At 41.7% G+C, this 107112-nt stretch overlaps 3 protein-coding genes across 9 annotated transcripts; 1 reads left to right on the top strand and 2 right to left on the bottom strand.

The window, feature by feature from the left end:
- Nucleotides 1-34771: 34771 nt before the first annotated feature.
- Acadsb (acyl-CoA dehydrogenase short/branched chain) lies at nucleotides 34772-78332 on the bottom strand. The gene is made up of 11 exons (XM_026384233.2): nucleotides 78225-78332; nucleotides 58736-58895; nucleotides 57678-57778; nucleotides 52160-52366; nucleotides 51467-51637; nucleotides 46666-46791; nucleotides 45368-45460; nucleotides 42581-42670; nucleotides 38338-38475; nucleotides 36203-36302; nucleotides 34772-35497 (listed from the first exon to the last, which is right to left on the bottom strand). Exons 1-11 carry the CDS (start codon nucleotides 78264-78266, stop codon nucleotides 35427-35429), a joined length of 1299 nt encoding a protein of 432 aa, XP_026240018.2. The 5' UTR covers nucleotides 78267-78332; the 3' UTR covers nucleotides 34772-35426.
- Nucleotides 78333-78484: 152 nt separating this feature from the next.
- Ikzf5 (IKAROS family zinc finger 5) lies at nucleotides 78485-94688 on the top strand. Of its 5 annotated transcripts, XM_077799178.1 has the most exons (6): nucleotides 78485-78604; nucleotides 80151-80299; nucleotides 81304-81419; nucleotides 86398-86570; nucleotides 88841-89023; nucleotides 90221-94688. In XM_077799178.1, the coding sequence occupies exons 4-6, from the start codon at nucleotides 86438-86440 to the stop codon at nucleotides 91162-91164; spliced, it is 1260 nt and encodes a 419-aa protein (XP_077655304.1). In that variant the 5' UTR covers nucleotides 78485-78604; nucleotides 80151-80299; nucleotides 81304-81419; nucleotides 86398-86437; the 3' UTR covers nucleotides 91165-94688. The 5 variants fall into 5 exon arrangements, with proteins under 5 accessions (XP_077655304.1, XP_026239939.2, XP_026239938.2 ...); XM_026384154.2 differs by lacking the exon at nucleotides 81304-81419; XM_026384153.2 differs by lacking the exon at nucleotides 81304-81419 and having other exon boundaries at nucleotides 86380-86570.
- On the bottom strand, nucleotides 93400-104304 carry Pstk (phosphoseryl-tRNA kinase). Of its 3 annotated transcripts, none has more exons than XM_026384159.2 (6): nucleotides 102544-104304; nucleotides 99859-100150; nucleotides 99423-99591; nucleotides 97797-97875; nucleotides 97196-97289; nucleotides 93400-94881 (listed from the first exon to the last, which is right to left on the bottom strand). In XM_026384159.2, exons 1-6 carry the CDS (start codon nucleotides 102757-102759, stop codon nucleotides 94685-94687), a joined length of 1047 nt encoding a protein of 348 aa, XP_026239944.2. In that variant the 5' UTR covers nucleotides 102760-104304; the 3' UTR covers nucleotides 93400-94684. The 3 variants fall into 3 exon arrangements, with proteins under 3 accessions (XP_026239944.2, XP_026239943.2, XP_026239945.2); XM_026384158.2 differs by having other exon boundaries at nucleotides 99423-99621; nucleotides 102544-104300; XM_026384160.2 differs by lacking the exon at nucleotides 102544-104304 and adding an exon at nucleotides 102321-102475 and having other exon boundaries at nucleotides 99423-99621.
- Nucleotides 104305-107112: the final 2808 nt, after the last annotated feature.

Below are 107112 nucleotides of genomic sequence, written 5' to 3'. Positions count from 1 at the left end.
ATGATGATCTCATGATGTCATTACTGCTCTACTTATCATGACTGCTGCTCCCATTTTACAGGCAGGGCCACTGAGGTCCAGAGAGGCCACTGAGATTCCCATCTCCCCCAGCTAGAAGGTGGCCGAGCTGTCCCGAGGGCCCATGTCCTTTACCACTGTGCCAAACGACCTCGGCAACAGAACCTTGAGATGTCAGCAGTGATTAATCACACAGTCATCTTCAGTTTCCATTGTGCCTTTTGTCTAGTGGGAGGCAGGAACCGCATTTTCCAGTGGGGATTGCAGTGGAGCAAGGAGGTCTGGCCGTGGCAGCAGCTGGCCCTGTGACACAAGCCCCGTGGCAGAAACCCCACCCCTCCCTGCTTGCGCCAACTCCCCGTCCGCTGGGAGAAGCCCCTTCTTCCTTTTAGCCTCCAGGTTTCTTTCAGTGGGCCCTGGACATGCAGACAGCGGCCTTTCTGGGGAGTGACCGGCTCCCCAGAGCGCCCAGTTGGACCATGGTCTGTGTTCCTCCATGGCCTCTCGAGGTCCTCAGGCCCATTTAGTAGCTCCAGAAGGGGTCTCTGGTGTGTCATTTCAGGCCGTAAACAAGTTATCATTATTGACGTCACAGAATAAATCAGCCACCAGCCCTGTAGGGGGCAGGTATAGGCCATGTATAGAGTCCACCAGGACGGCAGGGTGACCACAGCTTTGAAGGCCTCCAGGGGCAGGGATGGGCGCCATCTGTGGGAAGGACAACTTGGCCTGTTCAGCAGCCCCAGGACAGTGTACACACAGACATTTAAACCCCGATGGCTCAACCATGTCTGAGGCCACAGATTAGTCCACAGGGGCTGAGAAGGGCGTCCTGAGAACCAGGCTTCCTGTCATAGTACCCACTGGCCTCTGGTCACAGGCAGCCGGGACACTGCCATCCTGCCATCTTGCTTGAGCACGCACCAGGCTCTGGCTTCAGACAGGAGGAGACACTCACTGATTTCATAGTCAAGGTGTTGCAACCAAGTCCTTATTTATACTCCCAAATTGTGTCTTCAGCTCTGGTAGTCAGTTCCCTCAAGACATGCGTAGTGAAGGCTTACTCTCTAATAACTTCATGAGAGATTGCACCAAAAACATTTGTGGTGGATTTCAATGGGTCACCCATTGACTGAGTTTTACTAAGTGAAACCTGAGAGCCTTCTTGGGGCAGCTGGCAGCCCCAGGCACTGGCCTTTCTGAAATGTCCATTCCCAGGTCTCCGGTCACTAGGAAGAAGGGTGAAAAGAGAGATGCCGGATGGCTGAGGGCGGTGAGCGCCCTGGGAAGGTGAGAGGAGTCCGAGGTTCGCACGGGTCAAGGGTGGACGTGATGCCCCTTGGAGGGCTCTGGCTCAACTCCAGGCAGCTGCCTTGGGCCATCCCGGTCTTTGGCTCCTCCAGCTCCCCCTCTGGGTCTCTGAGTAGATCTGGCTCTTCCCAGTTTATAAAGCGCGTTTCCACCCATCGTCTCATTGGATCTACAGCTCTGCCAGGAGACTTGGATTGCTATCACCCCCATTTTAAAGACAAGGACACCAAAGCTGGGGTGGGGGCAGTGATGACTCCCATGAAGACTCCCTGCTGGATAAACGGAAGAGCTGGGACTAGACGTAGGTTTCCGAGGCTAGCCCACCCACACCAGGAGTCATCTCAGGTGAATTCTCCTGCCCCCTTTTGGGGGATGGCAGGGAGAGGGGATTGACTGGAGCCTAGGAAAGGTGGCTCTGAAAACTCAGTCCACAGCTGCTGATTTTGTTGCTTTTATGCAAGGTTTGTGTCTTCTCAGTGCAGTCCTGGTTGTGCTGAATTTAATTATTTGTAACAAAGCATTTTCACAGCTGCTAGTAAAAGTAGCGTAATTACAGTGCAGTGATGTAGAATCCCTGAGCCTCCGGGCCGCCCCTCCTGGAGAAGGGGAACTTCCTGAATGAAGCAGCCGCTGCATCTTTGCCAAAACACCCCCATAATTAGGTCACATTAAGGATGCAATGCCCGTAAAATTGGATTGTTTAAAAATAATGAAACTTTACGAGGCAAAAAAAAAAAAAAGAATTTTAACAATTAAAGATTTTCACACAGTGATTAGATTAAGATTTCCTTCCAGTTTGAACAGATTAAAATGTCACCCAGAAAACTGGATGCAGGGAATAAATGAAGAGGGCCCCTGGTCCCCTTGAGATGTGGGACTGGGGTGAGTCCCTGCTCCAGGAGAGCGAGGGCAGGGTGAGCTGAGGGGGTCTCTAGCTTAGGGGCTGCTGGGCACCTCCGGCTCTGGGGGGGCTGAGCTGCATATGGCTCTCATTCTTTGAAAGGAGCCCAGGTCCTTGCCTTTTGGGCTTTGATTTGAACACTGTGGCGAGTGAATGAAATCCACCTTGGACCCCAGAGGGCAGCTGGGGGGTCCCCCTGCTGGGCTTCAGGCTCAGGATGAGAATGAGGATGGTGGGAAGCGTCCTCACTCCTCTGTGCCCACGGAGGCCCCATGAAGCCTCTCTATAGAGAATCCTGGAAACCCACCCCGGGAGGCCCGACCGGAAGGGTGGGCCTGTCTGCCCACTCAGGGAGGGACTCACATTCCCACTGAGGGTGCACGTAGATTTTGAGGACCCCTCCACCATCTGTGGAGGACCATCTGGTTCCGAGTGCCCCTCTCACCCATGCACTCACTCAGCCGCAGTGAGCTATGGCACAGTCTGGGCCCTGAGGGTGCAGCTTGTCCACCCCTGTCCACCCTGGTCCACCCCAGGACTGTCAACACAAGGAATACGTGACCGCAGGCCCTGAGAAGTACAGCAAGGAAAGCCAGCAAGGGGGAGGTGGGGTGGGGTCAGGTGGGGGCAATGGAGAGCGGGGAGCAGAGCTCAAGAAAGGGGCTGCCAGGCGGCACAGGTGTGTCTGCACCTTGTGGCAACACCTGCCTGTTTTCTGGCTGGACTGGAGCAGCCTGTTCCCTGGAGTGGCACCACCTAGAGACCACCCTCCAGCCTGAGCCTCCCCACTTCCTGGCCGCCCACCGAATGCCTCCCCCATGCCCCACTTTGTTGAGAGCCACAGCCAAAAGGGCCCCAGCAAACTTCCAGCTGCCGTCTGATGATTGGCTCACAGCGGCCCCAGCAACATCTAGCTGATTGGCTCCTCTGCGGTGATGCTCATTGGGGGACTTCTTTGGCTCCGCCCACGCGACCCAGCCAATCGGCCTCAAGAGCAGGAGGATTGTGGGAGGTGGTGAGGTTTGTGTGGGTGAGAGGCTTGTGGAAGCCGGTGGTGGCAGTTGGGCTCTGAGGGTTTTTTCCTGAGGAGCTGTTTGGTTTGGGGTGTGTGGTTCTAAAAATAAAGTTAGTTTCTTTTGACAAGTGGCTCCTGAATTGTGCCCAGCCAGACTGCGGCACCACTTTCCCTTCTCAGTGCCACACTTAGCTGTGGGCAAGGCAGCGCTGCACCCTCTGGGACCTCTGTTGGAGGGGGCTCCTGCTCCAGGGGCGCAAGCATCCAAGGAGGCCTTTTGGAGGGAAAATAATTCTCTTCCTCCTGCCTTGGCTGCGTCTCTCAGTTGTCAGGCCCTCTTCAGGCCAGTGATACTGGGCATTCCATGTTTGTCATTGAATCATGTGGGGAATATCCAGGTGAACTCATGATCTGGGTTTCTCAGGCTCTTGGACCACAAGGTCATTCAAGGTTGTGATCGGCTGCCACCTGTGGAGAGCTGCTGCAGCTCCCAGGCCCAGCGAGATGCTGGGGGTGCCTCTTGGCCCTAAGGCACATGCTGAACCTACAGGTCCCTTTTGAGCTTTGGGAACAACATTTCAGAGTGGAGAGGATGGCATTGGCTGTGGTTCCCACTGCACACGGAGGAAACCGAGGCTCAAGGAGAGAAGAGGGGAAAGGACCTTCTATAGTTTGGATCTGAAATGTCTCCCCAAAGACCCATGTGTTCAAGACTTGGTCCCCATCCTGGCACTGCTAAGAGGTTGTGGAACCTTTAAGATGCGGGGTCTAGTGGGAAGTATTGGGAGCAGGCCCTTGAAGGGAATTGTGGGACCCCGCCCCTCTTCTTCCGCTCTTTCTTTCATTCCTGGCCATGAAGTGTGGACTTCCTTTTTGCCACACATACCTGCCTTGATGTAGATCCAAAAGCAACAGAACCAACTGACCATGCACTGAAATCATGAGCCAAAATAAGCCTTTCCTCTTTTTAAGTTGATTATTTCATGTATTTTGTTACAGTAACGGAAAGCAACTTAACACAGCCTGAAGCTAGCAGGTGTCAAGATCCAACCTGGAGCCCTGGCTGGCCTCTTTGTATACTCGCCTGTGACTTCGTGTGGCAGATTGCCAGGAATTTGTTGGCTTAAAACAAAAGAATTTATTCTCTCACAGTTCTGGAGACCAGAAGTTGGAAGTCAGTCTCAGTGGGCTGAATCAAGGCCTGAGCAAGGTCTTATTCCCTCAGAGGCTCTAAGGGATGACCCTCCCTTGCTGCCTCCAGCTCTGGAGGTTGCCAGCTTTCCCTGGTCTGTGGCTGCACCAATCTTGTCTTCAAGGCCACATCTTCGTTGTCTTTGAGCGGTCTTTGTGTCACCCTCTCCTCTGTGTACATCTAATCGCCCTCATGCAGATCCATATCACGGCATCTGGGGCCTGCCTTTATCCAAGATAACCTCCCCACCTGGAGCACTCATGTGCTGAGACCCCTTTTCCTCATTAGGAAAGTTTACAGGCTCCAAGGATTAGGCCTGACATCCTGGGGGCCATTGTTCAGCCTATCACACTCTCCCACCTGCAGAGGCTGCAGTGTTAGCTGAGAGCTTCCAGAACATCTTCTGACTGGGCCTCGGCTTTGAGCTTAGACAGATCTCCCCCAGCAGACATCCACAGCAGGAGACCCAGGCGGTCAGCCAGGGGTGGTGGAGGGGAGCAGGCAACCCCAAGGTCACTGGCTGCCTGTTGGCTCCACCCCCCAGCATGCAAGTCGGGTGCAAATGGTCCCCACTGGGGAGAGCCCAGGGAAGGAGACTGACATCTGAGCTGGGACCTGCTTTTAAGTTTGTATCAAAGCAAAGCAGAGTGAGCACCCAGCTTCCCCAGGAGTGGAAAGGGGAGAGGCAGCCATGGGGCTCCCAAGGGGCTCCCATCTGTCCAGATGCCTCTGACAGGCCAGCCCCACATCCTCAGGCCTCTCCGACTCCTTGGGCACTAAGCTCTCTAGATGCTCACTGCACAGAGTCACACTTCCAGAACCGGCTGGGGCTGTTGTCTTCCCTGGCGTATTCATTTTCCAGGGCTGTTGTAAGAGATGACCACAGCCCGGGAGGTCCAGACCACACACACTTACTTTCTCGATTCTGGAGGCTGGAAGCCGGAGGTCCAGGTGTCCGCAGGGCTGGTTTCCTGGGAGGCCTCGCCTCGCCTGGCTGACGGCTGCCTTTTCCCTGCGTCCTCTTGTGGTCTTTCCTCCGTACCTCTCTCTCTCTCTCTCTCTCTCTCTCTCTCTCTCTCTCTCTCTCTCTCTCTCTCCCCCTCTCTGGATCAAACCAAGGGCCCTTCAAGTGCTAGGAAAGTACTCTACCGTGAGCTACATCCCCAGTCCTAACTCTCCATTTTTTAGGAGAACGTCAGTCAGATTGAATGAAGGCCCATTCCCCATGACTTTTTAACCGGCTTACTCTTTAAAGACCCTGTTTCCAAATACAGTCTCATTCTGAGATACTGACGGTTTGGGCTTGAACACAGAGTTTCGAGGGGGATGCCATTTGGTCCGTGCATGCCCTTTCCTTTCCCGCGGGGCATCCTTCCCTTTGTCCTTGGAGGCTTGGCTCCGTGGGGTGCCTCCTCTGCAGAGCTGTCCTAGAACTCCTTCTCCCCAGCACAGGCCTTCATGGCAGAAGGTGTCCACACTGCCCACAGTTCTCACCGTCTCCTCACCGTCAGTCACATCCCCGGCTGCTCTCATTGCACCTGATCCCTTCCCTCTGCCCCGTGTTCCTGGCCCAGGGACTGGCAAGGAGGGCGTGCCCGCAAAACACGTGCCAAACTAAACAGAGAGGCAGGCCCCCCAGACCGCAGGCTCTGAAGCCTTCCTTCCTGCCTGTGGCTCTGGGTAGGACTTGCGTACAGCTCCTGTGTTCCACCCTGAGACCCTCCAGCTAGACCTGGGTCATGGAGGACCTGGGAACTATCGGAGGGTGGAACATTTAGGGGAACTCATCGGCCTGGCTGGCCAACTTCCTGATGGGGCCATTCTGGTTTGTTGATGGTTCTGCCAAACTGAGAATTAATGACCAGGATACTTGAGTCTCCGTGTCCTTTCTGAAAATGAGAGACACTGACATATCTTCCCTTATTTGGCGTGAAGTACCAATCTGACACTAATTCTAATAACGTGATAATTCAGAAGGATCTTTAAAGGCCCAATAGCCCCGTACAGAGCCACCATGATGCCCCCTGGTGCTCACTGGAATGACCTAATTTGGTGCTGACATTCTCACTGAGCAGGATGCTGGCGGAGTTCCATGTTCCTGTAGCACTGGGACTTCTACATGTGGCTTTCTTCTGCTTTCTCCTCCCTACATTTAGTGGACAGTGACTGGTTCTACTTCTCTGTGCTGAGGGATCCCAGGCCAGCCTGACTTCTCAGTGTCCTGTTGGTCTTCCAAGTGGAGACCACTGGGTTGCCTTGGTATCTCCTGAGCTTCTGGGGAGGCTGGTCAGCTGATGCATACCAAAGAGCTTTGAAAACAGCTGCTTGAGCACACACTTAAAAATCATTCCAGAGGTTGCGAGACTCTGCTTAGGAGGAACCACACAGTTGAGAAAGTGGAATGGGTTGGTTTGCACCCACACCCTGCAGGGGAGAATTCTGCTCTCTGAGCCAGGGGACCAAGTTGCAGAGAGACACACTTCCCCCTTATTGCCCCCTCTGCCACCTTGCTCAGGGAGTCCATTCCTAGGCAGCAGGGGCTGGCCAAGGGAGTCAGGCACCACTGCTACTTGCCCGCAGGCCTGGAGCGGAGTTCCCGGGAAAGGCCATCTGCATGCAAGCCCGGGGACAGATGAGACATTTAAATTTTACCAGCTCTCAGTTATGGGCTTGACATAGAGAAATGGCTGCAATTCTTTTTATCAGCTGAAAGAACAGGCATTAAATGACAAAATATTAGCCAGGGCCTACATTCGCAAAATCGACAAGTTCAGGAGGGATTTCCTGAAATCCAAACTTCGGGTAGAGCTGGAGACGGGCAGACAGGCTTCCTGTTTCCAGACCCGCTCTCGGAGCACCTGATCTTCTCTTGCATTTATTATCTTGCCCACTTTATTCATCCATCTGTTCATCTGTGTCAACCCATTTTAAAAAAAATTTAATTCTTATTTGTAGAATGACCTTAATAAACTCTCCTCAAGTACTGCAGGTTTGTCACTGTCATGGATGAAAACATTATTAATGGCCAGCTGGCTGGCTGGGGACCACTGCCCTTTCAACTCCTCTGGAACTGGCTGGACTGCAGAGTCCTGGCTGGGAAGAGGGGGCAGCGGTCGATGAGGTGGGGTCAGCGGCAGGGGCCCATCATTACTGCCCCTCCTGTCGACACAGCCCACCTCGCCCTCAGGTGGAGCCTTCTGCTCCGGCCCTCATCAGATGTCCCCAGAGCCCCAGTGCCCCACACAATCTCTTTATTTAAAATAAAGAGAAATAAACAGAAGGCGGCAGAAGCCAGAGAAGGAGAGTGTGTCGAACCTTGTCCATGGGGAGGCTGGGAAGAGGGATGGCTTCACAGAGGCTGTCTTGGCCTGGAAACAAAGAAGTCCCTGGCTGGGGCACGGCGCGGTGGTGAAGCCTTGGCTGGCAGGTGCGAAGCTGGGTTTCAGCCCAAGAACTGAAAAGTAAACAGCAACCAAACCCCTCTTGGAGAAAAATCGAACCAAGCAGACAGAGCACCAGGGGCCCACAGAAATATTGTAATTTCCATTTCTTGTAAAATCAGAAAAAAAATAAATAGAATAGCAATGACCATATCATAATGAATCTAGTGTAGATTATATTTGTCTTGGTACCCATGCTATGCTAAGACATGATTTTAATTTTGTGTGTGTGTGGCTGAGGGCCAAGTAGGAGGGGGAATCCGCAGGGCTAAGGCGCCCAGGACGGGACCCACGAATACCCTAAAGCAGCCCTGGCCCAGGCTCACAGGTTTGTTAAACTATGTCTGATACTCTCCCCAGATGGGTAATCCATAATTTCATTAAAAGTGCATCCTGGTTTTGTGGCCTTCTCTCGTCACCTGGGATCATAAACTTTCCAAAGACGCTGGCTTGGCAGGGTAGAAAAATATTTCGTCAAATTGTAAATCAAGGCTGCATCCATTAGCCTTAAAATTAGATGCTTCTACACAAATTCATGGGCACATTCTTAAAAGGCCATAGTCTGCAGCCTGACTGGGAAACAGATGTGAATCCTGATTGTCGGTGGCAGACAGACTCCAAATGGACATTTCCCCTACTTTAGGGGCTGAAAATAAGCTTAGCCATGAATTGTCAGAATATCTCAAATCCTGCTCACTTTCACCTCCCGTGCTCGGTGACAGAGCCTGAGTGTTCAAGGCACAGCGGAAGGGCCGAGGCATCCAGGGCTTCCCCAGGCACGTGGCCACTGGGACTCGGGAGTCCTCCCACGCCACCTGGCCCAGAGCTGGTGAGGTAAATCACACCACGTCCCCATTAACGTCTCATGTTGTTGCAGGGAGGTAATTTTGACAGCAAAATAAGCCACCAAACTGCATATGCTATTGGGTGACATGTAATTTTAACTTCATTCAGGAGCAAGACTTTTGAGACATTGTTACCTGCCGGAGCAAGCAATAAAACAAGGATGTACAGGAATGTGTCAAATAGAGGACCTTCCTAAATTACACCGGGAGGCACAGATTAATACATTTAATATATTCTGGTCATGAGTGAGGTGCTCATAGCAGAACAACTGCTCCTTCAGCGATATCATTCACGGGAATGAACTACAGTCGCCCTGACAGCCTGGAAAAATGCCCCCACTTTTCAAACTGTACAAATGGTGGTTGGACACAGTAACTCAAAACTGGACACTTCATTTCAAGTTTAAAGCTAGTGGCCCAGCCACAAACTATTACTCCATCTTCTTTATTTGTGGTCCATGGTTTTGTACTCTTTAAGAATCAAATAAATACTGGTGTAATGGTTAGCAACTGCCAGTTCAACGAAAAATACTGCTAAATTCACCAATAAGTCTTTTTTCCACACACACAAATTTATGCCCCAAGAAAAGAGCCCATTCCTGCCACGGGGCCTGGATAGTTTTTTAATGTAGAGGGAGACTCACTTTAGTGATAAGAGTTTAAACCTGAAGTCCTTTTTCCTTTCTTCCGGCTCATAGATCTAGCCCTCAGAGCAGAGGGAGGTAAACGATCAATGTATGTAAGTGGAGGTGCATTAACTCTGGCCATGGGCCACAGGGCGGCACGGGCAGGACTCCTCCCCACCGCCCCAGCTGGACTGGGTTCTGAACCCTCACCCACACTGGAAATCTTCCAGGTTGGTAGAGGCTGAGGGCATCCTGGGCATTCACACACAGAGACCTAGCCAGTGTCGACACATTGTTGATATTGTCGACTTGGTTAAAAATAGCTCCCATTTCCTGAGTCCCTTATTTTTTCACTTTAAAAAACCATTTTATTGACATGTAATTCACATACCACCCAGTTTATTCATTTAAAATGTACAGTTGTGGGGCTGGGGGTGTAGCTCAGTGGCAGAAGCTTGCCTAGCATTAACAAAGCCTCGGTTTTGGTTCCCAGCACCACAGATAAACACACGTGTACAATTCAATGGGTTTTAATGTATTTGCAGATATGTATGTACAACCCACCGGCACCACAGTCAATTTTAGAATATTTTTTATGATTCCAGAAAGAACCCCCATACCTATCAGCCAGCCTCTCTGTTTCCTCTCTTTCCACCCAGCCCTGGGCAACGGCTAATGTACTTTCTTCTCTGCAGATTGGCCCCTTCTGGACGTTCCCGTAAATGGAATAAAACAACATGTGAGTCTTTGGGATTGGCTTCTCTGGCTTAGCACCTTTCCCTATTTCATTCTGTAGCAAGGTTCGGTGATTTGTTCCTTTTGTTATGGTGCTGGGATAGAATCAGGCCCTGTGCGTGAGGCCCTGTGCGCGCCAGGCAGCTCCTCCGCGGAGCCACACCCCAGCGCCCACGCGGCTCTTTTCGTGGCACAGATGGACCACAGTTTATCTGTCCATTCCTCAGGCGCCTGGCCAGCATCTGCCCCAGGGCTTGGCCCACCCGAGATCCTCACAGCAGGCCTACTGTGCGTCAAGCGCGCAGAGTGCAGTCGTGTCTGTGGTTTCCAAGCTGGTGACAGACACCAGGCGCTGCACCAGGTGCTGTTTGTTCCTGGCTAGTTGACAGCTGGGACCCTGAGGCAGAAACAAAGCCAGGTGCCCAAGTTGTCTGGTCTGGGACATCAGCTCAGAATGTGACTTTCCATTCAAGAATCTTTCTTCCACACGGTGAGTCCAGCCAATGAGCTGGGAATTTCAGCCCATCTCAGGAGAAAGGGATGGCCCTGGGTTGCACATTCTCCTGTAGAGATGCAGCCACCGGGCTCCAGGCGGCTGAGCGTCCTGGCAAGGCTCACACAGCGGTGGGCAGATTTGTGGTTCCCCTGGTCTCCTCTGACACCCACCCTGGGGGAGTGACTGGCTCTGCCTGGCTCTGCACTAAGAGGGGGAATCCTATCAGCACGTGAGCAAGGCCAGGAGGGGCTGAGTCCAGCAAACAGCGCAAAACAGAACTTCACACACCACGGTCCCTGCTCCCCGTGCACTCTGCAGTGGAGTCACGAAACTGTGCCCTGATCAGACACTGTGGGTCCCTGTGTGACATCAACTCTCTCCTTCTTCCTTGCCCACAGATTGTATTCAGGAGTCAGTAAGCCCCACTAAAGGACCACAGTTCCCAGCCTCCCTTTCTGCAAAGTGTAGCCAATGAGAAGAAAGCAAATGTTGTTAGGCAAAGATTATGGGTAATCTCTCCTTTAAAAAAAAAACAAAAAACAAATTTTTTATTAGAAAATTTTTCAAGCATAAAGTTGAAGATAGGGTAACAGACACTCAGTCAAATTTAATATTTAACATTTTGCCATATCCCTCCTGCCCCAATAATTAAATAAATACAGATGTCATGACATTTTACCTCTAAATATTTTAGGGTACATTCTAAAAAGGAACATTTTCTTATCTATCCATAATATCTATCACACCTGATAAAATAAATAACTTCCTTATTATCAAGGAATCAGCCCATAGTTGATGGAGAAAATCTCTGAGAGAGGCTGACTCACATGAGAGACAGGTGTTCTTTTGTCCCTCTTCTTTCTATCTTTCTGCTTTTCTAAACCACAGACATAATGGTTGGAGCCCCAGCAGCTATCCTGTGACTCTGAGGTCATCTTGATGATTAAAGCCAGGGATAAATATTGCAAAGTTGACAGAGATCAGGGTAGGTTCCCAGATTAACAAAACTCAAAAAATTCAAATTAATAAAATAAGATACAACTCTTCCCAATGAGTTGACAACAACAACAACAACAAAACAGTTTTATTTGAATCGCAGATAAATAATGAATAATTTCTTTATTTTAAGTATCTGGGACATAGTGGAAAATTATTTGTGGCTTATCTAGAATTCAAGTGTACCTGAGCATCCTGTGTTTTGTTTGGCAATCTGAAAAGTGGTCTGGGTCTCTGAGTCTGTGGAGCTGGCAAGCAGCCTGAACCTGCTGCCTTCTCCTATCCTGCATGTTCTAACCAACCCACTTAAGGGTGGTTTATTAAGCACCTAATATGTGCTAGGTCTTGGGCACATCCCTGTGGATGCAGGTAAGACCCACAATCTGGGGAATGATACAGATTTTAAGGCACATACTCCCCTACCTGGAAGATGAGGCATATAAAGGGGATGGAGCACGCCCCTCCCCACACCCGACCATACTGACCACTGAATAGTGTGTTGTTCCCCTCCACTGGCTTTGGTCTATGCTGCCCCTTCCCCTGGAATGGCCCCCATACTCTGTTCTTCTCACTTCTTCCTGTTGTTGGTTCCTCGTTTATTGGTTCATTCATTCTACAAACCATAATTAAATGTCTGCGGTGTCCTGGGGAACAGCCCACCTGCAGGGGCTTGCAGACTCACCGACCTTTAGTGAAGTGTTTTGAGTGCTACCACAGAGGTGGGGCCGGGGGCGTGACAGTGGAGCAGGCGGGAGGGGATCTGCAGGGCCGATGGCTCACTGAGCAGGTTGCGGGGTGAACGTGGCTTGGGAAGGGCAGACTGAGGGTGGAAGTGACTGAGCGGTGGTGGGCGTGGCCCTCCCAGGCGGGGGGGGGGGCCCCAGAGTGAAGTACTCTCTCTTCTCCGCGGGGACAAGGCCAGATCCAGGGGGACTTCAGGGTCCACAAAGCCTGGATGGAGCACTGCGGGGAGCAGACGCCACTTCCCTGCCTCTGGCTGGGCAGCTGTCACGCCCCACGGTGTCTGCCTCAGCTGCTGGGGGTTTAAATCACTTCCCTGTTTCCTTGGCCCCCGCTGCCCCTCTGCGACCTGAGGCTGAAACGCTGGAGGTGGCTCATGCTCTAGTCTCTCCCCCTCCAGCTCTTTGGGAGTCTGGAGGAAGGTGAGGGCGGAGGTTTCTTAAAACAATATGAACCAACCACTCGGTTGAATGATGAATAAACTGAGCCCCAAATTAGCGACAGAACGTACCCAGGGTTGTATCCCACGGCATGGTGCAGCAGCTGTGTTGAAGGCCTGACCTTCCTGGGTCACCACAAGCCAGCAGTGATGGAGACGATTCCAGGCCAGTTAGAAAGAACACCTTGCCACCAACTCTTTGGGGCACCCTGGTGGTGTCCTAACCCCTTGGTGCAGACCTGCCCGGCATAAGCCCTGGCAGCTTAGCTGAGGCCCTCTACAAACGCCAGCCACCTCACAGGCTGGAGGCCCAGGCTCCTGAAGCCAGCCAATCCTAGGAGTCACCCCCTGGGGGACAGTGGGCATCCTCCAGGCCCTGTCTCTTCTCTGGCCTTTCCTTCCCCTGGGGGTTCTGCCTTTCCGCCCAGGGTGGCTATAGCCAAAGTGAACACAGGAGGGAAGCCTGGGGTGGCGCCATCCTAGTGAAGGGGAGAAGCTGCTGAGACTGAGCCTGGTGCAACGAAGGGCAGTGGGAGCTGGGACGCAGTCTGCAGGTGCCCATGGGCAGGCCCGGAGTGGGGGCAGCTGGTTCTCCTGGGAGAAGGTGAGGACTGGGCTGGCAAAGGCTTCCCAGGAAGGCAGCCCAGGAGCCCCTGGGACCTGGATTAGTAAATCACGGAACCTGATTTCCAGTGAGGCCAGAGAAGACGGCATCGGCCTGCTTCACACGTGCATAGGGCCCAGATGCAGTGGAGACCCCAGGTCTCCTGACTCCCTTGCTCCCCTGGGCTCCCCCGTGTCCCTGGGCTGCTGATGGAGCCTGGCTGGGCCTTCTGGGGATGTCCCAGAGTGCAGTGCCGTGGCCACTGCAGGTGAGCAGTCTGCTGGGAGCATGTGGGGCATTATCCTTCATGGACTCAGAGGTTAGGTGCTGATTCCACCTTGCCGCTGGCAATGAAGAGCACAGAAGACAGATGGAGCGGCTCCCACTGCCACTATGCTAATCCCCTACCCAGTGGACCAGGAAATGGCTGGCCATTTGAGCCGCCATCAAGACTCAGCGCTGCTGCCTCAAAGCTCACGTCTTGAACGCTGTCCCCCAGTTGGGGCTCCTGGGAGCAATTGCTCCAGTTTCCAGGGTTGCCAGCAGCATGAGGAATGGAACAAGTGACAGAAGTGTGGGGCTTCGTGGGGGGCTTCTTGGAGCCCTCTACCCACACTCATACTGCCCTTCCTGGGCACCCCTTAGAGCCAGTATCAGCACCTTCACCTCTGCTGAAGTCTGGTGGATGACAACAACAGAGTCCAGAGTGCAAAATGCCACTCTGGACTCTGCAGTCTCAGCCCCATGCTGGTCTCTCTGCATTGCTCATGGGACAGGAATGCTGCCTGGCATTTGCAGAGTTTGATCTTCAGGTGCTGTGCTGTGCCACAGGCAGTGTCCAGGCTTCCTCCTTGGCAGCCACTCAGTCCTTCTTATGCCCAAGCCTTCAGCCACAGCACTTTGAACTTGAACTCAGTGCTCCTGGACCCCTACCTTCTGACCACCAACCTCTATGACCACCCTAGACATCTGTGTATCCTTTGCTACTGGGAAACACCCAAACTGGGAGGGCCCTCTCTCCTGGACCAGCCAGCCTGGCCATCTGCACCTGGAGGTGGAAGCTCAGGGGGACTGATTCCTTGTGTGTGCATGTGTGTGCGCTCGTGCTCGTGCACACTGCCTCCTGGGGATCCCAAGGTGTCACATGGGGTGCATGATGTCCTTGTCGTCCTAGAAAATTGACACTGACAAAACCCCACTTTAAACTGATCCGTTTAACACATCATGTCTGTTATCCTACAAAGAATTGAAAACTTGGAACTTAATGGGTGAAAACAGCTGCCTGCCATCACTGATTTTCTAATAAATGGGAAAACAAAAGAGGTATGATGAGGAATTTGTCTTAAAACTTTTCAAAATAAAAAAAAGTCATCTTATTTTCAAGTTAAGGCTATAATCACATCTATAATCTGAACCGAGCCAAAGACGAATCAAGTGTGACTCTGGGCAGGGGTCTGGGTTTTTCTGCACCAAATGACGGCTCACTCTGTAGGCTGTTCTGTGTGGTTGATTTTCACAGCATGGCCTTAGAGAGTGTCATTTTGGTAAAATTCTCCAGACGCCTCATGCATTGTCCCAAGGGCGTATCTTAATCTGTGGCACTCCAGTCACTCTTCTGAGTGCTGCTGGTCGTCCCCCCTTTGCCTGTTTTTTTTTTTTTTTTTTTTTAAACTTGAGAATGGCCAGATCCTCATTTGTCAAGGACTTTGCATGAAATTCGAATCATTCTCTAGCGTCATTTTCATGACTCCATGAAATCCTGCAAGGGTGGCACAAATTGCAGTTTCATTTTGCAATCGATTTATTCAGGCTTTGCAATATATTGACGGAACATGGGACAATTAGTGAGACAGACAATAAAGATGACGGGCGATGATATGAGCAAAGGCAGACACTAGGGTTTCCCAGAAGGGGAGGTTTGAGTGGGTGCTGCTTCCATGCTTGTTAGTCCTTTAGGGGACACAGCAGGACACAGCATCCTGATGACTTTCACTGCCCTCAGGAAACTACCTGGAGGGCACAGGTAACGAGTCCTAGGATAATGGGAACCGCGAGTGTGGAGTGTGGCGTTTCTTTCATGTATCTAGATCCTCTCCTCTGAGAAGTAGGGAGGGAAACCTGCTTCCTTCTGTGTTGTCTCTGCTGGTTTTTCCTGAACCAGGTCTGAGAGACTCATCCTCTCAGAGGATGTGGTCTAACTCAGTAGAGCTCTGCTGGAAAGCGCTCTGGACCTGTGACCTCTTTAAATTGGGTTAGTCTGGCAGTCTTCTCTCTGGGAAGGCAAAGTGTTCAATCAGAGATGACAGTCCCTGTGCCATCTCTCCAGGACTCAGGTGGTTGGTGGGCAGCACTTTGGGTGACCCATCTCATGAAACACCAACGGTCTTGAGGGCCTCAGTATTAACACACTAGTATTAAGTATATTCCTTGTGCCAGGTCTTGCTGTAAACACTTTAAAAGTATTATTTTATTTCATTTTTACTGCCCTGTTAGTGTTATTCAACATTTTAAAGTTGAAGAAGTAAAGACATAGGTGATTTTCCCCCCGCGAGGTTACATAGTGAGTTGGGATTTGAACCCAGGTTTCCTGACTCCAGACCTCAGATTTGTGATGAACACTGGATTGGACATAACTTGGCTTGTTTCGTCTTGGTCTGAGTAATGCCAAGGGTCAGAACTAAGACCCAACAGGAAATGAATATTCAGGATATTGCCCCATTCTCAATTGGATAAGTGTAGAAATGGAGACCCAGAAAGATCTTTGTCCCACTTGCCCAATAACTTGTATGTGGTCTCCCAAATCAACCAGCAAAAGGCAATTAAAATTGAGTCTCCTAAACCCTTCACAAGTGGACTTCAATTTAATCATGAATCCATTTTTAATATTCCAAGCATAAGTCAGGAAGCTTCTTCTACGAAAGGCCACCCCAGAAAAGCTATTGTCACTCAATCTCAACAGACACAGAAGTATTTTTGCAAAGATGCCTCATTTCTTGAAACTAATAAAATAATTGGGCTGAACGTGCTCAATGCAGACCTTCCCTACCAGTGAGCTCTTTCATAGCTACTGAAAAGTCACTTTTTGGGGGGCTCATTATCCCTCAAGATCTTGTGCTGCTCATTTGCATATGAAAGAGGAAGTTCATAAAAGCCTTTCTTATTTTCTAACACAGGTTCAAATCAGGGGCCATTATCATCCTATAGAAAGACCCAAATGGCATATGGATCATTCTGGAGAAGGGGTGAGCGCCTTTTAAGAGAATTGTTTTAGTTTTTGCAGGAAATTAATCAGAGGGATGGGCTTTGTGGAGCGGGGAGCAAATCTAATCTGTCCTTTGTTCGAATTTGCCTTGCTCCAATTCCTAGCAATTGTAGACAACATGGTCTTTTGTTCGGGAGACACTTGTTACATGCGTAATTAGAGACTGCAGTAGCTGTGTTTAAAGAAAAACTGTTTTCCAATGTAATGTGTGATCTTGATAATAGTATTTTCATCAAAGGTAGCAATTACATTCATTAAGCTGGGACTGGCGTGGAGGCAAGGAAATTAAGTGGAAAGTGAATAAAAAGCTCCCCTCCCCCCTTTTATCTCTTTCTCTTTATAAGTTGAAATGCACCATGGTGAGCTGTAACTGGGAAGTACATAGTGAATATAAAAAAATAAAGTCCTCCTTAACCTTTCTGAATAATGACCCTGCAGATATCCTAGGGACAGCAAGTATAGATGCACTTTTCAAATCAAAGGGCTTTATTCTGCCCTAATTTCCTATGCATGTTTTAAACGAGCTCAACATATGATTCAGGCCTTTAAAGGCTGCTGGGATCTTTAGGATTAATTCACTGTTCTTTTCACACATAAATTAATACTTCTGGGTTCTCAAAAAAAAAAAAAAAAAAAAACCACAACAAGGCATAAATCAACCGGTTTAGGAGAGAGACAGGCCAGTCGCCTACTTTTAATTACCCCTTTAACTACTGATTAGAATTCCTTATACTTTAATTTTGAGGAGGTTATAAATGCAGTGCACACATTTGAGAGAGAGGCTAGCATGAGAAAAGAGTCCTGCCCACGTTGCATCTCACTGTTGTGTTGTGAGAAATTCATTCTGCAGGCTCCAAATGTGCATGTGTGCGTGTACTCGTGTGTGTGTGTGTGTGTGTGTGTGTACTCGTGTGTGTGTGTGTGTGTGTGTGTGTGTGTGTGTGTGTGTGTACTCGTGTGTGTGCATCTCCTCCAGGCTGAGGTTCTGTGTTTTCACCCACTGGATTAAAAGTCCTGCTTTAAAAATGTCCTTGCAATGCCTCAAATGGCTTGATGATTCCAATTTTATTCAGCAGAGCACAATGAGAGTCGGGCATTCCTGGGCAAAGCAGATGGAAACACACCACCTCCTATCAGCACCCTTGCTCCCGCCGACGTTTGACCTGAAAAGCTTTCTGAGAAAATGAAAGCAGTCCACAAAAATCAATTGGGGACCCCTCTTCTGGTGATTGGGTGGGCACAGCTCTGCAGCAAGAATCATTATCTCTCGATTGATTGACCCAAATGTCATGCAGATCATCTTAGAGTGGAGGCCAAAGTGCTTGAACAACCTCCACATTTTCAGCCGGCTGCACAGCCAGACTCGGCAGTGGCCTTGATGGCTGACCTCAAACCAAGTGGGTCAGGGTATTTTACTCCCTAGGGGAGTTGATATAATTTTTAGAAAAAGTGAGGTTTCAGAACTTTCTCAAATTTACTTTCTGACTGCTCCTTAGAAGTTGCTTTGACGTCATGAGACAGGAACATTGACTGAGGTGCCAGGAGACCCAGCTTGTGGCCCCAGCCGGTGTTTACTGAGAGGTTTGCTGTCCGCCTGGTCCTCTGTCCAGGGTTTACATGCACATACAACTTGCTGCTCAGAGTGACCCTTCAAGATGGGCATCAGCATTATCACTGTGCTCCTTTACACGTCAGAAGACTGAGCCGACTTGGACAGGTCAAGTGGCCTGCTACTGTGGTCTGAATGTCGGGTGGAGGGAGGGAGGAGAGGAAGTCTTTGGAAGGTGATTAGGGTATGGGGGCTATACCCTCATGAATGGGATTGGTGCCCTTAGAAAAGAGGTCCGAGGGAAGTTTTTTGCTCCTTCTGCTATGTGAGGACACAGCGAGAAGGCATCACCTAAGAAGCAGAGAGCCCTCACCAGACACGGATCTTGGACTTTTTTTTTTTTTTAATTCTGATTTATTATATATGACAGCAGAATGCATAGCACTTCATATTACACATACAGAGCACAATTTTTCATGTCTCTGGTTGTACACAAAGTAGAGTCACACCATTCATGTCTTCATACATGTACTTAGGGTAATGATGTCCATCTCATTCCACTGTCTTTCCTACCTCAGCCCCCTCCCTTCCCCTCTTCCCCTTGCCCTATCTAGAGTTCCTCCATTCCTCCCATGGTCCTCCCCCACCCCACTATGAATCAGCCTCCTTATATCAGAGAAACCATTCAACATTTGGATTTTTTGGAATTGGCTAACTTCACTTAGCATTATATTCTCCAGCTCCATCCATTTACCTGCAAATGCCATGATTTTATTCTCTTTTAATGCTGAGTAATATTCCATTGTGTGTGTGTGTGTGTGTGTGTGTGTGTGTGTATCACATTTTCTTTATCCATTAATCTATTGAAGGGCATTTAGATTGGCTCCACAGTTTAGCTATTGTGAATTGTGCTGATATAAACATTGATGAGGCTGTGTCCCAGTAATGTGCTGTTTTTAAATCCTTTGGGTATACATTGAGGAGTGGGATAGCTGGGTCAAATGGTGGTTCCATTCCCAGTTTTCCAAGGAATCTCCATATTGCTTTCTATATTGGCTGCACCAATTTGCAGTCCCACCAGCGATGGGATCTTGGACTTTTTTGGCCCCTAAAATAATGAAAAATAAACCTCTGAGGTTGATAAACCACCCAGTCTGAGGCGTTTTGTTATAATGGCCTGAATAGACACTGACACTCACCAGGGGGGTACAAGTAAGAGGCGCTGCAGATGTCTGAACTCCAGTTGTCTGATATCAAAGCCTTGGCTCTTAGTCATCTGCTCAGAAACCAGGGGGAAAGGGCTTTGGCTCCTCTGCTCTGAATCCCTCTATTTAAGATAAGGAAGTAACCGACAAGTCTCTGGGAGAACAGGCTGAACTTTCCAGGGAACTGAGACTTACGGTCGTCCGATCCTTCAGCTGCTCTGGACTTGAGCTCTGCTTCTGCAAAAGGATAAAAACCATGCCCTGCACCCACTCGTACACCCATCAGGGTGGCATCAACTCAGCCCCGCTCAACAGCTGGACGGGATGTCCACCTCCAAGCAGGGCTCCCTCCCCCAGGGGTGCTATCTGGGTTCTGGGATTTTACCCAGGGCCGCCATATGAAGGGGCCCCTCCAGCCTGCACCATCCTCCATGCTCTTTACACCTGTGTGAGAAAAGGTCCATTCTTTTGACCAAACCCTTCCTTTGGGCCGGCTTCTCTGCTGGGGCCGTACTTGAGGTACAGCTTGTTTGGCAAGGAGAGGGTTCTGCCCGGGGATGCAGCCTCCCGGGGGTCTACTCCTCCTCCCCTCCTCTTTGGAACACGTTTCAGGGCACTTGTGTAGCCTACATATCAGACCTGAAGACCTCGCTCCCTTTCTGCAACTGGGGGCCATCTCTCTTTAACTTGGGGGAATTCTTTTTTTAAGCATTGTTCTGCACACTGGACTTGGGTTTCTCCTTTCTCTTCAAACTTTTTTCAAAACTCAATAGATTAAGCTTCTAGACAAAAATCAGGAAGAGTTGCCACCAATCTCAGCCAAAGGCAAGAAATAGTGCCTCCTGAAGAGGGAGAAGAGAAAGGAGAGAGAAGAAAACAGCTCCTCCAATTCCTCTTCCCCGACTGCTTCACAGCCAGCAGGTCCTGGAGACCAGGGAACTACTTGATCAGCAGCTCTGGGCACCGCTTGCTCTTCTGAGGGAGAAGCTGTGCATCTTCAAGAGCAGCACAGAACTTTCTGGGATAATGGAAACACTCTGTCTGCACTGACCTACGGTGACCATGGCCACAGGTGGCTAATGAGCACTTGAAACGTGATTAGTGTAACCAAAGAACTGAATTTTAAAATTTATTTCATCTTAATTAATTTAAACAGACACATGTGGGTATCATATTGGACAGCCCTATTCTAGCAAAATCGTGGAAGAGGAATGACATAATCTAACATTTAAAAGAATGTCTTAAAATGCAAATTAAAAATCCTAGGCCATGTTCATTGGTTATACATGTTTGGAATGTTAACCAATGTATTTGTCAGTTGTGATTTTTATTCACTGTTACACTTTTATGCATGCTTTAACAAATTATTACTTTTTAAATCTAGAGTGAGTGTTCTAAAGACTGCTACTAAAGATCTGAATTAAAAAAAAAAAAACTACACTGAGATTTCACCTCACTCCAGTCAGAACAGCAATTATCAAGAATACAAGTAACAATAAATTTTAGTGAGGATGTGGGGGAAAAGGCACACTCATACATTGCTGGTGGGACTGAAAATTGGTGTAGCTACTCTGGAAAGCAGTATGGAGATTCCTCAGAAAACTTGGAATGGAACCACCATTTGACTCATGTGACCATCCCACACCTTGGTATATACACAAAGAACTTAAAATCAGCATACTATGTATAGTGATGCAGCCACATCAGTGTTTACAACAGATCAATTCATAATAGTTAAGCTATGGAACCAACCTAGGTGCTCTTTAACAGATAAATGGATAAAGAAAATGTGGCACATAACACAATGGAATATTACTCAGTCATAAAGAAGAATAAAATTATGGCATTTGCTGGTAAATGGATGGAACTGGAACTTACCATGCTAAGTGAAGTAAGCCAATCTTAAATAACCAAAGGGCAAATGTTCCCTCAGATATGCAGATGGTAACTCACAATGGAAGGGGGGGATTTACAGATTGGTTAGGGCAGAGTGAGGGGAAGACAGGAGGGGTGGGAATAGGAAAGACAGAAGAATGGATTGGACATAATTTTTCTATGTTCATATATGAATACATGATTGGTGTAACTCTACATCATGGATAACCACAAAAATGGCAAGTTATACTCTACGTATAGATGATATGCCAAAATTTGTTCTACTAAAATGAACAAGTAAAAATTTTTAAAAAGCCAAAAATAAAAATAAAAGAATGTCTCAGGTGCTAGATGGAAAATGTATTGGATGACAGGAAGCATGGAAGATGGAAGCCAACTATGAAGCTACTGTGCTAGTCCAAGCAGGAGACAATGCCCTAGGGTAGACTGTAGTGTTAGTAGAGGTGAAAGACCTGACAGACTGAAGAACTGCTTTCAAGGTAAAACCAGTGAAGGAAGCCCACTGGTGATGGAGAGCTGGCTGCCATACTCCACGCTGAAATTTCCATTTGCAGTTAATTGTGTTAGTCCATTTTCTGTTGCTATAACAAAATACTAGAGAGAAGGTAGTGTATAAATGAAAAAGACATATTTTGGCCCATGGTTTGTGGAGGTAGGGAAAACCAAGACAGGGCAGCTGCGTCTGGTGAGGGTCTGGTGCTGCTTCAATTCATGGTGGAAAGTGGAAGGTCAAGTGAATGAATTCAGGAGGAGAAAAAAATACAAGGGGCAGCTTTGCTTTAGAACAACCTGCTCTCATGGTAATTCGTTCGGTTCTAGGAGATCAAGAACCCCCAGGAAAAAGGTCTTTATCCATTCATGAGGGCCCCACCCCATGACCAAACACCTCCCATTACGTTGCACCTCCCAACATGGTCACTGAGGTTAAGAATTAAGATTTCAACATGTGAACTTTGGGGAAGCACACTTAAACCCCAGTATCAATCCACCACCCGCTGAACCGTCCACTGATCCTCGGATGCCCCTTGATGGGGGGCGTCTTCTTTCCGTGGTGGACGCCGTCTCAAGCCACGTGAAGCCACGGAGACAAGGACTACACTTCCTCTGTCCAGCTACAAACCTACCAACAGGAGTGACCACAAATACTCCTGTCCCTGCTGGTTGATGTTCCAAACGATGTCTGTGTCCCTGGAGCCAATCCCAGCGGGACCCCACTGGGGTGAAAACAGAAAGTAAAAGAAACAGAAATGCGACCCACCAGATGCTTCCTGGCCAGCCAGTCTGTTCTCAGCTGTCCAGAGGCTGGGCTGGGAAAGGGTGGGAAAGGGAAGATTCTTCCTGTTTTACTCCAAATTAGGTGATCCCACCAGAGCTTCCCAGGGTTCTGACGTCTCCTCCCTCCTCCTGTCTCCGACTATTCCTAAAGTTTTTCTCAGCCAAGAAAAAAAAAAAGTCTTCTAATTTTTGAAGTCTTCAAAACCCATCTGAGTTTAATTTCCCCAACCCTTTTTTTTTTGGTGGTGCGGGGGATTGAACCCAGGGCCTTCTGCATGCAGGCAAGCTTTCTACCAATTGAGCTGTATTCCCAGCCCCTCCCCAACATTTGATATGTTAATGAAGAGCTCTGTCCTCCTTCAGTCCACGAGTAGTCCACCCCTTTCGTGGTGCAGCTGTGGCGACCTTCCCTCACTGACCACAGTGTCCTGCGGCCTCAGTTCCCACAGCCACTTGCTTCTCCAGTGCCTGGGCTGCTGGGTTCTTCCCCGGGAGGCTCTTCCTACATCCTGCCCACCTCCATGGTCAGCTTTGCTGGATGGTTCCAGACTTTAGCTTGCTTCTGAAGTTGCCCCTTGCTTGTTCTCAAGAATTTGGTTCCCTTTTCCTCTGTCCTTGAAAGGCAGTACTTAAGAATCCCTGGTTCCTGGCCTCATCTCTTCTTTGTCAAGCTACAAAAATGTTGCAATTTCTTAGATTTACCTTCACCCCACCCAAAAGAGACCAGCTGCTTTAGGGTAAAGCTGGGTGGGAAAGAGACAGAGCCTCACCCCCTTCTCTGGTCTGGAACCTAACTCCCCAGTGGAGGCTAAGAAGCAGGAGCAGGGCTCTCTGCTGCAGACCCCCTGCTCCCCATTCCTACCCCAGAACTGGCCAGGGGTGTGTAACTCTGCTTTCCTTATGTCAGAAATCAAATCAGGAAATAACAACCCGCATGAAGATGTGGAAACAAAAGCCTTCTTTAAAAAAGACGACTTTTTGTTGAGGATGCAAATCAAGTCAAGATGGCGCCTGGCACTTTGCCAGGAGGAGTGGTTTGTGAAGCAACACCAGCAAGCCATTAAGATGATGAGGATTCCTTAATGACTGACTGCTGTATCTAGATGTTAATTGAGTTAAGCTGTGTGTAATTAGTTAAGTATATGTACCTCTGCTGTCCCGCAGAGAAGCGGCTCCTGCTACTTTGAGTTCTCTCTCAGTTCCCATTTCAAACTTCAAGTTGCTTGTCACCTCCCGGTTATTTGCCCAGCTGGACTGCAGCAATTTTTTAAGTCAGTTTCTAAAATTTATAGTAAAACTGAGAAGAAACTGAAGAAATATCCCATGTATTTCTGCAATCATATCTGCACAGCCTTCCTGCTGACCCCTCCCCCTCCCAGAGTGGCACATTCGTTACAGTTGGTGAATCTGAACCGACACATCACCCAAGGCTCACAGTTGACGTTAGGCTCACACTTGGTACTGTACATCCTTTGGATCTGGACAAGTGTCTGATATGTCTTCATCATTACAGCACCAAACAGAATAGTTTCACTGGCCTAAACGTCATCCCTGCTCTACATGTTCATACCTCCCTACCTTCCTCTGGCAATCACTGAACTTTTTATGGCTCTATTTTTTTGTCTTTTCCAGAATGTCATATAGCTGGATACTAACAGCATGTGGGACTTTGCCCACAGATTGGACTTTGCCCAATCTGTGGCAAAAGTCAATGTCACTAAGTAAAATGTATTTAAATTGCTCCACATTTTCATGGCTTTATAGCTCATTAAAAATTTCTATTTTTTTTAAGTGCTGAGTAATATTCTGCTGTCCTGAGGAATCCCCCTACTGACACCTTGGTTGCCTCTTCCAGGTTTTGGTAATTAAAAATAAAGCTGCTACAGACATCTCTGTTAGGGGCTTGTGTGATCAAACTCACGGAGTGCCCAGCTCCTTTGGGTAAATACCATGATGTCTGATTACTAGATCAAGTGGTAAGTGTGTTTCAATTAGCCAGCAGTAAACCAGAGTTCCTGTTGCTTCACATTCTGAGGGAGTTTTGGTGTGGTCGGTGCTTTGGACTTCTGCCCCTGTGGTGTTTCCTGATACCTTGTTTTAATTTGCATTTCCTGGTTACGTGTGTTGCAGAGCATATTTTCATATGCTTATTTGCCATCTGTATATCTTCTTTGTTGAGATGCCTGTTATGGTTTTGGCCCATTTTTAAAAGGAACTGTTTTCTTATTGTTGAGTCTTAGGAGGTCTTTGTATATTTGGATAATAGTCCTTAATCATAGGTGTCTCTTGCAAATACTCCCTCAGAGTCTGTGACCTGCCTGTTTGTTCTCTTCAGAGTGTCTTTTGCAGAGCAGAGATTTTAATTTTAACAAAGTTCAGCACATCAATTCTTTGATGGGTCATGTGTTAGTCAGTCTGTCACTATTACAAATACTTGAGATAATTAACTTATAAAGTTATTTTGGCTTGTAATTTCAGAGATTTCAGTCCATGAAATCTGTTGCTTTGGGGCCTGTGGCAAGGCTGCAGCACAGGATGGTGGAAAACCTGTGGCAGAGAGGGGAAGAGGAAGGGACTGGGTCCTGCCTCCCACTCCCTTGAGGGCATAACTCCAAGGACCTGAAGACCCCACTTGGCCTGGATTCTTAGTTTCCATCGCCTCCCAAATGCACCACTCAAGTATCCCTCTGAGGGATATTTAAGGCCCAAAGTATAGTTGGTTATGTCTTAAGTAGTGTATCTAAAAAATCTTCAGCAGACTCCAGGTCTTCTAGATTTTCTCCTCAAAGTTTGTTTTGTTTTTGTCCTAGGGATTGAACTCAGGGAGCCTAACCACTGAGCCACATCCACAGTCCTTTTATAAATTTTTTATTTTGAGACAGGGTCTCACTAGATTGCTTATAGCCTCACTAGGTTGCCAAGGCTGGCTTTGAACATGTGATCGTCTTGCCTCAGCCTCCCTAGCCCAAGCCACTGGAATTATAGGCATGCATCACCATTCCTGGCTCCTAGAAGTTTTATAGTTCTGTGTTTTACATTTAGGCTATGATCATTTTTAATTTTTGTGAAGGGTAAAAAGTCAGTGTCTAGATTTTTTTCTTTTTCTTCTGCGTAGGAATGTTCAGCTGTTTTAGTACCACTGGTTGGAAAGAGTATCCTTTCTCTGTTGTATGGCCTTCACTCCTTTGCTCTAGATTAGGTGACTATATTTACTTGTGTCTATTTCTGGGCTCTCTCTTCTGCTCTATCAATCTATTTGTCCTTCAACCAAGACTGAACCAACTTGATTACTGCAGCTCTATAGTTAAGCCTTCAGGTTGTAGTTTCAATTCCTCAAGTTTGTTGTTCTCCTTCAATGTTGTGTTTCTAGATATTTTGCTTCTCCACATAACTTTAGAATCAATTTGTCAATATCCACAAATAGCTTGCTGGAGATTTTTATATGGATTGCATTGAATCTATAGGTTAATTTGGGAAGAACTAACATCTTGACAGTATTGAGTCTTCCTATCCATGAACATAGACTATCTCTCCACTTATTTAGTTCTTCTTTTTTATTAGAATTTTGTAGTTTTATTCATATAGATCTGGTACACATTTTGTTAAGATTTATGCTGAAGTATTTCATTTTGGGGAATGCTAGTGTTAATGGTATTGGTTTCTAATTCAAATCCCGCTTGTCATTGCAAGTATACAAGAAAGTGAACAACTTATATATTAGCCTTGTATCCTGCAACCTTGCTATAATCACTTAGTAGCTTCAGGAAGTTTTTGTCTTGTTGATGCTTTTGAATAATCTGCATAGACTATCATATCATCTGCAAATAAGATAAATAAAAAAGAGTTTTATTTCTTCCTTTTCAATCAGTATACCTGTTATTTCTTTCTCTTGTCTTATTACATTAATTAGGACTTCCAGTCTGACATTGAACAGAAGTTTGTTGTTGTTGTTGTTGTTATTGTTGTTTTGTACTGGGGATTGAATGGTGACTGTACTATTGAATTACATCAATAGCCCTTTTTATTTTTTGGGACAGCATCTTGCTAAGTTGCACAAGCTTGCCTCTAATTTTTTACACTTTGAATAAAATCACATTTAAAATTATCACATTTAAAAATAATCCTGTGGACCATAGTACATGGAAAGATCATATTAGAAATAAAACATAGTAAGTGGAGCTCAGAAAGAATGTACCCATGAATGAGCCTGCAACTATAGGCTAGCCCTAGGCCCAGGAGCACCAGGGAGGCCTATTCACCCTTCAGAATGCACTGCAGAGAAGGTGGAGATGTCTAGTGACCTCTGTTACATGGGGTCTGCTGAAATGACCATGAAATCATAGAAGGGAATGGTGCAGGAATTAGGGACCAAAAAATGATAGAAGTCAGCAGCATAAGACATGTCCAAAGAGCAAAAAAGAGGTGAGTGCTAAGAGAAATGACCTAAGAGCCTCAAACCAACCACCAAACAATGCGCCAACCACGAGAGTCCTCCCCTTTCCTGCTGGGCATGAGCTAAGAGGCACGAGGACGGTCTTTCAAGAGCTGTTGCTTTAGATGCCAGGGGGGTATTCTGCCTTCACACACAGAGCACAATGACTTCCTCCAAGGGGCCAGGGTTGCCAAATGCCAATGTCTCGGCTTGGCACAGAATCACGAGCCACCACACAGCTTTGTAGGTTCAAACAGCAATTCTTTATTCCCGATCTCACACCAGCCTCACACACGCTCAGGGGAAATTCTCATATCTCCCCCACAATACACGTCCTAAAATACTTTTTCTCCACGAGGACTCAGCGGGAACTCAGGCAGCAGGCATGCCCTACTCCCAGCAGGAATAATCTTCAACCTCCAACTTCCCTAAAACTCCTATTGTCACGCCCTAAACCCAAGGACGGGGATACTTCCTGCAGGATACACCCCAATCCTGGATCCACCCTGGTCATTGAGCAGGGTCATCTTTCTCAAACACACAAGCAAGGTCGCAGCAAATTTCCAAGACAAGTCCATTTAACATGGGGTACGCTGGCAAGGATTACGATGCGTCATTCCTACTTGGCAATGGCTCTCAGCACAGGGTGATGCTGCAGTGTTTCCTTTGGATGGGGTTCTACAGCCTCTGTATTGCTAGTCAAAGATGAGAAAGTAAACTAGTTTAGAAATGCTTACTCTTCTGGAGACTACTCTGACTGAAAAATCAGCAACCATGAGGCAAAAACTAATAAAACTTAGGGTCAACTGGGGCAAGAAGTGCATTAACTGAAATGCAGCATGAATGTCCACATCAAATAAGAAGTTGTCTTGTAAGAATATCATAGTAATTTGGCAGAATCAAAATATTTTATATAATGTAAAAAATAAACATACAAAACCAAACCTATGTCTTTCTATATCTGGCAACTGTTTTACATTGAGACATTTCACCCTGAGTAATTTCCAAGATGTTTTGCCCACTGGTTTGCTTCAGTCTCAAAATGCTCATCTTTACAAATAAGTTTAAAATGAGCTCAGCAGCAATCAATAAGCATATCCTTAGCCTTTGTCTACTTGGAAAAATCAATCAGGTTGGCAAGATGGAGCGTTAATGTGTGAAGGAACTGTACATACATTATACACTGATGGGTTTCTGTTACATGACAGAGCACAGAATAAATCAAGACTGGAAGGGGCTGTCCACTCAACCGGAAGTACTCCCTTCAGACTCCCTAACCCTCCAAGGGGGCAAAACCTTACAGCCTGGAGTTACTTTATTGTTAGTTTGCATCTCCAAAAGGAAAAAAAAATAATCTCTTTGAGAAGTGGTTAGATTTAAAAACACCAAACCCACAGTGAGTTATTTTATCAGCAGCTTCTAAATCTTGATAACAAAGGTGAAAATTCATGAAAGTGAGCCCCAATGAGCCTCTTGGGAACTTTGAACACCTTGTCCTAAATAGCCCTGGTTCTGTAGAAGCAGGAAAGCAGATAGTGTGGGACTTCCCAGGAGCACCTTGGGAGGGTGTGTGGGGAGTGGGTAAGGGCACTCAACTCAGGAAGACACAGAGGACCTGCTGGGCTGCTCCTTCCCCCTTCTTCCTCTCTAAGCAGGCAGGGCTTTAGGGAACTCCAGGGTTTACTGAGTTGGTCTTACTGGTTTGGGTGCTGGGGAAGAAGCTGGACAGGAATGTGGACTTAGGGCTAGAGTCATTTTGAATATCCTGCTCAATATCCAGAAGTGAGACCTTTTTTACAGCAACCTGGTCATTTGGGAGCAGAAAGCCCAGGAGGTGGCCATTCCACACTACCTGAGATCTCCATCTTCCTCTACACCATTAGTAACCTTGTAAGATCCCAGATCTCCTACCCTAATCTTTTTGCACTTCAGAAAAAAATTTCCAAAGCCTGCTGCGTATCCTGCCAGGACAGGCCTGAGAAGAACACTAGGCCAATGACTTGAAAACTTAGAGGGCTATGCTTCAGTCTGCTCTTCTAGGACCCTCAAAGCTCTTCTAAAGCACAGAGAATTCTGAGACTCGTAGCCCCAGGCCAGTGCTGGTGGCCATGCCTGTGCCTGCCTGCACGCCCATCTGGGAGGCCCTGGGAAGCACAGTAGGACACACATTGCTCTGCCCACAGGACAAGCAGTTGAACCTGGATAGAGCTGTTTATATATAGACATGGCATGCTCCCATTGGGGATTATATTTCTGTCCTTTTCCCTCCTTCTGTGCCAGTTATGTTCCTGGGAGACTGAAGGGGCTGTCTTCTTGGCTGTAGCTATTTGAGAGAAGCAGAAAGATCAGTTAAAAATGAGGAACAAAAGTGAAAAATTTCAGTGACCCTATTATAACTGTTAATTTATTCCCGATTACAGTTATATAAGAATATATTTCCATTATAAAAATTCAAATAGTATAGATGATACCAATAGTATAGATGATATTCCTAGTCCTAGCATAGGGCCCCAAATCAAGTGCAGCTCTCAGTGTGGCAACATTATTTTCCAAAGGATTTGTACATACATGCTCATACATACAGAAATAAAAATAGTTTGTACTGTTCTGTACAAATACTGGGTGGTTCATCATTTTCTTAAAAGTGTGACTTGATGATTTTATCTCCATACGTGAATCTTATTCTATTAAACTGCTGAAAAGAATGTACAGTGTGTATTTCCATGTTTTATTCATTTATTCTTATTAGTCATTTCTAACTTTTCACTACAGGGCTAAGTATCCCTAATCTCAAAGTCTGAAATGCTCCAAAACCCAAAACTTTTTGAGCACCAACATGAGGAAATTTCACACGTGACCTCATGTGACAGGTTGCAGTCAAAATGTAAAAACATTAAAAATATTTTGTTAAATTACCTTAAGGATATGTGCACAGGATACACACACACACACACACACACACACACACACACACACATACATATATATAATGGATAAATTCTGTGTTTCTATTTGGGCCCTCCTCCATGATATCTCATTATGTATACATAAATAAAATTTGAAAAAAATTAATAAAGCAACCCTGAAGTCCAAAACTCTTCTGGTCCCAAGCACTGGGACAAGGGATACCCAACCTGCATCAAACTTGCACTGATGTCCCTGACATTTCTATACATCTTCCCAGCATCCCTGAGACAGCAGAGCTTGTCATGCCCTGGATGACAATTTATACTTCACATTTTTAATTAATCCAGGTTATTTAAAGTCATGATTGGCTTTTAATAACCTTTTTATTTATTTATTTGCTTATCATTGTGTATAATGATGCTGCCCTTAAATTGTGTCTTTTTTGGAATTCATGGAAATTTCCTGAGTCAAAATTCTAATGTCCATTCATTTGCATTAGAAAAGAAACAAAAGCATTCCCAATATAGCAATCTTTTTAATTATGCTATCCAAATCCTCTACATCTGTTCTTACCTCTTCCTATTTGACTTGTAGGTTTCTAAGTCAGTACCTATGATTATGGCTTTGTCAATTTTTTTCATTGTATTTCTATTTGTTTTGCTCTATATAGTTCCCAGTTATGTTGTTGGGGATTAGGGACATAAAGTTCATGACTATTGGACCTTCTTGGTGATTCTTTCTTTTTATGAGATATCCTTTAAAATTATTTTTCATTTAATTCAGTTTTGCTACGTATTAACATTGCTACTCCTGCTTTTGTTTTTGCAGGCTTCTAAAGTCTTTCCATTCCTTTATTTCAACCTTACTGTGCTGTTTTGTTTTAGGTGTCTCTAACTTTATGCAGCTAGAATTTAAATTCTTCTTTTGCTCATCTGAACATTTTTTAATAGGTAGGCTGAACCCATTGGCACCTATAAATACCACTATGTGTGGCTATTATTCCTACCATATCTTATTTTTTCCCTAACCATGACTGTTTTTCTTTTTTCCTTTTGTACTGGGGCTTGAACCAGGGCTGCTTTACCACTGAGCCACAAGCTCCTGCCCTTTTTGAAAGACAGGGTCTCACTAAGTTGTTGAGGCTGGTCTCAAACTCCTGAGTTGCTGGGATTATAGGCATGTGCCCCACATTTTTTTCTTTTTTGGGGGGAGTGGGGTACTGGGGAATTGAACTCAGGGGCACATTATGCTACCAAGCTACCAAGATGAGCCACATCCCCAGCCCTATTTGCATTTCATTTAGAGACAGGGTCTTGCTGAGTTGCTTAGCGCCTTGCTGGCTAAGAACTCATCCTGCCTCAGCCTCCAAAGCTGCTGGGATTACAGATGTGCACCACCACACCCGATTTTTTTTTTTTTTTTGCTGTTGTTAATGTTTTTTCTTTATATTGGGAGCTATCTGTAACAAATACCTGCAATTTAAACAACCTGTAGCCACCACTCAGATTTTTATCATATTCTCTTGTCATTCTTCACACAGCAGGGTAGCTTTTAGTTACTATTTTCTTAAAAATTTTTTTCATATGAAGAGTCGTCTGTGGCTGGGTTCAGTAGTTCATGCCTATAATGCCATTGGCTCAGAAGACTAAGGCAGGAGGACCACAAGTTCAAAGCCAGTCTCAGTAACTTAGTGAGGCTCTAAGTGACTTAGCAAGACCCTATCTTAAAATTAAACAAAATAATAATAAAAAAATAAAAAGGTTTGGGGATTTAGCTCTTTAGCTCAATGTTAGAGTGCCCCTGGAAACAATTTCTGGTACCAAAAAGAAAAAAAAGTCACCTGTGGCATATAGCATGTTGCTGTGCTGTTGAAACTCTAGAGGAGATGGCACCTTGGCACTCTGTAGTTCATTTATTTTTCAATACTTTTCCAGCCATGTACCAATGAGCATCTTATTGAAATTCTCTATGCCCCAGTCTCCTTGCCTGTAAAATGGGATATAAGAGCATCCAACTCATAGGCTATATGAGTTAATATGTACCAAAAGTGAAGTATGACAGTTGGCACAGGCACATGGGAAGCTTAAGAGGTGTTAGCACTTGTCATTCTAACAGATCTGAGGGGGTACTTCGAATTGGGTTGACCTTGGTAGTTTTCTACTCCATCTTTTTATGAGGATACACCAATGAAAACATTAAAAAGACAGTAAGGTGGGCACACATTTAAATAAGGAGCTGTTCTAATTCATTTACAATGGCAGGTCAGAGCCCATAGTACCTCCAATATAGTAATTACTCAAACATGTTGCTGAATGACAAAAGGAAAATCTGGATTTCTAAAATAATGTAGGAAACAGTGGGTCAGATAAGCTGAAATCTTCTATGGCTTTAGACTGTAGTGTACCACTGAGTAAAAAGTACAATAACATAAAGTTTCTAAAAGTAAATCATAAGCCACAGGCTTAAATATCAGTCAGATAATATATGAACCATGAGGATATGCTCAAAAGAGGTGACTTTTCTACTCAAGAGCTAATTATTTTTGCCAGGGGGCGGGTAGAGGACACTGGTAAATTTTTCTTTAGTGTCATGAATTTAAACTTGGTTTACAGGAGAGGCGAGCTATTGACTTGGTAAACAAAGGTGTTGCATCTATCTTGTAGGAAGATTACATTATTTTCTTCATCTAAATGTGTAAACGATTTTGTCTTATTAAAGTAGCAAAAATCTCCAGTTAATTTAGTGCATTATGTTTTCATTCATCATAAAATATTGATTTTGTAATAGTGAATACATTTTGATAAAAACCATTAAAATAAAACTTTCACTTTATGAAAGATCAGCATAAATAAAGCAGCGAGAATACAACTAGTGCATTTACTAAACTACAGAATAACAATGAAGTCAAACGATCACATACAATAATCTTCATATTTGATCCCAGCTACAACCTAGGAGAGCATGTTAAATGCCAGTGCCTTTAGCAAGTGATTAATATATGTAAGCGAGACACCGATGAATCCTAATACTTGAAATGTTTATTCTTCACCAGTTAAATCTAAAATAAACCAACACACAATAGCAGGGAAGAAATCCAAGAGCTGTTGGAACAGGGACAGTATTAATAGTGTATTTGGATTCTTGTCTTTGTGCCTGCATAATCTTGGGAGAGCAAAGGCTATGATCCTTCACTTTAAAAATGAGGAAATTGTCTGGGCGGTTCTCTAAGGTCTTTCTAGGTCTAACCTTCCATGATTCTAAAATTCTTGATACTAATTCATTTTCATGGATGAATTCTCTAACAATACTAATATGGCAGCTGGGTTAATACCAGCTCCCCCAGCCCCCAAATATGGTCAAATAGTACTCTACTTTCTAATCCCCATCCTCAAACTAATAGCCCAATCCTCAAATTAACAGCCCAATCCTCAAAGTAACAAACAATAACAACAGGCTTCAGGAGGCTGATCTCCACCAGACACAAACTCAAGATAGAAAATTTTAAAGATCCCAAAGTCATGGTTATCAGAAGAAAAGCTATAATGAAAGAAGCACAGGGAAAACCCACAGTATCTTCTCTGGTTAAACAACACAATGATACACTAACAGAAGATGATAAGATCATATAATAACAAGAATATAGAACATGATTAATTTTGACTATTCTCTGTGACATGCACAAAGTATACACCACAAATTAGAACTTCATCATTCCTAAATATACATTCATTGTCCAGATATATACGGCAGCCTCTGATGCTGCAAATTTAAACATGAGGTTAATTGCACTTTCACAAGTTTCCGACTGTACAGGAAGAGGGTGAGATTCTGTTTACTAATATCGGCTCTTCCTCCATCGTCTGTAATATCCACCTCTCTTCCACATCATCAGAGACGAAAAATATCCAAGCCACCCAGGGCATTTCACCCACTTCCAGGGTAGTTCACTGACCCCCTACTCTTACCAAATGACTGTCTTTTTGTTTTGAAAGACTGGATGTAAATGTAAAGCAGACGTTCTCTTTGGATCAAGGTCTAAATTTGTCCTTATTTCTTTCTAATATTTTAATGTAATTCCTACTTGAATTGTGTTTACACAACTTTGAATACTTAACTATGATTTGCATTGCAGAAATTAACACAATTCAATAAACAAGAATGTGTAAAGCAAAATTACTTTGAAAATGTCAGGTTTTCTTAGTATTTATCCTTTCATTAAAGTAAAAAAATGCCCCATGTAATAATAATAATGATTACTTTCAGTGAAATTGCATGAGACTTAGAACAATTCTCAGGTTTGACCCATGTCTCTTTTTCAGAGAATACAAAACTCTCATCTGTTGTCCTCCTTCGAGAACTTAGGATCCACCCTGGAGGGTTTTTTCCTGCTGAGACTCCCTATATGGAAGGAATGGCATTGCCTGCTATGTATTTTGTTGGCATCCACCTTTCTGTCATTTGTATTGTAGAAAAATATTTACTTTTGTCTTCCCAAATATAAAATTGCTTTAAGTTGATTATGATTTTTCAAACTCTACAGCTCCCTTCTATCCCTCATTCCTTATAAGATTTTGATATGCTTCTTAATGGAGGCAACATCTCTCTTTCTTGAGAATCACTGAACCAAAACCCAATTTTTGAATTAGTTACTATTTAGGATGAAGCCCAATTACAAAGTTTGAGAAAAGAGCATTCAATCAAAACACAGAGAGAGGACTGGGGATATAGCTCAGTTGGTAGAGTGCTTGCCTCGAATGGACAAGGCCCTGGGTTCAATCCCCAGTACCACATACACACACAAAACAAAACAAAAACAAAACACATACACAGAGAAATTGTATTATTGAAAATAGTGCAAAAAAGAATGAATATTACAATTTTAAATATTTTCAGTTAAAACAACTTCATTTGAACTTCATAGTTGAAAATTAATGCAAAGACAGATTTTTAAAATGATCGTCTGAAACCATTATGAAATGCAGTTTTTATATAGGTTAATTAAAGTGGCAAATTATATTGCTTTATTATAAGACCTATAAAGTTACACCCTTAATTTCCACCCATTCACTGATTTTTTTTTAGAAGTTTTAGATTTTTTTCCAAATAAATTTCTATCATTCTTGGTCTCATTTGGCTACTTACAATAAAATCTATAAAGTATCGAATAAAAATCGTTGACTGTAACAAATGTTTCTCTCATGCAGTAATACAAAGATTTAGAAGAAATATAACTACTTTTTTAATACTTTGATTCTTCATTTTTCCAAATGTTGACAGAGCAAAGCTTCTGCATACTCTGAAATTACAGTAATAATATAAATATTAAGTTTTAAGTCAATTTTGGAGAAAATATGGATGCATTTCTTCCCAAATTAAAAAATGATCTCCTGTGCCCATAAAGGGAAAAGGCCAAGGCCACAGACCTGGACTGGGGACCTCAATAAAACACCACAATGCCATGGAGCCTAATACCCCCAACAATGCACAGGAGTTTAGAATGTTAGACCAATGGCATTCGGGAGGGGCCCAGACCCAGGGCCATCAGTATTCCTGGTCGATGTACTTTGCAATGGTGTTCAGCTGGATATTGGAAGTTCCTTCATAGATTGTACCTTAAATGAGAGGAAGCAAAAGGAACAATTAGGAAGGGACCCACAGCTAAGAGTCAAAGACAAAACTATAAACACTACCTCTATAGTTGCTCAAATCCATTGCTAGTCACATTATTTAATGTCCCCAGTATATGGAAGTACTGGACAAAGTCATTTTGACCAAGAGAAGATGACAATTTTCCTTGGCTTATAAAATGTCCAGAATCAGAATGGAGCAATTGAAGATTCTGGTTCCTAAACCATCAATGCATAAGCTCTGACTGTCTCTGAGGAACATGTGGCGTCTGAGCTGGTGTGTTTATTTTCCTTTCAGGTGGTAGAGCACTGGACCACTCCAGCCTGATAGGACACTTAGCTTCTGAAATTAGAACCCTACTTCAAAAAACAGCATTAAATCACACTAGTCACAAATATTAAGACTTTTAGTAAAAGAAAAATTAAGATAGTAGATCTTTATGCAGTTTTACTCAAAGGCCGGTTGAGGCACTTAAAAAGACAAATTGATGTTTTTAAAATACAAATTCATTTTTCAGATAGAAGAGGTGGGCAAAAAAAAAAAATCCAGCTACAAGAAGAGAGCCAATAAACATATACTGAGGAGATTAAAACTACTTATACCAAGGTACCAGTAAAATAAAATCAACAAATATAATAGCTCAAATGCCAAAATAACAACAAAATAAAATGTAAAAAAAATCTACTTACCAATCTTTGCGTCTCGGAAGTATTTTTCCACAGGGTAATCTTTTGTGTAGCCTACTCCTCCCATCCATTCAATACATTTACTAGTTGTTAGCCCTGCAATCTACCAAAAAACAAGCAGCAAGTTACATACTGACACCACATAATTTATGATTATAAACACTTGTTATGCTATTTTAGTAACATGGATTTATTATTACTGGCAACTGGAAGGACTGAAGTTGTTTTATAAACTAGCATTTTTTGGTACCATTCTAATATAAGTATCCTATTAATTTGCAAAATTCCTTTTTCCTTAAGAAAATCAGAATATTGGTGTTCTGTTTGTCTTCTGCAGTACTGGAATGCTAGGCAATCACTCCACCTGACCTACGCCCCCAACCCAGAAAACCAAAGAATTGTTCACACTCATATGCTTGCCACTAGGTATCATTTATTAGCAGACATTTGTCAAGGGTGTCCTTTATACTGCATACTCTGCCAGCCTGTGGGTATAGAATGGTTGGCAGTGAGCAGTCACTGCCCCTTTGGTCCTGGTGGTCACGTAGAGAAAGACATTAAACCAAAAGCATAGAAACTGATAAACTGCATAGGGCAAAAGAGGAGCTTGCTGGGAAAGTGATGTGATTTACATGGTGGGATACTGGAGGAGACAGCCTGAGACCTAAATAGGAGTTACAGGGCATGTTTTAATCTGAGAAACAACACAAAGGTGCCACGGGGAGAAGGGGCTCATCATCCTCAGGGACCTGAGAGAGAGAGCTGATGGGCTGGGTTCAGGGAAAGCTGCGATAAAAAGAGAATGGAGGGGTAGGCCGGCCTTAGAGGAGGGTGAGCAGCTTGACTATTGGTACTGGTCCCTCCAGGATGCCCACAGCCTAATCCTCAGGAACAGAATAAGCTACCTTACATGGCAATGTCTTTGCCACTGTGATTATATTAAAGACCTTGGGATGGAGATTTTTTTCTGGATCATCTGGGTGGATCTAGGTTTTTTAATAAGGGGCAGAGAAAGGCAAAGTAGTCAATCACTGAAGGCAACAGGAAGTGTGGGAGAGCTTCAACTCTGCTACAGCACTGGCTGTACAGACAGTACAGGAGGAAGAAGTTGAGGAATGCAAGCAGCCTGCCTAAGCTGGAATCACATTCTCCTTGGGAGTCTCCAGGAAGGCAGCCTTGCCAACATCTCGATTTGATCCCAGTTAGACCCATCTCAGACTTCTGATCACCAGAAATGGGATACAATAAAGTTACATTGTTTTAGGCCATTTCATTTTTGGTTATTTGCAGTAGTGGTGACAGAAAACTAACACAAAAATATTTGTATGAGAAGGCAATGAAGTAAAGGTTTAAAGTGGAGAGTGACATGACCTCATGGATACTTTGGAGTCAGCAACAGGAACCATGATAGCAGTTAGGTGACTGTAGTAGTTTGGTGAAGAAATGACATGTCTTGCTCGGATGGAGATGTTCCAGGGAGAGAAAAGTACATAAATTCAAGAAATCTTTTGTGGGCAGATCTACAAGAACGGATGACGGATTTAACATGGGGAAGAAGGAGAATGTTAAGATGACACTGAGGTTTCTGACTGGTGCACTGGGTAGATGGGCAGGTTAAGCACAGGCTGGATGCATTAGTTGGAATACAAGGGAGGTTAAGGTAGGAGGATAAATTTAGGAACTGGAGAGCTTAAATGAGTATTTAAAATAAATCAGACATATTGTCAAGACTGGGAAATAGCTGTTCGATGATGTGGCTAATTTCTCCAGCCAAACTCTAACTCCTTAAATGTTAAGTATGAGCAGAAAACATTAAACACAGACAATTTTTTTCTTTGCGCTTTTAATCTCATTTGCTAACACCTCATCTTCCATGCCCCAACCTGAAACCATGGGCCTGACACCACTGCTCACAGGAGGCTCCTCTGTGGACTTGTTAGGGTGGGCTACCTGAACTGACTACTCATGGAAACACGAGACCCCACAGAATTAAAATGTTCTCCTAGGGTAGCTTTGCTTTTTTGCTTTTCAACTGTCAGAAGTGAAATGTCCATGTTACCTACTTGAAAAAAAACCTAAGTTCAGTCAACATTCTTAAGTGGAAAGGTAAAAATAAAAAATTCCATTTTTTTTTTTACCTCTGCTGCATAATATTTGGCCATAGATGCTTCTTTGATGAATGGTCTTCCAGTTTCTACAAGCCTAGCAGCGTTGTATATCAGTAATCGTGTAGCTTCCAGCTGGGTGGCCACGTGAGCCACTTGGTGTTGGAGCCCCTGTAACATTCAAGGCCCAAGATGGAGAGTTAGGATCTCTTGAGACAGCTTTGGTCCTTTTAGGAGATATAACCCTGACAGATTCAAAATATATCCCAAAGGAAATTCATACTCATTTCTAAAATACTTTAAAATCTCTAATCTAAAAATGAACTAAGACATTACAAGATTGCTCTTTTCTCAGAAAAATTCAAAGCTCATGTAATTCTTTATAATTGTCAAGATTTAATATCTCAAAGTCAGATTTAAAAATCTGAGTGTTATTAACAATTATTTTCAATTATCTTTTATGATGAAAATTGAGTTTAAATTAAACTCTAATAGCAAAACTTTATATTCTTTATTTGCTAGAATTAAGAAAATTCTGGGGCTGGAGTTGTGGCTCAGCGGTAGAGTGCATGCCTAGCACATGTGAGGCCCTGGGTTCCATCCTCAGCACCACATAAAAATAAATAAAATAAATGTATATATTAAAAAAAGAAAATTCTGATTTTGCACATGGTCTCAAGGCATCACATGATATTAAATGCAAAGTAATGAAGGAATATTTGAAGCACCCCCTTTGAGTGACTTTATTAATGTGACTTTACTAAAAAACCCAATAACAGATACCACTTTCTTTAAGGTTATAGAAAACAGAAAAAGAACTTAAAAAAACCACACTAAAAAAAACTCATACCACTCTGATATTTTTGAGGGTAAAAAAAGTGAGTGATTTAGTGAGTGAGAAATGAATAATATTTAGAGTTATAAGCAATTTCCTGGAAATCTAGGCACAAGATGTTTATTATAGACTGAAATGATTCTCATGCCTAACTTATCTATTCACCCAGACATTTATTGAACGGCTAGTATATGCCAGGCACTATGCTGAGCAATGCAGACATCACACTGAACATTATAGTCAAGAGTTCCCTGTCCTTCTGATTTATGGCATCCTGCAGGGAGAACAGACAAATAAATATAATAATCTGTGCTGAATGTTAAGACAGACTCTTGATTGGGCAAGTACTCATATAATCCCAGGAATGGCCTTTCCTAAACAAAAAGGAGGAATAAACTGCAGAAAAATAGCACTGTTTGCAAATACCCTGTAGATTCTTCTGTCTGTGGTATGTGATACATCAAATTTTGATGTGTATAAAAAAGACTAAATTACATACATATAGGTTATGAAACATGGTAACAAACCAAACACCCTCAAATCTATGTGTAACACAAATATCTTCTTTCTCCATTATGATCTTTTTACTTCCTGGCATCTTCTTTTAAAAAATTAATTAATTTATTTGTTCTAATTAGTTATGCATGACAGCAGAATCCATTTCAATCATAGTACATAAACGGAGCACAATTTTTCATTTCTCTGGTTGTATACAAAGTAGAGTCACACCACATGTGCAGTCATACATGTACCCAGGGTAATGATATCCATTTCATTCCACCGTCTTTCCTACCCCCATGCCCCCTCCCTTTCCCTTGCCCTATCCAAATCTTCCATTCCTCCCATGCCTCGCCTCCTGCCCCATTATGGATCAGCATCCACTTAACAGAGAAAACATTCAGCCTTTGGTTTCTTGGGATTGGCTTACTTCACTTAGCGTGATATTCTCCAACGCCATCCATTTATACCTGCAAATGCCATGATTTTATTCTCTTTTAATGCTGAGTAAAATACTTCCTGCATCTTTTGAGGGAAAGAAATTTGGTAGTCAAATTCACCAATTTTATCCTTTATGATTAGTTCTTGTGTGTTTTATTCTGTTTTCCCCTGCGATTTTTAAAGTTTTGCTTCTTACATTATCCCTTTAATACATCTGAAATCTATTTTCTGCATATGGTGTGAGGTAAGGATAGTTTCATTATTTACAATTTCATCTTTAATATATATCAATTTGCATACCTGCATGGATCTATTTCTGGCCTTTCTATTTTGTTCTATCCAGTCAATTTGTCTATTTCTATGCCAATATCAATGTTATGAAAATTTTTTCTGGCTTCTTATGTGAAACTCAGAGATTCAGACTGTTTTCATAAAATACATTCAGTTCATTTAAATCTACAGCCACCATCCATGTTGTCTATTCCAGTAAGTACACACAAGGCAGAAAAGGGATAGTGGTTGTGTTTCCTTCCCTAAAGAGCACACTGTTGCTGCATATTAGTTCCCTAAATACACTGTGAGCACAGGGCCTGGCATGAAGAGCATGTTTGACAAACTGAAAGAAGTAAGGAGGAGGTCTGGTCTTTACCCTCCAGAGGTAAGAAATAAATGAACATATGCAAAGCAAACCCAAATCATTCTAATGAGATGAAATACATAAAACCCTACTAACTTTAATCAAAGATTATATAGTTAATGGTAGTTTTTAGGATCAAATTTCTAAGTTTCAAAAAAATTACTCACCCCAGGTATTTCTAAAACTGTCTTTGTGATTACACTTGTTAGTACATCTGACCCCCAGGTGTACATGTGTATATATTTATATATGTATATACACATATATAAATGTGTGTATTATATGTATATGTATACATACACATGTAAACACTGTTTCCTGGGTGTTTCCTGCAGAGAAGATCAACAGCCTCCTCAAACCCCTCTCGCCTTCTGTCCTTGCTGTGAGCTATGTGGAAGCTGGTTCTGAGATAAGACTTGAGTACAATGAAATGCAAGACCAAAAACTAAGACAAAAACCTGTAATTTTGGTACCATACTAGTAACATGACCTTGAAAACCTGCCCTCCGAGTGCCTCAGTTTCCTGAGTATAGCATGGGGATGACAGCATGGGCTGTGCAGGCTCTGGTCAGGTGTGCCATGCTCAATCTTCTGGGTCTTGGATTGACTGCATGTCCATGGCTTTATATCTCCACATATGCAGTTTGAGTATGCTCATGTGTTGTCTAGTGATTATAAACCTGAAGACAACGTAGCATGACAGAGCTGATAGTATAGAAATAAACTATACTTGGAACTCAGACTGTTAAAATAAAAAGGGAGGTTTTTGCAACCATGTAAAGTAATTATTCTGGAATTTTAGGTAATACACTTCAGGGTGCTTGCAATGCCTGGTAAGCTGCTTCTACAGGCTGTCCTGATGCTGGTAAGACCTCAACGTGGACAAGAATACCCTTGCCATCAAGGAATCCCTGAATGCCCTATCAGTGGACCAGTCCAGTATTTCCCAAAATGTCTGGCTCAGAGTATCTCAATTGCATTAGCAAACTGTATCTCCAGTAAGATGTATGTGTCAAGGTGCCCTCTAAGATTACCACATGGGTCTGGTCTGACTAGGGCACTTAAGACGAGTTTTACCATCTACTGAGAACTATTACACCATGAAGTGTGTTAAACACTTCACACATATCTAATTTAAAATAGGATGTCTCATATCATATTATCTTTATATTATAAATGAGGCATTTGAGGCTTAGAGTGATCAAAGCCTAAAGCTATGACAGATCGAACACCCAGATTTGAAAATGTGAAATCCATAAATGTTCCAAAATCTGAAAATTTTTGAATGGCAACATGATGCCACAAGTGAAAAAAATCTACAACATGAAGCTTTGTTTTGTGTACAACATCATTAAGTACATCATATAAAATTACCTTCAGGCTATGTATATAAGATGTATTTGAGGTATAAATGAATTTTTTGTTTAGATGGAGGGCCCAACCCCAAGATGTTTTATTATGTCTATGTAAATATTTCAAAATCTAAAAACACCTGATATCTGCAACACTTCTGTTCCCAAGCATTTCAGATAAAATGATACACAATGTGCAAGTGGCAGAACTAGGATTTGAATCCATGAAGTCTGACTTCAGACTTCATGTCCTGTACTTATGAAGCAGTGAGGAGAAATCTCTGAAAAATTCACCAAGACATCCCATGTCACAGCACAGCTGGAACACAAGGATGACAGTTCCACCCTTGACAAAGATCAAAGCATGTACAAGTGCATGCTCAGAGGCCTATTCCTGCCCTCCTCCCTCCATTAAAATCCCCTCCAGTGATTCCCTCCATGGATTTTCAACAAAGCTCCTTATCAACTGGAAGAGAGAAGAGTCTGGGACAGTAGAACAGTCTAATTATGTACCTGAAAATCAAATATTCTTTGGCCAAATTGTATCCTTTCTTTAATATATGGAATGGTGTAGTCAAAGCATCCTTGGGCCAGTCCCAGCATCTGTTTAAAAAAAAAAAAAAAAAGAAGGAAAAGAAAACCAGAATTTCTCACTTTTCCACAAGTTTATGGTTGTAGTTACCCAAGTCATAAATTACTTTTCTAGCAGATTGAACAGATGGAGTAGGAGGAGAACTTGATCTACCAAAGTGCTGAGGTATGTATTAACTACGTATCTTTATCTATTGCATTTATAGAACTGAACTTCCAGTAACTGGGAGAAAATCTGGACTGGTGTCATATAAATATGAGTGTATTTAATTCTAGGACAGAGTAAATCTTCTGGCATGGCTGTATTCATGCAACTAAGCTACTGTTCAGGAATCTTTTTCTTTAAACTCTGATCCTCTAGGCACAAAGTGAGCCACAGAAATTCTGCCCACAACTGGCCTTCAAGACAGTAGTAAGTGTCATCTCCAGTCCTTCCAGAAGTCAAATATGGAAGATCACTTCTTAACCTTCTACCTTCCTATCCATTTTGCCTATAATTAATGAAAGTTCCAATGGAAGGGACATCAGAACATAATAGAACAGGACTTCCCAAACTTAGATGCACATTAGGATCATTTGGAACTTGATTAAAACAAATCCATGCCTGGATATAACATCTGAGTATAAGAACTGAATCCAAATCTTGGAAGTAGAGGAGGTGGTTAAGTGTGTTCTAAACATCAGCATTTTAAAACTCTGGGTGATTTAATGCACAGATAAGGTTGAGAACAACTGATAGCATCTGGTAAAATCATTAATTTACAAGTTTGAAGAATAAGGGATGGTGTTTAACAATTTTAGCTGAATTATGTCACTGCTAATCAATTCTATATCTATTGAATGATTTGAGCTTATAAATGGTTTCTAAATTTCAACATTAGGTAGCTATTAAATCACTAATTATGTCAAACTATGGAGGTTTTTAAAAAGGAAAAAAAATCAATAGTTAAAGCTTTAGGGGAAATGCCCACAAACATCAATATTTCATTAGTGTTCATTCATATTTTCATTTAGCCTTTACTTTGAACTCTCTGCAGAACAGAAGATTATGTTAAATATTAAAGGAACAGCTAGGCATGGTGGTTCATTTCTGTAATCCCAGTGACTTGGAAGGCTGAGGCAGGAGGATTACAAATTTAACACCTTGGCAAAGTAGCAAGACCCTGTATCAAATAAATTAAAAGGGTTGGGGATGTATCTCAATGGTAGAGTGCCTCTGGCTTTGATCCTCAGAACTTGAAAACAAAAAAACAAAAACAAAAAAAGAACATAAGAAAATTAAAGGGACAAACCCCCACAAACCCCAATTTAAAGTGAGGCAGTAGGCTCAATGCTTCTGGCTATAAGAAAAGATGATGTCAGTCATAACTAGAGTTTAAAGCATGGAAACAATAGCCTATACTGACACAAAGACTGAAGTTTTAGTTATCAATCAAAATAAGCTATTTCATCTCAGTAAAATGTTTCCATGAAAACTACTGAAGAACCAAATTTTCTCCAACTGCAGTGTTTTGAGGATGGATGACCTCAGTTCACTCTGTTACCTGTGCCTCTTCCTCTAAAAGCCATCCACAGAGACATAATAACTATCTGACCTTAACTTTTCATTAGGGTATAAGATAACTTGGGGTAATTAGACTAAAGACCATGCTGTGTATTTTACTGCCAGAACATCTCTATTATTTAAATGCCTGGGAAAAATCAGGTCTGGTACTGTAGTTTTTAATGCCACATCTGATGAAATTAAATCACAGAAAAACTTTAAAAAGGATAGATATGCCAGTGCTCTTTAGTAACATATTACCTAGCTTTGTGGGAAACTTAGGTTAATTACTGATCTAAAGAACACTCTGTTGGGCTGGAGATGTAGTTCAGTAGTAGGGGTAGCAGGCATGCTTAGCATGTTTAAGGCCCTGGACTTAATTACCAGCACCAAAATGAACAGTTTGTTAACAAAGTAACAGCAGCAGGAAAATATCTGGAGTAATACTCTAACATTTAACTATTCCAATTGCTAATGTATATCAATGTACATCAAAATCTAAAGGCTCTAAATTGAATTTCAGATATTCACCTATAAAATAAATGTTCTATAAAAGTAACATATTTATAATAAATTAAAGCCTTTATACATTTTATTAATCTAGAAAATAATGTCACTTAATATAAAATGAATATATACAATAGGGTAAATCTGGTAAGAATTTGAGTAATTCTCAAATTACACTGTGTATTTATTTATGGCTGTTTTATTTCATGTGCCACAAACAATTGCTCCATTTTCACACTTGTAAAACCCTAAGCAGTGAGTCTTTCATTGTTTGAGTCAGAGATCACAGAGAATATGTATTTATTCTTAATTTAAAAGATGTCTTCCAGAATGATTTTCATGCTTTGAGATGCTGATTTTATAAAAATTACATATTTAACTTATAATACATTTTAGAAGTTATTGAGTCAGGTATTAGATAATACTTCAGTGTTCTCAAAATAGAAAACATGTTATCTCTAAGCCATTGTTTGGTTCTCTGGGTACTTATATAATTGACTAAAGTGGAATCTGAAATAACAAGCCGTTCTTTCATCTCATGTAAGGGAAGGGTGCCATCTTGTGTTCAAAAGCTTCCACATTCTCATTGGTCTTACTGTATTTCTTTATTTTTACATTTTAATTGGCTCATATTGTGGAAGAGTTACAATTTGACTTACCTGTGCAGCAATTCCTATTCTGCCTTCATTAAGACTTTCTATAGCATACTTATAGCCGTGGCCAATTTGTCCCAAGATATTGGCTTCTGGAACCTGAAAACACAAATGTGCACCTTTTTCCTCAATTTAATTTGATATAATTTGATTTGATTACACACATATTTAAAGGCTCATATACTTCCAATTTGTGTGATAGTACCTGATCACAGTACTTATTAACATCTAATGAGATTATCTGCTGATTTCTCCAAGTCTCTACAACTACTTCCCCAAGTCGGTTATTCACTATTGCATTGTGCAGAGTCTAGCAGTGTGCTCAATAAATGAATGAATGACTCTAGAAAAAGGGAATGTTGAACAATTCATCAATTGCATAAATAACAATTTTCCTCCAATTCTTATGTGTATATTAATAGTGTAAGATAACATCATTAGGAACTATAAAAAACATGAAGTACTTGTAAAATAATGGTTTCTTCTGTTGAGATGATTCATCCTTTTTTAAAAGTCAACTGAGGCATGTGTGTATACATACCTGTGTGCATGCAAAAGAGAGAAAAAAGGAGGAACGAGAAAACAGACTAAAATGTACTTGAAAATAAGATTAAAGATTCAGATTGGGAACAATAAAAAATACTTAGCTTTATAATATGGGCAATTAGGAGAGGGAGCAGGGCAGAATGGGAAAGAATGGGAAAGAAAAGGGAGAATCGGAAGGTCAGGGGAGGGAAGTAGCCAGACCCAAATGACAACTGTAAAGTCATCTCCTACCCCCACCCCAGACACACAAGTGCATGAAGATCAAGCTCCACTATGAGTGATGGGAAACCCATGATAACCTGTCCTGCCTGTGTAAAAGCTCTGGAGCCTCAGCCTCAGCACTCCAGCTATCTTGTTTTGTGGGGTCCTACCTCCTTGCTCTTCATTCTCACTGAGCAACATCCCCATCTTGTGGCCTTTGGTGCACTGACACCAGACTTCCTTCACAAGTACACCAAGCTTTATAAAGTAGTAGTCATTCAGAAGTATGCAAGTTATAAAACATAACAGGTTAATTCTCAGCATTTTCTTCAGAGGCCAGTTACTGGGCAGAAAGGTTTCCACTCTGGTCTAAACTACTATGAAAAGTACTCTGGTGACAACTTAACCTAAGAGCACTTTTAGGATTTCACAAAACACTCTCCTGTGCGTACCATTTGCCACTTAGTATTTTGATAGCTCTCTTGCACACCCACACGCCCTATGGTACCACCCGAAGCTCCTTTCACAATACTTTACTGATTATTCTAAATACCCACCTTGACATTTTCAAATGTTACTGGGCAGGTGGAAGAAGCTCTGATGCCCAGTTTATTTTCTGCTTTCCCTATATGAAGGCCTTCTGTATCACGATCTACTAGGAAGCAGGTGATTCCTCTATATCCCTAGAAAGAAGATTTAAAATTCTATTTCCACTTGGATTTATAAAATCTCTTGTTCATAAAGGGTTCCAAGGAAAAAGAAAACTAAAAATAGACTTTTTAGAATACTTAGGAAAGAACTCTGAATGTGTGCATTATGAAATAAGTGGAAGATGTGAGATACAACACCAGGAACCTTGCCATTTCTTTTGCTTCTTCAGAAACCATAATGGATATTAAAATTATTTTGTCATAAGGTGAAAGGTTGGGGCTGGGGATGTGGCTCAAGCGGCAGCACGCTCGCCTGGCATGCATGCGACCCAGGTTCGATCCTCAGCACCACATACAAACAAAGATGTTGTGCCCGTCGAAAACTAAAAAATAAATATTAAAAAAAAGGTTAATAAAATAGGTACTTGTCATTCTGTTTTTCTATATGCTTAACAAAACACTGTTGAAATCTTAAGAACTGTTTGCTAATCTTGTTCTCAGAATGTGCTGTCCCCAACTGTGAACTGTTTTCTAATCTTCTTCCCAGAATGTGCTGTCCCCAACTGCCAAACTGCAAAATGTAACTTCCCTCCCTGCCCTCTCCAAGAAAAGTATATAAGCTCTGCTTAAGCTGTTCTCAGGGCTCTCTCTCTCTCTCTCTCTTTGCTCTATTCAAGTGAACTCTTGAGCCCCAGCATGCTGGTCCCCAAATAAACCCTTTGCTGTTGTATGAGACAGTCTCTTGATGGTCTCTTCCTCCGTCGCTCGCCCGACCTTTACATTCGGAGGTTCCACCGAGATCCGGCAGCGGCGGACGAGGGATCCCAAACGGGCTCCTCTCTGGGTAATGCTTACCCCTCCAAGCTTCCTGTAGGAAGGTGCCTTCGAGGAACCAGACCAGGACAATTTTGGGAAGTGGACTTTACTGAAATTAAGCCAACAAGATATGGACTTAAATATCTTCTAATCTTTGTAGATACATTTTCAGGATGGATTAAAGCCTTCCCCACAAAAAAAAAAAAAAAAAAAACGGCGCAAATGGTGGTCAAAAAGATCCTAGAAGATATTTTTCCAAGATACGGCCTGCCTAAGGTAATAGGGTCTGATAATGGACCGGCGTTCGTGGCCCAGGTAAGTCAGGGGTTAGCCAGGACCCTGGGGATTAATTGGAGGTTACATTTCGCTTATAGATCCCAGAGCTCAGGACAGGTAGAAAGAATGAATAGAACCATTAAAGAGACCTTGACGAAATTAAGCTTGGAGACCGGCATAAAAGATTGGACTATGCTCCTGCCTTATGCACTGTTTCGTGTAAGAAATACTCCCTCTGTTTCTTTGTGTAACCTTACCCCCTATGAAATTCTCTATGGTGCCCCTCCTCCAGTAAGGGACCTGACCCCAACGCTAAGACCTAACGATTCCTTTCACACCCCCTTGCTTGACAGACTTAAAGCTCTTGAAAGAACCCAGCGATACTTGTGGAAACAGCTGGCCACTGCCTACCAACCTGGGGACGAAGGGACTCCACACCGATATCAAATGGGAGACTTCGTCTACGTAAGATGACATCAGGTGTCATCCCTAGAACCCCGCTGGAAAGGACCATACCAGGTGCTACTTATAACACCTACAGCGGTAAAGGTAGACGGAATCACTTCCTGGATCCATGCCTCTCATCTCAAGCCTGCGCCCTGTCCAGACTCTGGCTGGAAATTAAAAAAGACTGGTAACCCTCTCAAATTGCGTATTCGCCATGTGGATAGGGCTATGGACTCTCCCCTTGACCACCAGTAGTCCTAACCCTCATCAGCCCGTTCAGCAGCGATGGCTGATCACAAATCCTACTGGACAGGAAGTATGGTCTATCTCGCATACAGCCCCCTTAGGGACTTGGTGGCCATCTCTCCACCCAGACATTTGTCAGCTGGCTATAGGTCTTTCCTATTGGGATATCCCTGATGAAAAAGATCCCATTAAAATTCCATTAAAACCCTTCCGTACCATAGATAATGGAAACAAACATTATGGATGTAGGGACATGCAAGCCAGATGTAGGTTGGCTAGCCTGGATTATTATGTTTGCCCGGCAGGCTATCGAAGCCGCAAACAGTCACGGCTGTGTGGGGGAAAAACCGACTTCTTCTGTAAGTCATGGGGATATGAGCATACAGGGGCTGCCTGGTGGAACCCAAACTCCCCTGATAGTCTGATTCGGGTAGGAAGAAATAATACTAAATTAAATCCCAAACAATGTCTCCCATTTAAACGGAGCCCCCAAGCGGGGACTTCTGGACTAGTTGACCCTACTCCATGTGACACAAGTAGCCTATGTAACCCCCTAAATATAACCTTCACCTCCAAAGGAAGAAACCAAAATATCTGGACATGGCTTTCAGGAAAAACCTATGGAATGCAATTTTACACCACAGGATATGATTTTGGCCTTTGGTTCACTATCCAATTTAAAAGAAAAGAAATTCCCTTAGCCATAGGGCCCAATCCCCTCAAGCCAGGAATTGGGCCTCATAGACCACCCGAACCTAAATCTACTAGGGTCCTTTCACTTTCCCATACTCCTCAAGTTTCACCTTCGTTTACTTCCCCAATCCAGAGTAAAGTCAACCCCTTCCCCTGGGGGCTAATTGAAGGAACCTTTGTGGTACTGAATTCCACACAACCAGACCTCACTCAGTCTTATTGGCTCTGTATCTCTACTACTCCTCCTTACTTATGAAGGGATAGCAATTGATGGGACTTATGCAGTAAAAGCGCAGAGTTCCTCCTGTAATTGGGGTGGAAATCCTAAGTTAACCCTCCCAGAAGTAACCGGGGCAGGCTTATGTATAGGGTCTCCACCTAAAAGTAAACAACACTTATGTACCCAGATAAAAAATATTAACATCACACAGGGTTTCCTTACTCCTAAAAATGGAACTTTGTGGGCATGTGACACAGGGTTGACTCCTTGCATTTCAGCCCAGGTATTTAACAGCTCTGTAAATTATTGTGTAATGGTGCAGATGTTTCACAGAGTGCTCTATCATGACGCAAGTTCATCTGAAGATCAAATAGGGGGGCATACAACCCGGTTCCGCCGGGAACTGTATCCCTCACTTTAGCCATCTTATTAGGAATGGGAATTGCTGCAGGGGTGGGCACAGGGACCACTGCCCTGGTCCGTGGGACACAACAAATGACCCAATTAGAAACAGCAATGGACCCAAACTTAAAGATATTAGAAGCCTCCATCACAGCTTTGCAGGAATCTTTAACCTCTCTCTCTCTGAAGTTGTTTTACAGAACAGGCGAGGGTTGGACCTCCTCTTCATGAGAGAAGAGGGCCTTTGTGCTGCATTGAGGAAAAAATGTTGTTTTTATGCCGACCATACTAAAATTGTAAAAAAATCTATGAGTAAATTAAAAAGACGCCTTAAAGAGCGTCAGCGAGAGAGAGAAACCCCAAAAGGGTGGTATGAGTCTCGGTTCACACAGTCCCCCTGGTTAACTACGCTTTTATCAGCCCTGGCCGGTCCTTTAATAATTCTTATATTGTTGCTAACTCTAGGAACTTGTTTGCTCAACCATGTAGTTTCCTTTCTCCAAGCCCAAATTGGACAAGTCAAACTTATGGTAATCAGACAACAATATACCCCACTAGCAGACATAAAATGTGACACCCCCCAATGATCACTTTTATGATTAAAAGTAGCCAGAAGAAGAAATGAAAAATGAAAGGTTAATAAAATAGGTACTTGTCATTCTGTTTTTCTATATGCTTAACAAAACACTGTTGAAATCTTAAGAACTGTTTGCTAATCTTGTTCCCAGAATGTGCTGTCCCCAACTGTGGACTGTTTTCTAATCTTGTTCCCAGAATGTGCTGTCCCCAACTGCCAAACTGCAAAATATAACTTCCCTCCCTGCCCTCTCCAAGGAAAGTATATAAGCTCTGCTTAAGCTGGTCTCAGGGCTCTCTCTCTCTCTTTGCTCTATTCAAGTGAGCTCTGAGCCCCAGCATGCTGGTCCCCAAATAAACCCTTTGCTGTTGCATGAGACAGTCTCTTGGTGGTCTCTTCCTCCGACGCTCGCCTGACCTTTACAAAGGTATAATATGATTATGAGAATCCCATGTTTTAAATTTAATTTTATTAAATACCTTAAAGTTTTTCAATTCAATTAAATGTTACATTAGTGGAAATATTAAAAATATACTTTTTTTTTGTGGTACTGGGGATTGAACCCAGGGACACTCTATATACCCAGTCTTTTAAAATTCTTTAAAATTTTGAGACAGGGTATCACTAAGTTGCCCAGCTGGTCTTGAACTTGTGATCCCCCAACCTAAGCCTCCCAAGTAGCTGAGATTACATGTCATTGTGTCCAGCTCTAAAACATTCTTAAAAATAAATGTACTACATAGGTACTTAAATTCTTCACTATTAAAATTTGAAATCATATAAAATTAAAGATTGGCTTCTTATATAGCATATTAGGAGATAAATAACAAATGGTCTCATGTAATTAATAATTATGTCAAAATATTTTAAGAGATTAATAAATAAGGTGAAAAGATGCTAGTTCAATCTCACATTTTCAGTATCAAGGAAAATACAAATTTAAGACTAAGTCCTACAAAGGAAATGGAAGGAGGAAAGAAAAAGAGAAAAGATGAGGAGGAAAAGAGAAGAAATTTTGTTTTCAAACTTACACGGGTAGGGTCCACATTTGCAAAAACCAGGAAGAGTCCTGCATGTGCAGCATTGCTAATCCACATCTTTGACCCATTGATGAGATAGTAATTTCCCCTTTTATCAGCTCTGGTCTTCAAAGCAAAGGGGTCACTACCTGCTCCAGTCTCTGAAAGGCAGAAGCTTCCTAGCTACACACATGAGGAAAAAAAAAGTCCAAATAACAATTGCATTTATGTTCTGCATGACAAATGCTTATAGCAAAATGGACATTTGTAAATAAAACCCATAGCTACTTTTTAAAAAGTCTATATTTATCAAAACAGTACTCTCACAGTATTATTTCCCTCAAACTACCACACTATTTGCCTAAGACAAATTTGCAGACTTGAGAATACATGCTTAAATTTATCTAAATTAATTCTAATAATTAGAGGAGAAAGCCAACTCAACACAAATGAAACTATCAACAAAAGAATTGGAAAACAAAATTGTGACAAAAAAGAAATAATTTTACTGTATAAATATCCAAGTAGAAAATGAGAAGCAGAGTATTTTTTCCCCCCTAGTAAGTTACTGAGCACCGCTTGATTAATTTATGGTGCTGCATTGTGTCCTAGATAATAAAAGTTAACACTGCAGCTACTTTTCTCCTGAAAATATTGCAAACTTAGAAAAGACCAAACCATTTCAACAACTCATTTTCAACTCACTTTTTCTGTAACCAGTTTAGGAAGATGGGTGGTCTTTTGTTCTTCTGTTCCATGTTTTTTAATCAGCTTGTTAATTATTGTGTTCTGGAGGTCACATAGGAGAGCAACAGATGCATCAACTTTGGCTAATTCCTCTATGACTAGGATACTGGAAAAAAATGAGAATCCTGTTCCTCCATACTTTGCATCAACTTCAATACCCATCAACTAAAGGAAAAACAAGAAAACAGATTAAGCAGTCTATTTTTATGCCTGAAAATTTTTTGCAAGAAAAGTTAAAAATACACTGTAAACATAGATGTTTTTAGTTCTTAAAAAATTAATTAATCGGGCTGGGGATGTGGCTCAAGCGGTAGCGCGCTCGCCTGGCAAGTGTGCGGCCCAGGTTCGATCCTCAGCACCACATACCAACAAAGATGTTGTGTCCGCCGAGAAAAAATAAATATTAAAAATTCTCTCTCTCTCTCTCTCTCTCTCTCTCTCTCTCTCTCTCTCCTCTCTCACTCTCTCTTAAAAAAAATTAATTAATCTTTGGTACTGGGAAATAAAACCATGGCATTCTACTGAGAAACATCCCAGTCCTTTTTATTTGCTTTTTATTATTTTTATGTTGAGGCAGGGTTCACTATGTTTCTGAGGCTGGCCTTAAACCTGCCATCCTCCTGTCTCAGCCTCCCAAGTCACTGGGATTACAGGTGTGTGCTACTGTGGCTAATTTGATATCAGTAAATGAAAAAAAATTGTAACAGAAATAATTTATTTTGGAAAGGAATAAAATTGTATTCTAGACCTATTATTTTCTTTTGGGCCTCCAAAAATGATAATAAGAGGTAAAGTGCTTTTAAGAGTGTTTAGTCAGTTTTGCATTGCTGTGGCCAAAAGACCTGAGAAGAAAATCTCAAGAGGAAACATTTATTTTGGCTCATGGTTTTAGAGATTCAGTCCCTAGTTGGCAGACATCATAGCTCTGGGCCCAAGATGAGGAAGAACATCATGACAGAGGGCATGACAGAGGAAAACAGTTCAGGACATTGTGGTCAGAAAGCAGAGAGAGCTCTATGCACTAGGGACAAAAAATATAAACCCCAAATATAAATCCTAAGGGACTCATTCCTCCAGCCATGTCCTACCTGCCTTCAGTTATCACTTTGTGAATTCATATCAGTGGAACAATGCATTGATTAGGTTAAAGCTCTCGTAATCTAATCATTTCACCCCTGAAATTCCTTGCATTGTTGCATTTGAGGGATACCTTATATCTACACCATAACATTCCACCCCTGGACCCCCCAAACTCAAGCCCATCTCAAAATGCAAAATATATTTAGTCTATTTCTAAGTGTCTCCATAGTCTTAAGTTACAGCATTACCCAAAGTCAATGTCTGAGACTCAAGGCAAACTTAGCTATGAGCCAAGATCAAAAGCAAGTAACAATATATCCAATGTATAATGGCCCAGAATAAACATTTCATTCCAAAAGGGAGAAAGAGGAGTATAGGAAGAAGGAAGACTGAAATCCAGCTGGCCATACAAGTTTTGTAGCTCCACATCCAGCATCTGGGGCACATGGCTTTTTGAGTTTTCTCCAAATTTTGTGCAGCTTCACCCCATGGCCTTGTTGGTTGCAGCTCACATGACCTTTCTCTTGGCTTGTGTCCGCTCGATTCCTGCAGCTTTCCTCCGCAGATGTTCCACATTAATAGCATCTCTCAATCTGTGGGTCTCCACCGCAGCTTAGGCTTCCTTCTCACATCTTCATGCATCATCCTCTCGATGCAGCTCATAGGAACTCCAACTCTGCTACACTCTGCCTGGCCTCCGAGGCCTTCCTTTGAAATACTGGTGGGGGCCTCCATAACTCCGAACTCTAATTCTGCAGTTCTGCAGAACTGGCACTATGTGTTTGACACCAAGGTCTGCCACCACCTTGAGTAGTAGCCAAGCCTCCTGGGACCATGGCTGTAGCAGCCTCTGAGTCCGGATGGCTGAGAAGAGTAAATTAACTTCCTAGGTCCCTATGTGCAAGCAGTGTTCCCCAAGGACTCAATGGAATTTTAACTTTTACACCCTTGAGCCTGATATGGTTGTGGTATTGCCAATTCCTGAGAAGCTCTCAAGCCATCTTTTCCATTGTCTCAGTGCAAAGTACTTAGCATCTCTTTATACTGCTGTAATGTCTTTAATAATCATACCTCAGCCCTAGCTTTACTGGTACTTTCCTAGCCAAACTGCAAGTTTTTCAAATCTTTCTGCTTTGCTTTCTGCTCCCGATTAAACTTGGTTAAAAGCGTCCAGAAATATCTATGCCACCCCTTGAATGCTGTGCTATCCTGAAATTTTGTCTGCCAGATTAATAAGTCCATCATCTTTAAATTCAGCCTCACAGAAAGTCTCAGGATGCCGGCAAACATAGAAAACTTATTAGCCAAAATGCTAACATGAACAGCCTCTAGCCCAATTTAAAAATAAAGTCCTCCCTCTCCTCTGAAACCTCACGAGCCCAGTCTTTACTGTCTGCAGTCCTACTGGCATTCTGTTCTGCTGAGTTCCCACCAGCCATCCATTAAACTACACTCACAACATTCTAAAGCTTTTCCAGTTTGTATTTCTAAACTTTTCAAAATTCCTCCCCTCACAAACCAGCTCCAAAGGCTTCTGAACCACATGGTCAGCCTAGTCATAGTAATGACCCCACTTCTCAGAATCAAATTCTGTTTAGGTTTTCTCTGTGTCACTGTGACTCAAAGACCTGAACAGAACAACATAAAGGAGAAAAAATTTATTTTGGCTCACAGTTTTAGAGGTCCAGTCCATGGTCAACCAATTCTATAGCTCTGGGTCCAAGGTGAAGAAAGGTATCATGATAGGAGGGCATGACAGAGAAAAGCAGTTCAGGACATGGCAGTCAGAAAGCAGAGAGAGAGCTCTGTCCACTAGGGACAAAATATAAACCCCAAAGGCATACCACCAGTGACCTACTTTCTCCAGTCACACCCTATCTGCCTACAGTTACCGCCCAGTTAATCCATATCAGTGGATTAATCTACTGATTTGGTTAATGTTCTCATAAAAATAACCATTTCACCTCTGAACATTCTTGCATTGTCTCAAAGATGAGCTTTTGGGGAACACCTCAGATCTAAAGAATAACTGAAAGGAATGAGAAAATATCTTATGAAATATAAACATAACCTGATGTCCTTTCTTGCTAATAACTATAGGAGTTGTTTTGGTCTTTCAACACTATCCCCTTTATACCACTTTGAATATAATAAGTAAATACAAGAAAACGACTAGCCCTCAAGGGGAAACATTTACAATTTCATTTAGCATAATCTCTTCTAGACAGGTTTCTTGATATTTTCAGCTGAGATAAGGGTTGAATGACCAATCCACTTGCAATTTTAGCAAGTCTAGGATGGCTAGCAGATAATACTTGGCACTATTTGCTAGAGTCACATTTGACCAGGCACAGGTGCCTGATAAACACAACAAAATGTTGGCCACAGACTTCTAATAACCTTGATACAGGCCAACTGATCAGTCACTACTCCTAAGTCTGACATATGAATCTTCCTCAGTAACACTCATTCCATTTTTATTTTTAACTTTTTAAAAAATATATATTTTAGAGGGCTGGGGTTGTGACTTAGTGGTAGAGCGCTCCCTTAGTACACGTGAGGCACTGGATTCGATCCTCAGCACCACATAGATATAAAATAAAGATTGTGTCAACCTAAAATTAAAAAATAAATATTTGAAAAATTATATATATATTTTTAGTTGTAGTTGGACATAACCTTTATTTATTTTTATGTAGTGCTGAGGATTTAACCCAGTGTCTTGCACATGCTAGGCAAGTACTCCACTGCTGAGCCATAAGCCCAGTCCCAACATTCCATTTTTAAGAGACTTTATTTCAGATAGGAACATGTGAACATGTGAATCAAGACCTACAGCTGGTAATGGATAAATGATAATGCTCCAATTCTCACTATACTCTCTGGGAATCACTCCATGTTATGTATGGTCAGGGTTATGGCTGTCATGTTTCAGGATGAAGAAAGATTTTGCTGCTATGAAGGCAGAAACACAAAGGGGATGATTAAAATGTGAGAGAACCAGAAATGATGCTCTCTGAGGAAAACCTGAGGATCTGGGCATGCCTGGAGACTAGTAGGCCTGACAGCTACCTGACTATAATATTTGGAGCAGCCATTGGAGATACTGCTTCTCTATAAAAAGTCATGAACTTCTCAACTGGAAAATAGGTGTCAGGTGACTAAAGAGCTGAGACAACAGGTGTTAGGCAACTGGAACTACTCTAAGCAGAAGCAATTTATGGAGCTGGGTACAAGGAGCATGAGGCCTCTGAGGTCTAGCACCTCAGGAGAGGCTTCAGAGAAGCCTACAGGGTCATAAACCACGACAGTGAAAGCTAGCTAGTGACGGATTCATTCAGTCTGTCTGTCTTATGTTCTGGACTTCTGATTGACCTGGTGTGGCTCCACATAAGGTTCCATGTTCCCAAGAGTTTCTTTGCTAACACAAAGTTGGAAAAAACACTAAAAGCTGGTCACTTTAAAATAGGAAGAAATGAAACTCTATGGCTAAGTGGCAAGGTTATTTTTCAAACAGGATGACAGATGAAATTTAGGACAATGACTATGAATAGCAGTGACTAATTCTGTGCCATCCTTAGTATTAAAAAAAATCACTTTGCATCTATGGAGAAGGGAGAAATCAGGAGTGAGTGTGGTGATTTTAAAATGTCCTCCTTGGAGTCCCCATGTCCTCCTTGGAGTCCCTCATAACCTCTTCTAGCCATAATCAAAGTAGTTCTATTTTAATCTTTTTTGTCTGTTTCACTAAAGGTCTAGTGACTTTTAAAAAGTTAGAAATCTGTTACCCTGGTTAACATGGAATTCAGATGTCACCCATTTCTAAGTGTCTAAGCTGAGCACACACGTAGGAGACTCAGGTAGAATGAACCCTCACTATGGCATCTTATTGTTGCTGCGGCAGTTGTTCTGCGCATTGCAGGATGCTGAGCAGTATCCCTTGATGCTGTGACATAGGGTTAAGGAAATAGGCTTTGGAGTCCGAAAAACTTGATGATCTGTTCTCTCCATCATCATTTCCTCATTTGAAAGTGCTGCAGTGGTGCAAAGGGCAGTGCATTATTCCTACTACATTGGATGCCTGCAACATGCCCCCTGGAAGGCCAAACTGCTCCTGGGTGAGAACCACTGCTCTAAAGAAATCACTCTCTCACTGCTAACCTTTTTCTTAAAAAACACAATATTTCCATATATAATGTTAATTCAACTACTAAAAATTTTAAGTATAAAATATTAATGAAGATCTCCAATGAACAGAGAGCACAGACATTTTTGGCTAGGAAACAAAGGGTTCATTATGCTCATTACAGTCCCTAAATTTAAAAGAACACATTGAGTGTTAACACTGGAAAGTATCTACAGAAGCTTGAAATTGGAAGAATTATAAAATATATACCCCTTGTTGGAATAAGCCTTGTATTACTGATTTTTCCATTTTTGAATTTTCATCCATGGTTGAAACCAAAGGAGCAATCTCTTCCTGTGCGAATTTTTTAACTGCAGAAAAAAGAATCACTATTAAGTCTACGTTCAAGTGGTAGTCATTTTAATAATAACTATAATCATCATTGATAGTTTGCTGACAAACTTTAATTTTTAATTTAAGTTAAATGCATGTGAGTGCACTTATTCTTTTAAAGCAGAAATTATAAAGTTTCTTTAATATAGAAAAGTATAATTCTCCAACTCCCTTTGTAATCCTTGATGCCATTAAAAATGAGTAACATATACAAAAAATATAAACAATACAGAAAGCATAAAATGAAAAATGAAAGCCTTATTCCCTGTTCTGGCTACCCACCCCTCTCCCCAAAGGTTACTATTTTTATGTTTATTATGTATTTTTTTCTGAAAACTTTTCTTTGAACATCATCTGTATCTATACAGACACATGAATTATCCATTTATCTCTCAATTTATATCTCTACACAAAGGAATCATACGAAACACATTCAATCTTCTCCCCACGCATGTCTAGATCTTTCCATGCCAGCACACTCCATCTAACATGGGCCTTTGAATAGCTGCATGGCCACACAGAATGAAGTTTCTCCACCTCAGCACTATGGACACTTTGAGGCAGGTGAGTCTTCGTTGTGGAGTCGTCCTGTGTACTACAGGATATTTAGCAGCATCCCTGGCCTTTATACAACTAGCTGCCCACAGTAGGTGCCCATTCCAAGGCTCTCTAAGAAACTTTTTAACAAAGCAGCTTCTGGCAAGAACTGGGGAAGCAGAGAACAGAGGTTGGGGGCCCTTCAACCAGACAGCATTTTAGTCTATTGTTGTTTTTAACTTTTAGATATATATCACTGTTTTTTTAAAAACAAAAAAGTCAGAAAACTCCATTCACAAACTTAATGAATTCACCTTTCATCTGTCATATGTAATTTCATATTGCAGACCCCACTCATGACCAGAGGAGTAACAAGGTAAAGTGAGAAATGTACTCACCTGCACTCTTTATCATCATTTCCTCGTCTGTAAATGTTTGCAGTGGCACAAAGGGTAGTGCATTATTTCTGACATCAAGGACAGCTTCTGACTGGGAAGATTTTAGGACACGAGGAGGAATTTTCCAAGAAGACAGGCATGTTGGGAAGTTTCTTCTTAGCTTTAGGAACAGCCCCGATGAAACAGGGAACACATACACACACATGAAAGTAAAAAAGTGATTGAACATCTGTTGCTTTGGGGATAATTTCATAACCCATTCTTATATTTCACCTCACCAAAATGAGAGCTTGACTTAGATTTTAAAATTCATTGTCTTTTGAACAAACACAAATTAGTTTAACATTATATCTTCTTTTCCCAGAAATTGGTGGCTAAGTAACTTTTTCCAATCAAGGAAACAGAGCTTTCTAGGTGGAACTCACTGTCAAAATGTATTTCTCAGTTCACTGACTTCTTGGATAGGGAAACTGGGATACAGCGCTGCTAATGTCTACCATTGACCACTGTCAAGAGCATTCTCTCATGGGGCACAGGAGCAACTGGGGGAGTGGCACTGCCTGCCCTGAAGCTGGCCCAAGCAGCTGTGCTTCAGTGTCTAGTTTTGTTTTCTCAGAGTCTCCCTAGTAAGAGACTATGCAGCATAAAGGTTAAGGATATAGGCTCTGAAATGTTAAAGAACTAGTCTCAACTCCTAGCATCTGATATTTAATAGCAATCTAGATGGGCAAGGGATTTTCTTCTACTGGTTCATTATAATTATACAAAATAGTGGAATTCAGATTGTGTTTCAGATTGTGTTTGTAGCCGCCCATTGCTCTCTAACACCAGTGCCGCCTCTAGCGCGCCGACCTCTACCTGAAGGAGAAAGGGGGTAAGTAGGGAGGTCTCTCTACCATAGCTCCTACAAAGCAGACTGCCTGCAAATCAGCCAGTGTAGCACCCAAGAAACAACAAGCTACAAAAGGTGCTCACAAGAGTGCATCCTCTACTGGAGGGGTGAAGAAACTTCATCGTTATAGGCCTGGTACTGTGGCACTCGGTGAAATTAGACGTTATCAGAAGTTCTGATTCGCAAACTCCCCTTCCAGCATCTGGTGTGAGAAATTGCTCAGGACTTTAAAACAGATCTGCACTTCCAGAGTGTAGCTATTGGTGCTTTGTAGGAGGCAAGTGAGGCCTATCTGATTGGCCTTTTTGAAGACACCAACCTCTGTGCTATCCATGCAAAACGTGTAACAATTATGCCAAAAGTCGTCTAACTAGAATGCCACAGTTGGAGAAAGTGCTTAAGAATTCATTATAATGGGAAACATTTCAATCTCAAAAAAATTTTTTTCTCTTATTCCTGTCATTGGTAGTTCTGAACATTAGATTTTTTCCCACGGGGTCAAAAGGTACCTAAGTATATGATTTGCGAGTGGAAAAATAGGGGACAGAAATCAGGTATTGGCTGTTTTTCCATTTTCATTTGTGTGTGAATTTTTAATATAAATGTGGGAATGTAAAGCATTAATGCAAGTCAAAATGTTTCAGTGAGCCAGTTTCAGCAGCTCAACTTTATAACAATTATACATAAAACTGTTAAATTTTTCTGGACAATGCCAGCATTTGGATTTTTTTTAAACAGGTAAATTTCTTATTGATAGCAACTAAACGGTATTTGTAGCATTTTTATTTACAGTAGATTCCATCCACTCACTATACTTTTCTGAGTTGTCCAATATGTAAGTATATGTTTTTAATGTTAAGTCTTCTCTGCTGTTCCTGTAAGTTTGCTTTTAAAATATATTAAACTATAAAAAAAAATAGTGGGATTCACTGTGATATATTTGTACATGTATATAACATGATTTGGTCCATTTCATGTGGCAGATGATTTTTAACTTCTTAGTTAAAACTTCTCAGAATCTGTTTCCTTTGGACTGGAAAAATGAAGATAATCCATTGGAGTTTTGAGAGGCTGAGTGAAACAATCCACAGAGAGGTTTTAGCCTAAGTATCTATCACACAGAAAGCACTCAGTAAACATTAATGATTGTTTCTACTACAACTTAGAAGACAGTGGTGGTGGTGATAGCAGTAGTAATAGTATCAACCTTCAGCTACCACTGCTTGCCATCAGTACACCTCCCTGTTACTGTGTCCTGATGCCTCTGACAAATGTAATAATGAACTTTCTCAACAGTTTTGATTATACGCTGAAAAGCTGAGAAAAATGAAACAAGAGTCACTTCAATTAATATCACTGGCAATCTTAGTTACGTGTCAGCCAATCTTTGCAATTATGTGCCTAGGTGAAGACGTGTTCTACTCTGGATTCACCTGGGTAAAAGAAACATTGACCAGTCTGAAGAAAAACATGTCTTCATTTTTCTCATTACATTTTGTTATTGTTGTTTTTAAAATCAGGAGAAATGAGTTTAGGGAAAAGTTGCACAGACCTTTTTTCCCATTAGAAGACAGGAAACTCTGGACTACAAAGGGGAATACATGAGGTATTCTTCCTGATGAGATAGAAAGAAGTAAAAAAGAAGGTAAAGAAGATCAAAGGGGCTCAAGATGGGGAGGAATGTTGTTAAGCAGCATAAGAAGGGGAAGTGGCAGCAACTGATACACAGGAGAACCAGAAGAAGGAAAGAAAAAAATGGAGAAGAGACGCAAGCATGGAGGTCATTTGGCTCAATGCTAGTGGCAGTCTTGGATGGTGTCCTTAATATAATCAAATGAATGATAGAATGAGCCAACTAAACTCCATAAAATGCTCATGAAACTTGCCTATTCACTTTAAAAACTGCAACACACTGCCCACATTTATTATTTCTAGAGATTATTTACTTCACTAAACCTACCACAGAATTCTTTGTCTCTTAGTGCCTCTGTACCTAAGCTGATATTTAAAAGAAAGCCCACCACTGAGAAAATTAAGAATTCAGTGGGTCTTAAATGACCCAGCTATATCACTCTTTGGTATATATCCTAAAGAATAAAGTCAATATACTATAGCAATGCATGCCTATCACGTTTATAACAGCACGATTCACCATAGCCAAACTATAAAGCCTAGGTATCCATCGATGGATGAATGGGTAAAGAAAATGTGACATATGTAACAATAGAGTTGTATTCAGCCATAAAGAATGAAATTATGTCATTTGAAGGAAAATGGATGGAACTTAAGAACATTATGTGAAATAAGCCAAACTCGGAAAGTGAAGGGTCATGGTTTTTCTTATATGTGAAAGCCAGAAAGGAAAAAGGAAAAGAAAGGTGGGGGAGGGATCTCATCAAAATTGAAGGAAGATCAGAAGAGTAGAGGAAAGGAGCCAGGGGGAGGGAGGGAGAGAGGAAAACGAGAAATGCTGGGGAATGATATTGGATAAATCATATTGTTATATTGTGTGCATGTACGTATATGTAACAATGAATCCACTATTATGTGTAATTATAATGTACCAAGAAGAATATGGAAAAAATGATCCAGTGCATCTTATGATAATACCTATTTTTCCTGATAACAATTGTGAATCCCTTAGTCTCAATATCGTTACTGACAAAGTATATGACAACTTCAACACCGAGTAATTCTTTTAGATAAAAAGACAAGAAAACAGAGGTAAACTGACTTTTAAAAATGCATAAAATAGTAAGCAATCACAGGTAAGATTGCTGAAAATGTTTATCATAAAATACAGGGATAATAAGCTAAGTGAATGGAATCCATTTTTAGTCAAAGTACTAAGAGATATTATCTACCAGACAGGAGAAAACTTTGTTTAATATGAATCTTTAATAAAGGGAACTGTCCTTTGCTTGCCTTTAGACTCACAGCCAAGATGTCGATGTTGATTTTCTAGCATGCTCTGCCTTTTGGTGGTGCCTACAGCTGCTGCAGCTCTGGGGTTCACTCCATCAAAATGATTTTCCACAGTTATAACCCATTGCACCACATCATCACATTTTTTTTGTGTAGAGCAGCAATTGCTACTTGATGAAATAATGGTTATTTATGCCTTGCCAGACACGTGTCAGAGCTTGAGTCTGATCTGTTCTGTACTCAACTGACCAGAGTTCTGTTGCACTTGGAAGTGCTGATGATCAAACCCAGACAGAAAAATAAAGACTATGAACTTGGTTGGGGGGTGGGGAATAATACCTTTATTTCATAAATCTCTAACCAAAATATAGCCATGTCCCCATATCTTGGGCAACATGTTATGGTAGTATTAGCAGCATCTGTAAACTCTGCTACCAAAAGAAATTACATCTATTTTCATATTATATCAAGTTGATGCCCATAGCTTAAGATACTGTTTGTGCTCACCATGACTTTGAAATTGCAACAGCTATTATAACGACTGCCAGGTCTTATTTAAGCAGCACATATTACTAAATCAAATTTTAAAATATCTTATAATTGTTTTATTATAATTGATTTCCTTTATAATCCCATATCTTTCTTGTTATACATTTTAAAAAATTTTGGAAAAGATATAAACTTTACTGCATTGCTGTATACTCTTTTTTTTTTGGTTCTGGGGACTGAACCTGTGGCACTTAACCACTGAGTCACATCTCCCCCCTCACCTGCCCACACGTTTTTCCCCCTTTTTTGTATTTTATTTAGAGACAGATCTCAACTGAGTTGCTAAGTGCCTCGATAAGCTGCTACGGCTGGCTTTGAACTCGAAATTCTCCTGCCTCAGCCTCCCAAACCGCTGGGATTACAGGTGTGTGCCACTGCACCTAGCTGTTGTACACTCCTTTGCAGGAAGCCATTTGAGAAATACATGAGGATCTTCTCTAGCATGAAGTCAGGGAGAGTCAGGCCACAGCAACAGATTGCCAATGCATGTGACCTTTCCTTCCCCTCTGCTAGGAAGGTTCCTCACAGTAGCTCTGGAGACAGGCATAACCTGTTAGAAACTGAACAGCCCACCTTTAACCTTTTTTGGAGAAGAACATTCCATAGAATCTCTTTGATGTTTCCGGATATACATAAAGCAGGCAAGGGCTTCATTTTGTCTAGAAGGTCAACCTGTCTGATCAGCTTCCCTGTCCTGCCCCTGCTTTTGAAACTACTTTCTGTGTTTTGTGGTTTTTAGCCATTTTATTTCTCTTAGCTTTTATTTCTCAGCCAGCCCATTCCATGGAGGGGAACCCCATTCCCACCACCATCACGGGATGTGGGTGGGACTCCTTACTCATGGCACAAACAAGTTAAGAACACCTGATTAATGGCAAGAATGTTCTAGTAAACCTTTTGCTAAACTCAAACTTAGCCACTGCGTTAGTCATCACTCCTTCTCCACTATGCTCTAGCATAATAAAGTACTGTATCAACATATCTAAAGTACTTCAAGTCTAGATGCTTCCACAATGCATGAAAGGCAAAGGAAGACGTAACAAGAAGTTATACTGACCAACAAGGACAGAACCAATGAGGCTACCACAAGGAAATGCTTCCATATAACACAACAGCGTGTCACCTTAAATCCCCACAGACACTGGTTCCTTCTGAGGGTGCACTTCTGGCTCTTTCCTCTCTGAGAGGGACTATCTGCCCACTGTCAACTCAGATGTCCATCACTAGAGAGCATGACAAAAGGCTGCTTCCCTCTCAGCTTCTGAGAACATTCCTCCTTCCTGGAGTAAAGGCGACTTTGCTCCAAGTACACACTTCCCCGGAAGTTCACTCAAGTGGAAATTGTTCCTTCTCTCACAATCTGCCTTTCTAGAGGTGAGGGGTCTCTTAACTCCTACTACTTTGTGAAGCTTCAAGAACATTATACCTGCATCCTCTTGTGGGAGGAAGGAGGAAGGGGAGGGAGTGAGAGAGGAGACGATTTCCCTTGACACTCAGGATAACAATCAACAGCACCCTTTCCCACCCTTCACCCCAGCATCTCTGTCCTCCTGGACAATTTCCCTTGTTTATTGAACTTCGCCCACAAATAGCCTCTCTACCCAACACCAACCAGAGTTTAGGAAGGTCAGAGTCCACGAGGCTAACTTGACACTGGCCCTGACCTCTTCTCACACCCAGTGACTTTTCCAATTTTATCAGCCATCTGCTCCAAGTCATCCCTCAGTATTCTCTCTAGAAGTCTCCATTTCAGATCACAGCTTCCTGTCCCTCTAGCTTGCCTGCTAACTATGACACTGAACTTGTTTCTGAATATCACAAGTTCTCCAGCCTCTTCAACTCATCTAACTTCTTTCTCTCCAGCTGTCCGTCCTGCCTGCACTACCTCCACTACCCAGCATTGGCTCCACAGTTGATCTTTGCCAACATTTATTTCACTGTACACGAAACATTCTTACCCCTTTAAAAAACTCTGTGTTGAGATGCTGTCCTTTCAGAAGACCTGCATGCAGGCTCATCCCATTTCCCTCCAACCAGCTCCCCTATGTGTGAGCACCTGAAATAACCATGTTCAAACATCACTGTGACCTCTCAGTCAGGAGACACACAGGGAGCCTCATACAAATATAAGTCCATGGCCACCAACACCCTCAACTCAGTGCTCAAGACTGTCTGCACCTGAATATCTGCACTCAGTCCCTTTCCTGAGCTCTAAATGACGACCTCAAACCCACACTCTGCTCAAAGGCCCACCCTTCATCGTCAGCTAGTACCTCTCCTGCTAGAGAAGATAAATGCCAACAAGCGGAACCAACACAAGTGCTCACTGCTACACCCACAAATTGTCCTGCATCTGCATTTCCCCCTTCTTCTCCCATGTTAGTGTCCCTTCTCTCAAGGCCAGTCCTCCAGCTCTTCTCTGGGTCCCATTCTTCCTGCCCTCTCAGGATCCTCAGTCACCACTTTTGCCTTCTCATCTTTGCCATTTCCCTTTAAGCCTTTCATTGGCATGACAACAACCTGCAGATTCTCCCCATCTTGTCTTGTTCTCGCTGACCTTGCCTCCACTTCTAACTACTATCCTTTCTCTCCCTCACCCACATACCCAAATATTGCCAAAGCATGGCTTTATTTGCTGTCTCCACGTGTCACCCCGTTCACTCCTCAACCCCCTATCTCAAGATGCCCACCCCCCACCAATTACCAGAAGCTCATCTCAGTCAGATCACCAGACATCTCTGTGTTCTTCAGGCTTCCTTGTATTTGTCCTCAACAGATTCAGTCCACCAAGAACATCTTCACCCTGCCTTTGCTCCTGTGCCCAATTCCCATGTCTTGTTTCTGAACTGTCTTAGTGTCTTACAGCTTCCTCATCACTACTTGGTCCAGAAGTGTGAAGGAAAGTGGGGGAGAGGGAGGAGAAATTCTTTATCCTGTGGGTTGAAGTGTAAATCACTGGCATAATAACTTGGGACAATTTAATGAGAGCAAAAATAAAGATATGCTATGACTGAAGTATGTATCCTCCAAAATTTAGACGTTGAAGCTTAATGGCTAATATGATGGTGTTAAGAAGTGGGGCCAAGCCAGGTGCAGGGAGGCTGAGGCAGGAGGATTGTGAGTTCAAAGCCAGCCTCAGCCAAAAGCGAGGCGCTAAGCAATGAGATCCTGTCTCTAAATAAAATACAAAATAGGGCTGGGGATGTGGCTCAGTGGTCAAGTGCCCCCAAGTTCAATCACCGGTACCCCCCCCCCAAAAAAAAAGAAGTGGGGCCTTTTGAAGCTGATGAGGCCATCAGGTTTTTCCTGGCATGAACATAAAAGACGCTTCACATGGCATTCAGCTCATTTGCCCTTCTGCATTCTGCCTTGTGAGGACACTTGTCCTTAGTAAGGAAAGTCCTCACCAGACAACTGAGCCTGCTGGCACCGTGATTCTGGACTTCCCAGTTTTCAGAACTGTGAAAAATAAACTTCTGTTCTTTATAATCCAGTCAATAGTATTCTAACAGCCCAAAACAGACCAAGACCTTACTATGGAAAGGTCCCATAATTTTTACTTTAGTTCATATGAACAAGTACACAAATGCAAAGGATGCAGTGGTGTTTGTAAGGGTCAAAAATAAAAAGCCTTATTATCAACACAGGAATGCATAAATTGTAATATATTGACTCGAGAATATTTTACAGGAGTTAAAGTGAAGGGGGAGCTACAGGTACCAACATGTATAAATTTTTTTTTTTTTTTTGTCAACACAAGTTTAACTTTAGTTGCTTAGTGAATTTTGAATTAGCTCCCTTTAGTGGAAAATACAACACTTTGTAATTGGTGTAGAAACCAAACAAATCAGGCTTTTCCCTTGATTTGTGTGTAAAGTACCAGTTTTATTTACAAAGTAGTTAAGTAAACTTTAAAGTCTGCTTTGTAGCAGTGAGACTGATATCTTTCATGGATAAATTTTGACAATATTGAGCACAAAAATGATTTGTTCAGGATAACAACATTTATGTACACTTTTAAAACACACTAAATGATGGCATATATTCTTAAAGGTGCATGCAGATGCAGAAATTCCTGACATGAATGGGAAGCACACATACCAGCTTCAGAATTGGGGTTACAGGAGGAGTATGAAGTGTGGGTTTATGATAACATTGTTTTATCTGTTTAAATATAAATCTATATTAAAAGTGGGTTCACTGCTAGTTATACTAGTTCCTGCACTATTCAGTATATTAAAAATATTTTTTAAAACTTTGATGTTTAGACCTTTTAAAGTATGTATAATTGACCGAATCATGTATGCTTTGGGATTTCAAAGTAGGCTTGCCTTTAAAAGCCTAGAAGTAAATTTTGGATAATGTGTTCACCGTGATATTACAGAACCATCTTATGGATTTCTTAAGAATTTAACTGACAAATAAAATGACACATAATTAAACTGAAGAGATTGGTTTAGGGCTGTGGCTGTGGCTCAGTGGTATGGCACTTGCCTGGCATGTGTGAGGCACTGGGTTCGATTCTCAGCACCACATATAAATAAATAAAATAAAGGTCTGTCAACAACTAAAAAAAGTATTTAAAAAAAGAGATTGGTTTATTCTGAGAATATCTACCAACTACTCTACTACTGTCTACAAAACAAGTGCTCCTGAGATTTAAATCAGAGGTTTCCAATGCTGGGGGGTCAGGAAGTGAGACCCTAAAGAATGGTGCTTGACATCCTGAGTTAAACCAAAGGAATGGCTTCAAGGTCTTTCTGACTCCCCTCCCCCATCTCAACTTCTCTCCTGAAGAGCAGAGAGCTAAGGTTCACCTTATCTGACCAAGGGAAGTCCCTTCAGAAGGAAGGTAATGTACCGCCCTCTCTCTTCCACCACCATAATTTTATCAAACAGGAAAGATTAACTTGCAGGATGGAAGACTGGAGCAACATCACCTGTGCAGATCCTGTTAACTTTGTATTACCTGTTCTTTGGGCCCATTCATCTCCCTAAAAACCATTTACATGTTTTCTTCCTTATCTTTGGGTTTGCTTTTCATGGTTTTAGTTATCTGTGATCTGAAAATATTATCTGGAAAATTCCAGAAATAAACAACTAGAAAGTTCTAAATTGCATGCCATTCTGAGTATAATGAAAGATGGTAGAGACCACCTTGCTTTGTCCAACAAGGACTGAATGATCCCTGTGTCCTGCTGCATTTGCTGACCCATTAAACACTTAATCCCTTAATAGACATGTAGGCTGTACTGTTGCTATGTGGCAGTGGTTGTGTTCAAATAACTCTTAAAGCACTTAACATAGGCCCAAAGTACAAGAGAAACAATGCTGGAAATTCAAACATGGAGAAGCAAGAACACAAGCGCATGCTTTAAGTGAAAAGGTAAAAGCTTGATTTAATAAGGAAAGAGAAAAACTGTACACTGAGGTTGCTAACTACTACAGTAAGAATGAATCCTCTACCCATGAAATTGTGAAGAAGGGAAAAGAAATTTATCCTGGATTTGTGGTCATATCTTAAGCTACAAAACTTATGGCCATAGTGCAATAAGTTAGCTTAGTTAAAAGGGAAAAGGTATTGAATAATAGGGTTTGATATTATCCATGGTTTGGGGCATCCACTGGGGATTTACAAAGTATCTCTTGTAGATAAGGTGGGACTGCTGTATTCTCAAACAGCACACTTCTTCCATTTCCTTATAAAGATGGTGTAAATGAAGGAAAACCTAAATAAATCCTCTAGATTTACTTGCTTTCAGCTAATTTTGGATGTCATGCAGATAATTAGTCTCCTACAAACTTAGCTGTAGAGACACCTCTCTTCTTAGCTGAAGCCACCTAACAGATTAAAACTATTCTCTGGCAAAAGTTGTTTTGTTCTCCTCCCTTATTCTGCATCTTAAACTGCAAGGTTAGCTAAAACTAAAAAGACATGAGTTTATAAACTTCCTAATCAGTAACTTTTTGGTAGATTTACAGAACCCTGGGTATCTGATGACTTTCAAACCAGATCAAAATGTATATCATTTAACACAAAACATTCAACTTGCAAATAATGTTCTTCAACAAAAAAACAGAAGTATAATTAATGTTTAACTTGCAGGAAAATACTGTTTATCTGAAGAATTACAAAGATTGTCCTAGGAGATGAAGGTCAGTTGTTGTAAGGATATTCTGGCAAGAAAGAGAAAACAAAATATCTCCTGATTGACAGAGATGATTATCAAGCCAGGATGGATGACTCAGCATGTCCTCTTCCTGCCCATGGCCCCCCCTACCCTGAACCCCCTTTCTCTCCCTATAAATGCCCTTTCACATAACTGAGTTCCCAAAGATGTGGCTCTGAGATATTAAGTTCCCTCATCTTCTCAGGGTACCAGCTCATGAATAAAACTGATTTGTCTCTTGAGTATTGGGTACTGAGTGGGGAGCAGACAGACCTGGTCCTGTAACAAAGGTACATAAGTTCCAAACTTCTGAGTTATTGGATATTCACTTGCTTATGATGCCAGTGTGCGCGCAGAATAAACTTGCATGCCTTTGTTCCTGTTAATCTGTATGTTGTCAGTTTGTTTCAGCAGGCTCAATCACCAAACCTTCAGAGGGTATAAAGGGAAGTTCCCTTAGCCCCTAAACCACTCTTGACTGCATACCCAAATCACCTGGGGAGCTTAAAAAAAGAGCTCTCTTAGTTTCACCACTTAAGATGATGGGCTTCTTTGTTTCTAACAAATCTCCCCCAGGTGACTAGAATATGGAGTCTGGGCTGGAATATTGTGGTTTACTGACAAAGTCACTGCCTAGCCAAACTTTAGGCTTCTGCGCCTTTTCCTAGGCTCATCTGAGCACTTCCTTGTGAAATATAGTTGTAGCAAAGAACCCTGCTAAGTCAGTTCAGCCAGAAGCCCCCTTCTAATATTTGACAACCCTTAATATCTGGCCAGACTCCTCCCCCCTCAACCTCCACCCCAGGGAATGTCTGAACACTCTAGACATCTTCAGCATGAATTCTGTTAGTTCAGTTTAGTCAGAATCTCTTTTACTCCTGATGTTTTCTCTTAGTCAATTTTCTTTCTTTTTTCTTTGGTACTGGGAATCGAACTCAGGGACACTTGGCCACTGAGCCACACTCCCAGCCCTATTTTGTATTTTATTTAGAGACAGGGTCTCACTGAGTTGCTAAGTTTCTAAGGATGGATTTGAACTTGTGATTCTCCTGCCTCAGCCTCCCGAGCCACTGGGATTACAGGCATGTGCCACTGTGCCCAGCTGTTAGGTATTTTCTACCCTCTGACTCCCACACTGCTCCCTGGCTATCCAGGCCCACTTGCCTATGCTGTATTAAGACTTGAGTCTAATCTCCCCCAACTGCAAGATTCTGCTGCAGTGGTTCTTTTATCTACCATGACCATTCTGAAAAAGTCTTCCCTGCTGTGCTTTAATAAGTGCCACTGAATAATGTTTTTCTTTAACATTACTGCACTCCATTCTTTGGAGGATGAAAACTCAACTCCTCTTACAACATTCAAAAACCAACCTGTTCTTTCACTTGTTGCCTAGATTCTAAGATAATGATTCATGAATGTGCCTCCTCATTAATACCCCCATCCCCAGTTGTCTGTCTTTAAAACTTATTTTGTTCAGTATGTAACACAAACACATTTCAAGAAAGCTGTCATAACCTCCTGATCTAGTCCACTTCTCAAATTCTCCTATAGGTAATCACTTTGACTGATTTCCTTAGAATCCTTCTAGTATTTTGTTTTGTTTTTTGGCAGTCAATCACTGAGCCACATCCTTAGTCCTAGTTATTATATTTTTAAGTTAGAGACAGGGTCTCATTGAGTTGCTTAGCACCTCACTTTTGCTGAGGCTGGGTTTGAACTCACCATCCTCCTGCCTCAGCCTCCCGAGTTACTGGGATTATAGGCGTATGCCATCATGCCTGGCTCTAAACAAACATACTCAAATAGGAATATACATTCTTATTTTCCTTCCTGTCCTTTCCAAAAGGAAGCATATTACATAGCTTGTCTTTTTTTTTAATGGAGCAATACATTCTGGAGATATTTTCATATTAAGCTTTTTCACTCCTTTGTTAAATAGTTGCAATATAGTTTACTGTATACAAGAACAGCTTTCTAGGGCTGGGGATATAGCTCAGTTGGTAGAGTGCTTGCCTTGCATGCACAAGGCCCTGGGTTCAAAAAAAAAAAAAAAAAGAACAACTTTCTTTCAAAGAGACTCCACTTTAGGATGCACAGGGCAGGCTAAGGCAGGAGAGGGTTAGATGGGAATGGTTTGGTAGAACTTTTATTAAAAATGATCCTGCAACTGAAGCCAAGCCCTCGTCTCTGAGTTGTGGAGAGGCAGCCAGCTAGGTTGAAGCACTGGCAGCAAGCTCAGGCCTTAGCCTGTGGGGACAAAAGTTCCACATAGCACTCCAGCCCAAACCCCTGAACATTCACAATCCACCGACCTCAACCTCTAGCTTCCCAATGAGCTGCAAAGAAAATAGAAGTGGGGCAGACCTGAGTGGAAGTTCAGACTCATGGGTTAGACTTTTCCAAACCCTGAATAGCCTAAATTTGGACCCACAGTGCTGACCCTAAAGCCATATAAACCCCCAGACTAGCACGCTCAGGTCCCCTCTTACCCCTGCGAAGAGTTCTGTTTCTATTCTTCACACTTGAATAACTCCTATTCCTTTTACTTTTCATGAATTTCATTCTTCAGATTTTTTTGTTGCTGTTGGTACCAGGGATTGCACCTAGGGTCGCTTAGCCACTGAGCTACATCCCAGCCCTTTTTATTTTGATACCTCTTAGGGCATCACTAAGTTACTGAACTTGTGATCCTCCTGCCTCAGCATCCTGAGCCACTGGGAACACAGGTGTGCGCCACCATGCCAAGCTCATTCACCACCACACCCAGCTCATTATTCAGATATGTCAGACAAGAACCCTGAAAGAAGTTGGTGGTGAGCTGTTGGGGTCTGTTGCAACATTGGAGGGCAAACCGGCCCGCCTTAAGAGTTTCGAAAAGCTGCAACATGCCACTCAACGGTGGTGGAGAAGAATCATGCTTTGCTGGCTGCGACACTTGAGCTAACCCATGAAGGCATTCCCTAATGTAAATAGCTGCTACCACTAAAATGGGCTTTCTCCACCACAGAGGCCTGCAGCTTGCATGGGCTTCACTTGCCAGCAGAAGCAGAAAATCAAGTTTTGTCTCGAACACCAGTGCTATCCGCCAACAAAGACAGAGAACTGAATTTGGTCTCAAGAAATCTTTGTATCTTTTTTTAAATCTTTTATTGATTTTATTTTATTTTTTAATACACGACAGCAGTGAAATGCATTACAATTCTTATTACACATAGAGCACAATTTTCCATATCTCTGTATATAAAGTATGTTCACACCAATTCATGCCTTTATACATGTACTTTTTTTGCATTACATTTCTTAATACACATATATACCACAATTTTTCATATCTGTTTGTATATAAAGTATGACACCCAATTCAAGTCTTCATACATGTACTTTGTATAATGATGTCCATCACATTCCACCATCCTTCCTAATCCCTGCCCCCTCCCTTTCCCTCCCACCCCTCTTCCCTATCTAGAATTCATCTAATCCTCCCATGCTCTCCCTCCCTACCCCATTATGAGCAGAGAAATGCAAATTAAAACTACTCTAAGATATCATCTCACTCCGGTCAGAATGGCAGCTATTATGAAAACAAACAACAATAAGTATTGGTGAGGATGTGGGGAAAAGGGTACACTCATACATTGCTGGTGGGACTGCAAATTGGTGTAGCCAATATGGAAAGCAGAATGGAGATTCCTTGGAAATCTGGGAATGGAACCACCATTTGATCCAGCTATTCCTCTCCTTGGACTATACCCAAAAGACTTAAAAACAGCATACTATAGGGACACAGCCACATCAATGTCTATAGCAGCACAATTCACAGTAGCTAAACTGTGGAGCCAACCTAAATGTACTTCAGTGGATGCATGGATTAAAAAAAATGCGGCATATATACACAATGGAATTTTACTCAGCATTAAAAAAGAACAAGATCATGGCACTTGCAGGTAAATGGTTGGCATTGGAGAAGATAATGCTAAGTGAAGTTAGCCAATCCCCAAAAAACAAATGCTGAATGTTTTCTCTGATCATCTTTGTATCTTAATTGTGGTAATGATTACAAAAAATTGACCTGTGACAAATTCCACAGAACTATTCACACTGCACTTTTCTCTACCACTCTTAGGTAAATGGTGTTGGGGTTGACAATGGACAGATCAATAGGAGAAAGGCAAGGTTTACTTACACATGCTGCTGTATTTTCAGAAGACTGAGTTATAGCTTAGGCCATGTTTCTGACTGTGGTTGTTGGGATGTTTATACAGTTTAAGGTAATGTTGACACCACTGTAGTGGAATAGGGGAAACAATAAGGATTTGTTGTTATTGTGTTAGGACAACTCTGTTTTTTAGCACAGTATTCTCCACTTGCCCTACTAGTTGTTGCAGTATCACAATGTTTATGTTGATGTAACCCTTATTTTACTTCATTGTGGTTCCAAAGTGCAAGAGTAGTAAGGCTAGAAATATGGGTATGATAAAAAGAAGCTGTAAAGTGCCTTCTGTAAGTAAAAAGGCAACATTTACCATAAGCACATAAGATAGGAGAAACAGCATATAGAGGGTTCACTGCTATGTTTGGTTTCAGGCATCCACTGGAGTTCTTAAGACACTGATTAGGGATAAAATAATAAATTATGTAATGTTCATTTCTCGACTCCCAATAGCTAAAGGATTCCAATCTTCTACACAAACTTCCAAATTTCCACTGAATTCTGACTAAAATTGGAATATCCACAGTAGGATCTGGTTGAAATGCTGCCTACCCCACTTATGTTGCCTCTTTCTCTGCTTTCACTTCCCCAAGCCCAAATTTCCACACCAAAATCTCACTACCTTCTGCTTGCTTTCTTCAAAACAGAGACTTTTGCTCTTGAAATTCTCCAAAACTACAAATGGTATAATTTTTTCCCTTCCACGTGTTTCTGGCTCCTCATTTTATCTCTGTAATTTCCTAACAATCCCTCAACCTTTTAAAATAATAGTGACTACTTCAAAAGAGGACTAAACAAACCAAGACAGGGCATAGTACCCAGGAATTAACAAAAAGAATACCTGTTTATTTTCTGTACAACCCTGGCCATGCCAACAAGTTCTCATTCCTAAATCACCAGTGTACAAAAATGACACCAGATGTTCCGTTTTTTCTATTTCCAAAGAAATCTTAAATGATAGGATTACTTTTATGAAGTTATTTGGGTCTAACACCTTATTGGGGACTGTGAACTCCTTTGATACCCTCCTTTTCAGGGAAGACAGGTTATGTAGCACAAAGAACACTTAACTAGAAGTCAGGAAGCCAGGGTTCCAGAGCAGAAGTTGCTCAATCAATGTCTGCTGGGTCAGGGGGATACCAAGCTGAGTGGAGGGTGTGCTGCAGGCGTTTCACAGCCAGCTTGTTTTGTATTCCAGCAGCTCCAAGTGCAGGACCTACTGTGTCTAAACAACTCCCTGTCCTTCACTGGTTTGTTTCCTTTACTTTCTGTGACACAGATTCCGCTTGTACTTTTGCTCTTAAATATCCTTCTCCTTTTTTGCTCCAATTCTGAATATGATATATTTGTTGCAAAGTCTCCTCTAACTCTATTCTACTAATTCTCCTGCTTCTTTGCCTTCCTTCCATGTTCACTCAGAATGGTCTGCATGCTACTCCAAAGGCTCAGACTTGTCATCTCCTCTTTACTCTCCCTCAGATGCCACATAGCTCTCTGTGGCTCTGGTATCTATATTTCTAGCTTCTATTTTCCTACTACTTTCCAGGTCTATTTACTGACCAGCCTCCAAAATACTTTTTAAGGTATTGATAACATTTTAAACATGTCTAAAACAGAATTACTCATCTTCCTTTCATTACCCTAAATTACTTTTCCTTTACACGCTGCGTCAAGAACTTAGAGGCTGCTGTCCTAAAAGCACTCTCTCTTCACTTGGGCCTTGTGTATGGCTGCAGATGCCTGATAGGCAACTAAAAGCAGGATAAAAGCTAAGCAATTCCTTCTTTAGATGGTCAGTTCAAACCCCACTTCGTATAAGCACATTTGCCCATACTATTAGCATTAGCCATCTTAGCTATCTTCCACTACTGTCCCAGTATTCATTTTCACACACATTTACCACACATTTTAACATCCCATCTCCCCAATTAAAACTGTAATTTCCTTGATGTCAAGGCCCCTGTTGTAAACTTATAAATCTCCAAAACCTGTCCAAGTACTTCGAATAAGACAAAGACACCCTGCCTCTTCCCTCATGGTATTATTGGTAACGGGTTCTGCCTGTATGATTAGCTAGTGGCTTTGAGTATTTATGTGTCTTAAGTACTTAGCATTTACTATTTCACTTAATACTGTTGTTCTCTCACTTTGCAGAAAAGGAAATGGAAGTAGAGTGGGGAAGTCACTTGTCTGAAGTCTTCATGCTAAGAGGTAGCAGAGAGGATTAAATTCAAGCAGCATGATTGATTACACAGCCTGTGATTATTTTTCTCCCTTATTGCTCAAGGATAATTTGTTTGCCAACTTACTTTCTTTGTCCTTTTTGTTCTGCTATGACAGAATACTACCAACTTGGTAATTTAAATAAACAGAAATTCATTTCCCCAAAGTTCTGGAGGTTGGAGGGGCCAAGATCAAGGCGCTGGCATCTTGTGACATTCCACGGCAGGTGAGAGGGCAAGAGGGAGCAAGAGGAACAAAATTTCACAAAGATGGCATTATCCAACCATGAGGGCAATGAACCAAGACCTAAACATACCTCCTCAGGCCCCACCTCCCCGGGGAACAAGTTTGCAACAAATGAACTTTGGAAGTCAAATTCAAAACATGGCACCTACCAAAAAAAAAACAGTGTTAACTTTGTTGATTAGTAACACTTGTCTCTGGATAGGGATCAAAATTAGCCCCAACTTGAATTCTCTATCTTCCAGGCACCCGCTACCACAGCTAACTACACTTTAGTTCTGATTAAGTACCTCTGAGGCTCTAAACCTTCAGTGGCTCTCCACAACTCAAAATGATAAACCCCCAAATTCCTTAAAATGTACATTTCACTCCCCATTTGCTACAAAGCTCCCCCGCCTAAGCTTCCTAAATTCTAAAACCAGCTACCAGAGTCTGTCTTTGCTCAAGGTTCCTACTCATCACTCTGTCCTCTGAACTCATGGCCAGCTGTGGACCCTTTAGGATTTGTTTCACACCTAAATGAATATGTAATTAGATAAAGTTATAAAATCTTCAGGAAAAGATAAAACTTCTTGAAGGTAGGGTGTTTTAGTCCTTCTTACATCTGTCGTGGACACAAAGCCTCATGCCTGGAATAAGAGCTAACATTTACTAAAAAAGCCAACTATAGACTGGGTACTATTCTAAGAGCCTTAGAATATGAACTCATTCAATCTTCACAATAATCTTAGGGAGTAGGTAGTATTATTCTTTCCATTTTAGAGTCAGAAAACTGAGATCAAAGAGAGGAAAAAACTTGGCCAAGATTTTGCCACTAGAAAGTGACAGAGCCTGGGTTCAAACTCAGGCAGTCAGGCTACAGTATACACATTCTTAACTATCATGCTACAGTCAGCATTCAATTATATATGGTAATGTATGCTCTGAAAACTATGAAGGACCATTACCACAATAAAACCAACAAATCTAAACAAAATAGCTAGCTTCCTGACTTTAAGGAAGGGGAGGCAGCAGTGCACGCAGGTTGGGTTTTTAATCAGACCAGAGTTTCAACACAAGTTCTATCACTTTCTAGCTTTGGGAATTCACTTAAATCATTTCTGCAATCTGCATCTGCAAGATTAACTAGTACTTATTATGTTATTTCTGAGAATTAAGTGAGATCAGAAGCAGGCAGAGAACCAGGAACATGTAGAGCACACATTATGTGGTCATTATTTTTGGCCCTAAAACAGATTCAAAACATGAAACCCATAAAACTTTACATTATTAGTCAACAGTTATAAAACTATTCAACAGCAATCATGCCAACACATTCTATTCCTTCGTGACAATACACTGATATGACTTTACTAATTTTCTTAATACCACGAGCTTATAAAATAGTCAGATAACATTAATTGTCTCTAATGTGAGATGAAGTTATAAAAGAGTTCTGCCTCTGGGCAAAAGAGACAAGCAGCAATACAAGAGCCTTTGATTCGTTAAAGCAAAAGCAAACGAAGTATAAAAAGCAACCATCAGCAGAGGGAAAATTTCCAAAGTACCACCTTTACTGAGAAACCCAGGGTATCCAAACGTGTGAGGATTTTTGAAAACCCGCCATACGATGACAGGGCTGAAGAGGACAGGGATGTTCAACGTGTAAGTACCAATCCCGACACAGGGATGCGGAGGAGTGAGCAATTTGCGAGGGTCCAGAGCAGGAGGTACAACGGGAGGCTTCGGGAAGCGGCTCCAGAAGGGGCTCCCCCGAGCCCTGGGGGGCCCTTCCCTGCAGGACGGCAGGCCCCGCGTGCGACGCGGACAGAGGGAATCCTCTCCCGGGCTGGCAGGTCCCTCCGACCCCCGGGACCCTTCCACCCGGCGGGCGGGGCTGCGGAGGAGGCAGGAGACAGCTGCCCGAACGCGACCCGGCCTGTTTTTAGCGGGGTCATTAGTCACGGGGAAAGCCGGGTTAGGGCGCCTGAGAGTCAAAGACCAGTCTGGCTGCCTCTCACCAGTGGCCTGTGAGGGTCTCCTGCCCGGCCAGCGCTCCGACCCCAGCTAGGGATGGACCCCCGCCCCTCCAACGCAAACGGAAGCCAGCTCCGCCCGAGCGCGGGGCGAGGTCGCGGTGGCCATCCGCCCCTGGGTGGGGGCTTTGAGGGGACCAGCGGTCCGAGCGAGGAGCGGGCCCTGGACCGGGTCCCAGCCAGTTAGAAGACCCCGACGACAACGACGTCGGGGACCATTGTCGTCCCGGGGGCCCAGGACGCTCGCCACAAACGCACTTACCAGACCGCTGCTCCGCAGCAGCCGAACAGCTGAGCCCTCCATAGCCGCCGCAGGCTAGAAGGCTTGGCAGGCCGGGTTCTGCGCTTCTGGCCTTGCGCCCGCCACCTGGGGGCGGGCCGAGCCGGGCCCCGCCCCTCACACACCCCCGGAGACGACGCCCCCGCGTGCCTACGGAACCCTAAGAGAGACAAACAGTGCCCTCCTCCGCTGGCGCCCTGCGCCTGACTCGCGCGAGACTTGGGCAAGGCAGGGGGCGGGAAGGGATCGGAGACACAACAAACATGGCGGCGGCGGCGGCGACGGTGACGAAGACGGAGGCGGCGGCGACGGGGGCGGCGTTGAACAAGGCGGTGGGGGTTACCCGGTGTGGTTGTCAAGAGGTAAGTAGCAGGCTCCCGGATTGGAGAGCAGCGCCCCGGATGAGCAGGGCGCATAGAAAGAGGGGCAGAAGAGGACAGCCGGGTTCACCGCGGGCCGGCTGACCCGGCCCGAGCCTCGCCCCCAGCGGAGGGTCGTGCGTGGCCCGTCGGTGGACAGGGTCAGGAGCCGGGTCCTTCCTGGCCCGAGCGCGTGCGGCGGCCGTGTGGGCCGCCGGAGCCCCGGGGGAGTGGTGCCTGGGCGTGGGCGCCGTCGGGCCGGAGTGCGGAGGCTCCGGGGTGCGGAGGCTGCTCCGGGCTCTGACAGGTGGCTGCGCTGGGGGCGCCCGGCGGTTTGCGTCTTCACCGGGTTCCAGGGGCCGGGGTCAGCCCCGGCGCGGGTCTCCTAGGTGTTTCGAACCCTGGTGAGGATGTCCTTCCGAATCCTGGCGAGGATACAGTCCCACGCCGGTTCGGGGCTGCTGTTTCGGGGAGGACATTTAAAACCTCCGTCCTTTATTTCGCGGCCCTGCCGGGATCCGTTTCTGCTGCACGTGCACTCTAATTTGGGGAACTTGTGAGCTTTCCGGAGGAGCTATTCAGGTTCGTTCCGGGTGTAGGTCTCTGATGAACTGCATCTAGTAAGTGTTCCATAACCGTGGGTCTGAAGTTTAGTCGGTTCTAGCTGCCAGTAACCACGTGGCCCTTTTAGTGACCCGGTAAAGTGATGGGAACCCGAAACAGGAGTGACCGCCCGGAGAAGTCATGAAGACATCTCGGATTGTGAGATATCAGGAAATAAAGTTTAGAAGAAGCAAAATTAATTCAAAACAATGTTTTAAACACCTGGACTAACAATTAAATTAAGAGTTCCGTCGATTTTGATTTATATCTGTTTTTGAAAAAAAAAAAAACAGCCAGAGATTATTATATTCTTGGGAGTTCCTATTATATTCTTGGGAGTTCCTTAGAGTGAATTGAGATATTTGGTGTTCTCCCCCCCCCCCCCGTGGTCCGAGTGTTTCCCAGAAAAACCTAATTATTTTGTATTGGTATAGAGAGGATAATGAAGATGAGGATCGAATGGAATTAGATGTTCTTTTGTTGGGTGTATGGTAGTTCTGTGTTGTTTTTATTTGTGTTTCTTTACACCCTTTCCTACAAATATTTCCCTAATATAGGGCTAATACATTGTTGTTGGGCAACTACAGCTATTCCCCAGGACTAAGCCTGACCCTTGTACAAGTATACTGTGAACAAATGAAATTAATATCATAAATTTAGAAAAACATTTACAAATTTCCCAGAACTAAAATCTTGAGAAGTCACCAGTGCGTGTGAAGAGTAGACAGTAGTCACATATTGCATGTTATTCTTTGGTGATTCTATGGTGGTTTTGCAGAAGTGAGACTGTTGGTTTGTTCTTAGATTGTCACCTTCATTCTGTGTTCAGCTAATGGTAAGATTGGCACAAGTTTCTTAATTAGTTTATTAAACCTGTAGATGCTAATAAGATTTTGATTTGTGGTGTGCTTTTTTTTTTTTTTTTTTTTTTTCTTTTTTTCCACAGACCTCTGTATGGCTTTTGAATTTTAGTTGAAATTCCCTCCATGGCCTTTTGGAGTCCCTTGGTGTGTCTCCAGAGTAAATTTCAAATACTCTACATTTCATCAATGTTGGAGTGGCAAGAAAAAGGTGGAACTGATTTGGGGTGAAAAGGTTAGATTGTATAACACTTCTTTTGGATTTCAACATGGTTTTAGTTATGTTTTACTCTTATATTTTCTGGTTTCTTAAAGCCTCCTCATAAGGTCCCTTTTTGCCTTCAAAGAGTTTTTTGACATTTATGAAATGAGGAATTGTGTTCTAATTCTTTATGAAGGCCCGTGTTACTATATACAAGCCAAGCCTCCCTTATCAGCCTTCTCAATTACTATGAATTCTATTGGAGAGTAAATCTTTTAGTGATCATAATTATTTTACTGTAGAAGTAAACACATCTGTTGAACTATAATCACTTTACACATATAGACATAAAAGTCCAAATGAAGTATTATATATTAGTTGCTAAATATTCTTCTTTATGTTTAGGAACCCTTAAACACTTCTCAAAAAAATGCTAGATGGATGAAATGTATCTTATTGTTCCCTAATCATGGTCCCAAAATTCTCCCACAGTTTGTGGGGAGGACAGGTTAAAGAGCCTCTTCTGGTTCTTATATTCTCTCTGTTTCAGTTGTGTTTGCCTTTTAATTTCACATCTTGATACCTCTGTTTTAAATAATTAACCCCCAGTTAAGAGGAACTGTGTGTGCATGCATACATATGTATGTATGTGTATTCATCATCAACTTCTCATTTCTGAGACTGAAGATGAAAGGTAAGGAATTTCGTACAAGATAAATCCTTTATCAGAGGCCAAAGAAGGTTGGAGAATAGTTTAAATTACCTGCTTGAAGGTAAAGAAGTTGTCATGTTCTTTTGGGATATCAAAACTTAATTCTTGGATATCTTTTTTTCCTCGACTGACTTGGGCAACCTCTGTTTTGTAAAAGCATTTATTTTTGAGACTTGAATGGATAATTTTCTGGACACTATTGTCACAAAAATAATTTGTGTATGCTATAGCCAGCTTCTCTACATACATATATCCAAGGGAATTCCATACTAGACTCAACTTACCTTTTTTTTTTTTCTTTTGTGGTGCTGGGGGTCTAACTCAGGGCCTCTTGCATGCTAGGCAAATGCTCTACCTCTGAGCCACATCCCCAGTCCATCTCAGCTTAAGTTCAATCAGAGTAATCACAGGAAGGCCTCAGGAGTTATACTAAATCATAAGGTATGATAATCATAAGGTTTGAAATACATATTTTCTTTGGTTGATATATTTATCTGTTTTAGTTCAGGCTATTATAACAAATTGCCATTGACTTGGTAGTTTAAACAAACATTTCTCATAATTCTGGGGGTTGGGAAGTTTAATCTCAAGGTACTGGTGAGTCCAGTGTCCAGGTACAGGCCTGCTGTCTGATTATATTCTCACAGGGCAGAAAGCAGAGGGGAAGCGCCATGTTTCTTCTTCTAACGGCACTAATCCCATTCAAAGGGCTTCACCCTCACAGCCTAATTATCCCTCAAAGACCATCATTTTGAGGGTTAGAATTTCAACACATGGATTTTAGGTGATACAAACAATATCACTTAGCAGAAACAGTAGATCTGGCTTGGGATAACCCACCTAATTCTATAATATTGGAGAATACTTAGTATGTTTCTTTTTCTGATGACATGATTTTACATACTAAAGTTTTGTGTAAGTAACTTTTTGGCAACAAACTCCAAGGTTTGTTGGAATGATACCATTGGAAAAAAATTATACTTTGCTGACTTCTTTTTTTTGGGGGGGTCGGTGTTACCAGGGATTTCATTCAGGGGCACTCAACCACTGAGCCACATCCCCAGTCCTATTTTTTATTTCATTTAGAGACAGGATCTCACTGAGTTGTCTAGTGTCTTGCTTTTGCTGAGGCTGGGTTTGAACTCCCAATCCTCCTGCCTTAGCCTCCCAAGCTGCTGGGACTACAGGGGCCCGCTACCATGCCTGGCTGATTTCTGGTATACACAGTCATCCCTCAGTCATCCCTTGGGGGATTAGTTCAAAGATCCCTTGTGAATACCAAAATCTGAGAATGTTCAAGTCCCTTATATAAAATGGAGTAGTATATCCTCAGGTGATTCTCCTGCCTCAGCCTGAGGCTGGCATTACAGGCAAGCATCACTGTGCTCACCTATCCAAGTCATCTCTAGATTATTTTTATCTAATACAATGTAAATGGTTGTTAGACTGTATTGTTTAAGGAATAACAACAAGAAAAAAGTCAGTACACACTCAGTTCAAATGCCATTTTTCATCTGCTGTTGGTTGAATCCTTAGATGCAGCATTTGTATTATATTGGCACAGATTTTTAAATTTATCGGTGCCTTACCAGTATCTCTAGGTATCAATTAATTTGTGGAGTTTTTAGATTAAACTTTCAGTCCTGAGCTGATGATTATTAAGAACAGGAAGATGGTTTGGATAGAAAATCTGTATTAACAGGAAGTCTGTAGTTTCAGAATTTTTGTTTTCCACATATTGTGCTTATAAATATTAACCTGAGATGGTGAAAGCTATATGTGAGCTAAAGATTCCACTAACATTTAGACACCTTTCAAGAATCTGTTCCCCTGCCTAGAGCTCTGCAAGCACATGTCATGTCTCTGGTCCACAGATATGTGTAATACAGATGATGATACAGGTTAGGTGTACACCTAGATGCTGAAGAATGATAATGACACCAAATTTTTAAACCATGGCAGGATGTCTAAGGTTATAAGCCATATTAGTATGTTTAAAATTGTAATTTAAGAAGAGCTTGTCTTAATGTTTAGAATGTTATCTTCCCTTATTCATTGGCATCTTTTTTTAAGTCCATCATGCATAACTGAAAGCAGCTTGCAGTTTATGGTAGAGAGCACTGTGAAATGTATAATGTGACATTGTGATGATAGCTAAGACTGTCAAAATATGTCAGCCATCCTCTGTATTTAGGCTCATTTATGTTCTTAAACTTGAGATGCATGTATAAAAATATCACTCTTTTCTGCTTGCTTACTGGCAATTTTAACATGTTTTCACTCGATTGTCACATGTTGTTCTATAATGGTGTTATGCTTTCTAATCAAGATTTAGTGAAATTTAGTTTGCTTATTGAAGCCTATCAAAGTACATTCAGATATTTTTAGAGGAAAATATATCAGCTTTCATATGAACTGTATACTAAGTTATAATGTAAATACTGGGATTTCCTTTTTAATGAAATCTCATATAATTAGAACTCAGATGATCAATAGGGCTTTACAGCTTGAAAAATCATTTCTTAGATCTTATTCTTGATCATTTTCATTGATTGGGGCAGACCCTAGCTCACATTCCCTAACCAAAAGGCAAAATTTAATTATTATAAAAATAATTAACTGTTGTCTGAGAACTTACCATATTTTGTACATATTGTGATTCTTTATGCATATTTAACTATAAAACTGAAGATAGTACTGCAAGTTGGTTTTATTATTCCAATTTACAAAATAGGAAATTAAAGCTGTGAGTGGTCCCTTCCTGTTCAGAGTCTAAACTCTAAGTCAGAGTTTGACTTAGTACCAAAATATTCTCTTCATCCACAGAATAGAGTTTCAGTAGGCTCATTTTTCTAGAAAACAGTGAAAAGGCATAGTCACAATAGTAACTTTAAAATCTCTGGGAAACTTCTAAAACAAGGAGTTAAGAACTATTCACAAATGTTGCATTGAGAAAGAATTCAGGGGCCTGGGGTTGTGGCTCAGAGGTAGAGCACTCGCCTAGCATGTGTGAGGCACTGGGTTCAGTTCTCAGCACCACATAAAAATAAGATATTCTGTCCACCTATAACTAAAAAACTAAAAAAAAAAAAAAAAGTAGTTACCTACAGGTCCTTAATGTATTTGAGTAAAGAATAAATTAGATGTAAGAGAAAGGAAAAAAAGAAATATGAAAATAAAATATATCAGTCTGAGACCAGTAAACATTAGGGAAAATAAGAATAGCCATATTCTTTCATTAGTTCCTGAGTATATCACTACATTGTTGTAAAGTATGGTAATCTGTAGTAATGTCATAGTCTCGGGTTGGTCTATTTCCAGTTAAGTCAAAGTGTAAAAGTTTTGATTCTTGTGAGGTTGGGCAAGTTTTTGTAAATTGGGAAATATACTTTTGTGAAACCCCCTCATTTCTCATCCCCACAGTTCTGCCATTTAAAAACTTAGGCTGAAAAGGATCAAGAATAATACAGTCATTCTCAAAAAAGAAAAAACAAAACTGTTGGTCTTAAAGGATAACAACACTTAATAAGACTGAATAGTGTGGCATTCATAGACATAGACAGGAAAGTGGAGCAGAATTGAAAATTCAGAAATAGAGCACATTCAGAAATAACCACCTGATGATTCTGGAGCCTGGTGGAGAAAGGCTGGCCTATTAAATGCAGGTTGCTGGGATGTTGAATATCTTCTTGGAAAAAAAGTAAGTTTTGACTCTTATTGCATGGAAGACTAAATTCTGGATAAAAATAAAAGAAAAATGCTAAAGCTTTTAGAAGGAAATATAGGATAACATCTTCAAGTAAAATGAAGACAAAGATTTCTTGAATAGGGCACAAACCTCTCTAAAAGTAAAGGGAAAGAATGAGTAAATTGGACTGTATTAAGAACTTCTGGCCAGGCATGGTGGTGCACACCTGTAATCCCAGCAGTTCGAGAAGCTGAGGCAGGAGGATCTCGAGTTTAAAGCCAGCCTCAGCAATTTAGAGAGGCACTAAGCAACTCAGTGAGACCCTGTCTCTAAATAAAATACAGAATAGGCCTGGGGATGTGGCTCAGTGGTTGAGTGCCTCTGAGTTCAATCCCTAGTACCCCAAAACAAACAAATAAATAAAAGGGCTGGGATTGTGGCTCAGTGTTCGAGCACCCCTGGGTTCACTCTCACCAAAAAAAAAAAAAAAAAAAAAAGGACCTCTGTTCATCAGAAGTTACTATCAACTAGTTGAAAGCACAAAATAGGAAAAAGATAAAGAATTCTTACATATTAATTAGAACAAAACAGACAGCTGTAGAAAAAAGGATCAAAAGACTTGAACAGACAATATCCCAAAGAGGGTATCTAAATGGCTAGTTAACATATTAAAAAGTATATTACTTCACTAATTGTCAAGAAACATAAATTAAAACTAGTGTAATACCACCACACATTCACCACAATGGCTAAAATGAAAAAGGTAAAAATTAGACAAGTGCTGGCAATAGCAGAACTCTTGGCCACTGTTGTGGCAGTGTAATTGGTAAAATCACCTTGAAAAACTATTTGGCACTAACTAACCCTGAATATATACATACCCTTTGACACAGAAATTCTATTTCATTTCTATATAGCCAATTCAATGTATAAATATGCCTTTTCTTAAATCTATTTAATGAGTAATTTTCCATCTAAAAAAGTTTTCATCTTTAATTGCCAGTTGTAGGCATCTAAAATTCATTACTCTTTGGCATATTGCTTAACTCTTTCTTGAAGCATAGCATAAACACAGAAAAGTATATAATTCAGAAGTCTTGAGCTAATCAATTGTCACAAAATGAAAACACATCCATGAAATCAGCACCAAAATGAAGAGACAGAAGGCTGCCTGCTTCCTGGGAGCTGTCCTTGTGCTACTGTCTGTCCTAGTGGGGGTTACACGGGCCTGACTTTTGGCACTGCAGTTCAGCTTGGTCTGCTCTTCAACTGGTTGTAAATGCAGTCCTGCCTTACAAACCCTCGTGGGCTTCTGTCACTCCACATTCTGATTGTTAGATCCGTGTAGTTGCATGCAGCTCAAGTTTGCTCCTTTCCCTGCAGCTCATTGTGTGGCCATGCCACAACTAATGTATTGTACTGTTTTGGGGTCATTTGGGTAATTTCTGGCACTTGGCTATTGTGAATAAAGTTTCTCTGTTTTCTGTCTTTGTAATTTCTTTCCATCCTCTGTGATGAAATTTGAATTCCAGTTACTTAATTATTAAATATGTTTATTTTTCACCGTTTTCAGATAATCAGTAAGATTATATGATATTGGAAAGCAAGCACCATATTTTCTGTTGCTTTGTACAGTATCTTGCACAAAATAGTTTTTGTCACTGTTGTTTTATTTTGTACTGAATCTCCCTAAATAATGTAAAATTATTTCAGTTTTTTCCCCCTCTCTAGGTATAAGAAACTATAAACGTAAGGGGAAAAAAAAGCAAAGATGGGTGAAAAGAAACCAGAACCTTTGGACTTCGTGAAAGATTTTCAGGAATACCTGACTCAGCAGACCCATCATGTGAACATGATTTCTGGATCGGTTAGTGGGGATAAAGAAGCAGAAGCTCTTCAGGGAGGTAGACTCCTCTTAATACTATTCGTCACTTTTATAAATGTATCAATGTTTGTGTGTAGCTATCCATACTATGAAAACTAGTATTTACTATGTAAATCATTCCACTTTTTTAAAGAAAGATATAGGACTTTTTTCTCCCCTTTAAGTGTGTCAGATTCTCCCTCAGATTTTTGCTAAGGGAGAATGACTCAACATGGGGTTCTAAAACCCAGTCTGTCTTTTGGTTCTGTTAGCTAACAATAGACTCAAGGAAACCAGAAGAAAGCAAAACATCAACTTCACCACCCAGAGAATTCAGCCATCAGGAAGTACGGATTAGACCTGAGTCTCCAAAGGGTTTTCTATTCTCTCTGAAAATGAAGAAAGGACTGACCATGTTTACATGTTTAAGAGGAGAAACTAGAATAGGAAAAGCAGCAACCTACTGAGCCTGGTAGAAGTAAACTTTCTTGAGTTTATAGACCACAGAGACTGGAATATATTTCCAAGCGTAGTTCAGGGTCAGCAAACTATAGCCTATAGGCCTTATCAGTACTGCTGCTTTTGTGTAGCCTACAAGCTTAAGGAAGATTTTTATTTGCTGGTGAGGTGGTACATGCCTGTAATCCCGTCAGCGTGGGAGGCTAAGGCAGGAAAATTGCAATTCAAAGCCAGCCTCAGTAACTTAGTAAGGCCCTAAGCAACTTAGACCCTGTCTCAAAATAAAAAATAAAAAGCGACTGGGAATGTGGCTCAGCAGTTAAGCACCCCTGGGTTCAATCCCCAGTACTCCCCCGCAAAAAGAAAGGTTTTTAAATAATGTCATTACACATGAAAATTATATGAAATTTTAACATCAGTGTCCATAAATAAAGTTTTATTGGAATATGAACATATATTTCCATATTGTCTATAGTTGCTTTTGTGCTCCAACAACAGAGAAGAGTAGTTGTGATAGAGACAAAGCCCATAAACTCTAAAGTGTTTACTATTTCACCCCTATAGGAAGTTTGCTGACCTCTGACCTAGGCGGTCAAATCCAAGGACTGGCAGCAGGGATAAAGCATCACCTGGGAGCTTGTTAGAAATGTAAAATGCAGATAGCTGTGGTGGTGCACACCTGTAATTCCAGTGACTTGGGAGGTTGAGGCAGGAGGATTTGTGAGTTCAAAGTCAGCCTCAGCAATTTACAAGGCCCTAAGCAATTTAGTGAGACCCTGTCTCAAAATAAAACATTAAGAGGGCCAGGGATACGGCTCAGTGGTTAAGTTTCTGGAACCAAGTGGTTCAATCCCTGGTACAAAAGAGAGAGAGAGAGAGAGAAATGAAAAGAAAAGAAATGTAAAATGCCAGACCCCACCCCAGATCTAGTTAGTCAATTTATTTTAATTATTCATGCATACATCAAAATGTGAGTGTTCCTAGCTATGGAAAGCAGTGGGAACAAGGGAGATACCAATCACTTAATTTCTGGTGAAGGGTAGAAGTAACAGTGGAGCAGGGCTTGAGTAGTGCATGCCAGTACTGCTCCATCCTGGAATGGAGTGGAAGTTCTTTTCCCAGGAGACTGTAGGAATAAAAATTTTCCCTTCTGAGTCTAGTGTGTACAGATTCCTATATTGGCATTGAAGAAGCCAAGTTTGTAGTCCCCAAAGTTTGCTGGTTTTCCTGATTATGAGTACCTGCCCCTTTATACAGTTTCCTTTATACAAAGAAGTAGTCCACTTAGATTGAAAGCAAACACCCATGCATCTTTTAGCTCTGAATTTCTTAGTCCTCACATTCAGTGGTATCAGATAAAATATTTTCCTTTATGTGCTAAATTAGAATTTTAAGATCCTGAATATAACTCAGAATGTGGACTATATATATAAACTGAGTGGTAGGTGGAAAACTCATTAATTGCTTTAGATTAAACAAATAGTTTTAGAGATTATTATGAATGCTAATTATTATTGTAGGAATGACTAGCATCCTAAATGCTTGTGTGAACTGTGCCATCAATCTTAAGGGAGACTCTTGGATCTCCTTATCTCTTCTTGAAAAGCATGTTGAGAACTGACTTATTCAACTTATGTTTATAATTTGAGGTCCCCCTATAAAATTTTCCCAGAATATAATGCTTTTATACAAAATTAGCCTCAGTTCAAAAAAAATCTGTGTTATTTTACAGATTTAACTTTTAGGAATTGAACTTTCAATTTATGAAAGATTTTCAACCACTTGAGACTAAAGTGGTAAATTGAGTTGATTCTGAGATGCATAATTTCTTTTGCTATACTTTGTTTATAGCTGGAACAGATGGTGATCAAAATGGACTTGATCACCCATCTGTTGAAGTTTCCCTGGATGAAAACTCAGGAATGTTAGTAGACGGGTTTGAAAGGACCTTTGATGGGAAGCTCAAGTGTCGGTACTGCAATTATGCCAGCAAAGGAACAGCACGGCTTATCGAACATATTAGAATCCACACAGGTAATGGAGAAACAGCTGTTGAAGGGGGGCTAAGGAGCCCAGGTCTGTCCATCATATAAAAAGCACCGATTGTTCACAAATGAAGGTTTGTAAGGTTTGAATCAATGGAGAAGTTATTCCATTTTCTTACAAAGCAATAGCTTAATGGCATACAAAGAGTGGGAAGTGAGGCCCCTTTTTAGTTCATCTCCCTTCTCAGGCATTTTACTGGTTGAACTACATAATCTGTCAACATCCGTCTGTTTTTAAGGTTGGGGGAGGTTAATGCTAAAGGCAGCATGGAATGTTGAATTGTTTTTATCTTACTCTCACTAGTACTGTTCATTTGCACCTGGTCTCACCTTTACCATCTCTGAGCAATCTTCCTAACTACACCCTACCCCGATTCAAGACCAGGCCGGTTGTCCTGCCTTTGTGTTCCATGGCATTCTGTGCTCATCCATCACATCATTTTGGTGACTTGAAAAGCCTGTGAAGACAGGGATTGTGATAGGGCCATTCTTGTACCCCAAAACTAGCGTAGCATCTGGCACATAGTAGGTCTCAATACTTGTTAGGTGAATGGCTCCAAATCTTTCATTCCAAATGTTTATTCTGCGTACTTGGGGAGTCTTCAGCTAACAGCATTAACTAAAGTCGTGCCTTCTGGGAACTAAAGAGTAGGAAGGTAGAAGAAACGTGCTGGCAGTTTTGAAGGGATAATTTGCATAACTCATACTTGGACTAGCTTTTTATTTTATATAAGGACTTTTTTAAAAGTATTTTTTTTGTATTTTCCCCCTGAAGAAAGGGTATGCATAAATGTGTATACAATCTATGAATATAGATATATAATTAAGTGTTTATGAATGGTCATGTGCTTGAATATATTTCTCTGAGGCATACTGTTGATAAAATCATGTAGCAAATATTATTGTCATTTGGGCTATTTCTTCTTTCCCCAAATGCCAGTTAAAGCTATAACTATATTGACTAATAGAATTTAAATGTATATCTCAAATTGTTGCAGATGAGTTCTTAGGTTTTATTTCAACTTGCAGGTTTCTTTACAGACTTTAATAATCTTTTATGCAAGTGTGAATTTCTTAAAAACATTATATTTTCAACCAATTCCCAAATCCAATGAATGGACAAACATGGAACTTTCCATAAATGAGCTACTTTTGCAGTTTCTCCCCCATTTTTCCTTTTAAACAGGTGAGAAACCACATAGATGTCACTTGTGTCCATTTGCATCTGCTTATGAGCGTCATCTGGAAGCCCACATGCGTTCCCATACTGGAGAAAAACCATACAAATGTGAATTATGTTCCTTCCGCTGCAGTGATCGAAGTAACCTGTCTCATCATCGAAGGCGCAAGCATAAAATGGTACCAATTAAAGGTACTAGGTCTTCCTTAAGCAGCAAGAAAATGTGGGGGGTTTTACAGAAGAAAACAAGCAATCTGGGGTATAGCAGAAGAGCACTAATCAACTTAAGTCCACCTTCCATGGTGGTTCAGAAACCAGACTACCTTAATGATTTTACCCATGAAATCCCAAGTATCCAGACTGACTCCTATGAAAGTATAGCAAAAACAACACCAACTGGTGGCTTACCGAGGGACCCCCAAGAACTCATGGTTGACAACCCTTTAAATCAGCTCTCAACTCTAGCAGGACAGTTGTCCAGTTTGCCACCTGAAAACCAAAACCCTGCATCCCCTGATGTCGTTCCCTGCCCAGATGAAAAGCCTTTCATGATTCAGCAGCCCTCTGCCCCAGCGGTGGTTTCTGCTGTATCAGCAAGTATTCCTCAGAGCTCCTCTCCCACAAGCCCTGAACCTCGGCCATCACATAGTCAGAGGAACTATAGTCCAGTGGCAGGTCCAAGCAGTGAACCAAGTGCCCACACTAGTACTCCCAGCATAGGAAACAGCCAGCCAAGCACTCCAGCCCCAACCCTGCCGGTCCAGGATCCTCAGCTTCTGCACCACTGCCAGCACTGTGACATGTACTTTGCAGACAATATCCTTTACACTATTCACATGGGGTGTCATGGGTATGAAAATCCTTTCCAGTGTAATATATGTGGATGCAAATGTAAAAACAAGTATGATTTCGCCTGTCATTTTGCAAGAGGGCAACATAACCAACACTGAAAACAATCACTATGTTTTACTTGGTTTGGCCTTCTGGGGGGTTGTAGTTTGTTTTTTTGTGGGGTTTTTTTTTTTTGGGGTTATCCCTAATGAGGTGTCTGCTAATTTAAAGTTTATGCATTATATTTATAGAATATAAATTTGACAGTGGAAAATTTTTTTCATAAAAGTTTGGTCAGGGTCATTTATGTATTAGAATAGTTATTGATATCTGTTTTTCCCTTTCATTTATACATGTGAGAATTGGAGTACAATCATAATTTTAACAGGTGTTCTTTTACATTTCCCACATTTATGGTCCATAGAGACTTGAAGGCTTATCCATACTCTTGCTATTTCCGTATATACAGTGTAGCCAGATGTTACTTCTGCCATATTTCAAAATGGTAGAGTAAATTATTTTCTCTTACAAAATCTGTTACAACCTATTTCAGTGTTTGTAGAGAAATTGGCCTTTAAAATTATTCTTAATTAAAGTACTATTTAGTTCACATATCTTAAGTTGAATTAGTAGTTTGATTTCAACTGATAATAGTAAACCTTTTTTTTTCTACAAGGGAAAATGTAAAACAATTATTTTAAAATAAAAATAGGTCAAAGTTCTGAAAAGAAGTAAAACTCAAGACTTTAAATTGAAAATTGTGTTTAATATTTAAAATAACTTGTTTATTTCATGTCTACTTTAAATATGTCAGTTTTCCATTGGATTTTTTTCTAACAGTTGGCAGTTTGTTTTTAAAAACCACTAGATGCCATTCTTTTCATTTTGAACTTCTCATTTAAATTCTTCCTTCTGATGTTTAGTGTCAGGTGAAGTTGGTATGGTGAGAATCTGTTTCTTCCTATTCCTTTGATGACCAAAGAGATACAGTGGAAGTCATTCATCTTATTATTAAGATGCAGTCCTTCAAAAAAATCTCCAAAGTTTCCTTTTCCTGCCTTCTATCCATTTATTGCCCATAATATCCAAGAAAAGGTGGGTATAGAAACACATGGGGAAATGTGATAGTAAAGTAATACTTAATAAAAACAAGAATTTGAATCCAGAAGAAATCCTGGTCTTCTCTTCAGAGTTGGCCATTTAAAATATTTTCTGTGAATTCAAACTGTAATATTTACTTGCAGTTTTACCAGTCTTCATGTACAGTGACAATACCATATGGAAACTGATTGAATTGTCCCCTTAATAGAAAAGGATAAAGGTGTAAAAATGGATATAAAATTCATTTAAACATGCCATTTAATTTGTTTATACAAGTAAGGCTTGCTAAATAGAGTAATTCATTTTGAACAGGAGGCTATTGTTTTTATATTGTGTAATAACTAGCTTACTCCGAAGAGAGTTTGGTCAAACAATAAAATATATTGTTAATAACTTGGTTTCTGTGTACTTTGCAAAAAAATTATTTTTAACTTGGTTCATATCTTGAAAATATACATAATTGGATTCTTAAAGAAAATGTGCTATTAAGCATTTATTAAACAAAAAAGCACCCTTACTCTTATAGTAAATAAAAGGGAAATATTGATAGTATCTGCTCACTAAGCCCCAAGTGCCCAGTTAAAAGAGCCCTCTGCCTCCCTGCAGTGCTTGAAAGCCATTAGAGTGAGTGCTTGTGGTTGAGTAGCCAATCTAGGCTAATCTCCACTGCCTTGTTTAAAGCACAGCATCAAGGACACTTTCTCCAAACTGGAACTCTCTTGCTGTCAAATCTTGTGACCTTAAGTTCTGATTTCACTCCTGCTTGAATCACCACTGCTTAGATCAGTTTTAGTGCAATTTCCAAATGTGTAACTTGGCTTTAGTGTTTATCATTTGTCAGAAAGAAACGAGTTGTCATTTGGAAACTTTTGCAATTTTATTTGTTTTCTATGTTATTCTTCAAATAAAAGCAATAGCCCAAAACAGAAAACAGAAATTTTCATTAAACAAAGAGGAATAACTCTTCTGAAAACAAGCTTATTAATTGTATATTATGGGCCAAATAGTGACAAATACATTTTTTTCTAACAACTAAAGATGGATGTTTTAAAGGTACATTTTAATTTAAATGGAAAATATTTTTCATAATTACAAACTAGAATGTAAAATTATAATTTTCCTACCACTTAAAAGAGCACAGTTGGTATTCCAAAGGTGTTGATGCTTCAAAGCTACAATTCTTTCTAAATGCACTAAAATTTTTGAAGCAAATCTACCTTAGAAACTTTTTTGGAATTGTACTTTTTAAAAGATTTAGTATTTTATTTAAACTTCCTGAGTTGAATTGTGTATTTGGAAAGATGTTAGGATCTTCCCTTAAATGTTCATTTTTTTTAAATTTTTAATCAAATATTTTATAGAAATGAGTTAGGAAGAGTTTAACATGCACTATTTATACTACTTTGCCATTAACAGGCAATGTTCTGAAACTAAATTTATTTTTGTTCAGTGAACATGAGTTTAGATCTTTAAAGTTTGTAGATAATTTATCTCCACTAATATTTTTTTAAGAAACTGTGAAGAGATTAACAGGGAATAATTTTATTTCAGATTTCACTAATGTAGTATGTAGCTACAACTTCTTGAAAATCAAGTAAAGGCTAGCTAGACTTTTACTTTGAAAAAACTCCATTTGGTATTTTTTGTGCTGTTTCATTGTAGAAAAAAAATATTTGCCCTTCATCTGTAGAATTGATTGACAAAGGGAATATTACTAAAAACAAAGAGAGATAAACCTAATTTTAAGTTCTACAAAATTATTTATCAAATGAGCGTGTTGATAAAAATTTTTTTAATTCCCTGCTAAAGACTTTTTCTTTAATCTTAGAGGGTATATACTTTCTACAACTTGTTTTTGTTAATATGTACTTTGATGTAAAGAACATATTTTGTATGCAAAGCATAAATCTTGCATTATGGTTGTAAAATACATTATATTCTTTAGGAATCCAGGAAACAGTTTAATGCTGAAATAACTATATCTAGTATGTAGTTTAAATGGTGAATGAAGCTTTGCTTTTGTAATATATGAATAAAAAAATAATACTTTCTAATAACCTTGATTTTTCTTTTTTGAAAACTAGGAATAAATTAGTTTTTTAGTAATTTTCTGGTATATAAAATGTTAAGTTAATAAAAGAAAAAGATTTTATGGGTACCCAGGTTTGAATTTCTAGAATGCCTTACCATGAAAAGATCTATCACCAAGCTAAAAACAAAAATAGCCCCACATATGTGCAATTGCCTCCATCCCAGCTTACCCTCTTTATTCAGGATCCATTTAACCTGACTCCTATGCCCTAAGGGTTCTGGCACATCAATGAGGAGGGCCACCTCGGATGCTTAATTATCCATGTCATATCTGACAAGTGACTGAAGTGATTTCTGTTATGACTAATGGGTCCTTTAGAATAGACTGTTTTCTTTGAAAGAATGGTCTTTAGCAGGTCACATTATTGGCCTAGAAAACACCCACTAATACAAAATTACTTCTCTGCAAAAGCTCGTCAAAATCAAACAGTTGGAAATTCTGAAATTTTAATGTTGCTTTGAAAAATACTTCTGTACAATATTATCTTTCTCATTACAAAAAAAAGAAGTGACATCTGATAGGTCAGTGGTTGGTTGAAAGCATAGATATTTGTTTCCTTGTCTTAGGTCTTCCAGAAATTCTGCTTTGAGCTTATTAAGTTCTTCTGCTAGAAGCTTCAAGTTGTTAGGAAGTACTTGTTCATCTAAAATAAAAAAGATTCTCAAATTATTTCTGCAAATCTAGGCTGAAAATTAATTTGATTATATCACACAAAGGATTCTTCTAAGTTCTCTATCCTATTCAATACAGTAGGTGCTAGACATTCAGGCACTATTACTGAGAATCTGAAGTTCAACTTGACCATTAGCTTTATTAAGATTTAATTCATATACCATAAATTTATCCACTTAACTGTATAATACAGTGGCTTTTCATATAGTCATATAATACAACCATCACCAAAGTTGATTTTAGAACATTTTCATAATCTAAAAGCCCTCTACCCTTTGGCTATCACTCTCCCAACTTCCCTTTTTCCTACCCCTTTCTCAATCCCTAATTGTCTCAAAAAGTTCCCTGCTCTGGACATTTCATATGACTTGAATCATATAATAAATGTTTATGATTATTTCACTTTGCATGTTTTCTCATGTTGTCTTCTATATCAATACTCCATTCCTCTGGCTGAATAATATCCCATTGTGTGGATAGACCACATTTTGTTTATTCATTTATCAGCAGATGGACGTTTGGATTGTTTCCATCTTTTGGCTATCATGAATAATGCTGGTATAAACATTCATGTACAAGTTCTGGTGTGAGCATCTGTTTTCATTTCTCTTGAGAATATAGACCTTGAGCAGAATTGCTGGGCCACATGGTAACTACATTTGAGGGACCGCTAGGCTGTTTTCCAGAGCAGCTGCATCATTTGACATTCCCAGCAGTAGGGCATGAGGGTTCAGATTTCTCCACATCATCAATGTCACCTAGGCTTGAAGTGGTGTCTCCTTATGGTTTTGATTTGTATTTCCTTGATGACTAAGTGATGTCAAATGCATTTTCATGTGGTTATTGACCATTTATATACCTTCATTAGAGAAATGTCTATTAGGATCCTTTGTCCCTTTAAAAATTGAGTTATTTACTGAGTGATAAGAGTTCTTTTTTTTTTAATAGTTCTTTATATATGGATATATACAAGTTCCTTACGAGCTATAAGTTTGCAAATATTTTCTCACTTGTCAGTTGGCTTTTCACTTTATGATAGAGAAATTGAATTTTCAATTTTATTTAAACACAGATTTAGAAACTAGACTAACTACCTTGGATCCCCTTAAGAGTTTTTTTATAGGTGGGAAATAGTTAAGACAGATTTAGGCAAAAGATAGAATAGAAGAAAGGCAACGGTTAAGAGAGAACTCCTGGAACTACTTTTTATTATTTTCTAATTATGCTGCCATTTCTGTTCTGGACCTCTGCTATAAATTCTGGATCGTAACCCATTAGTGGTGTATGGCACTGTTTTTCTAAAATGAAATTAAAACAGCAGAATTCGTTATACATGTGAGGGTATTTTGTGAAACTTGTAGACATGCCTGAGTTTATGTACCATGTTACGTACTGGTTTGCAATGTAAGAGCTAATTAAGTATGGATTTTTTAAAAGTTTGAGAAACACAACATGGTTAGTATGTTTTTTCCTTTCCCAATGTTCTAATCTTTTGTTAGGGTACTAGTAAGTGTTGGTGATGCAGCTGTTCAGTCTTGGGAAAGTTACTTGATCCACTGTGAACCTGCATTTGCCCCTTGTAAAAGCACACCTGCCTTACAGATGTAAAGATTAGTGAGTGTAAGGCACTTAGCTTATAAAGAGAACTAAAGAAATGCTAGCTGCTGTTCTTTTTTTTCTGCAAGTAAAAATTTATAGTTAAATATTCCAAACCTGAAGGAAATACATATTTCATCTATTAGTTAAATTCCGATTTACATCAATCTTGCTCAGAATTCCATGAAAATTCTTACACCTATCTGGCCCTTGCCTACCTCTCCCCAGCCTTCCTGTGTCACTTCAGGCTCAATGGCTTCTTTTCTGTTCTAGAACATTTCAGACGGCTTTACATCTGGACTTAGGCACATCATATGTCCACTGCCTGGAACCCTCAGGTCTCTTGCCTGGCTTGTTGTTCTCATGACTCACATCTGGGTTTAAATGTTATGTCTAAGAAGCCTTTCTGATTGCCCTTTTAAGAATAAACCCATCACTCAACATTGCCTTGGCTTACTTTTTCTTCAAAGCACTGACATACATTCCTTTTTGTCTCACTAGAATGTCCTGCTTCTTGCTTACTGCCCATATTGGTTGCAATGTGTCACCAAATTGCAATTTTAAACTAAGCAGGATGTGAAGTTTGGAACCTTATAAACTACCCGAGTGTCAGGAAATGGCCACAACAATGGTCAATATCACATGGACAAGTCAACTATATAAACTACAGCCCCCTACTGTCAACAGACCTTTTGCTTCCTTCATTGTCTGAGAGACAATTCTTCGGAGTGTCTGATCAGCTTTATGAAGAACGTTAGTTGAACAAATAATTCTGTCCATTTCCTATGTAAATACAGACATTATTATCATTATTGTTACTGGAATAGCTAGTTAGTTTATCAAATAAATGGCTAAATGTAGGTGACCCATTTGATGAGATTAAATGAAAAATAAAGTGACTTTCCTGTTTGTTAATTTTCCTTAGGAGAGAGTCTAAAGGAATGATATCCACTTGCTGGAGAGCATCTGCTGACTGTCTCTCCAGGGAAAAAATTAATCCCCCAAACCTCTCTATAGTGTTTGCTTATTTTTGTGGTGTAAATTTACTATCCGTGTCCATTTCAAGTCTACCAATATAATGTCAAAAGGCTCCAGTGTTTCTGAAGATGAAGTTTTGGCCAGATGGTACAAGCCACCTAAGGTCACCACTACATCCAGGTGTCAGGTGCTGAATATTGGCAAGATGCCAAGCCACTGACAAAGCATCTTTACATCTGACTCACTGAAAGCTCAAAAAGATCTGAAAAGTTTTCCTTCTCATTTACACTGAATTCCTACTGGAAGACTTACCTTTTGTTCCATATTGTCCTCAATATTCTTTACTGGATTTTCCAAAGCAGTAAGCAATAATAAATCAGTCACCTCCAGGCTACAGAGAAAGTGGAATATAATACAATAATTCCTTATGGTGAACATCTCTGTTCTTAAAGACCAAGTATTTATTAATACTGAATTGAATTCTAGAGGAGTAAAATTGCTTCAACCCAAGATCATTAGTAAAAGGGGAAGAACTCAACGGATTTGGAAGTATCTTCCATTTGCAAAATCCAAATACAAACAATTTTAAGTCCAAACCTCCCTCGTTTACAAAATATTAATTTCCTAAGACTCATCAATAAGCTTTGAAAAGTTATCCCCTATCTTCCCCTATTAAATGTTGGGCTGTAGAGGCTATATGATAGCCCCTACAGCCCATCATTTAGTCTTTAGTCTCTGATGAAAGAAGGTCTGTCTTTACTTTCTGTCTTCTGCTTATTTACTGAATAAGGATTAGCAAAGTTCCTCACTGGTCAATGGTCTAGAGAGGACTGAGGTAGAATTCATTCATTCACTTAAATATTTATTGAGCTTCTCATATGAAAAATATTGTACAACTGCTTATGTAGAACTATGTGCTGATTTGGGGTGTAAAAAGATCCCTAACCCCACCAAGCCTGCTAATATAATGGAGGGAAAATTAAGCAAAAATAATTTTGAACATAATGGATAGGTGAGTGAAGACAATAAATAAGGTGATAATGGTAAGAGAGTGACTCCTTCACCCTGGTCAGACAAGGCAGTCAGCTTAAATATATGGGAAACGCAGCGGGGGAGCAAGTACAGAGGCCACAGGAAAAGACTGGTTTAGTTTAAAAGAGGGGAAGTGGTAGAATATGAAGCTGGAGAGTCAGGGCTATTAGAACATGTAAGGGTCAGGAGTTTGAATTTTACTCAGAGTACATGGAGGACTGAAATGGTAAGCCAGTGAGATCATCATGTTGAGTCTCAACCTCAAGATGATTCTTCTCACACTAGGAGTTGAGGTTCTAAAGTGAGACTGCAGGGGGCTTGGCCACTTAACTACCTGGGAATGTCACTTCCTGGGCCTGTTATCCTATGGAAAAAGGGATTACAGCTTCCCCTCTTAAAGTGTTATTATAAAGATCAAATGAGGGAGCTGGAGTTGTAGCTCAGTGGAAGAGCACTTGCCTAGCACGTGTGAAGCACTGGGTTCAATTCTCAGTACCACATATAAATAAATAAATTAAAGGTCTGTCGACAACTAAAATATATTTTTAAAAAAGACTGAATGAGACCATACATATAAAAGTCCAGAACATGCCCAATACGTAGAATGTGATCAATAACTCTTATTATTTACTTTGTAGAAGTCTGGAAAAGGTACCTTTATCAGGTCATTTTTCGACTTCAACACAGGACCACCAGACTCCACACTTCCCCTTCAACAGTTACCCTGTGACTATGTGGATTTAGACATAGGTGACAGGTTCTTAAGACCTGGGACCAAACTGCTCTTACGCACAATAGTCCTCCAGAGCTACGTAAGGATCAGCCAAACTGAGATGGGTAAAACATTTACTAAGCATAGTCATTGGCACAGGGGGCACCAAGGAAAGATGGCTTTGAGTAGCATACCTGCTCTCCAAAGAACATGCTGGACTCTGAATTGTAAGGCTGTTGTGTTCCCAAGCATTTTTCTGAGGGTTGGGCTTTTCTATCTTTTCCCCCATTGCATAAATGGTCTCTGGAGGCAGGGCTCGTAATCTCTGGCCATTCCTCTGCAAGCAGGTCTCAAGGGCACAATCTAAAAAGAGCTGGCAAAAGCCTAATGAATCTGAAAACAGTTTAAATCATCAAGTTACTGTCTATTATCTTTCCAAAATGTGAAGTTAACATATATTAGACAAACTATCCCAGCTGAAGCACGAAAAACTCCATCTGTAATACTGAACACCTCACTTTTAAAATTAAATCTGTATAAACCTCCTATCCAATTAAATTCTTACTGAAGACAACAGTGATTGATATATGAATAACTGTTTCCATGTGTAAGAAAAAATGTTTTAATTACATTTCCGAGCCAGCTGGAAGACTTCGTATCTCATACTTTGATAATAAAAGTTGTCATCTAAAACCAAAAATAAAGGTCTAGAAACAGCAGTTTTTGCTAAGAGATAGCAATATGGGGCCTTGAGTGCTGAAGAAAATATCAGATCTTGATCCTTTAGGCAAGTTATAAAACTTTCCCATATGGCTTCAGTCCTGTTGGGTGGGGCAGACATCGGGCACCCGCTAATGACAGCAGTCAAGAAGCATTCCAGGTACTTCAACAGTTCCTGTCGAAGCATTTTCCATTGGGATGGCTGTAAAAGATGGAAAAATCACAATTTACATTAGGCTTTGGACAGCAGGGTGGTCATCTGTCCCAACTGCCACCCTGCCTCATATGAAAATGTCAGCTTACAAGGCTAAACCATCTGGAGTTCCCTACAGATACCTCCTTTCTCAGGCTTCCGTCTTCATATACACTGCTCCCTCTGACTGAAAACTCTTATTTAATGCTGGTAGAGCCAAGAGAGAAGCCTCCTTCAGACTGAACCTTGCCGAAGGCAACTCAGCTTCTCCCTTGCCTACTGACACACCCTGTTCTGTAGTATTATGTGTCCACTGTAGTTAAACACTGGGCTATTTAACTGTTTGCACATCTCTCTCTCTCTCTGCCAGATCACTAGTTCACTGTATACCATCCTCCAACTGACAGTCTGGCACTTATCTGGTGTTCCCAAAATGTATATTCAATGAATGAATGAGTGAGAGAATCAATGAGAGAATGAAAAGCTCTCATTTAGAAAGGAGGAGCTAAATAAAACATCCTGGCTAAGATATGACAGTGCTGATTTGCCCCTGAAATGAGGAAGATTATGGCCAGCGAGATGGTCAGCTTAAAAGTCTCCAGGTCAGGATAAAAAGTCCTCAGGCTAACAACTGGGCTGGTGGGGGGCTAGAAAATATGCAGGAAGCAGACTGATGAAGAAAATAAGCAGTTTGAGAATACAAGCAATCGTGTGTTGGTCCAGGGCTGTGAGGAGCACTGACATATTCCTGAAGTCAAGGCTGAAGGGAGAATGCCAGGACAGGTCGGGTCCCTGCCTTATCACCTCACTGAGATTACACCTTGCGCAGGTGCATCAGCTAAACCACTAAGCAGGAAACACGAATCACTTCCTAAAAGTGAGATTTTCTAATCATGGTGACCAAATGAGTCCCAGAACCTCTGTCTAAAGACAAAGAGTGGGAAAAATATATAGTAATGAACATGAGGCAAAGGCCAGCAAATACAACACTCCTACCAACAATTTTCTGCTTTCTTGCAACTAAATCCTGTGCTACCCCAACATAGATATCTACCTCCCAATTAATCAAGAATGAAGAAGTAGATAAGCTTTCCTGGAGAGGTGGAGAACTTGTCCACATGCTAAAAGAGCTATACTTTCGCAAATATACTTATTGAGCAGAACCATGTCATGTTTGCATTTGATTTATGTGAATTCATCTACACTCAAACACACAGCAACAAAAATTACAATTTAAAAATTTCAGAATATTTCAAGGGGTATTTGCTTTAGAGTGAGTAAATTGCAGACAGGCCTTACTCTTCCCCCAGTGGCCTGTTTCCGTGTGCTTCTCCAAGAGGGTACATCTCAGTGGGCTGACTTTAAGTTGACGGATTAAAGTCAAGTATATGCTTGGAACATACAAGCTGGTTCCCAAATATAAGCTCATTAAATCATCCAGTGGTCAACTAGGACACAGTCATCTTTTTCCAATTCTGGTGGAGGCAGATTTTCCCTGATTAGAAGGAAGATAAGCCTGAGAGGCCAGGCCCTTCATTTGGACAGCCTCTTTCTTTCTGGGAGGGACTCTAGCAAATGTTGATTAAAAAAAAAAAAAAAAATTTTAAGGGAATAAAGTTCCCTTTACACCAAATGACAGAGTTCAAGCTCCACGGACGATCTGGTGTTAAACTGGCTACCTTGGACTCTTGAGAGATTCCTTTCTTGGCCCAAGGAGAAACTTCCTGTAGGTCTGGTGGTGCTCACCCATAATCCCAGCTACTCGGGAGGCTGAGGCAGGAGGACCACAAGTTATTTAGCCAGGCTCTTATCAACTTAGTGAAGACTCGGTCTCAAAAAAAAAAAAAAAGACTGGAGGCGGGGAATAGCTCTATGGTAAAGCGCCCCTAGGATCAACCCCCAGTATCAAAAAAAAAAACAGAAAAGAAAATTACTTCTGACTACAAGGAATTTCTACCCTGTACACTGAACTCAGAACTTAACTCTGCCATAAGATTCCAGGGTGGGCCGCGATAGTGCGGGTCTGTAGGCTACTCTGGAGGTGGAGGCATGAGGTTCGCTCGAGCCTAGGAGCAAGAGGCCAGCCTGGGCAAAATAGCCAGACCTCGTCTCAAATCAAAAACAAAAATCAAAAGGCTCCACTGCATAAAATATGCAATCCATGAATGCATCAACGCACACGTAAACCTCCACAACGCATCATTCTAAAAGTCTTATCCAAGGCCCCCTCGTTCACGGGCTGCAACGTTAGCCGTGCCCACGCTCCTGGAACTCGGCGTCCCCGGCCCCTGCAGGGCTGCACCTCCCACACAGCGGGCGCTCGCTACCGCCCCCGGCACACGTCCGCGTGCCCCCGGCGCTGCGTGCCCGCGCTCGGCGCCCTCAGCCCGCCCCGTGCTGACCGGCGGCCGCGCGCCCTCGGAATCCAGGGAGGCGTCTGGGAGGACGTCGTCGTAGGAGAGGACGCCCACGGTCCAGCCTCGCTCCTGCCGCAGCCGGCGGCCCAGGGCGCGCGCGAAGGTCGATTTTCCCGCTGCAGGCAGGCCGCACAGCACGCAAAGGCCTCGCTCCCGCGGCCCTGCGCTACCGGCAGCCTGGGCGCCCGCCGCGGTCTCCATGCTGTCCGCGGCCGGGTGCGGCACCGGAGTCCGCCAGTTCGCCCAGCGCGCACGCGCCGCGCTCCCGCTGCCCTGCTGCGCCCCCTGGCGCCGCGGCGAAGGAATGGGCGAGGCTTCGAGTCCAGGAGGGATACCCGGCGCAGGTGGTTTCCCCCGGCGCCCGTAGGGTCACGCGGCCAGCCTTCTAGCCGCGGAGTCCACGGCGCTGCGTCTCCTTCTCCCCGACATTGCTAATGGGTCCCAGGACTGGCTTAGTCTTCCTGCAGAATCACTCTCCCTTCCAGAAACGAAAGCCATTAGGACTTGGGCCTCGGTTTTGTTACCTGCCCAGGAAAAACCCAAGAGAGACTCTGGGCATTTGTATCCAGCAGGCTTTAAAAGGTAAATTCCCGGAGACCCAAGAAGAGGAAGCGAAGCGAGGACCGGGCTCCGCTGCCCTTGCTAGAGGTGAACCGGGCAAGAGCGGAGTAATATCAGTTATGGCGCCGGAGCGCCACCTGTCGGCGACAAGGGTGAGGACATGCGGGCTGGAAAGGAAATCCTTGGACCTCTTCTGCGGTGCAGGGCGCAGGGTTGGAGAGAATGTTAATGTGGGAATACTGTGTAGGGCAAAAGGAATTCAGATGCTACTTTTTCATCGTATTTTTCGGAGATGATTACTTTCATGACGGTTATGTTCAAAATATGGAACACGTGAGGATACAATCAATGTTTACTGGGCTGAAATACAACCAGTAACCTGATATACTTTTAGAGCACGTGCAATAAATCGTCTCCTTTTCATTCGGATTGCAAATGAACAGTATTGCAGTATTGAGTTACTCCCCATCTCATTTTTTTTGAGGGGGCGGGATACTACTGAACCCAGAGATGCTTTACCACTGAGATACATGCCCATTTCTTCTATTTTTTATTTTGAGGCAGAGTCTTGCTGAGGCTGACCTGGAATTTGGAATCCTCCTACCTATGCCTCCCCAGTCGCTGGGGTTACAGGCACGTGCCACCACTGTGCCTGGCATTTCATGGCATTTTATCATTATTGGTTCAATACAAGGTCCCGGCTCATTAATTTACCATTCGCTTTTATCCCTTCATTCTCCACACTAACACTTGTTTCTCACCTTTCTTAAAGACAGCCATTTATTTTTCTTTATAACATGGTTACTTTTGTTTTGGTTATCTCGTTTTTTAATTTTTTTTTTGTTTAGTTGTAGATAGGCACAATACATTTATTTATTGTGTGGTGTTGAGGATTGAACCCATTGCTATGCAAGCATCACACGTGCTAGGCAAGCACTCTACCACTGAGCTACACCCCCAGCCCTGTTTTGATTATAGCTTAAAATAAATAGACTTTTAAGAGCAATTTAAGATTCACTGCAAATTTTAGCAGAGTATACAGAGTTCTCATGCACCCCTTTCCCATCCCCCATACAGCCTCCTCCACTATCACTCACCAGAATGATACCTTTTCTCCAATTGATGAAACTACGTTGAGTATTGTCACCCAAAATTCTGTCGTTTACATTGGAGTTCACTTTTGGAGCTGTACATTCTGTAGGTTTTGAAAATATATGATGATATGTCGTTACCATTATAGTGTCATACAGAAGAGTTTAACAGCCCCCCGAACCCTCTGCATGCCATCTATTCATTCCTCCTTCTCCTCTAATACCTGGCACCCCTTAGATTAGAATCATAAAGTCTTTTTAGATTTTTTTCTTTCACTAGTAATATGCATTTAAAGTTTTCCCATCTTTCCATGGCTTGATAGCTCATTTCTTTTTTGGCACTAAACAGTATCCCAATGTCCATAGTTTAATTTTCCATTTACCTGCTGTTGGACATCTTGGTTGCTTCCAAGTTTTAGCAGTTATGAATAATGCTACTATAAACACCCATGTGCAATTTTTTCTATAAACACAGGTATTCAATTCATTTGGGTAAATGCCAGAAGCTGGGTTATATGGTAAGAGGATGTTTAGTTTTACAACTGTCTTCCAGAGTGGCTGTGTGGTTGTGCATTTTCACCAACCAGGAGTGAGACTTCCTGTGCTCTACATCCTCACCAGCATTTGGCATTGTCAGTGTTTTATATTTTTGCCATTCTAATGAGCATGAAGTGATATCTCATTACCCTATTAGTTTCAAATTCCTTGATGGCCTAAGATGATGTGCACCTTCTCACATACTTATTTGCCATCTGTATATTTTCTTAGTTGAAGTTGTCTGTTTAGATCTTCTTGCCCATTTTTAAATTGGGGTGTTTGTTTTCTTATTGTTGAATTTTAAGAGTTTTTTGTGTATTTTAGATAACGATCTGCGGCAGTCCGGCTGCAGCAAAATAGCCGGGGGGGTGACGAATAACTTGTGTTCGTTGATACAGCAGGAATGGGAGCCATTTATTGTAGGACAACAGAGCTATTTATACATTTTGCACAGCTTATCTTAATTAGCATAAACTAGATACATCAATCAACCAATAACGAATCTCCACACTTAATGGCTCGCTTTTGTTACTTCTCAAACCACTCCCTCTGGCATTTTGCCAGGCACCATCCAGACTTGTTTACGAACTCTAACATTTCTCTGGCAAAATACCAGGTGTTATTTTTGACTTATTTACAGACCTTAACAAGGATCCTTTATCAGATGTATAATTTCTCTCCGCCTGTGGGTTGTCCTTTCATTCTCTTGACTGTCTTTGGCAGAGCAGGACTTTTAATTTTAATGAAGTCCAGTTTACCAATTGGGTTTTCATGAATTACTCCTTTGACATTAAATCTAAAAAGTCATCATGAAACCTAGTCTTCTTAACTTTCTCCCATATTATCTTCTAGGATTTTTATGGGTTTTGTGTTTTACGTTTTGATCCATCTGAGTTAATTTTTGTGGAGGACGTAAACACTGTGTTGCATGTTTTAAAACACTGGAGTCCAGTTGTTTCAGCCCCAAGTTTTCTGGCAAAGGAGCTAAGGAACTGCAACAAAGATCAGTTCAATTATGTTTCTATGGGTCTGGTTCTCACTGTCTAGTTGTTTGCCAGCGTCCCCATACCAGGCTGTCTTGATGACTGTAGCTGTGTGTAAGCCCTGAGGTGAGATAGTGTCAGTTTTCCACTCTCATTCTTCTCTTTCAATATCATGTTGGCTCTTCTAGGTCTTTGCCTCTACATAAACTCTAGAATCCGTTTGTTATTGTTTACAAAACAACTTGCTGAGATAGATTGGGATTGCAGTGAATCTATGGATCAAATTGGGAAGAACTTCCACCATTAAGTATGATATAAGCTATAGGTTTTTTGCAGATATTTATCAAGGTGAGAAAGTGCCCCTGTGTTCCTAGTTTGTTGCAAGTGGTTTTTAAAATATGGTAGTGGATTTTGTAAAATGTTCTTTCTGTATTTATTAATGTGACCATATGATTCTTTTTCCTTCTTTAGTCTGTTGATATGATGAATTTCATCGATTTTTTAAAATGTTGAACCAGCTTTGTATAGCTGGAATAGATTCCACTTCATTGTGTGTATAATTCTTTTTATATATTATTGTATTAAATTTGCTGATATGTTGTTAAATTAGCAGGTTACACACATGGCAACATTGTATTACTACTGGAGGGTGTTGAGGTGGACCTAGGTAGATAGATTAGGATCCAAGAAATGGGGCCAGGGGATGTGGACTCTTGCCCTGCTCTGCACTCCCTTCCTTCTGTAGTTCCAGGTTGACCACTCTGCCCTACTAGAAAGGGAGCTACTCGTGGCTATCAGTGGTGAGCCAGGCTTGTTCTGTGTGTGTGAACTATGAGCATTGAGCACTAAGTGGACTGGACTGACATTGCCTCTCTGGGCTGCCGACGTGTGTATCCTTTTGCGTGACCTTCCAAGATGTCAGTCAGTCTGCTAACAGCAAGACATTTCGAAGCTAGACTCAACCCCTAAACATGACCCTTGCCTCCTTTGAATGGCTTCTCCCCAATAGACCCCAGATTCCAGGCGAGCTCCCTCTCATTCTTGCCTGCCTTGCCTCCTTTATGAGAGCTGGGTCAGAGGGACCACCACAGAACCCAAAGAGAAAGGTATTTGTTTTGGGGTGATGATTTCGTGCCAGCCCAGTTCTCCTGGAGTGACCCTGACCGGCTTAGTTGCGTGCAGCCACAGCAGTATTTCACGCTCCTCTCATCCCAGCTTGGGACCCCCACAAGTCATCCTTCCACAGTACACCTTCGGTGGGTGCCATCTGTGGCCTGTTTGTTTCTGCACTCAGTGGGGTCAGGCTGGGTACTTGGTACAGACAAGGGTGAGAAGTTAGTGATGTGGGAAAAAAACCTTCTGAACCATGTATAGACTGTCAT

This window comes from Urocitellus parryii, chromosome 5, assembly GCF_045843805.1.
Source record: "Urocitellus parryii isolate mUroPar1 chromosome 5, mUroPar1.hap1, whole genome shotgun sequence".
NCBI classification, from domain to species: Eukaryota; Metazoa; Chordata; class Mammalia; order Rodentia; family Sciuridae; genus Urocitellus; species Urocitellus parryii.
Note: the sequence above shows the minus strand (reverse complement) of the source record. Positions and strands in the feature narration are given on the sequence as shown.

Excerpts from the sequence above, each read along its gene's own strand:
- Acadsb (XM_026384233.2), bottom strand. The coding sequence starts at position 78,266 with ATGGAGGGCTCAGCTGTTCGGCTGCTGCGGAGCAGCGGTCTG. Across the intron at positions 45,461-46,665 it reads TAACATTTGAAAATGTCAAG|GTTCCAGAAGCCAATATCTT; the intron begins GTGGGTATTTAG and ends TTGTGTTTTCAG. Across the intron at positions 38,476-42,580 it reads AAAGAATATTTGATTTTCAG|GGGCTCCAACACCAAGTGGC; the intron begins GTACATAATTAG and ends TGAATGTTACAG.
- Ikzf5 (XM_026384155.2), top strand. The coding sequence starts at position 86,438 with ATGGGTGAAAAGAAACCAGAACCTTTGGACTTCGTGAAAGATTTTCAG. Across the intron at positions 86,571-88,840 it reads AGCAGAAGCTCTTCAGGGAG|CTGGAACAGATGGTGATCAA; the intron begins GTAGACTCCTCT and ends CTTTGTTTATAG. Across the intron at positions 89,024-90,220 it reads ACATATTAGAATCCACACAG|GTGAGAAACCACATAGATGT; the intron begins GTAATGGAGAAA and ends CCTTTTAAACAG.
- Pstk (XM_026384158.2), bottom strand. The coding sequence starts at position 102,759 with ATGGAGACCGCGGCGGGCGCCCAGGCTGCCGGTAGCGCAGGGCCGCGG. Across the intron at positions 100,151-102,543 it reads CCGAGGGCGCGCGGCCGCCG|CCATCCCAATGGAAAATGCT; the intron begins GTCAGCACGGGG and ends CATCTTTTACAG. Across the intron at positions 99,622-99,858 it reads CTTCCAGCTGGCTCGGAAAT|ATTCATTAGGCTTTTGCCAG; the intron begins GTAATTAAAACA and ends AACTGTTTTCAG.